The 144179-nt window shown below is 42.0% G+C and overlaps 2 protein-coding genes across 5 annotated transcripts; both read right to left on the minus strand.

Annotated features, from left to right (window-relative positions):
• Positions 1–47365: 47365 nt before the first annotated feature.
• On the minus strand, positions 47366–53248 carry LOC147899333 (protein TORNADO 1-like). Its single transcript, XM_087377703.1, has 6 exons — positions 52528–53248; positions 51601–52071; positions 50416–51228; positions 49870–50308; positions 49034–49838; positions 47366–48853 (listed from the first exon to the last, which is right to left on the minus strand). Exons 1-6 carry the CDS (start codon positions 53246–53248, stop codon positions 47366–47368), a joined length of 4737 nt encoding a protein of 1578 aa, XP_087233829.1.
• Positions 53249–56886: 3638 nt separating this feature from the next.
• Positions 56887–91759, minus strand: LOC147899334 (replication factor C subunit 1-like). Of its 4 annotated transcripts, XM_087378708.1 has the most exons (10): positions 91733–91759; positions 91570–91629; positions 91319–91422; positions 85971–86045; positions 77037–77127; positions 59263–59355; positions 58919–59138; positions 58713–58754; positions 58399–58461; positions 56887–56963 (listed from the first exon to the last, which is right to left on the minus strand). In XM_087378708.1, exons 5-7 carry the CDS (start codon positions 77121–77123, stop codon positions 59088–59090), a joined length of 231 nt encoding a protein of 76 aa, XP_087234834.1. In that variant the 5' UTR covers positions 77124–77127; positions 85971–86045; positions 91319–91422; positions 91570–91629; positions 91733–91759; the 3' UTR covers positions 56887–56963; positions 58399–58461; positions 58713–58754; positions 58919–59087. The 4 variants fall into 4 exon arrangements, with proteins under 4 accessions (XP_087234834.1, XP_087234833.1, XP_087234832.1 ...); XM_087378707.1 differs by lacking the exon at positions 85971–86045 and having other exon boundaries at positions 58713–58748; XM_087378706.1 differs by lacking the exon at positions 85971–86045.
• Between the last annotated feature and the right edge of the window lie 52420 nt (positions 91760–144179).

Raw genomic sequence — 144179 nt, forward strand, 5'->3', positions numbered from 1 at the left:
AACTGAGCCACTAACTAGAGTACATAAGGATAGCTGTCATCCAGCTATTATTCATGGGCAGTGTACCAACCGCATCTGCAGCTAACAAGTTGGTGACATAAATGCACAACGGTCACCCTGGCATATCACGAGTGGAGCTTGATATCTCAACAGTGGATGCCCTTGAATCGCTCCATTATGAATCTGAGAAACCAAGGCACTAGGGTGACTAATTTGGTGCTGATATGAAACGGACTGCGTGTCAATAGTTCGGCCGCTGCCACCTCGAAGGGGAGCTAGATAAAAAATATGCCACTACCTAAGAGGACCATCTCAACGATGTACGAGGCCTCGAGCTAGAGGCTGGCCTGAAGCCAAAATCTCTGAGCTCTGCTCGAGGAGGGGCAAAGCCCACAATCCTGCCTAGGAGGGCTATATTCCTGAGGTCCTTCGAGCGCTGCCGGATGGAAGCTATCTCCTCGTCTAAAAATTTTATCGATAGGCTGGTGGGCAAAGGCGGGGTCATGGACTCCGTGGGTGCTGAGGCTGTAGCCACCATGCCGACAATGAAGTGTTGAAACTGAAGCTTTGCCTGCTAGTAAAATGGAAGGAACCTTGAAAAAGAAGGGAGAACCCCACCAAGGCAGAAAGAAACAGAGCCTCGAGTGGGGGGGGCGGATGGGGATGGCGGGAGAAAGGGAGAAGAGGGGGGCTCCTTAGGAGGGGGGGCAGGCACAACCGGAGAGGGGGTGGGTGAAGAAAAAAATAGGGGGGGAAGGGCGGTGGGGGGCTGGGAGGCACAATGCGAGGGAGGCGAAGGGGAGAGAGCTGGATTAGGGGGGCAAGAGAGGCACGGAGGGGTGTTGCAAGGATGCAGGGTAGCCTACACCTTACTATGGCAAGCTATCACGCTATTGCGTGCAGCTCAACCCCAACACCGAGAGGGGGAGGTAGCAAGGCGGGAAGTGGAGAGGAAGGTCGTCGGGCAAGGGTGGGGGTGAGGGGGAGGGAGCGTGGAGCAGCTAGGGGGAGGGGGGCAGGAGAGCTCGAGCGAGGAGTTTAACCTGTATTGATGAGTTGGCTAATGGGACTGGGAGGTAGCATCTTTGTCGCTCTGAAGGGGGATGTTGGATATTGTCGAAGCATGTAGTGTGAACATGGTTCTAGGTTTGTCTGTAAGTTTTAAAAGGTTGTTGTGGCTTAGTAGGTGCACCAATGTGAACATGCTTCATTTGGTAGGTGGCTAGGTGCGTGTATTACATCATCTATAAGGTCAATGAGATTCCTATCACTAACATCATCCGTCATGTTTGTGTGTGAGAAGAAACGGCATCCTTGCCTATAAAACGAGGCCCTTGTTGTACTTGTAGATGAATAAAATCCATTCCTTGCCTCACTCTTGTCTCCATCATGTAGCCTTCCTTTGACTTCCAACAGTTGGTGTGCAAGATATTGTACAATGATTTTCTTACGTGTAAAAGATTGATTATGGGGGAGGTGAGGCATAATTCAGGAAGGAATGGCTATTTTCGACAAGTTATAATGGGTGTTTTTATTGCTGAAGGTGGGTTGATGGTCGAAGGGGAGGCGAAGAAGTGATCAACAGGGATTGACAAAGATTAAGGGTGCAGAGGTGGAAGAAGTTGAGTCGAAGGAGGGTTGGATTTTGATAGAGTGGCTAAGGAACTTGATGGAATCAAAGATGAGGCTAGTTGGCTGCTCGAAGAAGAAAGTGTTGGCGAGGTGGCCATAGATGGAGGAGTGGAGGGTTGGCTCTCATCGGTGAGGCTAATGAAGAGGATGGTGTCGAAGAAGAGGCTCTCTCTAATCTTCAGTCCCATGGATGGCCAAAAGAAGAAGGGATTGATTTAATTCTAGGAGACCATGGTGAAGAGGGAATTAAGGATAGGTTGGTTGTCTTGTTTGAGAAAGGGTGACTGGCTTCAAAGTTGATTGATGAATAGGCTATGAGGATGATGTTGGCAGAGGAATAGAAGAAGTAGACTCTTGTGTCTAGGAGATTGATTTAATTCTAGGAGACCATGGTGATGAGGGAATTAAGGATAGGTTGGCCATTGTTGTTTGAGAAGGGGTGACTACCTTCATAGTTGATTGATGGATAGCCTATGAGGATGATGTTGGCAGAGGAATATAAGAAGTAGACTCTTGTGTTGTTTATGTTCTTTTTTTGCTAATCTTTGTCTTTCGGAAGCGGCTTGAGGCTCAAAGGCTCTTTGTCTACATCCATTACTTGCAAGAGCTCTTCATTCATTTTCCTCAACCAATGCTTGGTGCTGTTGTATGTTGTTGCTTGAGTGTTGAGATATCGAGCTCCGCTTGTGATATGCTAGGGTGACCGTTGTGCATTTATGTCACCGACTTGTTAGCTACAGATGCGGTTGGTACACCGCCCACGAATAATAGCTGGATGACAGCTATCCTTATCTATGCTAGTTTGTGGCTCAGTTAGTATGCCACCTTAGTTAGTTGAGTTTGGTTTGAGACCCACATATAGGGTTCTTCTATTTCTTTGTACTTGAGTTCTTTTTGGCTTTCACAACTAAGAAGAGGAAAACTGTTTTCAGCCTCCACCTGTGTGTGTATTCCCCCATTGTGTATGTGAGAAAGCCGCAAGTGAGACTCTTTCCCTCTCTCCCACTATCTTCACATGGTATCAAAGCCTTGTTCGTGGTAAGGAGCTCAAGAAAGCAAACCAAGTTCGCGGTGTCCTAGTAAGAGGACCAGTGTTGCTTTCCTCTTTCGAGTTTGGGAGCAAATCTCTGCAGGTAGCACAGGCAGAAGTGCAAGAGTGCACTGTCTCAGATTGAGACGCCCTTCGCGGTGTGGCAAGAGGGCAGTATATGCTGTGGGAAAAGGGTGAAGCCCTTGGTGACTTTATTTTTCTGATTCGAGGCAATTTTGGGGCCCGTTTTGAAGGCGGAAGTTCTTTGCAGGCACTCAGAAAAAGGCCCTGTTTTTGCTGTGCGACCACTACTCGGTTGGTTGGTGAAAAGTTGCCGCAGAAATTGTATCGTATGCCTGTGTTCAGAGATATTGGGAGTTGCAGAATCATGCTTGTTGCCTGTTGATGCAAAATCGTCACTAGGAAGTGACTGTGTGGTCAAATACCACTTTCGTTAGTTTTGCAGATCTGCCCGTGTGAGGCAAAAGCTATGTTTTTCGCAGTGACAGAATATTTTGCAGTGTTCTGTAATGGCGTCTGATTCTCTTTCACAGATTGTCATAGAAATGCTTGACAAGAAGAACTTCCAGGCATGGAAGTTTAGCATGACGAATTTCCTTATGGGAAAAGGCTATTGGGAGTTCATTACAGGAAATGAAGAAGAACCAGTTCTTCCTAATGTTCCCAATCAACAGGAAATGCAGGCATTTAAAGGATGGCATGAGAGAGCCAGAAAAGTTATGTACTGGCTGTCTATCAGTATTTCAGATTCTATGATTGTGCATATTCAGGATGCAAGTACGCCAAAGGAGGCATGGGATACTTTGGCAAAAATGTACAGCACAAATACGCAAGCCAGGAAAATGCAGCTCAAACAGGAGTTGCACAATGTGCAGAGAGAAAATTTGAGCATCAATGACTACCACATGAAGGTGAAGAAAATTGTAGATGCACTTGCTTCCATTGGGTCGCCAGTGGAAGATGATGATCTAGTTTCTGTGACCTTGAATGGTCTAGGAAAGGATTATGCACAGTTCCGGACATCCATTGCCATCTGTGAAAAATTTCCTGATTTTGAAGAGTTGTTTGCTCTTCTAATTTCTGAAGAGTAGAGAAATGGTGGTGCATCTTCTTCAGGAGGAACTTCAAAAGAAACTGTCTTCTACTCAAATGCTGGAAGAGGTCGAGGCAGAGGTAGAGGAGGCCGATCTGCAGGCCGTGGTTGAAATCAGAATATGTAGCAAACTCAAGAAGACCAGTCCTATGGAGGAGGACATGGTAACTCTAGAGGCAGGGGGAGCCAAAGAGGCCGTGGTGGATGGCAAAGAGGCCAAAATGCAAACAACAATGTTTAATGCTACTAATGTGGTAAAATGGGTCACATGGCTAAGGACTGCTACAAAAAGTACAATGACATTATGAATGGAAAATTGCAGCAAGGCAATTATGCATCTTCTAGTAGACAGGGCGATGACAGAAATGAGCATCTATTTATGGTGCAGCACATGACCAATTCTGTGACAAGTGCAGAAGAATGAAATGATGTGTGGTATGTTGACTCAGGTGCGTCAAACCACATGACAGGTCATGCAGAGTGGATGCAGGATGCAAGAAAAATGGAAAAACTAGGATTTGTGGAGACTGGTGATGATACTGCACATCCTATTGTGCAGATTGGTAAAATTCCTTTGTCTATGCAGGATGGGAAAAAGAAATACCTGTCTAATGTATTTCATGTCCCGAACATCACCCAGAACCTGGTTTCTGTTGGTCAAATGGTTGGAGCAGGGCTTGTAGGTCAGATTTAATCCTCATGGATGCTTTGTTGAGGATATGAAAAATAACGGTCGCTTGATAGCAAAAGGAAAGAAGAAGGGCAGGATGTTTACGTTGGATGTGGACATGCCTGAATTGAGTGCAACAATGTTTGCACATGGGACCGATGTAGTTGCAGATATTGATATCTGGGATAAACGCATTGGTCATGTTAATATACATCGACTTAAATCAATGCAAGCCCAAAATATTGTTGTAGGATTGCCTAAATTCAAGGTTGCAGAAATGCATAAGGTTTGTGAAGCCTGTCAATGTGGAAAACAGGCAAGGAAACCATTTCCTAGGCATGTTCAAGAGAGTAAAAAGCCATTGGAATTAATCCACTCTGATGTGTGGACAACTAAAGCTGCATCTATTGGAGGCTGTCACTATTTTGTCACTTTTATTGATGACTTCAGCAGAAAAGTTTGGGTGTATTCTATGAAAAAGAAAAGTGAAGTGTTTGGGCACTTCAAAGCTTTTAAAGCTATGGGTAAAAAAGAAACAAGCCTGCAAATAAAATGCCTAAGGTCAGATGGAGGGGGAGAGTACCTCTCAAATGAGTTTGCAAGGTTCCTACAGGAGCATGGCATAAAGCAGCAATATTCATGCAGTCATACCCCACAACAAAATGGACTTGCAGAAAGGAAAAGCAGGCATATTAGAGAGGTATCTCGGGCCATGCTAAATGAGAAAGATCTACCAGATTATTATTGGGCTAAAGCAGTTGCTACAACAGTTTACATAATGAACAGGACTCCCACTACAGCAATACATGGCATGACGCCAGAGGAGATGTATACTAGTAGGAAACCAGACATTTCTCATTTGAAAGTTTTTGGTTGCATTGCCTATGTTCATGTGCCAGATGAGTTGAGGTCCAGGTTGGATCCAAAAGTTGAGAAGTGCATCTTTATTGGTTATTCTCTGCAGCAGAAAGGGTATAGATGCTATAACCCTTCTACTCGTAAGTTTACAGTGAGCAGAGATGTTTTTTATGAGATGCAATCATAAAATATCAGTGGACCTGCAGTGTCCTCTAGCAGTGGTTCACATACTTCGCCATGGGCAGGCAAATTGAGATCAGGAGAATCTCCTCAAAGCAATGCAGATAGTGGTACAGAGGTATCACGAAAAGGAAAAGAGAAGGTAGATCAACCCATGTTTGATGTGAATGCAGGTCACTCTTATGTGGATGGTGAATCCAGTGGCTCAGAACAGAGCATTGATGATGAGTTGGGTATTCCTTTTGTTGTTACACCTGGAGTAAGGAAGACCAAGGATGTTTTGAGAGCACCTGGAAGTGAGCCTATTTTGCGCAAGTCTACCAGAGCTAGGTATCCTGTGGATAGGCTGAAATATGATGGATTTACAGCCATTCACTATGCCTATATGGTCAAAGTGATACAGGAACCAGAACCCACTTCTTTTGAGCAAGCCATGGGAAATGAAATATGGGAGAAAGCCATGGATGAAGAAATGGATGCCTTGGAAGCAAATGCTACATGGGAATTGGTGCCTTTGCCTAAAAACAAGAATGCAATTGGCTGTATGTGGGTTTATAAGATCAAGCACAATGCAGATGGTTCTGTGAATACATACAAGGAAAAATTAGTTGTCAAGGGGTATGCACAGATATATGGCATTGATTATGAAGAAACATTCAGTCCAATTGCAAGGATGGCAACTGTAAGAGCAGTCATTTCTATGGCTGCATCAAAGGGATGGTCTTTACATCAGATGGATGTAAAGAATGCCTTCTTGCATGGTGATTTGCAAGAAGAGTTCTTTCTGGAGCAGCCAGTAGGTTATGTTCATGCTATTCATCCTGAGTTTGTTTGCAGGTTGAAGAAAGACTTGTATGGCTTAAAGCAAGCACCTAGAGCATGGTCTGGCAAGATAGGACAGTATCTTGTCACTATTGGCTTTCAAATTTCCAAGGCAGATTTCTCACTCTATGTGAGAAAAACAGAGAAAGGGATTATGCTGCTTGTCCTTTATGTTGATGATTTGATCATCACAGGTGATAGTGATGAAGATATCCTTCATGTGAAAATGCTATTGAAGCAGAAGTTTGAGATGAAGGATTTGGGAGAGCTGCGTTATTTCTTGGTCATTGAGGTGATTAGATCACCAAGTGGGATACAGCTCTTGCAGAGGCAGTATGGATTGGACATGCTGTCCAAATATGGGATGACAGGCTGTAAGCATATTTCAGTTCCTTTGGAGCAGAATGTGAAGTTGAGCGCAGATGCAGGTGAGCTTTTGGAAGACCCTACTATGTACAAACGCATAGTAGGAAGTTTGATTTATATGACTATTACCAGGCCAGATTTAAGCTATGCTGTTGGATTGGTAAGTCAGCAGGCTCCAAGGAAACCGCATTTGGACGCGGCTAGACGCATCCTCAGGTACGTGAATTCCACATTGCAGTATGGACTATTTTATGAGGCTAGGGTACAGATACAATTGCATGGATACACTGATGCTGATTGGGCTGGTAGTATTTCTGATAGACGATCTACCAGTGGATATGTGTTCTCTTTTGGGAGTGCTGCAGTCACCTGGAGCAGTAAGAAATAGCCTACAGTTGCCTTGTCGAGCACAGAGGCTAAGTACAGGGGTGCAGCAATGGCTGCATGTGAGGTAGCTTGGTTGCATAAGCTACTTTATGATATGCATTAGTCTACAGATGGGCCAATTGTCATTTATTGTGACAACATGAGCAGTATACACTTGGCAAATAACCCAGTCTATCATGCTAGAACAAAGCACATTGAGGTGCATTATCACTATGTGCGGGAGAAGGTTTTACTAGGTCTTATTGATCTAGTTTATGTCAGCACAGAGGATCAAGTAGCTGACATCTTCACGAAGGCATTGGGCACAGAGAAGCTGCGTAAGTTCAGAGACTTGCTTGGTGTGCAAGAATTGGGATTGAGCTCAAGGGGGAGTGTTGAGATATCGAGCTCCACTCGTGATATGCCAGGGTGACCATTGTGCATTTATGTCACTGACTTGTTAGCTACAGATGCGGTTGGTACACCGCCCACAAATAATAGCTGGATGACAGCTATCCTTATCTACTCTAGTTTGTGTCTCAGTTAGTTAACCACCTTAGTTAGTTTAGTTTGGTTTGAGACCCACATATAGGGTTCTTCTATTTCTTTATACTTGAGTTCTTTTTGGCTTTCACAACTAAGAAGAGGAAAACTATTTTCAGCCTCCACTTGTGTGTGTATTCCCCCATTGTGTATGTGAGAAAGCCGCAAGTGAGACTCCTTCCCTCTCTCCCACTATCTTCACATTGAGTACTTGTCCTTCACCTCTAATAGCTGCTCTTTGCCAACCTTGATCTTATCGGGGAGATTTGTTGTCCATGTCTAATCCATATCCTTATTGAGCTCTTCTGCGAATGTCCTCCACCAGTTATCCTTCAAAATTTGAATTGGCTTCTCAATCTGTACCTTATGAAATTTCATTGCAAGTCCCACTAGCTTTAATTTGTGTACCTTATGAAATTTCATTGCAGGTCCCACTAGCTTTAATTTGTGTACCTTACGAAATTTTGTTGCAGGTCCTACTAGCTTTAATTTGTCTTCAGCAGTCTTTTTGGGTTTCCTTAGAACTTTGTTGGCTTCTTTGAGCTTTGTCTGGGCTTCCTTGAGTTCATTGACCAACCTTTGAACTTCTTTGCTGAATTGGAGGAGTCTTCTTTGAACTGCAGCCTCTGTCTCATAACTTTTTTTCTTTCTTTTTGCAAGATCTCAATTTTTTATGTTGTCCATTTCATTTTGAAATCATGGTATCGTATAGGCACCCAATTTCTTACAACAAAGGAGAGATCTCGAACTAAGCCAAGGGTAGCATCCCATTCATTATCGAGGAATCGCTTCGCCTCCTCTAAGTTCGGTGTTTTCTCTCTTTTTCCTGGTTTTCTTCTTCTCTCTCTCTCTTTCTTTTCTTCTTATTCTTTTTCTTTGCTCTACTTTTCTTCTCTTGCTTGCTTGTCTTTTTGTCCTTCATGCTTTTTCCAGACTTGTTGTCGTCTTGCTCGTATGTTCTAAAGTTTCTTCGAGGGTCTTTCTTCTTCTTTAGTTCTTAAGAGCTACTCAATTGGATCCTCCCTTGTGTTAGCTATTGCCAATAGACATAGGTGTGGTCCTACTCTAGACTAAGTCTATCTTCAAATGATTATCTGCTCCTTTTGGTGCTTGATAGGTTACTTTGGCATTCTTTGATTTCACTATCATCTTGATTCTACACAAGGATATGAAATATCCCTAGCCTTTGCATTCCACCTTGTTGTCAAAGAGGTATGTGATTTGCTTCGTTTGGGAGCTCGTGGCCTTCATCTTCAAAGCTGCAAGTATTGAAGATGCATGTGATCATAACTTCATCGATGGAGACCTTTTGGCCTTTGAAGGTGAATGAGTGGTCCGTTGTGTTGTAGGCCGTGCTGATGGAGTGAGCCTTGGTAGGATTGAATTGTTTAATCCATGGCAAATCTTTCCTCTAATTTTGTGAAGGGTACTTATTATTGCTTTCAAATTTGGAAACCAAGTTGAGCTTTTGTCTTTTTTTTTGGGAGTGTGATAGTTTTTATATATTAAAGAAAGATTTTTACATAATTTCTTCTAAATTATAGTTGGATGTGCCAACAAATATATGAGACTTTAAAAAATCCCATCTCGATAGTAGCTCCAAGAATAGTAGTAGAGATAGTAACAATGAAAAAATATGGAAAGAGGAGAGGAGAAGAGTGGAAATGTAGAGAGAGGGCACAGCTAGAGAGCACACCACAAATGACTAAATGTACACTAGATTTAGTTGAATATACAAACCCCTATAGGGTTAGGATTAGGGTTTCCAACCTTTGTGCCTTTTAGCACTCTTTTGGTTAGTGTTATGCACATGTGATAATACATGATGTTGAGATGACTCCTCAACACCTTCCCTCAAGATCAACATCGTGAAGTAGGCCTTCCCTCAAGATGATGACTATGGGGAATCGAAGAAGGAATGAACATTATGTTATATCACAATAGAATGTCCTTCCTCTTAATCAAACCAAGAGCTTGTCGATGCTTCTCAAAAAGCTCTTTCCCAAGTGGTTTGGTAAATACATTTGCAACATTCTCTTTGCTGTCACAATGTTGCAGTATGATGTCACCAAGTGATACTCCTTCTCTGATGAAGTGCACTCTAACATCAATGTGCTTTGTCCAGGAGTGATGTGTTGGATTCTTGGCTAATGCTTGAGCCGATTGATTATCATGGTATATTGTTGTTAGCTTTGAATCATCAAAGAAATCAGTTTTTGACAATAATCTTGTGACCCATATAGCCTCACATGTAGCTGTTGTGAGTGCCCTATAGTTTGCTTATGTTGAGGACAAATAAACAGTTGGCTTCTTGTTTGACAACTATGATATAGCACCTTGACCAAGGAAAAATGCATCTCCTGCATAGTCAGTGTTAAAACATCCATGCAACCTTGGATGACTACCTCTATACTCTATTCTTGATGTATCTCAAGGCTGTTTGGCTGCATTCCACTGAGATTGCTTTTGATTTGCCTTTGGAGCCACCTTTTAGGTTAGCTATGTTAATGAAATATTTGATTTCATATCACTAAATCACCTTGAAATAATTTGATGCATTACATGAGAAAATATATATTTTGAAGAGGAATCTTAAAATTTCATTTTCTATGTTTTCTTAGTCATGGAGGTTGGCTATGTCCATGTATCTTTTATTTTAATTTTTAGGTTGTCTACTATATCACCTTGTAAAGGATTGATGCACTTCATGATTTCCTATGAAGAAATATAGATTTTGAAGAGGTAGATGAAGGAGTTTGACAACTTCAGCCATTTTGATGTCCATTTTTGGCAAATAAAGGAGGAATTTGACCATGGTGTAGAAAGCAAAGTTGCTCAGGACATCATGGGGTATCCAAAAATGCACAAACTCGCCACGGTGCAAATTTGGCCATCTGGAGCACCCTCCAGATGGCCAAATTTGCGCCGTGGCAGGTTTGTGCTTTTTTGGACACCCCATGATGTCCTGAGCAACTTTGCCTTCTAAGTCGTGGTCAAATTCCTCCTACATTTGCCAAAAATGGTCACCAAAATTACCAAACTTGGTCGAGAGTATTATTTTTACTTGGAATATTCATAATATTTTCCTAAATTAATTTTACAAAAATATATATACAAGTAATAGAACTTAATTGCATGGAATATGAAGAGACTAGTAAAATAGCTATAACTTTTGCGCTATAACTCCAATTGCAAATTTTTTTAGTTCAAAATCGAGAGCATGAGTAGCTCTATGAAATTCAACTAGAAAAATAGGGTCCATTTTTCCTCGAATGTTCAAATTCAATGTAGAAGACCTTCAAAAATCAGTCACAAGTTGAGGGGGTCATAAATTTGTAATTACTTTGGATACAAATGAAGGAAAAGGGACAAGTTTGCATATAAAAGGTTCACCTCTCTACACAACAAACTTGGAGGTGGTGTATTTAATACTCTACAATTCAAAGCGACATTACCTTATATTGAATTAACAACGCATTTAAAATTCCAACCATGACTCAATCAAAATTATTGCTTATGACATGGTATCTTGCAAGGAACAGAATGTGATAAAATGTACATTTTTGTATTATAATGTCTCCATTAAAATACAAAGACTCTTCATAGCCTGTACCTCCTCTTTGCTACCGCAACCTCCTAGATTGTCCACCGCCATCTAATATGTGGATGACGTACTCATAATGGCACCAATGCACGATCTCCATGATGGTACTATCTTCCTGCAGTATAGGAAGTCGGGCCAAGTCACCACATGTGGTACATTTCCATTCCACACAATCAAGGGAATGGTACAACACATCCTCCTCTCATGGGCACAATATGGAGTGAATGAACTCACAGGGACTAGTAGGAACCACTCCCTTGTGCCTAGTGAGGGCATGCCTTTCCTTCAAATGTACAAGGAGGATCTGATGATGGTGAGAACCAAGCTTAAAACATGCAAGCCTAGTGGAAGCTTCACTATTAATAGTTTTGGTGCTATTATAGCATTTGAACCAAACGCATGAAATACTTGTAAACTTTGATGATACATTTTGGTTTCATAGTATTTGGACTTGGTTATTTCATTCCAATGTACTTTTGAGCAATTGATTTTACTTAAAACATTATTCACATTATGGATATTCAATTGCTTCTTCAAAAAATAATAATAATGGAAAATCATAATTTCAATGCAAAATAACATGTCAACACAAATGTTCTCATATGTATTTCGCAATTCTTTCCAAGCCTAAGTTATGAACAATTATTAACAACTTTATTTGAGAACATTGTTTCTAATAGTGGAAGTTGTAACAATCCATGGATACTATTCCAAACAATAGCAAATGAATCCTTGCTTACAATGGAGAAGGTTAACAATCTTATTCAAATCTCTTCAATGTCCATTGCACTAGCAATTGACATTTTGCAACGATTTCATTCCATGTTTGGTACATCATTTGGTTTATTATGTTACGATGGAATAAAACTTCAACAAAAAACCACTATGGGTTCAACCAAACCAATGAGTAGAAAAAATTTGCTATTAGATTAATCAAATGGTTTTTCTAGAATCATTCCTTTAATTTGCTTGCCTCGAAAACGTGGCTGTACATTGTGGTCCATAGAACACGAAAATCAATTGGAGCAAGTAATCCTTCAAAATCCAAGCTTGCCCACCAAAGACATTGCTTTGCTACTTTCAAACATGTTAGTATTCAATGCAAACAATTTTGAATAAAATTTACAAAGTCAAAAGATTGGTTTTTGCACCAATAAATGTGGTTGCAACACCAACATGTGGCAAAGATGGTACAACAATTGAGAAGACCTTGTTCACTCACAAAAGGCAATGAAATGATAACATACATTTACAAGAATACATTTAAAAAACATTGGATACTCCATCTTTCCCATGTGTTTGTTGCGGTTCATTGAAATTCTACTTAAAACTAAAAAAACCCAAAAAGATATGGTGATATTCTTGCAAAGTAATGGAATAAATATAGCTTTGATTTCACCAGGGAATAAATATAGCTTTTTCTTGTGCTCTATTTGTTGGAAATATATTAGACAAGGAAAGCTCCCTCTAATGAATTTAAAAAGCGTTCAAATGGTTTCAATAAAAACACACACAAAAACTTGAACGATGTGGAAGCTCAATTGATTTCCATTAGAATACCATTTGCACAAATCAGAGAACTAACTTATGAGGGGCAATATGGTCTATGTGGAACTGTTGTAAATGTTTTCGCTGATGTTGACAAAGCACAACAAGTATTGCCAAGGTTCATGGGACAAAATGATACGGTGGCAGTAGTTATCAAGCAAAAACTATCGTATAAACATAGTTACATGAGTGGAGCAATTCGCCCAACATTGACTATGTTGGCATTAACAAAGTTGCTTCATACACCTTTATACCAACATAATAATGTGAAAGTCAATCTTCTTTGGGAAATCACATTCGAAAGATTCAAGAGTTAGAAACTTTGAATGAGGATATTCAGCAGTGCAACGAATCACAAGAAGAGAACATTGCAATAGACACTTTCGTTCATGGAATCTATGCAAGCCAACAGGTAGTAGACTTCGAAGACAAAACCGTTGTTGTTGCTCCCTCAAAATGTTTTTCTCCCTTAAGCATTTTCAAAGATAAACATTGCTCTTGGACACAAATATTGTAAAACTCCTGCAATCAAACATAGGATTTTGAGACTTCACTCATTTGAGAACATCCATTGACTACAAATTCTACCTCAAGAAAAATGTATTCGCAATGCTGAGACAACTAGGCCCTCCATGTTTCTTCATCACATTATCGGCAGTAGAAAAACTTTGGGAACCACTACTCCAATGTTTGAGAAAGCTAAATCCTCCAAATGGAAATACTAATTTAAACCTAAGCATATATACACGTGACTTTGATTCGATTGGATATATTAATTAAGCAAACTACATTTAAATAGAGTTCTAAGATATATATTAATTGTAATTAATACACAGTACTACAAAATGGCTCTACTTGCTCAAATATGTAACTTGATATACAAAACTACCATGAGCATGATTCCAAAGCAGTGACTTTTTATCAAGATGGACTACAGTCATAAGGCCTGCAAGGAAGAATTGGTGAAGATATTTTGTAGTTTCATGTTATTGGTATTTGGAAGACATCTTCTTCTTTTTTTAAATGGTAATATATAGTATCAATTAAGAAACAAAATTGAGATGAGTAGAAATAGTAGTTAGTTGCCTTTTGATTCAAGTAGGCTTTAGTAAGAGGCTTAGTCAATGACTAACAAAAGTTGGTGAAGATTCTGACCAACTCATTGAGGGCCTTCTTGCAGAGTGTATCACTACCACATGCTCTCTTGAAGATCATGATGTTGCCATGTTTCCAAATGTTCAAGATATTTATCACCCTTGTTATTTGCCACACTACATATAAAGCCTCATTCAATTTTCCTTTATCACCGAGCAAGGCACTTCTTCATGTTGGCAGGATGAAAATAGAGAATCATTCAAGCTATTTGCAAACTTTCCACCAAATCTCTTGGATTGTTAGGCACCCCTAAGATAGATGCATGTGAGTTTCTTTTCTTTTCTTGCATAAAGGACATATTGGATAAATTTTGAGGTTGCATGCGACAAGTCTATCCTTGATAAGCATCTTACAAGAGATCACTCCCCATAGCATTAGATTAAGCATAAAAGAAGGGTTGGCCCTCCAAACCCTTTTTGCCTTGTATCTCATTGTCTAAAGGAGCCAGTCGAATCCATTGCTTGTGCATCTCTGCAATAGGCCATTGAGAGACTGGAGATATAAAGTCTTTTAATGAGCACTTGTGCAAAGGCTTACTTGATTCCAAAGCAAAGGCTTTGTAGTCTTTACAGGGTCTTAGAGCTCTACTTGAGGGCCAATATTCTTTGATTCTGTCTAAAGAATTCGTCTCATCATCCTTTCACTACTAGAAATTGAATAATGACATGAAATTGTGTGGATTGGTAGTGAACAGTTAATGCCAAGATCCCAGATATCTCTAAGCATCTTTAAACCTTTTTTTCATGGTCTTTTAGCAAATTTGGGGTGGCTCTAAAAAAAGCTATAGTAAAATCCAAGGTGGTGCACTTTGTATTCTTGATAATGTCTATTGCATAAGTCTCATCTTTGTCCCATGCTATAAATGATTTGTTGGATGTATTGTAGGGCATAACATCTCCAAGTGTTTCCATATCTCCACATTTATACTTTAGCTCAACATGTGCACTAAGAATCTTTGATACAGTAACTACCACCTTATCTTCGCCAAGTCTTCGAAAGTGGCAAACTCAATTGGGATCACTATCATGGATTGTAGCAAATGCAACTACTTCTCTTTTACTACATAAAATCACATCCATCCCTAGAATAAAATCTATAGCCATCTCCTTTGTGAGAGTCCTTTGCAAGCAAGCTGCAGTAGCAACAATTACATAAATATTAGTCTCTTTTTAATAATCTACTCATTTATTATAATTTTTAATTAGTACTTAATTTATTGGTGGGAGAAGTTATCCGATCAAGTACTCATCCAATGAACATGCCACTTTGCATGCAACTCAATAACACCTAAGTTGAGGTGCGTGCACATACTTTGCCATGGACAGGCAGATTGAGATCAGAAGGATCTCCTCAAAGCAATGTAGATAGTGGTATGCAGGTATCACAAAAAGAAAAAGAGAAAGTAGATCAGCCCATGTTTGATGTGAATGTAGGTCACATTTATGTGGATGGTGAATCCAATGGCTCATAACAGAGCATTGATGATGAGTTGGGTATCCCTTATGTTGTTACACGTAGAGTAAGGAAGACCAGGGATGTTTTGAGAGCACCTAGCAGTGAGCCTATTTTGCGCAGGTTTACCAAAGCTAGGTATCCTGTGGATAGGTTGAAATATGATGGATTTACAACTATTCACTATGCCTATATGGTCAAAGTGATACATGAACTAGAACCCACTTCTTCTGAGCAAGCCATGGGAAAAGCAAAATGGGAGAAAGACATGGATGAAGAAATGGATGCCTTGGAAGCAAATGCTACATGGGAATTGGTGCCTTTGCCTAAAGACAAGAATACAATTGGCTGCAAGTGGGTTTATAAGGTGAAGCACAATGTAGATGGTTCTGTGAATAGATACAAGGCAAGATTAGTTGTCAAGGGGTATGCACATACATATGGCATTGATTATGAAGAAACATTCAGTCTGGTTGCAAAGATGGCAACCGTAAGAGTAGTCATTACTATGGCTCCATCAAAGGGATAGTCATACATCAGATAGATGTAAAGAATGCTTTCTTGCATGGTGATTTGCAAGAAGAGGTCTATATAGAGCAGCCCCTAGGTTATGTTCATGCTGTTCATCCTGAGTTTGTTTGCAGGTTGAAGAAAGCCTTGTATGGCTTGAAGCAAGCACCCAGAGCATGGTCTGACAAGATAGGACAATATCTTGTCACTATTTACTTTCAGATTTCCAAGACAAATTTCTCGCTTTATGTGAGAAAAACAGAGAAAGGTATTATGCTGCTTGTCATTTATGTTGATGATTTGATCATCACAGGTGATAGTGATGAACATATCCTTCATGTGAAAATGCTATTGAAGCAGAAGTTTGAGATGAAGGATTTGGGAGAGCTGCGTTACTTCTTGGGCATTGAGGTGATTAGATCCACAAGTGGGATATGGCTCTTGCAGAGGTAGTATGGATTGGACATGCTGTCCAAATATGGGATGATAGGCTATAAGCCTATTTTAGTTCCTTTAGAGCAGAATGTGAAGCTGAGTGCAGATGTAGGTGAGCTTCTGGAAGACCCTACTATGTACAGACGCATAGTAGGAAGTTTGATTTATATGACTATTACCAAGCCAGATTTGAGCTAGTATGTTGGATTGGTAAGTCAGTTTATGCAGGCTCCAAGGAAACCGCATTTGGATGTGGCTGGATGCATATTGAGGTATGTGAAGTCCACATTGTAGTATGGACTATTTTATAAGACTGGGGTTCAGATACAGCTGCATGGATACACTGATGCTGATTGGGTTGGTTTCCACTGGCGATCCAATGGAAGCAAGTGCATCTGCAATCTTCTTCACCTTCATGTGGTAGTCATTAATGCTCATATTTTCTCTCTGCACATTATGCAGCTCGTGCTTGAGCTGCATTTTCCTAGCTTATATTTGTGCTATACATTTTTGTCGAGGTATCCCATGCCTCCTTCGGCATGCTTGCATCCTGAATATGCAAAATCATACAATCTAAAATACTGATAGAGAGCCAATACATAACTTTTCTGGCTTTCTCATGCCAGCCTTTAAATGCCTGCAACTCTTGTTGATTGGGAACATTAGGAAGAACTAGTTCTTGTTTAGCTCCAGTAATGAACTCCCAATAGCCTTTTCCCTTAAGGAAATTCATCATTCTAAACTTCCATGCTTGGAAGCTGTTCTTGTCAAGCTTTTCAATGACTATTTGTGAAAGAGCATCAGACACCATTCCAGGACACAGCAAAAATATTATGCCACTGCAAAAAACAAAACTTTTGCCTCACAAGGGAAAATCTGCAAAACTAACGAAAGTGGTATTTGACCACACAGTCACTTCCTAGCGATGATTTTGCATCAACATGCAATAACAATGATTCTGTCACTCCCAATATCTCTGTGCATAGGCATAGGGTGCAATTTCTGTGGCAACTTTTCACTGACCTGCAGAATAGTGGTCGCACAACAAAACAAGGTGCTTTTCTGAGTGCCTACGAAAATCTTTTGCCACCAAAACGGGCCTCGAAATGGCCTCAAATCAAAAAAATAATATCACTATGGGCTTTGCCCTTTCCCGCAGCATATACTGCCCTCTTGCCACACCACAAAGGGCATCCTAATCTGAGACAGCACACTCTTGCACTTTTCGACTTTGATACTTGCAGAGATTTGCTCCCAAACTCGAAAAAGGAAAGCAACATTGATCCTCTTACCAAGACACCGCGAACTTGGTTTGCTTTCTTGAGCTCCTTACCATGAACCGAGCTCTGATACCATGTGAAAAGAGTGGGAGAGAAGTAAGGAGTCTCACTTGTGGTTTTCTCACATACAATGGGGGAATACACACAAAGATGGAGGCTGAAAACAGTTTTCCTCTTCTTAGTTGTGAAATCCAAAAGAACTCTCTCTAAGTAAAAAAGGAATAAGTGAACCCTATATGTGGGTCTCAAACCAAGCTCAGCTAACTAAGGTGGCATACTAACTAAGCCACTAACTAGAGTACATAAAGATAGCTGTCATCGATGACATAAATGCACAACGGTCACCCTGGCATATCACGAGTGGAGCTCGATATCTCAACAGCCCTTGCAACCAGCCAAAACCTTCTAGTGTGTAGGGGAAGTCCCTTAAGGTATTCAGCTTATAGAGTTCTAGAAAACCGTCATCATCCCCAAAAAGATGGGAGTCCTCAAAAATATGGCACCACCCATGAAAATTAAGAATGATGGGGTGGGAGGGTAATAGAAAGATTTCATTGGGATTTTTTAATGTAAGGTCACCCTTAAAAAAGGCCACTGCTAGGATGGGATAAGTGTGTGGAGAATATTTATCTAGCACTATCTGGAAGTTGTGTGGGGGAAGTTCTTCCATGAGGTTGATGTGGTCTTGAACAGAAGAATATACAAGTGCAGAATAGAAAAAATTGAATGTACCATCGACTAACCTTGGATCAAGTGCATGCAATGCGATGCATGTGGTGGTTGTGCAGAGCCGCTCAAACTCCCCCTCTTGGCATGTGTACCTATGGCTAGAGCATTGGTCTCTACATGAATGTCAACATCTGCGACCTATAAGAATGTCCATCACATTCCAACTGGACAACCTGTTGTTGAAGATCATTGATGATCTTATTATCCTTGTCATGCATTGCCATGTGTTCTAGTTCCTTACTAAGGAGCTTTTGGTCTTTTTCTACTCGAAGTTGTTCCAGGCGGCTAGCAAAGGATATTGTCTGAGGTTGTAACTCTGCTTCGAGCTGTTGGGCGACTGTCAGTTCATTTTGAAGAGCAGTAACCTATGATTGGGCTTGGTATGCTTCTTCGCGGGCTAATGTCAATCTTGCAGTCATTTCCTTTTGTAGATCTTCTACCATCAACTTGTCCATTTTAGCCATGTAAATCTTTGACTGATACCGATGTAAACTGTGCAGGTGCTGGTGCTGCGTGGCGAGGTTCTTTTGTTATGCCAAATGATCCTGCTTTCTTAGCAACAGGTTTTTCATTTGATAGGTCAGCATGTTAACAACATCAACAAACTGAAATTCCATGTCGTGGACTGCCTCTTCATTAGCTTGGACTGCTTGTAGGTAATTGTCGGCAGAGTCAAATGTTGGTCCAAATAAAAAATGTACTACTTCCCCATATGGAAAGGTAAAGGAAGGGAGAGAAGGCATGGTCTTTTGAGTAGTAGAAAAAGGACCTGCACTGGTGGTGGCTGTGTCAGTCATCGGTTGGGATTGAACATCAGGAATATCTGGCCTGAAGTCAAAATCTATAAGTGGATGCTAAGACTACGATACTTTCTCAACTTGACTTATAAGGTGCGATGGATCTTCAAACTGTGGCTGCTTTTGGAGGGAAGGCATATCATCTTTATCTTTGTGGTGTTCCTGCAACACCTGTCACCAAATTTTTGAGCCTACATCCTGTAGTTCCTATTTTGAGTCTGGTAGCCATCCTCTCAATTTGGTGGAAGGTAGAACCCATGTGCAAAGGTTGATCTGGACTGGAACTCGACATGGCGGAAGCTAATGGGTACCAAATGTCTTGCCTACTACACCATGTGAAGAGAGTGGGAGAGAAGGAAGGAGTCAAACTTATGGCTTTCTCACATACACAATGGGGGATACACACAAAGGTAGAGGCTGAAAACAATTTTCCTCTTCTTAGTTGTGAAAGCCAAAAGAACTCTTGTACAAAAGGATAGATGAACCCTATATGTGGGTCTCAAACCAAACTCAGCTAAGTCTTTGAACTTGCGCAGCTTCTCTGTGCCCAATGCCTTCGTGAATATGTCAGCTACCTGATCCTCTGTGCTGACATAAACTAGATCAATAAGACCTAGTAGAACCTTCTCCCGCACATAGTGATAATGCACGTAAATGTGCTTTGTTCTAGCATGATAGATTGGGTTATTTACCAAGTGTATATTGCTTATGTTGTCACAATAAATGACAACTGGCCCATCTGTAGACTGATGCATATCATAAAGTAGCTTAGGCAACCAAGCTACCTCACATGCAGCCATTGTTGCACCCCTGTACTCAGCCTCTATGCTTGACAAGGCAACTGTAGGCTATTTCTTGCTGCTCCAAGTGACTGCAGCAGTCCTAAAAGAGAACACATATCCACTGGTAAATCGTCTATCAGAAATACTACTAGCCCAATCAGCATCAGTGTATCCATGCAATTGTATCTGAACCCCAGTCTCATAAAATAGTCCATACTACAATGTGGACTTCACATACCTCAATACGCATCTAGCCGCATCCAAATGCATTTTCTTAGAGCCTGCATAAACTGACTTACCAAACCAACAACATAGCTCAAGTCTAGCCTGGTAATAGTCATATAAATCAAACTTCCTACTATGCGTCTGTACATAGTAGGGTCTTCCAGAAGCTCACCTGCATCTACGCTCAACTTCACATTCTGCTCCAAAGGAACTGAAATATGCTTACAGCCTGTCATCCCATATTTGGATAGCATGTCCAATCCATACTGCCTCTGCAAGAGCCATATCCCACTTATGGATCTAATCACCTCAATGCCCAAGAAGTAACGCAGCTCTCCCAAATCCTTCATCTCAAACTTTTGCTTCAATAGCATTTTCACATGAAGGATATCTTCATCACTATCATTTGTGATGATCAAATCATCACCATAAATGACAAGCAGCATAAGACCTTTCTCTGTTTTTCTCACATAAAGTGAGAAATCTCCCTTGGAAATATGAAAGCCAATACTGACAAGATACTATCCTATCTTGTCAGACCATGCTCTGGGTGCTTGCTTCAAGCCATACAAGCCTTTTTCAGCCTGCAAACAAACTCGGGATGAACTGCATGAACATAACCTAGTGGCTACTCCATATAGACCTCTTCTTGCAAATCACCATGCAAGAAAGCATTCTTTACATCCATCTGATGTAAAGACCATCCCTTTGATGCAGCCATTGCAATGACTGCTCTTACGGTTGCCATCCTTGCAACCAGACTGAATGTTTCTTCATAATCAATGCCATATGTCTGTGCATACCCCTTGACAACTAATCTTGCCTTGTATCTGTTCACAGAACCATCTGCATTGTGCTTCACCTTATAAACCCACTTGCAGCCAATTGCATTCTTGTCTTTAGCCAAAGGCACCAATTCCCATGTAGCATTTCTTCCAAAACATCCATTTCTTCATCCATGGCTTTCTCCCATTTTTGTTTTCCCATGGCTTTTGCTCAAAAGAAGTGGGTTCTGGTTCCTATATCACTTTGACCATATAGGCATACTGAATGGCTATAAATCCATCATATTTTAACCTATCCATAGGATACCTAGCTCTGATAGACCTACACAAAGTAGGCTCACTACCAAGTGCTCTCAAAACATCCCTGGTCTTCCTTACTCCAGGTGTAACAATAGAAGGAATACCCAACTCATCCTCAATGCTCTGTTCTGAGGCACTGGATTCACCATCCACATAAGAGTGACTTGCATTCACATCGACCATGGGCTGATCTACTTTCTATTTTTCTTTTTGTGATACTTGCATACCACTATCTGCATTGCTTTGAGGAGATTCTCCTAATCTACGTGTCCATGGTGAAGTATGTGAACCACTGCTAGAGGACACTACAGGTCCACTAATATTTTGTGACTGCTGCTTTGAATTCTATGCAGCATTACCATTTTGTGCATCTACATCATCAATCACATTTACTGGTTTATACCATCTTCTCATCTCATCAAAAACAACATCTCTGCTCACTATAAACTTATGAGTAGAAGGGTTTTAGCATATATGCCCTTTCAGCTGCAGAGAATAACCAATAAAGATGCACTTCTCAGCTTTTGGATCCAACTTGGATCTCAACTCATTTGGCACATGAACATAGGCAATGCAACCAAAAGCTTTCAAATGAGAAATACCTGGTTTCCTACCAGTATACCTCTCCTCTGGCGTCATGCCATGTATTGCTACATTAGGAGTCCTATTCATTATGTAGACTATTGTAGCAACTAATTCAGCCCAATAATAATCTAGCAGGTCTTTTACGTTGAGTATGGCACGAGATACCTCTCCAATATGCGTGTTTTTCCTTTCTGCAAGTCCATTTTGCTGTGGGGTATGACTGCATGAATATTGTTGCTTTATGCTTGTTTTCCAAATTGACAGGCTTCACGTACCTTATGCATTTCCACAACCTTCAACTTAAGTAATCCTGCATTAATATTTTGGGCCTGCATTAATTTAAGTCGCTGTACATTAACATGACCAATGCGTTTATGCCAGATATCAATATCTACAACTACAACGGTCCCATGTGCAAATATTGCTGCACTCAATTCAGGCATGTCCGCATTCAATGTAAACATCCTGCCTTTCCTCTTCCCTTTTGCTATCAAGCAACCTTTATTACTCAACAAAGAATCCATGAGGATTAAATCTGACTTGCAAGCCCTGCTCAACCATTTGACCAACAAAAACTAGGTTCTTGGTGATATTCGAGACATGAAATACATCAGACAAGTATTTCTTTTTCCCATCCTGCATAGACAAAGGAATTTTACCAATCTGAGAATACAACTTATCTACTGATTTCGACATGAAAGATCTTGGACTTATGCACTATTGTCTTGGTCTTGAGTTCTGGGGAGACTCAGACAACACCTTCATGAGCCAGCAAAAATATGTGTATAGTCTCCTAAAAAAGTTTCATGTTGTAGATTGCAAGATTGCAATCACTCCCATGGAACATACTTACCAACAATCCAAATAAGCCTATAGTCAATGACAAATACCACCAGTAGCTCATCGGATCTCTTATATTTTTGACTATGACGAGGGCATATATTTGCTATGCAGTAATTCACTTGCATAGTCTATGGCAAATCCAAAGCAATCTCAGTGGAATGTAGCCAAACAGCCTTGAGATACATCAAGAATAGAGTATAGAGATAGTCATCCAAGGTTGCATGGATGTTTTAACACTGACTATGCAGGAGATGCATTTTTCCTTGGTCAAGGTGCTATATCATAGTTGTCAAACAAGAAGCCTGTTTATTTGTCCTCAACATAAGCACACTATAGGGCACTCACAACAGCTACATGTGAGGCTATATGGGTCACAAGATTATTGTCAGAAACTGATTTCTTTGATGATTCAAAGCTAACAACAATATACCATGATAATCAATCGGCTCAAGCATTAGCCAAGAATCCAACACATCACTCCTGGACAAAGCACATTGATGTTAAAGTGCACTTCATCAGAGAAAGAGTATTACTTGGTGACATCATACTGCAACATTGTGACAGCAAAGAGAATGTTGCAGATATCTTTACCAAACCACTTGGGAAAGAGCTTTTTGAGAAGCATCGACAAGCTCTTGGTTTGACTAAGAGGAAGGACATTCCATTGTGATATAACATAATGTTCATTCCTTCTTCGATTCCCCATTGTCATCATCTTGACGGAAGGCCTACTTCACGATGTTGATCTTGAGGGAAGGTGTTGAGGAGTCATCTCAACATCATGTATTATCACATGTGCATAACACTAACCAAAAGAGTGCTGAAAGGCACAAAGGTTGGAAACCCTAATCCTAACCCTATAGGGGTTTGTATATTCAACTAAATCTAGTGTACATTTAGTCATTTGTGGTGTGCTCTCTAGCTGTGCCCTCTCTCTACATTTCCATTCTTCTCCTCTCCTCTTTCCATATTTTTTCGCTATTACTATCTCTTCTACTATTCTTGGAGCTACTATCGAGATGGGATTTTTTAAAGTCTCATATATTTGTTGGCACATCCAACTATAATTTAGAAGAAATTATGTAAAAATCTTTCTTTAATATATAAAAACTATCACACTCCCAAAAAAAAAGACAAAAGCTCAACTTGGTTCCCAAATTTGAAAGCAATAATAAGTACCCTTCACAAAATTAGAGGAAAGATTTGCCATGGATTAAACAATTCAATCCTACCAAGGCTCACTCCATTAGCACGACCTACAACACAACGGACTACTCATTCACCTTCAAAGGCCAAAAGGTCTCCATCGATGAAGTTATGATCGCATGCATCTTCAATACTTGCAACTTTGGAGATGAAGGCCACGAGCTCCCAAACGAAGCAAATCACATACCTCTTTGACAATAAGGTGGAATGCAAAGGCCAGGGATATTTCATATCCCACCTTTTGGAATCAACATTTACATCCTTCTTTTTGTTCATCATTGGAAAACTGCTTCTAAAGCACCTTGACACCAATATTTCACTGTATAGAATCAAGATGATAGTGAAATTGAAGAATGCCAAAGTAACCTATCAAGCACCAAAAGGAGCAGATAATCATTTGAAGATAGACTTAGTCTAGAGTAGGACCACACCTATGTCTATTGGCAATAGCTAACACAAGGGAGGATCCAATTGAGCAGCTATTAAGAACTGAAGAAGAAGAAAGACCCTCGAAGAAACTTTAGAACATATGAACAAGAAGACAACAAGTCTGGAAAAAGCATGAAGGACAAAAAGACAAGCAAGCAAGAGAAGAAAAGTAGAGCAAAGAAAAAGAATAAGAAGAAAAGAAAGAGAGAGAGAGAAGAAGAAAACCAGGAAAAAGAGAGAAAACACCGAACTTAGAGGAGGCAAAGCAATTCCTTGATAATGAATGGGATGCTACCCTTGGCTTAGTTCGAGATCTCGCCTTTGTTGTAAGAAATTGGGTGCCTATAGGATACCATGATTTCAAAATGAGGTGGACAACATAAAAAAATAAGAGCTTGCAAAAAGAAAGAAAAAAAGTTATGAGACAGAGGCTGCAGTTCAACGAAGACTCCTCCAATTGAGCAAAGAAGTTCAAAGGTTGGTCAATGAACTCAAGGAAGCCCAGACAAAGCTCGAAGAAGACAAAAAAGTTCTAAGGAAACCCAAAAAGACTGCCGAAGACAAATTAAAGCTAGTAGGACCTGCAACAAAATTTCGTAAGGTACACAAATTAAAGCTAGTGGGACCTACAATGAAATTTTGTAAGGTACACAAATTAAAGCTAGTGGGACTTGCAACGAAATTTCATAAGGTACAGATTGAGAAGCCAATTCAAATTCTGAAGGATAACTGGTGGAGGACATTCGCAGAAGAGCTCAATGAGGATATGGATTGGACATGGACAAGAAATCTCCCCGATAAGATCAAGGTTGGCAAAGAGCAGCTATCAGAGGTGAAGGACAAGTACTCAAACAACAACATACATCAGCACCAAGCATTGGTTGAGGAAAATGAATGAAGAGCTCTTGCAAGTAATGGATGTAGACAAAGAGCCTTTGAGCCTCAAGCTGCTTTTGATAGACAAATATTAGCAAAAAAAGAAGATAAACAACACAAGAGTCTACTTCTTATATTCCTCTGCCAACATCATCCTCATAGGCTATTCATCAATCAACTATGAAGCCAATCACCCCTTCTCAAACAATGACAGCCAACCTATCCTTAATTCCCTCATCGCCATGGTCTCCTAGAATTAAATCAATCTCCTGGACACAATAGTCTACTTCTTCTATTCCTCTGCCACCATCATCCTGATAGACTATTCATCAATCAACTTTGAAGCCAGTCACCCTTTCTCAAACAAGACAACCAACCTATCCTTAATTCCCTCCTCGCCATGGTCTCCTAGAATTAAATCAATCCCTTCTTCTTTTGGCCATACATGGGACTGAAGATTAGAGAGAGCCTCTTCTTCGACACCATCCTCTTCATTAGCCTCACCGATGAGAGCCAACCCTCCACTCCTCCATCTATGGCCACCTCGCCAACACTCTCTTCTTCGAGCAGCCAACTAGCCTCATCTTTGATTCCATCAAGTTCCTTAGCCGCTCTATCAAAATCCAACCCTCCTTCAACTCAACTTCTTCCACCTCTGCACCCTTAATCTTTGTCAATCCCCGTTGATCACTCCTTAGCCTCCCCTTCGACCATCAACCCACCTTCGGCAATAAAAACACCCATTATAACTTATCCAAAATAGCCATTCCTTCCTGAATTATGCCTCACCTCCCCCATAATCAATCTTCCACACGTAAGAAAATCATTGTACAATATCTTGCGCACCGACTGTTGGAAGTCAAAGGAAGGCTACATGATGGAGACAAGAGTGAGGCAAGGAATGGATTTTATTCATCTACAAGTACAACAAGGGCCTCGTTTTATAGGCAAGGATGCCTTTTCTTCTCACACACAAACATCACGGATGATGTTAGTGATAGGAATCTCATTGACCTCATAGATGATGTAATACACACACCTAGCCACCTATCAAATGAAACTTGTTCACATTGGTGCACCTACTAAGCCACAACAACCCTTTAACACTTACGGACAAACCTAGAACCATGTTCACACTACATGCTTCGACAATATCCAACATCCCCCTTCAGAGTGACAAAGATGCTACCTCCCAGTCCCATTAGCCAACTCATCAATACAGGTTAAACTCCTCGCTCGAGCTCTCCTGCCCCCCTCCCCCTAGTTGCACCACACTCCCTCCCCCTCACCCCCGCCCCCGCCCGACCTTCCTCTCCTCCACTTTCTGCCTTGCTACCTCCCCCTCTCGGTGTTGGGGTTGAGCTGCATGCAATAGCGTGATAGCTTGCCATAGTAAGGTGCGGGCTACCCCGCGTCCTTGTAGCACCCCTCCCTGCCTCTCTTGCCCCCCCAATCCATCTCTCCCCCCTTTGCCCCCCTCATGTTGTGCCTCATAGCCCCCCACTGCCCTTCCCCCCCTGTTTTTTTCTTCACCCACCCCCTCTCTGGTTGTGCCCGCCCCCCTCCTAAGGAGCCCCCCTCTTCTCCCTTTCTCCCGCCATCCCCATCTACCCCCCCCACTCGAGGCTCTGTTTCTTTCTACCTTGGTGGGGTTCTCCCTTCTTTTTCAAGGTTCCTTCCATTTTACCAGCAGGCAAAGCTTCGGTTTCAACACTTCATTGTCGGCATGATGGCTACAGCCTCGGCACCCGCGGAGTCCACAACCCCGCCTTCGCCCACCAGCCTGTCGATAAAATTTTTAGACGAGGAGATCGCTTCCATCCGGCAGCGCGCTCGAAGGACCTCAGGAAAATAGCCCTCCTAGGCAAGATTGTGGGCTTTGCCCCTCCTCGAGAAGAGCTCAGAGATTTTGGCTTCAGGCCAGCCTCTAGCTCGAGGCCTCATACATCGTCGAGACGGTCCTCTTAGGTAGTGGCATATTTTTTATCTAGCTCCCCTTCAAGGTGACAGCGGCCGAACTATTGACATGCAGTCCGTTTCAGATCAGCACCAAATTAGTCACCCTAGTGCCTTGGTTTCTCAGATTCATAGTGGAGTGATTCAAGGGCATCCGCTCTTGAGATATCAAGCTCAACTCGTGATATGCCAGGGTGACCGTTGTGCATTTATGTCACCAACTTGTTAGCTGCAGATGCGGTTGGTACACCGCCCATGAATAATAGCTAGATGACAACTATCCTTATGTACTGTAGTTAGTGGCTCAGTTAGTATGCCACCTTAGTTACCTCAGTTTGGTTTGAGACCCACATATAGGGTTCACCTATTCCTTTTGTACTTAGAGAGTTCTTTTGGCTTTCACAACTAAGAAGAGGAAAACTATTTTCAGCCTCCACCTTTGTGTGTATTCTCCCATTGTGTATGTGAGAAAGCTACAAGTGAGAGTCCTTCCTTCTCTCCCAGTATCTTCACATGGTATCAGAGCCCGGTTCGTGGTAAGGAGCTCAAGAAAGCAAACCAAGCTCACGGTGTCTTGGTAAGAGGATCAGTGTTGCTTTCCTTTTCTCAAGGTTGGCAGCAAATCTCTGCAGGTAGCAAAGCCAGAAAGTGCAAGAGTGCATTGTCTCAGATTGAGACGCCCAATGCCATTCCACCATTGGAATTATTGGAATGTCAATCTATAGGTTTAGTGCCATTCTCCATTGTAATCGGAAAATGGAGAATGGCACTAGGAATAGGAAAATGGAGAATGGCACTAGTGCCATTCTCCCATTGGAAAATGGAGAATGGCACTAGTGCCATTCTCCCAATGGAATGTCCCAATGGAATGACCTAATTTTTTGGCTTTGTAATAGGAAAATGGAGAATGGCACTAGTGCCGTTCTCCCATTGGAAAATGGAGAATGGCACTAGTGCCATTCTCCCAATGGGGAAGGGGGGGTGGGGGGGGGGAGGGGAAGGGGGGGTGGGGAGATTCGGCAATGGGCAATGGGGAACTATAATCTAGTCATTCTTGTCTTGCTGATGGGCACCATCTATCAATGAAACTCGTCCCAATAATTGATTTGCAATTGAATTCACTCTTTGATGAAATATACACCAATTTCATTGATATATTTGATTATATTTAAATATGATAATATATATATTCTGTATGTTTTTTGTGTGTTTACTATATTTGTATTTTATTAATTATGTATTCTCCATTTTTAATGTTGAGTATTCCTAACTTTTAGTTATGAAGTTAGCGGCATTAGAAAATGAAACAATCAACTTCACTCATCAAGAGCTTGCCACTGAAACATTTTCAAGATGGGAAAAGGGTTTTCGAAGTGTTACAAAGGGTGCCATTGTCATGTTCTTAGGCTCTCAAGCCACTTAACAAACCGATGTTTGATGCCGTGTATTTATACAAGCACCTAAGTGGTTATGGGGTGGTTATAGACATAGTGCACAGAGTGGTGAGCAAAGACGAGATGCATCGACTACAAAGGTGACAGAATTGTAGAAGACAATAGAGATGAAGGAAACAAAGCCATGACATAAGTCGAAGTAGCTAAATGGAAGTAGAGACTCAACCCTATCCATTCCATTGGAATGCCTCTCTCTCACCCCTATCTTTATATCAACCCATGGTGTTCTTCTCCCCCCTATAGTATAGTGTCTCTCTCTGGAGCTTGATTGTAGGAGCCCCCTAGGAACTCATTTTCTTGTTGTTTGAAATTTATGTTTGATAGGATTTGTGTGTGGAATTCCCATCTATGAGAGAGAGAGAGAGGCAGAGGTTTGTGAATTTGCACAAAGTCTACGACTTCTACATCACTATGAGTATGTCTAGACAACATTGACTATATTTTTATGTGTTGCTCTTGAAGCTTGCATTCTAAACTCCAATGAGAACTTATTTCTTGGATCTCGCACCTCCCAATGCAAGAGTACCTCCCCACATCTGCACTAATGACACAAATGGAGGTTGTGTTCTAGTGTCTCAATCTCGGAACATGAAGTTGCAATATTGTTATGTTTCTTGATTTTGATGGCGATTGGGAGATTCTTTTCTCATTAATAATAAGTATGAGGGTTTGAAAGTGTTTTAGGAACTTCTTGTGAGAATTGTTTTAGCCACAGAGTGCCTGATTGGACCCTCCTAATCTCCATAAGGCATACCAATTTGACTTAGACATGAGAACAAAGTCTACTAGAGGCTAAATCCCATTAAGCCAAGTAGTGGTACGTAGGGTAAGATCTCCTCACATTGGTATAGGAAGATGCTTCATCCTAGTACAAATGGAATATCTCTCTTTATTCTACTTCCCATTACTCATTCGGGGTCTGGTAGAGTAAGTAAGAATGTCATCTGAACTAAAAGCAACCATTTGCTAAGAACCTCTCTCTCTCTCTCTCTCTCTCTCTCTCTCTCTCTCTCTCCCCCTCTCTGCATGCATGTGTGAGCATGTGCATGCCCGCGTGTGCGTGTGTGTGTTCCACGCACATGCACATAGGTGTGTGTGTGTGCTTGGGTGTGTATATATGTTTACATGTGTGCATCCATGCACGTCCGTGTCGATGGTGTGTGTGTGTATGTTTCCATTCTCTAAATTAACATAATTCGTAAAGAATTTATATGTAAGGTTTTCGTTCCCTATAATATCTTGCAGAATGGGATGGCATTGACCAAAAATAGTTTTTTGGTTGGCACAATCAAATGCTGATACTCTCCATCTTCGTCTACTTTTTTAGTAGATAGGTTACATACAATTTATTAACACTTTCTTTTAACTAAGCATTCATTAAAGCCATAATTAATATTCTTATGCTCTTGAAAAGACTGTAGTTCTTGTAAAGCCTATTACAAGAGGCTTCTAGAGCCTTGTGTGGTTCTTGTAAAGCCTATTACAAGAGGCTTCTAGAGCCTTGTGTGGTTTATTAAACGTTTTTTTTAACGAAATGCAAAAGGTTAAACTAATGAAGGTAAAAATTTAAAAAACCCTAGTACCTTCATCTCGTTGCCCTAGGTTGATTGCCTCGCATGCTGTGCTGCTTTCGAGCCCATCGTTATCTCATCTTGTACTTTCGCACCACTTTCCTCCCTTTGATTTTTCGAGTTCCTAACTTTAGCTTGCCTTTTGCCTTTTGCTGCTGGCCGCTCGACTCGCCCTCGCTTTTCCTCTTGCTGCTCGCCACTCGACTCGCCCTCTCTTTTCGTTTCATCACAGCATGCCTTCGTCCGCTTGCCTCTAGCTTCACTACATACTCTTATCGCTAATCTACTCAAACTCACTCTTTGCTCATCTACTCAAAATCCTATCGCTCATCACTCGCCGCCTATCGTCGTTCTACTCAAACTCTTATCGCTCATATGCTCACCGCTCGACTCGCCGCCTATCGTTCACCTACTCACTCTTTAGCTCGCCTCTCTACTCTTTGCTTTTCCAAAGATTGAAGGGATTCTCTTCCAACGAAGCATGAAGGATTCACCGCTCGCTGTTATTCATTCTCTTTGCTTTTCGAAGGATTGAAGGGATTCGCACTTCCAAAAAGGCATGAAGGATTCGCTTTTCCAAAGAATGGAAGCATGAAGGATTCGCTTTTCCAAAGAATGAAGGGATTCGCACTTCCAAAGATTTGAACGTACGCTTTCAAAATTTTCGTAAGCTTTCAAAACTTAAGCTTTCTGAGATGATTAACAAAAGCTTTCAAAACTTTAACTTTCGTAAGCTTTTGTACGTACGCTTTGCTCGAATTTAACTATGGAAAGCTTAATAAAATATAGGAATTGGCTATGGCGAATCCAAGGGAGTGCTTCATTCCTTAAACAATTGAAAATCAGCGTTTCAAAGCAAAAAATCCGTGAATTAGAGAGGAAGCTACCGAACTGATTGAGCGTCAATTGTGTTGTTTGCTTCCAGCTCCATTAACTTTGCAGCTCCGGTGGAGTTCAGCCTTCTTGCCTCAAGAATCTCGGTGCGAGCTATGGTGAGTAAAACTCTCAGACTTTGAGACTCCTCTCCAATCCGCTTTGGAATGAATAGAAAGTGAATGAGGGAAAGGCATCAATTGAAATGAGAGAAAAGGTCTTGATTTGAAACTACTAAATAATTCAAATTTTGAAATATAGGTCTTCCCGCCATTGTGCCCTTTTGAATTTTGGATATATAGAGTGGCACTTATGCCATTCTCTCCAATATTAAATTTAAATTCAAATTCATATTGATAATTTTAATTTCAATTTGTATTTCAAATTGAAATTATTCTTTTGAAATTGTATTTCAAAACCTAAATTCTAGTTTTCAAATTTTGATTTCAAGTTAAACTTCAATCTCAATTTTGATTTTCATGATTGAATGGCAAATTTAGAGATTGAATTTCTAATTTTAAATGGAGAATGGCACCAGTGCCATTCTCCAAGACCTCATAAGAAGTCCCTGAGAGTGGCACCAGTGCTCTTCCCACCATTGTTCCCTTTTGAATTTGGATATATAGAGTGGCACATATGCCATTCTCTCCAATATTAAATTTAAATTCAAATTCAAATTATTCTGTTTGAAATTGTATTTCAAAACCGAAATTTATATTAGGACACTGCAATGGGAGAATGGCACTGGAGAATAGGAAAATGGAGAATGGCACTAGTGCCATTCTCCCAATGGAATGTCCTAATTTTTTGGCTTTGTAATATGGAAATGGAGAATGGCACTAGGAATAGGAAAATGGAGAATGGCACTAGTGCCATTCTCCCAATGGAATGTCCTAAGTTTTTGGCTTTGTAATAGGAAAACGGAGACTGGCAATAGTGCCATTCTCCCATTGGAAAATGGAGAATGGCACTAGTGCCATTCTCCTATTGGAAAATGGAGAATGGCACCAGTGCCATTCTCCCAATGGAATGTCCTAATTCAAAATTTTGGCTTCACAAAGGTAGAAGGGCACCAATGCCATTCTCCCATTGGAATTAGTGGAGTGTCAATCTATAGGTTTAGTGCCATTCTCCATTGTAATAGGAAAATGGAGAATGGCACTAGGAATAGGAAAATGGAGAATGGCACTAGTGCCATTCTCCCAATGGAATGTCCAAATGGAATGTCCTAATTTTTTGGCTTTGTAATAGGAAAATGGAGACTGGCACTAGTGCCATTCTCCCATTGGAAAATGGAGAATGGCACTAGTGCCATTCTCCCAATGGAATGTCCTAATTCCAAATTTTGGATTCACAATGGAATGTCCTAATTCAAAATTTGTACAAGTGCCATTCTCCCATTGGAAAATGGAGAATGGCACTAGTGCCATTCTCCCAATGGAATGTCCTAATTCAAAATTTTGGATTCACAATGGAATGTCCTAATTCAAAATTTTGGATTCACAATGGAATACCCCTCCTAGAATAGTGGTGCCAATCTCTTATTAGGCCCTAAGAAATGTCATTGAGAAGCCTAAACTCACATGCACAAGGAATCCTAAACTCACATGTGCATTGGCACTACCACTAATGGAGAATGGCAGTGATGCCAATCTCATGCTGGCAACTACATAATGACAATGAGATCATCAAACTCACACTACAGCCAATAAATAATCCTATTAGAGCCAATAAATATAGTGGAATGTCAACCTACAGGTTTAGTTTGTCTAGATTACCACTAGTGGAGAATGGCAGTGATGCCAATCTCATGCTGGCAAATGCATAATGACACTGAGACCATCAAACTCACATGTGCAGAGATCATATGGAATTGTGCCAATCTTTGTGGAGAATGCCACTAGTGGAGAATGGTAGTGGTGCCAATCTCATACCATGACCTGAAAACATGCACAAGGAATCCTAAACTCACATGTGCATTGGCTCTTTTGCCATTATCCTATTGCCATTCTCCGCTAGTGGTAATGTGCATTCTTCTATGTAATGATCACTCTCTCCACTATGCAGAGATCATATGGAATTGTGCCAATCTCTGTGGAGAATGCCACCAGTGGAGAATGGCAGTGGTGCCAATCTCATACCATGACCTGAAAACATGCACAAGGAATCCTAAACTCACATGTGCATTGGCACTTTTGCCATTATCCTACTGCCATTCTCCGCTAGTGGTAATGTGCATCCTTCTATGTAGTGATCACTCTCTCTGCTGTGTAGAGAACATATGGATTTGTGCCAATCTCTGTGGAGAATGCCACCAGTGGAGAATGGCAGTAGTGTCACCATGGGCTTTCCCACAACATATACTACCCTCTCGCCACACCGCAAAAGTACCCAAAATACCCATCACATACAGAATACATCTCATGCCCTACTACTTGGTCTAGTATTTCATCTTGGAATGGCAAAGGAAAATAATCCCTCTTAGTGCATGCATTCAAAGGATGAAAGTCCACACAAACCTGCCACTTATTTCCTTTCTTTGGTGTGACAACTACAAGAGATATCCATTTTGGATCATCAATAGGAAAGATGAATCCTGCCTCAAGTAGTTATGTTGCCTCTTTCTTTAGTGCCTCAACTTGGATCACCCCGAATTGCCTTAAGTGTTCACAACTGGCTTGCTTTTTGGCTTCAACTCAATCTTGTGCTCCACAAGAGAGACTGGTTGAACCTATGAATAGCTTGTTGCAAAGAGACATGGAAAATCATCTAACATATCCAAGTACCAGAGCTTCTCACTACTTGATAGAGAATCACCAAGAAGCTCTTCATTGCATTGGCGTCGTTTAGTGTGCTCCACATCCTCCACATGAAGTGTCTCTACAGGATCTTATTGTACCACCACCTTGTCCCCTCATGACTCATCCCAATCAACACCAAGACAAAGACCAAAGGCCACTCCTTCCACCTCACCCTCTAAGCTGGTCTCCTCGGAGCTATACCCTGTCTCTTCTTCTTCATCGGATAAGTTAGAGCTTAAACTGTGTGATGTTGAAGACTCCTCCTTGACAACTTCCTTTTTGTAGCTTCTAATGTTGTAGCGCACCTTCTTATCATTTCCCTACAAAATCAATTCTCCAGTATCCCATGTTTGAACAGCCTTCACCTTGCGTAGCCAAGGCCTTCCCAAAATCAATGGATAGGCATGTGCATCTAGCTTGGTAGGGATCACCTAAAAAGTAGTCGGCACAAAAATTCCACATACATCCACTTCTAGATTCTTCACAACTCCCAAGGTCTTTACCTTAGTGTTGTCAGCTAATTTGATGTGATAAGGAGAGCTAGTACTAGAGTATTTTAAATCAGCATCTATCATGGTCTTCTCACTCATGACATTAATCGCTGCACCTCCATCAATGTAAACATTAGAAATCACTTGACCATCAATGATCACATCAACCATAGGTACATCATCACGAACCTGTATATCTACCTTTTGAACAACAAGAATGGTGCTTTTCTTGTTTTTCTTCTTTGACACTCTTGTGATTGCTAACTTTCCCCATTCCTTCCGTAGTTTTCGAGACAAAGCAAGTAATTGACCAAAGGTGATATGAGCTTCCTTTTCTTTAAGGTCGGACAACAAGTCATAGCTTCCAATGCCTTGTCCTAAAGGAAAGTCTTATTGGCTAATTCTTTTTCTACATGCCCTCTTTTTCTTAATACAGCATTCCTCTTCCTGATGTTCCTCATCTACTTCTTCCTTGCTTTCTTCTTCTCAACATCATGTATTATCACATGTGCATAGCACTAACCAAAAGAGGGTTGGAAACCGTAATCCTAACCCTAAGGGGGTTTGTATATTCAACTAAATCTAGTGTATAGCTAGTCATTTTTGGTTTGCTCTCTAGCTGTGCCCTCTCTCCTCATTTCCACTCTTCCCTCTCCTCTCTCCATATTTTTTCACTGTTACTATCTCTACTACTATTCTTGGAGCTACTATCGAGGTGGGATTTTTTAAAGTCTCATATTTGTTGGCACATCCAACTATAATTTAGAAGAAATTATGTAAAAATCTTTCTTTAATATATAAAAACTATCACACTCCAAAAAAAAAGACAAAAGCTCAACTTGGTTCCCAAATTTGAAAGCAATAATAAGTACCCTTCACAAAATTAGAGGAAAATAGATAATGAGATTTATGGTCGTTTTAATTCCAGCATATGTAAACTACTATAATACCCAGGGTGTGCTCTTGGTACTCAAATTTTGATGTTTTAGACTAGAGGCATTCTTCTCAAGGGAGTAAATGGGTATACAAAATTCACAATCGCACTCTCTCATCTAAGCACATGCACTTTCGCTTTTATGGGTCCAATTAAAAATTTGTTGACACATTAGAATTGTGGAAATGTTAGTGGAATAAGAGGTTCCAAGTTGTTATGTCATAGTAGAAACAAATACAATAAATTACACATTATAATGCATCAACAATAGAAAATACCATTAGACTTAGAGAAAACCAAAACACTAAATGTACATAATGGTAGGAGGATCCTAGCAATGCGAGGACTCTTTATAAATTGCAAGAGTGGCTTAAGAAGGACCAAAGTTGTCAGTTCAACAAGATCATTCCAACCAAGATTGTGCCATTAAATTGAATAAATGTAAATGATTAGGAAGAGAGATTTGTATGCAAAAAATAGCAATTTATTTTAAATTTTGCTTGTGCTTTACTCACATTTTCACATAGGTATATTATAAGATACCTCTATATATTCTCTCTTTTTGGATCTACATCTATGTTACTTTTTGGATCTACAATCAAATTTTTTAAAGGGTGATGCTCATGTACATATACGTGTTTATATAATTAAAACCAGTATATTTTCCGACAAAATTGCCTATTATATTCAAAGCGACTTCTGAAAAGAAAACATTGGTAATGTAGCAAAAGCCACAATGATTCATGGAGCATTATCTTTAGTGACACCCCTTACATATGTATCTCCCCTAGACTCATTAGGTAGGCACCAGTTGCAATATAAGTTTTTGTGAGGTCTCACCCAAGGAAATTAAAAGATCCAATCATTTGGATGGTAAGGTAGGATTATAAGATCAGACACTACAATCTACAAGGAAATAACAACTGTGTCCTGTAAATGGCTAAGGGATACTTCCCATCCAAATTCTAGTTTTGTTTTTATGCCTCGTAGTAAAGGTGTTATTTATGTCTCTTGGGGCATTTAGCTATCACAAGCTCATCTAAACAATAATTTATGGATTTTCCCTCCACTTGCACCAATGTGTTTTCAATACATTTTAACACCTTAGTGTAGAAATGGGGCTAATTGGTGATCAACGTGTGTTAATGGATTATGTGTAGGGTCCCAATCTGATTGCGTAGCCCACCCATGGGAGAGCCCAATCCCGTAAAATGAATCCAAGGATATGGGTCTCCTTTACTTCTAAACATTATATATCTTCTTCCATGTTCACCCTACTTGGCTATTTCCATGTGGCAATCTCACATACAGCTTGCCAAACCGTATGTTACACCCCTCAAGACATATGTGGGGCCTTCTTTATCATCACCATGATATCATCATTCACATCCATTCATGAACTGCCATTGCGTCCATAAAGGTTTGTTGCATGGCATGCCCGATTACCTCCTATTGTAGTGCACTTTGTGGACCTCTACCCATTCAGCAGTCCGCGGTCGCATTAACTACCCTTGCCAGACGCAGTCCTTGATGCAAGGAGCCTAATATAAGGGCCAATGCCTTGTGTGGGCCTTGTGCTTCCACATCCGTGCGGCGTGTGGTGGGCGGCACCACAATCTCCAACATGGCCCACGCTTGGGAGCCGCGTGCAACCGCCACCTCTCCTAGCCGCCTTGTAGACTGCCACCTCTACAGCCATCGAGCACAGGTCTGCCGCTGCGCTGTGAGGTTGAGCCTCTATCGCCGATAGCTAGCGTCGGGCTGCCACATGCTGCCATCTGCAACCCACCACGTTCTGCGATTCGCAACCCGCCGCCAGTCGCCATCTGCAACCCACTAGCCACCTTTGCCTCGTCTGCTTCTGCGATCGCTGCCTCTGCCTTTACGGCCGTCATCATTAAGGCTGCCTTCCCCCCCCCCTCCCTCCTCTTTTTAACTTTGATTGCCATTAAAATCCCTTTCCCATATTGGAATTCCGTTTCCCCCCCCTCATCATTCCATTTTTATAATCACCTTTCACCCTTTGCATTTCAAAAACTTTCCCCTCCCTAGTATTTCTAAAATTGCCCCCATTATTATTTTATTTTATTTTATTCCTCTCATCACCCTTTGTCTCTTTTCCCCCCCTTACATTGTCATTGAAAAAAAAAAAGAGAGAAAAAGAAGGAGAAGGGACCCTTGTACATTCTGAGGGTCGTGGAAGTGTCAAAGAGTCGTGGCAAGATTGCAGAGTGGCGCTTCATCAAACAGGTGAGGGGAAGTACCACTATTCTTTTTGTGAAGATAGTGGGAGAGAGGGAAGGAGTCTCGCTTGCGGCTTTCTCACATACACAATGGGGGAATACACACAAAGGTGGAGGCTAAAAACAGTTTTCCTCTCCTTAGTTGTGAAAGCCAAAAGAACTCTAGTACAAAGAAATAGAAGAACCCTATATGTGGGTCTCAAACCAAACTCAGCTAACTAAGGTGGCATACTAACTGAGCCACAAACTAGAGTACATAAGGATAGCTATCATCCAGCTATTATTCATGGGCGGTGTACCAACCGCATCTGCAGCTAACAAGTCGGTGACATAAATGCACAACAGTCACCCTGGCATATCACGAGTGGAGCTCGATATCTCAACACTCCCCCTTGAGCTCAATCCCAATTCCTGCACACCAAGCAGGTCTCTGAACTTGCGCAGCTTCTCTGCGCCCAATGCCTTCGTGAATATGTCAACTACCTGATCCTCTGTGCTGACATAAACTAGATCAATAAGACCTAGTAAAACCTTCTCCCGCGCATAGTGATAATGCACCTCAATGTGCTTTGTTCTAGCATGATAGACTGGGTTATTTGCCAAGTGTATACTGCTCATGTTGTCACAATAAATGATAACTGGCCCATCTGTAGACTGATGCATATCATAAAGTAGCTTATGCAACCAAGCTACCTCACATGCAGCCATTGCTGCACCCCTGTACTCAGCCTCTGTGCTCGACAAGGCAACTGTAGGCAGTTTCTTGTTGCTCCAAGTGACTACAGCACTCCCAAAAGAGAACACATATCCACACTGGTAGATCGTCTATCAGAAATACTACCAGCCCAATCAGCATCAGTGTATCCATGCAACTGTATCTGAACCCCAGCCTCATAAAATAGTCCATACTGCAATGTGGACTTCACATACCTGAGTATGCATCTAGCCGCATCCAAATGCGGTTTCCTTGGAGCCTGCATAAACTGACTTACCAATCCAACAACATAGCTCAAATCTGGCCTGGTAATAGTCATATAAATCAAACTTCCTACTATGCGTCTATACATAGTAGGGTCTTCTAGAAGCTCACCTGCATCTGTGCTTAGCTTCACATTCTGCTCCAAAGGAACTGAAATAAGCTTACAGCCTGTCATCCCATATTTGGACAGCATGTCCAATCCATACTGACTTTGCAAGAGCCATATCCCACTTGGTGATCTAATCACCTCAATGCCCAAGAAATAACGCAGCTCTCCCAAATCCTTCCTCAAACTTCTGCTTCAATAGCATTTTCACATGAAGGATATCTTCATCACTATCACCTGTGATGAAAAATACCTTTCTTTGTTTTTCTCACATAAAGTGAGAAATCTGCCTTGGAAATCTGAAAGCCAATAGTGACAAGATACTGTCCTATCTTATCAGACCATGCTCTAGGTGCTTGCTTCAAGCCATACAAGGCTTTCTTCAACCTGCAAACAAACTCAGGATGAACAGCATGAACATAACCTGGTGGCTGCTCCATAAAGACCTCTTCTTGCAAATCACCATGCAAGAAGGCATTCTTTACATCCATTTGATGCAAAGACCATCCCTTTGATGCAGCCATAGCAATGACTACTCTTACAGTTGCCATTCTTGCAACCAAACTAAATGTTTTTTCATAATCAATGCCATATGTATGTGCATACCCCTTGACAACTCATCTTGCCTTGTATCTGTTCACAAAACCATCTGCATTGTGCTTCACCTTATAAACCCACTTACAGCCAATTGCATTCTTGTCTTTAGGCAAAAGCACCAATTCCCATGTAGCATTTCCTTCCAAGGCATCAATTTCTTCATCCATGGCTTTCTCCCATTTTTCTTTTCCCATGGCTTGCTCAAAAGAAGTGGGTTCTAGTTCATGTATCACTTTGACCATATAGGCATAGTGAATGGCTGAAAATCCATCATATTTCACCCTATCCACAGGATATCTAGCTCTGGTAGACCTGTGCAAAATAGGCTCACTTCCAGGTGCTCTCAAAACATCCCTGCTCTTCCTTACTCCAGGTGTAACAATAGAAGGAATACCCAACTCATCATCAATGCTTTGTTGTTCTGAGCCACTTGATTCACCATCCACATAAGAGTGACCTGCATTCACATCAAACATGGGTTGATCTACCTTCTCTTTTCCTTTTCGTGATACATGCGTACCACTATCTGCATTGCTTTGAGGATATTCTCCTAATCTCAATCTGCCTATCCATGGCAAAGTATGTACACTACAGGTCCACTAATATTTTGGGATTGTTGCTGTGAATTCTGTGCAGCATTACCATTTTGTGCATCTACATCAATCATCACATTTACTAGTTTATACCAGCTGCTCATCTCATCAAAAACAACATCTCTGCTCACTGTAAACTTACGAGTAGAAGGGTTATAGCATCTATACCCTTTCTGTTGCAGAGAATAATCATTAAAGATGCACTTCTCAGCTTTTGGATCCAACTTGGACCTCAACTCATCTGGCACATGAACATAGGCAATGCAACCAAAAATTTTCAAATGAGAAATATCTAGTTTCCTACCAGTATACATCTCCTCTGGCGTCATGCCATGGATTGCTGCAGTGGGAGTCCTGTTCATTAGGTAAACTACTGTAGCAACTGCTTCAGCCCAATAATAATCTAGTAGATCTTTTTCATTTAGCATGGCCCGAGATACCTCTCCAATATGCCTGTTTTTCCTTTTTGCAAGTCCATTTTGATGTGGTGTATGACTGCATGAATATTACTGCTTTATGCCATGCTCCTTCAGGAACCTTGCAAACTCATTTGAGAGGTACTCTCCCCCTCCATCTGACCTAGGAATTTTATTTGCAGGCCTGTTTCTTTTTCAACCATAGCTTTAAAAGCTTTGAAGTGCCCAAACCCTTTACTTTTCTTTTTCATAAAATACACCCAAACTTTTATGCTTTAGTCATCAATAAAAGTGACAAAATAATGACAGCCTCCAATAGATGCAGCTTTAGTTGTCCACACATCAGAGTGGATTAATTCCAATGGGTTCTTACTCTCTTGAACATGCCTAGGAAATGGTTTCCTTGCCTGTTTTCCAAATTGACAGGCTTCACATACCTTATGCATTTCTGTAACCTTGAATTTAGGCAATCCTGCAACAATATTTTGGGCCTGCATTGATTTAAGTCGCTGTACATTAACATGACTAATGCGTTTATGCCAGATATCAATATCTGCAACTACACCGGTCCCATGTGCAAACATTGTTGCACTCAATTTAGGCATGTCTGCATCCAACGTAAACATCCTGCCCTTCTTCTTTCCTTTTGCTATCAAGCGACCGTTATTTTTCATATCCTCAACAAAGCATTCATGAGGATTAAATCTGACATGCAAGCCCTGCTCAACCATTTGACATGAAATACGTCAAACAAGTATTTCTTTTTCCCATCCCGCATAGACAAAGGAATTTTACCAATCTGCACAATAGGATGTGCAGTATCATCACCAGTCTCCACAAATCCTGGTCTTTCCATTTTCCTTGCATCCTGCATCCATTCTGCATGACTTGTCATGTGGTTTGACGCACCTGAGTCAACATACCACACATCATTGCTTTCTTTTGCACTTGTCACAGAATTGGTCATGTGCTGCACCATAAACAGATGCTCATTTCTGTCATCACCCTGTCTACTAGAAGATGCATCATTCCCTTGCTGCAATTTTCCATTCATGATGTCATTCTGCTTTTTGTAGCAGTCTTTTGCCATATGACCCATTTTACCACAGTAGTAGCATTCAACACTGCTGTTTGCATTTTGGCCTCTCTGCCATCCACCACGACCTCTTTGGCTCCCCCTGCCTCTAGAGTTACCACGTCCTCCTCCATAGGATTGGTTTTCTTGAGTTTGCTGCATATTCTGATTTCTACCACGGCCTCCAGATCGGCCTCCTCTACCTCTGCCTCTACCTCTTCTAGCATTTGAGTAGAAGACAGTTTCTTTTGAAGTTCCTCCTGAACAAGATGCACCACCATTTCTCTGCTCTTCAGAAATTAGAAGAGCAAACAACTCCTCAAAATCAGGAAATTTTTCACGGACACTGTGCATAATCCTTTCCTAGACCATTCAAGGTCACAGAAACTAGATCATCATCTTCCACTGGCGACCCAATGGAAGCAAGTGCATCTGCAATTTTCTTCACCTTCATGTGGTAGTCATTGATGCTCATATTTTCTCTCTACACATTGTGCAACTCGTGCTTGAGCTGCATTTTCCTGGCTTGCGTATTTGTGCTGTACATTTTTGCCAAAGTATCCCATGCCTCCTTTGGCGTACTTGCATCCTGAATATGCACAATCATAGAATCTGAAATACTGATAGATAGCCAGTACATAACTTTTCTGGCTCTCTCATGCCATCCTTTAAATGCCTGCATTTCCTGTTGATTGGGAACATTAGGAAGAACTGGTTCTTCTTCATTTCCTATAATGAACTCCCAATAGCCTTTTCCCATAAGGAAATTCGTCATTCTAAACTTCCATGCCTGGAAGTTGTTTTTGTCAAGCTTTTCAGTGACAATCTATGAAAGAGAATCAGACGCCATTACAAAACACTGCAAAATATTCTGTCACTGCAAAAAACACAACTTCTGCCTCACACGGGCAAATCTGCAAAACTGACGAAAGTGGTATTTGACCACACAGTCACTTCCTAGTGACGATTTTGCATCAATAGGCAATAAGGATGATTCTATAACTCCCAATATCTCTGTGCACAGGCATATGATGCAATTTCTGCGGCAACTTTTCACCGACTTGTAGAGCAGTGGTCGCACAGCAAAAACAGGGCCTTTTTCTAAGTGCCTGCGAAGAACTTCCGCCTTCAAAACGGGCCCCGAAATGGCCTCGAATCAGAAAAATAAAGTCACCCAGGGCTTTGCCTTGGCCCTGACCCGCAGCATATTCTGCCCTCTTGCCATATCGCGAAGGGCGTCTCAATCTGAGACAGTGCACTCTTGCACTTCCGGCTGTGCTACCTGCAGAGATTTGCTCCCAAACTCGAGAAAGGAAAGCAACATTGGTCCTCTTACCAGGACACCGTGAACTTGGTTTGCTTTCTTGAGCTCCTTACCATGAACCAGGCTCTGATACCATGTGAAGATAGTGGGAGAGAGGGAAGGAGTCTCACTTGCGGCTTTCTCACATACACAATGGGGGAATACACACAAAGGTGGAGGCTGAAAACAGTTTTCCTCTTCTTAGTTGTGAAAGCCAAAAGAACTCTAGTACAAAGAAATAGAAGAACCCTATATGGGGGTCTCAAACCAAACTTAACTAACTAAGGTGGCATACTAACTGAGCCACGAACTAGAGTACATAAGGATAGCTGTCATCCAGCTATTATTCATGGGTGGTGTACCAACCGCATCTGCAGCTAACAAGTCGGTGACATAAATGCACAACGGTCACCCTGGCATATCACGAGTGGAGCTCGATATCTCAACACTTTTTCGCTCACATTTAAATTCCTTTTTCCATCACACTTAAATTCGTTTCACACACTCTTCGCTCATCATGAAGCTTAATTGAAAACTTGATTAGTTCCACCTTGTATTTCCAAACATGGAAGATAATCAAGAATTCACACCTGACAACGTTCCTGAACTCACATTAAACCTCATGGGAACAACACCTTATACCCCTATCTACCAAAATTTATTTGATCCAGCATCTGATAACCCTCAGCCACCTTCCGAACCTCCACCAAGGACACCATCACCACCACACTACCCGGACAATGCAATCCAAGGATTGTCGGCAATCAAGGATTATTGGCAATCATAAGTGAAACAATTTAAAGGGAATTGCCCTTAAAAAGGAAATTATCTGAGGATCAAGTAGACCCTTTAGAAAAGACTAAAAAAAGAAGGCTTGATCCTAAGGAGCGGCTTGAGTTTCCAAAGTATGATGGGGCTAGGCATCCGGAAAAACTCCTCGATTGGATTAGACATTTCCAATTGTACTTTGTACAATTTGATCGTACGGAAGACGAGAAGTTAGCACTAGCTACTCTACATTTGGAGAAGGATGCGTTACTTTGGTGGTCCGTACACCAATCAGAAAGTAATCTAATCAAGGAGTGGTCTAAATTCTTGGAAGAATTAAAGATGACGTTTCTCCCGCTTAAGTATAAGGAGGACCAAATGTTTACATGGGAGAAATGACAATTTGATAGGGAGATAGTGAGCGAATACACTACAAAATTTTGGCGTTTATCTCTAGAGTTCACAATGAAGACGGAAGAGGATAAATTATATAAGTATCACTCGGGTCTTAGACCAACATCCGACATGAGTTGGAACTCCTAAGTCTGACTAAATTAAAGGATGCCATTAGATTAGCCGAGGTAGTGGAAAGGAAAGTCAATCCTAGAAGGAGAGAAGTAACATATGAGGCGTCAACTTCACAAAGTAGACCCTTTGTTCGATCAACTAACTCTAAACAAAATGGACGACGTTTTCCTAGGCAAGAGGAAGTACGAACAATTAATAGCAAACCAACAGGGAAACCTACTCTAGGAGGACGTGTGAAACTTCCATTCATGTCTCCTCAAGAAAGGGATAGATTGTTTAAGGAAAGAAAATATCTTGGGTGCAAAAAGGTGACAGATCATAGATTCTATGATTGTCCGGAGTTAAAGAAGAAGATGGGTAAGACCAATGTAACTAGGACTTCTCACCCCAAGCAAGAGGGTGAGCCTTCTTGTAAAAATAATGAAAATAATAAAAAAAGCAATAATTCTAGTTTGCATTACACCTTTGGTCGACACGATTTATTTAAGTTACATGGATATGCTGGGGGTCAACGTATCATCGTCCTCATGGATGATGGTAGTAACTATGATATTATCTCAGATAGGTTGGCTAATATAGTTAAAGCTAAGGAATGGCCATTGAGGGATATGAGTATTAGTGGTGCATTTAGAGGTAATGAAGAGCAATGTACTTCTAAAGTCAAGAACTTGCCCTTCAAGATCCAAAAGTATGAAGATCGTAGAGACTTTCTTGTTGCTCCTCTACAAGAAGTCGACATGATCCTAGGCAAGTCTTGGAGGTATGATTTCCAACCATCTATGGATGTAAGGAAACATACACTTAGTGTACAGGTAGCTATATCGTGTGCACTTCTCTCTCTCTCCCTCTCTCACTTCCGCTATCATCTTCTTCATGACCAATGCTATAACCCTTATGTCTTTTCCTTTCTATCACCTTCCAATTGCAACCTTTTTTACTACAGCCTATAGTCTTGCCTTCACACTTTGGGGTAGTTTATGCTATTCTATTCTTCTCTACAACTTGCATTGTCAAGGCTTTCTCCTTTGCTAATTCTTGCTTCTTCATTTGCAGCTTCAACAATGTCAATAAGTCATCATGTGTGATAATTTGGGATTCGGAGAACGTTGTGAATGAATCTACCTTCACATTGGCATTCTCAATCGCCACGTGGTTGGGATCCTCACATTGGTGATCCCCTCAAAGCCATATTCAGCTAAGTCCAAGAAATATTGAGGCTCCTCATCCACATACATAGCCAAGTCCTTCTCTACACTCTTTGTCCTCATAATGTGGAATGGAAGATTGTACTAATGAAAGCATATGTGATTCATCTACTTCCTTGTCTTGTGCAATTTTCCTTTCATGTTAGATGACACTATTAAAGGAAAATCTGACTCGTCTACTCATGTTTGTTGCCATTTTCCTCTCATTTTACTTTGCGATGCTTGTTATGGTTGTCTTCCGAAGTGCACTTCCCTTCTATAGCATGTCTATAATGGGTTTGTATACTCTCTCACAAACTGTGGAAGGGGCTTGTATACTCTCTCACTAATTATGCACATCGTAACTATTAACTGCAAAAGCATGGATTGCTAACGAGAGAGAGAGAGAGAGAGAGAGAGAGAGATCTTTGTTTTGTTGGGCCTTAGCAATCATCTATACCTCTGTTGTTTTCCTCATTCAAGAGGGCATGTTGAGTCCCCACCGAAGGGCTATACTAAAGCTACAAGACTGTCCATGGCTAAGGCCATGTTGGAGAGGATATTTGACAATTGTCTCCATAAGAAGGGGGATTGTGTAGAGACTATGGGATCTACTACTGAAGAGACTATTGTGACTACTACTACTTAAGTTGTTAAAGGGAAATCAAACACTTTTAAAAAATGGGTGATCATGCTCTAAACTTGGTTGAGACAAGTAGCCATAACTTCATGAATTTTTTATTTTGATGCAAGTTACTTTACTAAATGGTGCAAAAAACATAATAACTATCTAAACCATGTCTCATCATTTGACTTGATATGCTAGATGATCCCATTTGGATTTGTCAATCAAAAGATAAAGGTTATCACAATTTGGCTATTTTTGGTGATCAACATAGATTTTTCACCAAAAAAAAGAATGCCAATCACCGAAGATCAATATAGAGTTTTTTTTTTTTAAGAATGCCATGGACACCCAACTTTTCATCCCAAACCTCCAAAATTTGCCTTTTAGAAAACGCTCTATGATTCTAGCACAAATGCAATGATTGTCAATTATCCTCTTTAGGCACACCGCACAGATTTAATAGTACATTTCTATTGTTTATGCATACTTGTTGTGCACAAATTCGCATGGAGCTTCCATCTCAAAAGATTAACAAAGATCCCATCAGCGAATGTCCATTCTTGGTTGATTCTCTCTAGTGAACCATCAACATCATTGCCGTAGAGCCTCTCTCTACTCCCACGAAAAGCCACATGGTGCCTTCATGCATTTCAATTTGTTGTGCCTCTCCGGATTCAAGCCATTGTGCCTAATAAAAGGCCACCATGTCTTTCATATTTTTTGGGCATAACACCCTACTTTGAACGAAGTGCCTGGCTTGTAAGTAGCAAGTCTTATTTGAAGAAAGGTCATAATGCCTAGTAATAGATCACCTAAGTGCCTCAAAGAGGCTACGTCATAAGGCCATTGACACATTCTACTCATCAATCTCAATCCACAGTGCTTCAATGGGCTCCAATATGCCTAGAGCACCTAGTCTTTGTTGGCCTCCCCTAGAGAGTATTTTTGTTGCAATTCCATGCCAGTGTATTGTTAAAGCAACCGACCAAAGTAAAGACTTCAATGTTACACAAAGGGACGAGATAGTTTCCAACCCTCTTACAGGATTATATATCAAGTTTCAAAGATACATGGCACATAATTTAAGAGATCCAAATGCTCCGAAAATTATGAGAAATTAGTAATACCCCTCATATTCACCATCTCTACAAGTCCTTTAGAATCATCCATGCCAGTTGAATGTGTTGAAGCTTTGAATTTGCAATCATCCCAATGATAATTGATAATGCATCAAAATATCTATGCATCATTTTTTTATGTCATTTGGATCTGCTGCACAGATCACCCTCCCTAATGTATCCTCTAGATCCTCTAGGTTTAATTCTCATCCTTGAGTCATCTCTAAAAGCAGGCATATGGTCCTCACAGAAGGAGGACAGATAGATCAAGCTACATGAGCCCCAGAACAGTAGCACAATAACAACAAAGCGCAGAGCATGAAAGGAAAAGACTTCAAGAAGTAAGCCTCCAATGGCATGGAGCATGCATGTACGACCGTTTGATGATAGGCGTCTAGAATCCACTTAAGAATGAATCAATTTTGGATTCAAGTTACATCTCAAATTGGATATGAGCACACATCTACTAGATTGGACGTGAAACATGTTGTGAAGGCTATTGCATTCACAGCTTGCATTGCTGTATTACTGTCTCTTCCCATCAAGGTGCTTTATCCCGAACCAAGTAACTAATTTTAATAGATACATACATACCTTAGGCTACATAGTTACATGCCGGCAGGAACTAAGCCGTCACACACGACCCTGATTTCAAGCCCTCGTCCACGTGCTTTTTACAAAGCCACGCTGTATCACCTCCTTTGTACTTCACCATCAACAGTCGCCACCTCTTCAAAATCTCCTCCTTACGCAAATAACCAGCTTTCCTCAACATCCCCTCCACCCATTCTCTAGCAAGCATTCTTGCAGCTGCAACGTTGGCAGCATCCATGGAAGAAGCAGCAGCAGCAGCAGCATCTCCAATGCCCTCAATACCAGTCCTAGTTTGGCCCTCCTCAAGCTGACCAGCAGCTGGAACAAGCCCAGGAGTATCAATTGCCAGGGCTCCACCCTGAATCAATAAACCCAGTACTTGGCTCACATCCGGAATCAAGCTTCCCACCCCTCCTAACACATGCGCTCCCACCTTCAGCCCTAAGGTGGCTATACAAAGCACATGCCTCAAGTAAGGATAGATCTTCTTGATCATACTCTCGTTCTCCAAGTAGCTCAATTCACAGCCTTCCTGGTTTTCAATCAGATGGATCTCTTCCCTGTGTTCACACATGAAGTGCACTCTCACTCGCTGCAACCCAGGAATTAGTTTGAGCAGCAATTTGGTGCTTCCACCCGTCATCTCCCCTGTAAGAAATAAGTGATTTGGCATTGCAGACATGTTACCCCCACTGCTCACATTTGCCCTCGAGTTCGACAACGAGTTCAGCGTCTCTTGGATCGCTGGTAGCACCATTCTTTCATACCCTCTTAGCTCTTCAATAGTTTTCCTTATATCTTCTGCAATAGACATCAACCTCTTTACGTTGCTGTTTACATCTTCCGAGTTCTCCAGCAACTTAAGCATCAGTGGATCGCGTCCTGTGAGATCAGATAGACCGCGCCGAAGCTTCACCTGTTTCTTGTTTTGGTACCAGTAATTATTGACAGTAGATGATGGAGGAAGTGAAATTCCGAGTCCGCCCTCAGCTAGCTGTCGTAGTTGTGAATGGTGCGTGAGTAGAATTTCTCTGAAATCCTCCTCCCCGAGAAGCTCCTTGATTAAGACATGCTCCGTCGGAAGTTGCAACTGCTGGTGTGGAGGCCACGTGAACTCGCAATTCTCCATCTCTGCGGACGAGCGATTCAAAAGAATTTTCCTCAAATCATCCACTAGCACGCACTGGTCCTGTCTATCTTTCACTCGCGTGATAGCAAGGTCCTTGTCGCAGATGCAAGATGGTCGAATTATGCCTTCTACAAGAGACACTCCCTGCCAACGACCGGATGAAAGCTGGAGCTCCTCGATTTGATAAATCAATTTTTTCCTCACGAACTCGAGAGTCTGTTGGTGACTCTTGGAGGAGCGCACCAAGATATCGATGAAGTATCCAACTTCACCACTGAATTCCACCAGTATTTCCAGACCGTCTTCATTGATGAGAACCAAATCCTTCTCTAAACTAAACTGCACTGAGCCAGTCTTATTTGGTGCCTCGAAAACTTTCTGGAGACGAACCTGGGCACACAACATTGCACCAAACCCAGAATTTGAGAAATGCGGAATCCCCATATCAACAGAGACAATAATACTCGTCAAATTTTCTTCAAACACCTATCGGGAAATTTGTCGTGCCTTCTTTTTGGATCAGGCAAGTTTTGCCAGATCGCTGAGATGAGAGTCTTAAAAGCTGCTTACCTGAACTTTTGGGAAGAATCCAAGAGTGAGAAAAGTATGTGTCTCGTCGTCACACTTGAGGCGGCGCCCGATATAGATGCATTCACCAGTATGCTTGGAGAGCCATTTTCGAACCCCAGTGCTAACATTGCGCGTGAGTGTAGCAGGAATGAAAAGAGGTGAACCTTCACCACCAGGTGGGACTTCATAGCAAAGCTCTAGCTCAACCATTATTTGAACCATGTCCTTGATGCTCAGAAATTTCAATTTTCTCATCCGGGAACCTTTGCCGTTGCTCAATGATATTTGAAGAATTCTTTCGATGACCCCCTTTCTCCAAACACCTTGGCCAGGTCGGTCATGAAAACACTCTAGTGATTTCAAGGATTCAGCTGTCGAACTGATGATCTTGCCCAAAAATCGCCGACAAAACCATTCCGGACTTAAAATTATTACTTCCACATCCGGAAAGTAAAGCAGGTCTCCCGAGTCGTGTAGAGAAGCTAGAACCGCTTTCCTGAGTTTGTTGATCCCTTCAACTTGGTCGAGTTTGTTGATCCCTTCAACTTGGTCTGAAGGTGTCATTCTTAACGCGGGCAAGACCTGGCAAATGCCACAGAATGCTTCCCATTTAAGCAGAGGTTTGTAAGGGTTTTTGACCATCCAATCTGCGAGTACTTGCCTGATTTCATCGCATATGCGATAGATTTGCGGAGCAGAGTCCAAAACGGACTGAATCGTCTCGTGGAGAACCGGAATCATGCTTTGAACTTTACTTGGGTCGCAGGCGTCCACAAAAAACGGGTTTTCCATCACTTGCACAAAACCTTCAAACTTGTCTATTAGCTCGCGGAAACTCTTTAGCCCATCCTTCAAAAATTCCTCTTTGAGAATCTGTAAATGTATCCATGTGAGTGAAAACTAGTAACACACGGGGAGTCCATCCTTCAGTCCTCCTAGTGCTAGATGATATATAACGGAGCCAGTATTCACACTCAGTTTTTACGTCCGCATACTTTTTTGGTATACGAGGGGGCTCTCCGCACCTGGGATTGCAAACGATGATGAATAGGGACTGTCCTTGTTCAGTTGGGAACATCATGTCGTGGAACGCGTGGTATTCCAACTGCCCTGCAAGGTCCCAGAAAGAAATTCTCGTACCTTGACAATTCACAGAATGTACCTCTATTCCCGTGGTCCTGGACGGAGGTCTGATCATAGCCTTCTTTATGCTCCTCGGAAGATAGAATTTATTGTTTAGGATGCTCACAATAGAGCCACGAAGTGTTGTTTTTCCTGAAAACGAACGAAAAGAGACGGTAGTGGTGAATGTGTTAGCTTGAAAACTGAGTTAGCGAGTGCGATAACTCCATAGAGATGCAATTTCAAAACACTGAGCTCACCTGCGTAAGGATGTCCCAAGAAGAACACTCTTGCAGCCGTAGAGCGCACTTTACTATTTCCCAAAGCTCTTCGTTCTTCCCGAATTCTAGTGTTCCTTTTCAAACGCTGCGAAATTAAGTGAAGGCGCCTAAAGGAGAGCCCATCAATGCCCAATTTGAGAAGCGTTGTGTTTGAGCGAAGAGCGGAGGCGAGGCTGGACGCCCCTGCAGAGTCGATGGAGTTCCATGAGAGGTCGAGATGGAGAAGCGTTGTGTTTGTGCCAAGAGCGGAGGCGAGGCTGGACGCCCCTGCAGAGTCGATGGAGTTCCCTGAGAGGTCGAGATGGAGAAGCGTTGTGTTTGTGCCAAGAGCGGAGGCGAGGCTGGACGCCCCTGCAGAGTCGATGGAGTTCCCTGAGAGGTCGAGATGGAGAAGCGTTGTGTTTGTGCCAAGAGCGGAGGCGAGGCTGGACGCCCCTGCAGAGTCGATGGAGTTCCCTGAGAGGCCGAGATGGAGAAGCGTTGTGTTTGTGCCAAGAGCGGAGGCGAGGCTGGACGCCCCTGCAGAGTCGATGGAGTTCCCTGAGAGGCCGAGATGGAGAAGCGTTGTGTTTGTGCCAAGAGCGGAGGCGAGGCTGGACGCCCCTGCAGAGTCGATGGAGTTCCCTGAGAGGCCGAGATGGAGAAGCGTTGTGTTTGTGCCAAGAGCGGAGGCGAGGCTGGACGCCCCTGCAGAGTCGATGGAGTTCCCTGAGAGGCCGAGATGGAGAAGCGTTGTGTTTGTGCCAAGAGCGGAGGCGAGGCTGGACGCCCCTGCAGAGTCGATGGAGTTCCCTGAGAGGTCGAGATGGAGAAGCGTTGTGTTTGTGCCAAGAGCGGAGGCGAGGCTGGACGCCCCTGCAGAGTCGATGGAGTTCCGTGAGAGGTCGAGATGGAGAAGCGTTGTGTTTGTGCCAAGAGCGGAGGCGAGGCTGGACGCCCCTGCAGAGTCGATGGAGTTCCGTGAGAGGGCGAGATGGAGAAGCGTTGTGTTTGTGCCAAGAGCGGAGGCGAGGCTGGACGCTCCTGCAGAGTCGATGGAGTTCCGTGAGAGGGCGAGATGGAGAAGCGTTGTGTTTGTGCCAAGAGCGGAGGCGAGGCTGGACGCCCCTGCAGAGTCGATGGAGTTCCCTGAGAGGTCGAGATGGAGAAGCGTTGTGTTTGTGCCAAGAGCGGAGGCGAGGCTGGACGCCCCTGCAGAGTCGATGGAGTTCCCTGAGAGGGCGAGATGGAGAAGCGTTGTGTTTGTGCCAAGAGCGGAGGCGAGGCTGGACGCCCCTGCAGAGTCGATGGAGTTCTGTGAGAGGGCGAGATGGAGAAGCGTTGTGTTTGTGCCAAGAGCGGAGGCGAGGCTGGACGCCCCTGCAGAGTTGATGATGAAGTTCCATGAGAGGGCGAGATGGAGAAGCGTTGTGTTTGTGCCAAGAGCGGAGGCGAGGCTGGACGCCCCTGCAGAGTTGATGGAGTTCCCTGAGAGGTCGAGATGGAGAAGCGTTGTGTTTGTGCCAAGAGCGAAGGCGAGGCTGGACGCCCCTGCAGAGTCGATGGAGTTCCCTGAGAGGTCGAGATGGAGAAGCGTTGTGTTTGTGCCAAGAGCGGAGGCGAGGCTGGACGCCCCTGCAGAGTCGATGGAGTTCCCTGAGAGGCCGAGATGGAGAAGCGTTGTGTTTGTGCCAAGAGCGGAGGCGAGGCTGGACGCCCCTGCAGAGTCGATGGAGTTCCCTGAGAGGTCGAGATGGAGAAGCGTTGTGTTTGTGCCAAGAGCGGAGGCGAGGCTGGACGCCCCTGCAGAGTCGATGGAGTTCCGTGAGAGGTCGAGATGGAGAAGCGTTGTGTCTGTGCCAAGAGCGGAGGCGAGGCTGGACGCCCCTGCAGAGTCGATGGAGTTCCGTGAGAGGGCGAGATGGAGAAGCGTTGTGTTTGTGCCAAGAGCGGAGGCGAGGCTGGACGCTCCTGCAGAGTCGATGGAGTTCCGTGAGAGGGCGAGATGGAGAAGCGTTGTGTTTGTGCCAAGAGCGGAGGCGAGGCTGGACGCCCCTGCAGAGTCGATGGAGTTCCCTGAGAGGTCGAGATGGAGAAGCGTTGTGTTTGTGCCAAGAGCGGAGGCGAGGCTGGACGCCCCTGCAGAGTCGATGGAGTTCCCTGAGAGGGCGAGATGGAGAAGCGTTGTGTTTGTGCCAAGAGCGGAGGCGAGGCTGGACGCCCCTGCAGAGTCGATGGAGTTCTGTGAGAGGGCGAGATGGAGAAGCGTTGTGTTTGTGCCAAGAGCGGAGGCGAGGCTGGACGCCCCTGCAGAGTTGATGATGAAGTTCCATGAGAGGGCGAGATGGAGAAGCGTTGTGTTTGTGCCAAGAGCGGAGGCGAGGCTGGACGCCCCTGCAGAGTTGATGGAGTTCCCTGAGAGGTCGAGATGGAGAAGCGTTGTGTTTGTGCCAAGAGCGAAGGCGAGGCTGGACGCCCCTGCAGAGTCGATGGAGTTCCCTGAGAGGTCGAGATGGAGAAGCGTTGTGTTTGTGCCAAGAGCGGAGGCGAGGCTGGACGCCCCTGCAGAGTCGATGGAGTTCCCTGAGAGGCCGAGATGGAGAAGCGTTGTGTTTGTGCCAAGAGCGGAGGCGAGGCTGGACGCCCCTGCAGAGTCGATGAAGTTCCCTGAGAGGTCGAGATGGAGAAGCGTTGTGTTTGAGCGAAGAGCGGAGGCGAGGCTGGACGCCCCTGCAGAGTCGATGGAGTTCCCTGAGAGGTCGAGATGAAGAAGCGTTGGGTTTGTGTTTTGCAAAGCAGCGAGGGCGGATGGAAAGGCCATTTTGGAGTCCATGGTAACGAAGCTGCCTTGCCCTCCCGCCATAGCCACTCGTCACTGCGAGGAGAGATCACCGCATCTAGGGAGAGGCGAGGAGGCGAGGTTCCCAGACACGCCGTGGAGGCAGCCGCAGAGGGGATTCACAAGCAGTGCCGGAAGCGGAGACGGGGGAAGCGATTGAAGGGGGGGGGGGCGAAGCGAGAAGCATGGGGCAGAAGCGAGAAGCAAGGGGCGAAGCGATAAGCGAGAGAGAAGGGACAAATATGGAGCGAGAGCTACAGACGGGAGGTGGGGAGAGGAGCCAGAGGAGCTACAGCGAAGAGGAGGGCATCGCCATAGCCAGGGAGCTCAGATGGAGAAGACGATGGGAGCTCCTCTGCTCAAACTCATGCACCCCTCTGGCGGCAGTCTTTCCCTCGACTGTTATTTCCTCAAGCGCTGGACTTTGGGCCTCTTCTCCACAACTCCGCCCTCATGGTCGTAAATTCAACAGAGATTTGGGGCTAGGTTGCATTTTCGTGCCAAGATTGTTTACACACATAGCGAGATAACCCTATCTTTTTCTTCGTTTTCTTCATCGTCAACACTTATGGGCTGACGGAGAAATTTCCTCCCCGCACCGTCCTTGGAATTCTAGTCTTCTACCTTGGGAGACAGGAAAGTCCCACCTTTGGCCCTTTCCCTCACGATGGGTTACAATAATTGTGAACAAGTCAAGCCAGAGAGGTCAATTCCCATCAGTAAAGGTCAATTCCCATCAATGCTACAGGCCAGAATTCACGGTGTGCTAGGTAGGTACTAGATAAAAACCTTATTCACAAACATCAGCTCTACTTCCGATTTTATTCATGTTTCGATTCTGGAGTTAGTCAAGATGCTATTTGTATGGAAGTTGCAGCTTTTGCAGCTTTAACACGTCGCGTCTGCTCTCTAGTCTTGACCCCTTCAACGGTTCTTCTCTGGCCTCTCAAAGCATAGTTTTTATAACTTCTGTAGCGTCAGCTGCTCAGCTTGCTGGCTATAAACTATTCTTCGTAATACGTATGGCTTTATTTTCCACCATGCTTTACGTAAAGCGAAAATGCACTCCGCCATGATAATGTATGCGCACTGCGTAGGGGATTCGGAATCGCATGGTTGCATAGGAGATTCGGGCTTTCACATTGAAATTCGCAACTAGTTTTTGTGGACTTGACCGGTTTGTCAAGCCCTTCAGTTTGTTTGCAATCCAACTCAACTGTCAGCAGAGAGCTGCTGGTATTCGCAGCTCAACTATGCACCTATATATGCAACGGCAAGGTTTTTAGTGAGAAAATAGCCGATGGTTAAGTAAAGGAAACAATCTAAATGTCAAAACTGTAGGCAGGGTTTCACACTAGCCTAACGATTGGTTACTGAAACTCTGCTAACTTCCAAGTAAACATGTTTTGAAATGCCTAGAGATTCGTATCAGATTATTGAGTTCAATAGTGTAGAATTTAGATCTATTGGAGCTTGGAAGTTGTCGCTACTTGCAGGCAGAATTGCAAACCTTTTTTTTTTTGGGGGGAACAATGCCGGCTTCTATCACAAGGAAAAGAAAAACAGCCCGGGGGGTGGAGGAGGGGCGGGGAGGAACAAAAACTGGCCTCCTGAGGCCATTGAACCAGCCCAACCAGAGATCGGAGCCGTATGCATTGGATGGGGGCAGAACCCTAGGCCTACGCTCCATGAACAAAGATAAACCTCCACAAAGAAGTCTCTAGATCAGGCTCGTATTGCTGCACTGACGTCCGCTAAAGAGCCTCACCGCACTGTCAACGCAATAAGTAGACTTAGAGAGATCATTAAGGAACACCTTTACTGGAATCTCTTTAACCCAATTCACCCAAAACAATTTGGTTGCAAACTAACCAAATCGCATAGTATACTGCACCACGTATTTGTGGCCAAGCTGCAACAACTGTGGACGAACATCCAACAATATCAAGGCAAAATCTGGACATAGCTCCCGAACCTCGAACTGCCTTTTCAATGCAGCACCAAACAAGTTTAGCCACAGGACATCTCCACATCAGATGTTATACAAACTCCAAAGAGCAGCCACATAACGAACAGTCTGGATTGACGAAAAATCTTTTTGCCAACTTAGCTCTCAGCAGAAGCCATTGGTGCAAAATTTTCCACAAAATGAAAGAGAATTTCCCAATTTGTCAACCACTTATCCCACCAGATTCTCTCCCTCTTATGTGTCCTCCCTCGTGTACTTCTTGTTTATAGGGTTGCATTGGTGTTTTGTCTACTCGGTTCCTCATTGCCTATGCTTGAAAATATGTCTGTGTGTTTGGATATGATCCTCTTCCAGAACACAAGAGAACCCATTCGGCTCATAGTATTTTGGAGCCTTAAAGCCAAAAATTATAGTTCTTTGGACACATTGAGATATCTACAATGATTGAGGCAACACCTTATCGATCTCAAATTAGCTTCCAATGTGGATTTGTCAAAAAATGCAATTGCAAATCCTCTTTCTAGTCCCTCTAAGGATCACATCAAACAAAGTGACAACAATGACTTTCCCTAAAGCCCTACTCACAATCATCTTGCAAGATTCAAGGCCGTACAACCTCTACCCAATGAATATGCGTTTTCCTTACTATCTAATTTATGTCCTAGTTTTTGATATAAACGAAGACTCTCAAATGTATTACACTTACACTCTTCTGTGTCCATGATTCCTTGGGTCATGTGCACATAAAATTTGTACTATTATTCCCGTCAAAGCTAAGATATGTACGACCAAGCCTATGACAAGACATTATCCAAGAGTTAAAGCTTATGATTATCCATAAGACCAACCAAATAGATTTAATGATAATTGAAATTTTTTTAAAGGCGTACACAATAGCATCTCTATCCTTTTTAGTTTTTGGATCGTGCTTTTTTTATTTTGTGGATTATTTCACATAAGGATCACCTCTTTACATCGGTTTGTTAATTTGCACAGCTTCAACTAGCATTTTGCCTCAAAAACAGAAGCATGAAAAAGAGATTGCACTATCCACCTATAAAAGTTTGTCCCCATTCTACAACAAATAGGCATAGTATCACGCCAGTCAATACAATGCTAATACTCTTGTGTGAGGAGTAGAAGGTACTTGTACTCTACTACTTGCTTTTGGGTATCGCAATTTGTTTTCCTCTTTGTATACATAGGCTCATGTCCATCCAATACTTATAAACATTCCTTTATATAAGCAAAGGGAATCGAAGGCTAGTGTCTCAATAGTTTTTAGTCTCATAATGCCACATTTACAGCAGTCGTCGTAGATTTCAGCCATTGAAGGCCAATATAGTCCCCACAGAACCCATCTTTGACATCCACTTCAGAAAGCCAGTAGGGGCGTCAATACAAAAAATAATGCTCTCAAAGCATAACACAATTCTTCTGCCCATTTACAGAAATGCACATTATACAGCGACTCTTGTCTAGCTCCTTAAGGAGCACAGATAAAGCACACATTATCTTGGATGAACGGATTTGAGGAGTAGACAGCATAAGAAACTAGGTCTACAGGGATGCAGGACAAATGGATCTTTTATTCTTCTCTTCTACACAGTACAAATGGATCTTTTATTCTTCTCTTCTACCCTTGCCAGGCTTAGAAACGCTACTCGTTTCCTTAAGTGCAGGTTTTTTTCCTGTATTTGTCTGCCGAGGTTGCCTTCCTTCCTCTTTGCTTGCTGCCACCTGCAAGACCACATAAAAATGCAAACTGTCGGATATTATTTGACTAGTCCTCAATCAATTGACTGTATCCATTCTTGCAATCAACCGCTTGAAAAGCAATCCAGAAGACAGTAACAAGTTGGTTTCGCCATTGCTCCATGTCATAGGTACTAATCTATAGTTTCATGTGATACTGTATTTTATCATGCCTGTACTGACTTTCCCGTAGTCATCGTTCCACAAACTCTTGTGACCTTCATAGAACAACCAACCCAACCAAGGAGTAAAAGATTAAGACTGCAGGTGAGGATGTGCTAGCCAGAACATAAGTTGGATGGTTCCTTGATGTAAATCCCTTGTTTGCAAGGCAATTATTGCTATGGCTGCTGAGAGCATTAAAACTAATGAGCAGAACGATTGATCAATCTTGTCATCCAAGAACAAAGTATATCAGGGGGCAAGCATGAACCTCAAAGATAGGAGCAAGATTCCTGTACCACATCCATAATCAATACTTGGAAGCTAAGATGCAGGAAACTCCTACCCAAGTCTGGAAACTCAAATCAGAAACTTGAAAAAACATAGGAGCCTGCCATTTTGTGTACTGACAGACAATTGTGACCATCATTACATTAGTGGCCATTTGTAGTCCTGCAATAGAACAGTATCTGGCACGATCTGTTTTATTCAATGTCGATAAAGATTCTATGTTGACAACCACGCATCCCAACTCCTATTAGACGACGTGTTGTATATATATTTTAAATATTGCAATGAGAATTATAATCTGTTATGCATGAGATACGTTTTGAATGCAAAATTTTTGTCCTTCAGTTACTAGTGTCTAAATAATTAAAATCTATTAGTAGCCTACTTTGCTGTTTCTAGTTTTGAATACCGTTCCTTCCAAAATTATAAGGTTGGAAACTTTTCATGCAACGTAGCTCGGGAATCATTGTTGAGGACCCATAGCAACATTCGAATTGTTGTTTAAAGATCAATGCAATCTGTGTTGATACTGCTCAAAATGACGAGTATCATCTACATATTGTGTTCACTAGTTTGTCCGCCTATAACGCAATTTGTCAGCATGAAAATCTTGGATAGCATCTGCTGCTGCTTTTAATTCACTAAAGAGGTTTCGTTCATGGCTTGCAGATGGCTCATTTTGTTTCAGAGCTTGGTGTTAATATCTTAAAAATATCTCCTTGTGTTGCCTTTCAGCTCACAATGCCAGCTGTCCTAATGTCAATATAAGTATGAAAGTGTCCTATTGTGGGTATTTCAGATTCCCCTTCATTGATATTCCTGTTATCCACTTCTGCTTCAGGATATTACATTTGAAGGATGAAAACCTTTAATGACTTCAAAAAACCCGAACACCCCACACACAAACACAACTTGTACACAGATACTAATAGACCATAGACACTTAGAAGGGACAGCCCATACCAACCTGCTTTTGAGCTGTCCTCACCTAAGCTCAAATGGATATTTCCATTTGCCTCCATGAGTGCAGCTGCAATTTGCAAGCCAAGCAAAAGCAAATAAGTAGCCCTCAGCAAATATATACATCGTATCAAGACCAGATATCTTTTATGACAATTTCATCAAGACAACGATAAAAGGCATTCATTTTGTTCTGGTTGTCTTATTCATGTCCACATAAGCATATAGACAATCAGCTGTGCATTCAAGTCACACGTAAGCTCAACTTTGCAACTGGTTGATAAACCAATCTGCAAGCATCTCGGTAAAGATCAAGTTCACCTAGTTTATCGACATTGTTGTCATCTTCTTCGTCCTCTGAACCTACAGCCAATGACACTACTAGTGAGTCTTAATAGTACACAATTGGAAATAGCATATAAAAGTTGTGAATGTAACATCATAAATTTCTTTCTAGACACCAAAGACATCTGCAATTTTTTCTACATTACTTGCCGCTTAAAAGATGCATGTCAACCAAACATTACCATCCAATTTCTCTTCCTCCTGATCCTCATCCCCATGTGACTCTACAGGCAAAAGCTCAGGCACAGCACGCTTCCTTGGGGCCTTCTTTTGACCAGATGGACTAAACACAGGGAGCAGATCAGAAGATTTCACTCGTCGCTCATGTTCCCTTTGTTTGTATGCCTTTGGTCAAAGCTGTTTAGTGGCAGGTCGAACGCCCTCCATCAAATCAAGTTGTCCCTGTGCATACGTGAAAGATAAGGACTTCATAAAGTCAGAACTACTTAAACCAAAAATGAAAATTTTATGTATTTGTTTTGTTTTAATAAACCTCCTGAAAGGCTTCCTAAATAGTTCAGATCACCTGAAATTTTGAGAGATCAAGGATAGAGTCAAAATCTTCCTGTGTAAGAGAGTACTCTTCCATGAAGTTAATTACATTTTGCACAGCTTTCTCCTGCAAAACACAAAATGTTTGATTTTTAACGAGATACTTGCAGAAAGAAGAAAATGCAAGCTCATATGCAGAAAGAACAAAATGCAAGATCATATGTATAAAACAAGGATTAAAGTACCAGTATCACAACCAAAAACATGTGTCAAATGCGCCAAAAACCAAATGATTAAGTGCCTTTCATAAATCTAAATGTTACAAACCTCTACTACCAGGACCATCTTGCAAGAATGGCTTGATGCTATTTCCTTACGATTTGAAAATCATAACAGCAAAACTGATGACAGAAAAACTCAAACAATGTGCCTGCTTTATCAAATACCATTGCCTTACCTCCTCACCTGTAACCGGCCTTCGGGATCCCCAGAGGGCGGTGAACAGTTAATATAACCAGCGAATACCATGATTTCAGCCGCTTAGAGAATTATTACAGCCAACAAGACAATAATAACAGCCAACAAATAAATAACAGAAACCAAAATTAGGAGCTAGATTGCCCCTATCTGCACCCGACACCAGATTGGCCCTAAACTTAGGGCCCCTTTCGGTATTTCTTTATATTTTATTCAAAAGGCTTGCAAATACAAGAATAGCACCACAGACAGCCAACTGAATAATCAGATCACAAGCACTTCCATCCTGCTATGCAATCACAAAAAAAGGCATCCCAGTCCAGTGCAACATTCCATGGCAGCCCTTCTTCCGAATCTGGCTGAGGGTTCTAACCTAGCAAGACAAAGGCCAGCAAAACAATTCAATCTATCTTGGTAGCTCTGAATACCCATCAAGGGAGTCCTAGCAAGACAGAGGCCAGCAAAACAACCCCACCTAGCTGCACCTAGCAAACGGAAAGGCTAGCTGCACAAAGCAAAAGGATCTGAAGGTTCTGAGGCAATAGGAAAACTCCCGGAAAGCAATCAACCGATTGGAAAGCTCGGGAAACCCTGGGAAAATCAGCAAGCGTGGAAAAACGATATTCCCTGGCAAGATCTCTGGCATGCTAGCGGGTGAAAATCAATGAAAGCAACCCTGGAAAACCTGCTGGAAGAGAATCACCAAGTCTGGAAGCAAATCGAGTTGCTTGGAAGCTCCAAACTACCTCGAAAAAGTGTGATTTTCATAGGCACTTAGCTTGGAAAGCTCCTGGAAGAAGTTCAAATCAGATTTGGGCCTCTGGGAAGGCATGAACAGTAGGCATGCAGCAAAAACGAATTTCGTTTTTGAGCTTCTGGCAGCCCTGGCAGCCCACCAACAGCCCATAGACTGCCCTGGTAGTCAAAAAGCAGCAAACCGATGTGATAGAATAGCCCTAGAGACTTTCCCAGCCTATTACTTGCCTCTCCCTGTTCTTCTGTGGTCCTGAAAACAGCCCTGAAAGCAAAATTCGACTTTTCTGCTTGCTTTCCAAGCCTTCTAGCCAAACATGGTTCCTGGAGCTATTTTTAGCGAAAGGAATTTTTACCCCTCTCTAACCTTCAGTCCCTTGCCTTGGCCCATGGAATTAATTGCACTAAAGTGTCCTTTAAAATGTTTTAATCAGTTGGAGACTAGGGTAGTCAGCTTAAAGAAATTCACGTCCCCGAGACAGACCCTCCTCTTGAAACATTGCGAATGTATCCATTTGCACCAAACTTTTTGCTTTGTTCCGTCAGAACCTGTAGCAAAAGTCTCAAAGCCTCAGTTAGTTCAAAAACACAGCCACACATCCTTCCACAAATAGCAGACATACACACTCAGACAGACAAGATGCTTCGTATGGCCATCCCGTAGGACCCACATAGATGATTTATCCTCTCATGCACATCCCGTAGGACCCAAAGCATGAGGTACATCAAGAGCATACACAAACACTCAATGCATGCAGACATACAATCAATGTGTACCTTCATATGGCATCCCGCAGGACCAATACATGTTTCTCTGAATGTACTACCCACTTTCATATGGCCATCCCTCAGGACCCACAACTAGTGGTACATCATGAGTACACACAAAAACACTCGATGCATGCAGACAAACATCCCATGCATACTTTTCACACATGTTCCTTTCAATTATTTACCCACTTTGTCTTATGGCAGACTGTCCAAATCTATCCTAAAAGAGTCCACGCAAGAAAGAAGCCATCCACAATCCGTGGCAAATCAGAAACATATCACACAAGTTCACAATCCAAACCACACATATTCACAAGAATATCATCAAAAGTGAACCAACTAGTTTGGCATCAAGTGCCATCACAATTATGTGGCAGAGACCGTAGTTTACCACTTCCTGTTTTTGTTCTAGCAAGTAGGCCATCCTGCTTCTCAATGATAGCAGTATCCGCAATATGCTATATCCGTTCTCGCGTTTAGGGATGCTCCCTCCGATGACCTATCATGTAAGAGTGGCATATACTGCCATTACAAGAATGTGCCACGTGCACGACAAGACTGGTGTTGCAGTTGTACATGATTTGCAGAGCCATGGATAGCAAACCATATCCAACCACAAAACCATCTCAACAGATTTGGCAGACTCTGTCATTTTCTTACATGTACCCCTATATTCAAGATACAAGATAAACATGCAATATATAATTTGATAGAGCTGCTGGTAACCAACTCATATACCATGTACGGATAGTCTGAAAGTGACTAGTACACTGATCTAGAGGTCCCGCGGCAGATATGTCGTCAACAAGCGGTACCTCGAGTGAGACCGACAGTGTCACCAAGCGACCTCTAGATATCACAAGCAATCTGAACCAAGCGAGTGGAGGTGCTACCCCCCTCTTGAGCATCAGGCAATGCCCCAGATGCACGCTCTGCTGAGCCTGAATGAGCCCCAACCGAAGTTGGCTCAAACTAAAAAGTAGAGTTGCATCAACTGAGTTGAATCTCCCAGTTCACCCTCCTCCATTAACATCACATCTGCATAGCAACGAGGAAACTCTACCACTGTGTGCCAATAACTGTTCTTGAATCAAGATCTCATCATGTTCCTCTGTCTCTAGCTGTTCCTCATGGTGCTTTCACTGCACAACATCTTGGCTGAATTTTATTGGCTGAATTCTCTTAGCAACCACATGCCTCTTGAGAGAGATGTGATATCCCTGATCCCAGCATCATCCAAAACAACCAAAGATCTCACTTCCTTGAGAAAGTTGGTGATATCCCTGATCCCAGATCATCCAAAACAACCACAGGTCTCACCCCCTTGAGAAAGTTGGTGATGTCCCGACAATGGAACCACTATAACCGGCCTTTGGGATCCCCAAAGGGCGGTGAGCAGTTAATATAACCAGAGAATACCATGATTTCGGCCGCTTAGAAGTTCAAACATTACCTTCTGGGCCGCCGTTCATTTTTCCATGTGATCACTCACCTACACACTATATAGTGCACTACCAACCGTAACTATTGGTTTCAATTTCGATCAATTTCTGATAAGTCTAGCTCAAGTTGTGGCCTTAGCAAGCCTAGGCTACAAAATGAATATTCTAGACCTTAATTGTGCATTAATTATGTGCATGGGTAGATGTCATGGGACAGACATTTAAAGGAAGATTGAAAATCTATTTAATTAAACTACTAAAGCTATTTCCCACTATTTAGGATAGGAATATTTGGTTAAATGAATATACAAGTATATTCATTTAACATGTAAGTCTAACTTCGTTCTTTAACTGCTTTTTACAGCTTTTGATCAATTGTAGTATTAGAATCAGCCATATGAAGCGTCAGTTGCTTTTCATGCCTCATTCTCACAAGCTTGTTGTTGTGATCTTGGCCATTCCCTCGTTTTTGAAGCTGTTGTGTCCTAAAACAGCAAACTTGCTTTGAATTCTAGCCAGTTTCTTAGCTTGGACACCTCTACACAGAATTGCAATTGAAATTCACCACCACCTAGAAGCAAACCTACAAGACGTTGCATGCAAGCTGAAATCCTACTCCAGTGCGAATTGTGATGTGATCTAGGAGCTTCTTTGCAGGTCTTGCAAATTCTACTCCTGCAGTTCCTTATTCCAAACTTTGATCTTTTACACCATCTCGAATCAATTTCGTTTTTGTTTTTGACACCCAAGAAAGGAAAAGTGAGAATTCATCAAGTGGCCAAGCATCTAGCACTTCCTTTAGTAGGGAAATTCACAAAACTAGCACCTGGACAAATTGCGGCCAGTGGCCAATCTAGCACTTCCTTTAGTAAGGAAATTCACAAAACTAGCACCTGGACAAATTGCGGCCAGCCCCAGATCAATTGCAATTTAGATCCAGGCTCCTATTTCTGTGTTCTTATCACTTCCAGGTACTGTCTGGTATTGCGATTTGGCAAGTTCTTCCGTCTGGTTAAGGTTTTTCGATTCAAAGGGACAGACTTCTATTCCTAGGTTTTTATGTCAAAACACTTTCTGGACACTGTTAAATTAATAATCTTGGGATTTGACACCATTTGGCATCTTTTTGAGTGATGAATTCATTCCTTGTTATGGATTGAAGCACCTAAACAATTTCTAGGAAGATTTCTTAGTTGTTTACACTAGATTTTGATGGTGGGTTTAAGATCCTAACTCTTCTAACATGGGATGGGATTGTGCTAGTGTCTTCGTGGTCGGAGGATGAAGAAAGAATGAGGATTTGATTTCAGCCTATACCTAGATGAATCCAGGACTCATCCTCTAAAAACACAACATAGTGCACTTTCAATCTCACGATAGTCACTCGTAATATTGAAACTCCATCACGCATAGCAAGGACTAGCTACTATGACATCCCCACTGATGTCATCAGCGCCCAACAGTGGGTGATACCATAGTATAAAAATATGTTCTTACACATACAAATCCACACCCACACATACTTGAGCATCCATTTATACAAAGTCTTCATACTTGTTTCTGTCGGCACTCCGGAGGTAAAGGGCAGACTCAACCATGACGAAGGCTAGCACTAGAGGAGAAGGCTAATCAAAAAGTAGTCCAAAATCTCTTCATTCAAGCTACAACTGCTTGTGAAGTCTAAACGATTTCACTTTAGTCTCTCCCAAACGAGCATCTAAATCTAGCTGATAGGGCAACGCACCTTTTAAGATAGAAAGAATTAAAGATTTCCGCCCGCTATTTTGGCTGAGTTTTTGGCATCTAACAAGGGTTCCATGGATATATCCACGTTTGGCTACATGGGCTACATCTTTTGTTGTCATTCTACAACTAGAACAATTGTAACTCACTCCATATTCATGATAGGAGTGCCTAAGACTCTAAACGTTCTCATTGTATTAATGATTGCTTGAGCTCTAGTAGGGGCTTATCCTCATTGGCACCACACACGACCCCGTTTCAGTGAAAGTGTGACGCTCTGATGTGAGCTGATCCTTGAAGACTTTCTGAGCGTCCACTATGGAGGCAGGTCCCCTATCTAGACCACTTCATGTATCCGAGGTATCCCAATGGGTATCCTAAGTCATACAACAAAGGCATCGTTCCATAGAATGGACTTTTTGCCCTCTTACCCGTATGAGGGCTACTTTGAGCTATCGCTAGTAGGCTCTAAAGATTGTTACCAAGAGGAGGGACGAAGGGAAAAAAAATGTGAATATCCATCTCATGCTCAGCAACCAATTCGAGGCTCTATAAGAAGTGCACCTCTAGATCTATTGCGTAAAGAAATGATTCCAAGGCTCATTGACAAAAAGTCCTCTAACACTTTGCCTAAGGCTCTGCACTTGATGTAAAAATCGATGGTATTGAGGCCACCCTCCTGTAAGGGTAAAATGATAGTGCTTCAACACACTCTAGCCCTCACATTATATGTGTCATCAAGTCCAAACTAGACAGAGTTTCTGTTAGAATTATTGTTAAGTAGGTTAGGGGCACTTTTCCCTCATTTTAGAGGTTTTTCCTCCTAACCACAGTTAGTTCACTAACTACGGTTAGTGAAGGATAAGGTTTTGTCACTTAGACAAAACCTATCCCACTCTTCAATTGTTGCACACTCTTCTATTGCAACTATTGCTTTCAGCTCTCACTCTCCGACTCTCTTGCTCTCTTGCTCACACACTTTGCTCTCACTCTCCAACTCACATTTGGTATCAGAGCAGGTTGACCCTGCTCCATGCTTCCTTGCTCGCAATCTCCCTGCTCCAAGCTCAACAGCTCGCTGCCTCTCCGTACAAGCCCGTCGTCCGTACAGTTCTCCATACAATCTGTACGGACTGTACTTCATGCGTTGTACAACTCCCAAGCGTGCAGCTCCCATTGCATTCCGTACAACTGCACACGCAGCCCAAGCTGCAAACTCCGTATAAGTGCAATACACACGTATGGATCTGAAGCGACGCCCGTATACTGCTCCCGTAAGCAGTCCATACTGCACGTCAACCTTGCTCTAGTCCGTACTCTGTACTGCAGAGTGTCGTCGTCCGTACAAGCTGCCAGGTCCATACAAGTTCACAGACCTCAAGCACTCCGTACATCGCCGTACAGCCCGTCGTCCGTACGACGCTCCAACCATACAAATAGCTCACACGTTTGCAATCCGTACAGTTGTACGTTGACAGCGCATTCCGTACACCTGCACGTTCAGTGCATGCACTCCGTCTGTACAAGTGTACGGCGCCATATAGCCTGCAGCATAGATCCCTGTTGTTCGTCCGTACAGCAAGGTTGTACATTCCATACAGTTTCGTATTTTTGTACAAAGTGTGTCGCCAGCCTTCGTGTGCATTCAAGGTCTTCCTACAGGTACATTTTGTAGGGAGCTATTGGTTGGTAAATCAAATTCGAGGCAGATTTTTGCTTTGCAGGCCATTTTGTGGACAGATTTGGACACATTTTGTGTATTGGGAATTTTGTCAAATTTAGGGCTTTTGTATTTGTTGCAGAGAATTGCAAAAATTTGGGGCTTTTGCAATCACATTGCAATTTTGCAGTGAAATTTGGGGCTTTTGCAGGCAAAGTGCAATTTGTGCAACATTTGGGGCTTTTAGACCATTTGCCCCTTTCTGGTTGCAATTTCAAGCCACAAATTGGGGCTTCTGTGTTGGGAGAGCAATTTTGCAGGTTTTAGTTCACACTGCCCTTCTATAAGTGTTTTGAAGCACTTTTGGCAGGTTTTGGGAGAGAATGGATGCTCTGGCAGATTTCTGACAGAGACATTACAGAGATTTCAGTTGCATTTTCAGCCAGTGTTTGGCTGTATTGTTTTGGGAATTTTGCACTCCATTCCCAGCAAGGGAATTCAGATTTGCATTTGCTGTATTTTCTTTCTCAGACATGGCCCAGCAAAATCAGAATGATTTCCAGTTCAGTGGTCTCTCACAAGAGGATAAGCTGGATGGTACCAACTACTCCCTCTGGAGTTTTATGGTACGCAACATTCTGATTTCCTGTAATTTGTGGGACTATGTAAATGGGGATGAGATCCGGCCAGCAAATGTGGCACCTAATACCCCTCCCCAGCAAGGAGGAGGCAGAGGTCGTGCACAGGGTACAGCTGCAGGACAAGTTATTGGCGCAGTTATACCTACCACTCCAGAGCAAAAGAGATGGGATTCACATGATGCTTTAGCTTTGTCGTGTATTTCTCTTTCAGTGAAAAGATTCATTATTCCGCACATCCGGTCGTGTAAGACCTCAAAGGCAGCATGGGATATTTTGGAGAGCATGTATGCAGCTCGGAATGATGCCAGGGTGTCTTTTTTTAAAAGAGAATTGTCTCATACACATATGGAAGAGGGTGACTCCATGTCAGTGCACCTCACAAAGCTACAGGATTTACGAGAGCAATTGCTGAATATTGATGAGATCATTCCTGATTCAGAGATGATTACCACAACTCTGAATTCTCTTCCTGAGTCTTATCTCAGCTTTCATACCTCGCTGAATTTGTCGTTGAGGGGGGGTGCAAATCCTCTCAATTTTCACGAGTTGATAGGACTTCTGTTGCAGGAAGAGCAGACCAGGAAAAACATGGCTTCACGAGCAGGTGAACATGCCATGCTTTCAAAATTCAAGCCTAAAGTAAAGGGACAAGCAAAGACATCAGCAAATCAGCCTTCCAGTGGTTCAGGACAACCTTCTCAAAAGGCTAAGGGTGATGCAGGTAAGCCCAAGAAGAAGGGTATATGTCATTACTACAAAAAGCCAGGTCACTACATTGGAGAATGCAAGAAGAGCCTTGCAAAAGAAAAGAAAAACAGCTCCGGTATGGCTGTTTCAGATTCAGCTCCTCATGCATCTGACAATGAGCAAGCTACAGCCAACTTTGTGGAGCACGACTATGCCTTCTTGTCTTGCATTTCAGACTCTCAGTTGGCTGCTCCGGATATTACAGCCACTTGTAATGATGACTCTTATTCTTTTCTGACATGCAGTTATGATTCTTCCAAGGATGCATCAGCTTTCAGTGTCAATGAGACACAAAATACATGGTATTTTGATAGCGGTGCCTCAAAGCATATCACTTCCAGGAAGTGTCTTTTCACATCTCTGCATCCACCTCCCGTTGGTAAAAAGGTCACATGTGCCAACAACTCCTCCTATTCAGTTCGTGGTACAGGAGAAGTTGAACTTACAGCCATTGATGGCTCAACATTCAAAATTTCTGATGTCTTGTATATGCCTGGTATCACAAAAAATCTACTTTCAGTGTCCACTCTTAACAGAGCTGGATTTCAAGTCATTTTTGAAGATGACAAGTGTGCAGTCCATGACAGAGAAAATGACTATGCCTTGAGATTGTCTGGCACTTTGTTACGTGATCTTTTTCAGCTTGACATGTATGAGAAAAGACCAGCACATGCTCTTGCAGTTTCCACTCCTATTGCTGCTATGCAGAATGCGGAGTTATGGCATGCTAGATATGGACACATGCATTATGGCAGCTTGATGACACTTCAAAAACATGCTATGGTTGATGCATTGCCTCCTCTTGAAACACCTCCTCCACATGCCTGTGAAGGGTGCATTCTTGGTAAAATGCACAGATTTCCTTTCAAGAAGGATGGATCAGTAAAAGCTGTTCGAAAATTACAGCTTATACATAGTGATGTCTGTGGTCCCATGAGGACTCCATCATTGGGTGGTCATCTTTACTTTGTCACTTTTATAGATGACCACTCCAACTACACTTGGGTTTATGGGCTGAAACGCAAATCAGAAGTGTTTATGGTTTTCAAACACTTTGCAGCCATGGTTGAAAATGAATGAGGACTCAAGATACAGACATTACGCACAGATAGAGGAGGGGAGTATTTGTCTGCAGATTTTGATGCATTTTTGAAAGACAAGGGCAGCTTACAGTGAGGCTAACCCCTCAGCAAAATGGCAAAGCTGAGAGGAAAAATCGTACTCTTATGGAGATGGATAGATGCATGCTAAAAAGCAAAAGATTGCCTCACAAATTTTGGCTTGAAGGTCTTATGTGTGCCAATTATGTTTTGAATCGGGCTCCCACAAAAGCTTTGAAGATCAAGACTCCCTATGAAGTTTGGCAAGGGAGAAAGCCTTCTGTGGATCATTTTCATGTTTTTGGATGCCTTGCATATGCTCATGTGCCCGTTGAGTTTCGGCATAAGTTGTCTGATAAGGCAATCAAATGCATTTTTGTTGGGTACAGTGCAGAGAGCAAGGGCTACCGTCTTTACAATCATGTCACACGCAAGATTATCGTCAGTAGAGATGTTATATTTTCAGAAAATTCAGCTCACACTCAAGCTGAATTTGATTTGCCTACTTCTTCCGATGATGTCTTTGAGGGATTACTACCCATTGCCTTGGGTTCCCCTGCTGATATATCTGATGCAAATCAAAATTTTCAGATACCTCCACATGCTCCGATTCAGCCACAGGATATCTTACCACCTCCACAAGCAATGGAAGAGGTGGTTCAGCAAGAAATTGCAGATATACATGCAGCAAAAACAGTTCCAAATTGGCTGTTACAAACTCTCAAGGAGAGTAAAATTGATGCTCCATTACCTGGTAGAACTCGGAGTGTAGTAAGACATGGGGGGGGAGCTCTTTCAGTTGAATCAGCTTATGCAGGTACTCTTCTTGATGAGGAGGAGCCTGAGACATTTGAAGAGGCACAGGATAATGTGCATTGGATGAATGCCATGCACGATGAATTGCAGTCCATTCAGAAAAATCAGACATGGGAAGTTGCTGATTTGCCACTAAGTAAACATGCCATAGGTACACGGTGGGTTTTCAAAGTCAAAAGAAAGCCAGATGGGACCATTGATCGGTACAAGGCAAGGCTGGTTGCAAAAGGATATGCTCAGAAAAAGGGCATAGACTATGAGGAGACTTTTGCTCCTACATCCAGAATGACAACCATCCCGTCAGTTATAGCCATGGCTGCAAATTTTGAATGGAATGTTCATCAGTTGGACATTAAAACAGCCTTCCTTAATGGAGATTTGTTGGAAGAGGTTTATGTCAAACAGCCTCTGGGCTTTGAAATTTCAAGAAATGCACATCAAGTATGCAAGCTGAATAAAGCTTTGTATGGGCTGAAACAAGCCCCACGTGCATGGTATGCCAAAATTCATGCCTTTCTGACCAGCAAGGGGCTGCACAATAGTCCAACTGAAAGCACCCTCTACATCAAGAAGGATGGGGGGGGATATTTTAGTCATCATTCTTTATGTAGATGACTTACTGCTCACAGGGTCAAATGAGGATAATATTGCAGATTTTAAAGCTGAATTGCAGACCACTTTTGACATGTCAGATTTGGGGCTGCTACACTTTTATTTGGGGATCCAGTTCACTCGAGAGAAAAGTGGCATCGTTATGTCTCAATCCAAGTATGTGCAGAAACTCTTAGACAGATTCAACATGCACGATTGTAAGCCCAGCCGGGACTGAAGCTTACAATGCATGATGCAGGTGAATCAATTGATGTCACACTCTACAGTCAGGCTGTTGGATGCCTCATTTATCTCTGCAATACACGACCTGATATTCAGTTTGCAGTTTCTCAGGTGAGCAGATATATGCACAGCCCAAAGACTATGCATTGGCAGGCTGTAAAACGCATCTTCCGTTACTTGCAAGGTACCAAGTCTTTTGGCTTGATGTTTCCCAGGGGGTGACTTGCAGATGCATGCCTATAGTGACTCAGATTGAGCTGGAGACTATGACACTAGGCAATCCACAAGTGGCAATTGTTTCTTTTTGGGCAAAGCTTGTATTTCTTGGTTGAGCAAGAAACAGTCTACAGTGGCTACCTCCTCATGTGAAGCTGAATACAGGGCAGCTTTCACGACGACAGTTGAATGTGTTTGGATGTGTCTTTTATTTGCTGATCTTCATCTTTCATTGGAGGGTCCTTCTCCAATTCTCATTGATAGTCAGAGTGCTATTGCAGTGGCAAAGAATCCTGTGTTTCATGCTCGCACGAAGCACATTGAGGTTCACTATCACTACGTCAGAGAGAAGTTGCATGCAGGAGAGATCAGTATGATCTATGTGTCCCCTTCTATATTGCTTTGTGATTGAGGTGATGAATTGTTTCTTCTGTTCGCAAACATAGATTATTGGATTTTGTCTTCGTTATTTCGTTGGATTTTTTCTTCTCATTTGAAATGACGAACTTCTTGACAACACACTTGTGGATGGCATAGCTGTGTTGCTTGGGGCCGCCCTAAATAACTTTTGTTACTTCAAAGTAGCGTTGGAGGACTTTTGTCTAGTAGAAGGAGCACTCATCAATTGAACAAGCCATTTGGATTTTAGGTCAGTGATGTAGACATGCCAAGATGGGAAGGTGACCTTGACTACAGATGAATAGAGAGAGGCACTACCAAAAAAACTCGGGTCGTCAGGGAGGAGTAAAATTTATCTCCCCCTCCCATGAGTTTTCTCTAGTTCAGGAGAATGTTAGAAGGAAGCTACATCGTTGGAGTTCCACCACCTTGGACCTAGTCTCTAGAGCCCTTGTGGTAAACAAGGTTTTGTGAGCCTCTTCTTGGTAGATTACTTCTATTGGTGCTTTTCATGTTCTTAGACTAATCAACTAAAAAAGTTTGTATGAAACTGTGAGTTGGAGAGTGAGAGCAAAGTGTGTGAGCAGGAGAGCAAGAGAGTAGGAGAGTGAGAGCTGAAAGCAATAGTTGCAATAGAAGAGTGTGCAACAACTGAAGAGTGGGATAGGTTTTGTCTAAGTGACAAAACCTTATCCTTCACTAACTGTAGTTAGTGAACTAGCTGTGGTTAGGGGAAAAAACCTCTAAAATGAGGGAAAAGTGCCCCTAACCTACTTATTACATTACATTGGTCACTGCTAAATTATAACAATAATTCTAACACCCCCTGCAGTGCCAATGTCATGTACAAGGAAATGATCAATCACCAAAAGGAGATAAGTTCAGGGCACTGCGAAATGCCTCAAACTTTTCACGTGGAAGTGCTTTGGTGAACATGCCTGCAACATTGTCATGTGTTGGCAAGCAAGAAGCGATCTGAAAACGGTCCCCTCTTCCACTCAATGTGAGGACTCTACTCGAGCCTTCGGGAAGTCAAACAAGAAGGGAAATTCAGGACAATTAGCCTGGAAACAAAAAGGTGCAGGAGAAGGAGAAGGCCAAGAGAAATCCCTCCAAAGAGAAAAGACAGCGCAGCTTGAAAGGTTTCACGAGAATTGAGCTTATGTTGCAAGAAGGGAGGGAAAATTATGATATGGATTCTTCAAAAGGAATGGGAAAAGAGAGGTCCCATTGTACCTAAGAAGCTGAAGTTTCATGGGAGGAACTATACATTGATCCCATCCAAGGGTTAGGATACTTCAAGGGAGCTTGATGATCAGCTTGTGTTCACAACACATGGACCGAATCAAATTGGAAGAGAAACATGTTCATATGACGAATTATAATGGGTATCATAAGCTAGAAACTCTACTTGGATGGTTACAGATCCTACACGTGCTTCGCACAAGAGGAGTCCTACGATATGGCAAGACTATATTTTGCCACTCTTACTTTAAGGTTCAGCAGCCTTATGGCATAAAGCACTTGCATTGCAAAGTATGGCTTCAAGAACTTGGGATAGATTTAAAATTCAGCTTAAAGAGCACTTCTTATCTCCCGATTTTGAAAGAGAGATGTTCATGAATTGGGATAATTTCAGACAAAGAATAGAAGAGTCGGTGAGACATTACACAAACAGGTTCAGGACCACTTTGCTGAAAGTGCAAACATTCCACTCTGTAACTCAGCAACAGTCCCAAAAATATCAAAGTGGACTGTCAAGGATCATACACCGGGAGATTGATGATATAAATTTGCCGAAAACAATTACTTTGGCAAATAGGAATCTCCGAGACAGGAGGTATGAAAAGAAAAAAAATGGACCTCCATCTCAAAAGAAGAGGGACAGGTTTCGGTGAGACTGAGGGACAGGTTTCGGCCGAATAAACCAAGATTCTTTCCAGGTAGTAAACCAAGTCCCCAACTTCACAAGAGGCAAGAAAATAGAACAACAAAGTAATTCAGCCCCACCATACAAGTGGTTTGATAGGGAGATGGTGCAAAAATATAGGAAAGAAGGTTTGTGCATCAGACTTGACGGGGCTCATAAATCTTTGAATTGTCCATTCCATAAAATTGAAGGAATATCCCAACAAAACAAGAGGCTGAAAAGGGAAGGCACAGGTGAAGGAGATGCATGAGGGTGTGAAGGAGAATGATCCAGCCCACACTCTTCTAAAGCCTTGGGGGAGGTGTTGGTCACGAACCAGCCCTATTACCTGATAGGGATCTTGCAAGGAGTGCTACTACAGCTTTTAGATTATTCACTTGTTCTCAGTGAGAGCAAGCTGAGAGTTCCTTTGCAGCGGTACTTGGATCATTTGGCTTTTTTAGTAGGTCCGTAGGCTGATGTGGATGTCATTTTGGGAGAATCGTGGCATTATCAAACTCAGCTAGCGTATGATTGTCAAGAGAAGACGGTGTCACTTTCAAAATCCGGGACGTGGCATCACTATTACAGCCAGAGTCACAAGGAGTCTTATTCCTATGGTGAGCCATGTCCACGTACTGAGAGTTTTAAGAATGCTATTTATTCTTACTTGATTTATGAGATCGAATCAGATAAGGAAAGGAATGAGGATAGCTTGACTGCAAAGAGGAGACAACATTTAGAGCACCATCATGATTGCTTTCCAAGGGATTTGCCTAACATTTTACCACCTAAGAGGCCCGAGGACTTATCCACATTTTAAGGGAAAAGCACAAGACAAGTAGCACCCCATTTAATGAAGGACCCACCTAGAGTTAGAAGCACTAAAGGTGCCTTCCTTCATGGAGAAAAGCACATAGAAAGCCCATGTTTTTTAAAAAGCCTAGCTTTCTAGGAGAAATCGCCTATTCTAGGAAAGAAAGCAGGCCAAGCTTTTAGAAAGCACATGCTTTCTAGCCGGCTTCTCTAGTCCATAAATTAAGGGCCTCTAGGCTCTTAATAGTATTGAGAATTGTACCCTTGTACAAAGAGATTTCTATCCGGTCTAGTATTGGTGAGGTAAAGCAAACTCCCCACCATGCGTCGATACAGTGATGAATCAACCGGCTGAGATGGATCATGCACACTTAGCTTCAGACCAGCTTCCATGGGAGTCACTGCTACTTTGCAATCTTCCATCTAAAAGCGTTTGAGTAGCTTTCTGCAATATTTCTCTTGTGAGATAAAGATACAGCTCTTTCCTTGCTTCACCTCAATCCCAAAAAAGTAATGAAGTATGCCTAGGTCCGTCATCTCGAACTCCTCCATGAGAAGTCCCTTGACCTAAGCAATCTTCTTCGTATGATCCCCTGTAATGATGAGGTCATCGACATATAGGATCAATACCAGCCGCAAATCCCCCTCTGTGTCGAGATAAAGATTTGCTTCTGATGGACTCCGCTGAAACCCAGTCTTCTGAAAGAAAACAAATTAAGGGGCTTTAACCGAGGGTCAAGGTGCCAAATCAAAGCTCTCCCACCGGAGTCGAAATAACTTGGTTGACCGGAGTCAACCCTCCTTGGCTAAAGCCAAACCTTCTTGGCCGAAGCCAACACTCTCTAACTGAAGTCAGCTCTAAATTGTTCTCGTTAACCGTAGTCAACCCTCTTGGCCTAAACCAAGTCTCCCTAACCAAGGTTAGGCTTACTTAAGCGGAGTTAAGTATCTTTGACCAATGGGAAAATATCTCTTTGATCAAAAAAACTTAATGAGTTGCATGACACATGACGCCTGATATTTAATACATGAGTTATTTGAACATAAAATTCAACAAAAAAAACTTTAATTTTAGAGTTTACAAGCACTTTGTCCTTGGCATGAATCAATAGGTTGTGGGATATCACTCCCTTGAGGTACAATAACATGCTGCATGAATTGTGAGTAAATTTTGCAATGCTACACAACTTCACACATATTCATGATTCTTTTTCTTTCTCCCTACTAGTTTTTTAGTTTATCTACAATCACTAGTGGACTTGTTACCAGAATCTTCCTCTTCACGAAGGTTATTCTTGTTCAATAGTACCATATATAGTGCCCAGTAGTCTCATACGATATATAACTTGGAAACTAGAAGACTTGTTTAATTGACAATACATGGGTCTACCGAATGAAAGCAAAGAGTCATGGAAGTACCATACCTTTATTTTTGAATGTTTCGTATGGTACCAATATCAATATACATACTGTATGGAAAAAAAGTATGAGTACATTCGGGGGGGCTCCCTTCGTATATTATTATTATTTTTTCCAAGGGGGATGGAGGAGGGATAGGAAGACGAGGAGGATATACGCCTACAATCAACAAACTAGTATTTATCGTAGTTGAAGTATTTCATGCTAAACATTGAGACAAGAGAGTTCAAGGTTGAGACTTAAAAGTGATAACTAGTTATTGGCTTTTCTATCATAAAAAGCGGATCCGATTTCCATGACTTTATGGATGGCAATAAGAGCGAGTGGCAACAAGAATGAGTAGCAAGAAGATGAAAGATATGGTGGCAAGCAAGCACAAGCAGCACAGCCCACAAGAGGGCTGTGTAGGCCGAAGGAAAGGGCGGCCCCTTGGAAGTTTCTAATTACCACAAATGAGATAATGTCATAGCATGATCCACCTAGGACATAGATCCAACTACCACTCTTAAATTTATTATTAAGCCTAATCGACAATCGCCACAAGGGCGAATTAATAAACTAATCCATACTTCATCATTATTTTCTCACCACCCTCCGACAAACGAAAACTTCTCGAATCTCAAGCTTAACTCTTACAAGGCTTTGGTTAGGATATCTACCACATGGGTGTGTTCATTGCTTTCGCTCCAAAGGGCCATCACCATGGACGTTTCTTTTCGCCCTTAGCATGCTCAAACCCATCTACCAAATCATCATTCTCGCCATCAGATATCTGAAGCATATGTTAGTGCATCTTTGCACAATTCAACAGATATACTACAAAAAAATATGCGACACGCCATATCTTTTTGCCAATCCCCAGTAAGGTTTTTCTTAGAATAGCACACAATTCCAAGAGCTATATTTGCACGAGCAAGCTTGGTAATTTCAAAATCCAACTTCTCCACATAGGCTTGGATATGTAATTCTAACCATGTAACTCTTTGGTCCCACACATCTGTTGGACCTACATCTACCATCCCAACCATATAAGCATAGTCAATGGATAAGTTTTAAGTTTTAATCTTTCCATTTGGATTTGATATCATTGTCTGATGATGTTCTCAATCAAACACACTATGACATTATGTTTGACCACTTGCCACTTCATTTTTATTAATTCCATTTTACAAAGTTTCACTTGTTTGTCTTGATAAGATATTATCAAGTGTACACACAATAAAATAGTTTCTAACCTATGAGAGGATCCCACTAGCCAGATCAAAAGCAGCTAAAGGCATCCAAGCATAGTTCTTTTTTCTCGCTTTTTCTTTCGGCTCTAGAATCAAAGAAGATTTTGACAAAGCCTAACGCTCCCATAGTGAACACTTCTTTTTTTATCCCGTAGTGGTACTGGAAAACACAACCAGTTTCCTAGCCTGCTTGGCCTCATTACTGGTTGATTGCCAACTTGCTCTTTAAGACGGGTTTCTTTGGGTAACTCACACTCAGATGTAGGATGCACAAAACCACTTATTCTACCTCTTACAGCACTAACAAGCATGTTGGCATACTTGCCTCTCACTTCCATTTTGATCCAATTGTTAAAGTCAAAGGTATAATCTTTAACTTAAACAAACAGCAGTAATGGATCAAAGACCTTCGTCCCTCAACATACACGATCATGGTCTTTCCTTTCAGTAAGGCTTTGAGCATCTAGCATGATTCTACAGTTCAATCAAATATGTTTCTAGAAACCATCCTTGGCTAATTAGCTTGTATAGCCACACATTTGTGCCCTTGACAATGTTTAGGGTATGTACATATTATTTTGAGCCTAAGGCCCCATTCTACTTTGCAGGTAACTGGCTGTAATACCATTCTCCTCAAAGCTGGATCACAACCATAAAGTTTGAAAGAAAAAGTTATGTTAGGCTAATTACAAAAGAGGAAACGTATAATAGATGTTGAATTGACTCGCTGTAATGATTGAAAAGTCTTTACAACACTCTATGCCTTAAGAATCCTCCCCAAAGCAGAGTAAAAGACTTACTGCAATTACTAAACAATCATTTCTTCGTTTTACCTGGATAAGCAGAGGAACAAGATCAGAATCTGACATGCTTCCATCAAGACACTCATCCATACGTAGCCAGACCCCATCATATGACATCAATCTGCATTGGAAATAAAATCTATGACTAGCAGAGAATAAGGAACTTCGTGACAATTGCACCCGAGCCCTTTGTTTATTTATTTGCATTCCTGCATTTACTGCTCATATTAAGCCTGCAGGATAAGCCCATTCACAAAAAGGGAAAAAGGGTATGTAGTTAACTTTATTTGACACTAGAGAACATGTCATTTACCATCCTCAAATCAAATACAACGAGGGACATAAGTGATTCCAGAACCGCTTAAAGACTTACTCATAACACAAAACAGAGATCTGAAAGACTAGCAGGAATTGTTTCTTCATTTCTGTGCAATAATTTGAATTGCAGATAATGATCCCGCAGGTAAGCAAGTTTTCTTTACAAATAATTGCTCTTTTGTTAGATATTGTTAATCACTCTGCATACATCTGCCACACTATTTATAGCTAAAGTGGTTCACCTGAACGATGAGATTTATGACAGGAGCTTATCTTCGATCTCCATTGAACCATAAAAAATCTGGGGTTAAAAGAGTCCATCTGCCTCCTACTATTTGTATATGTATCCTCTGTTATTTCTACCTAGTTTCTCTTCCGGCAGGTAAAGAACTGTTCAAGCTCCATTGTCTGAACTGAGTCCAACATCACTTTAGTGAGGTTGATTGATAGCCTAATTGGGTCCACCATCCTTGGCTGTGGTGTCACCTCCACTTCCCTTTTGCTCTCTTCCAAAAGAACTAGGATTTTCGAAATTTGTCCTCCCTTGCTCATGCAGATTAAGATGATGTTTTCTGATACCTTCCCTGCTGATCCAAGGTAGTATACGTATGAAATCTTGCATCTTATGAGGTGATTATGTTTTGAAATTCTCCATAATTGTCCCTGGCACATTTCATACTCAACCTCTACCCAAATGGTCACTAGAGCGAACAAAAGAAAGAAAGAAATATCATTTAGTCTTCAAAAGACTGAAGGGTCTATGACACTAAAAAAACCCAGATCGAATAAAAGCGAAGGGGTTGGACACACTAAAGCAGGCATCCAGCACACCCACAGCCGATGTCTGAGATGAAGGTGTTTAATTCAGAGGCAGCCTATGGTATATCAGCAGGTTGTCTGGCGGATGCAAAGGCAAAATCGCCTGCCTCCTTTTCAACAGAAGTGAAACCAAGGGCAGGGATTGTGGAGACAAGAAGCATGGCCACAGAAGCATCAACCGAGGACTGCCCATGGTATGAATTTCCCTTCTTGAATATCCTTGAGGCAGAGTGAAAGGGAACACGATTAATGAACATATAAACGAACAACAACTTAATAGGCAGTAAATGGGAAAGAGACTTAGAGATGCAAACAAGCTAAAGAGACCTCAGATAATCATGAAAAGAAGAACAAACCGGGTGGGCTTTGTCTTTTGGGTGGTTTTGTTTTTGCCACTATGACAGCTTTGATTAGCTGACTCTCTCCCTTTTGAGTGCCAATTTACAGCGGTTTAGAGCAAGAAGGGTGTTGATCATATAGGTTAGGTGTCAGCAAGAGCTTTTGTTAGCAATTACAGCATCCACTCTCCTTTTTGGTAAGCTATGCCATGTTAAGTAATGTCATTCCTTCTGGTCTGAGAGGCTTTACATAACTGAACCACCCCCTGAAGTGGGCTATGTATGAGTGACCAGAGAGATATCACAACAATTTTTAATTGTGGTTTTAATTAAGCAAAATTTCAGTTGACCTATGGCACAAGCTTGTTCTTGGTCTAGCCATTCACAAGTAGCAAAAATTCTACTGCATGGCCCTGGGCCACCAAATGTTTGCTATTCATTAAGCGGCAAGAAAAAACTGTTTGATATCCTCTTCTTGCCACTCATAACCTCAGTTTTAAGGAACAAGGCTAGGGGGGGTGGGGAAGTGTTCTCGAGTCCTGAAACGCATAGAAGCTAAAAGAGGAATAAAAAAATTGCTAGAGGCCATTGTGCCAGTGAACTGGCAATCTAGACCTAACACAAAAGCTTTTGCACGGATTATCCAAGGGTATGCCAAGGACGCTGGAATGTTAAGAGGGCTATGCCATAACTGGAGTCTATGAGAGAGCCAAGTATAGGTCAAATAAATTTAGACACTATCTAGAAGGATGGCGGTTAAGCATATGGGCAAGGACTCAGCATAAGTATGGGGATGGTTCCTGATTGAGGCACAGGCGTGATTCTATCAAGCCAATTATAGGTGCAATTGAATTTCTATAGTATCTAACATTGGCTTCGGGGTGTGGGGATGTGGAAAGGTCCATTTGGGCCCCTTTAGTGGCTTGTATTGCATAACCAATCCAGTGATCAGCCAAGATAGGTGATGCACCGCTCCTGGGGTTGGTCTGGGTGGTATGAGATCCTTCTCAGCAAAAAGGCAAGTCACATCTGAGGCTCATCTAGAATACATAGTCATGTGATCATTTGTCCATGTACTTGTGGCAGCATGAGGATAATTGCCACTTTTGAATACAAAGCAGCAATTATGTTATCTACTCTCCTTTTTGGTAAGCTGTGCATGTAACATGGCTCTTTGCCACGTGATGTCATTCCTTCTGGTCATGAGCCAATACATATCTGATTAACCCCTTCACCTAGAGACTGTTCACAAAATACTTAAGTGCAAGGGTGGATGCTAGCAAGAAACTGCGATGCTTGCAAGGACCTAGCATGCGTTTGAGACAGGGTTGTTGTCTTGAGTACCTTCTATGTTGATGTGGAACCCCCTGTATCTTCATCCCCAATACATGGTGTAGCAGGGAGAAGTCTAACTCACTCTCCCTCCCACTAACTGCTGACCGAAATAGAGACAGAAACTAGTGTAAGCAGTGAGGTGAGTGCAAGAACTTAGGGGCGAATTAGGGTCCTCCGAAGAGGGGAATAAATCTTTATTCATGTCTGCCCAAGCTGAATACAACTGTAGTAAAGAAGGGAAAAGTACTGTATGGAGGGAACTGATCCCTCCTATAGAAGACAGCGAACTGATGGAGAAAGGGGGCTGCAATGAAGCTGTGCCTGCTGCAGCTGGCAAGCACTGATGCGTGGACCTGGCGGAAGTCCTGTAGATGCCGCTGAAGAGGAGCTGGTCTGCTGCTACTCTGCTGGCCTGATCCTGTGCGTCTGCACTACTGCTGGCTGAGCGTTCACTGCCCAACTCAAGCCTCTAAATTGTGGATGATGAAAGAGCCCATGGGGCTGCCTTTTATAGGCCCCAGGGCCTGAAACTGTCCCAACTAGGCCAGCCGACTGGCCGACCCCTGAGTCGGGTCTTGGCTGACCAGGCTCCCACCAATTGAGTGGCAGCCAACCTGGCAGGTGATTGCCATGTAGGCTGCCAGCTGCGCAGCCACAGCCAGCATGGCCGTGGGCTTCATCTGCCCATGGTACATGGCTTGTCAGGAGCAAAGCCCTCTCACCCTATAGCCCTCTCAGCATACAGCCCTCTCCAGCCTCTCCTCCTTGCTCTCCCCTCTCCTCTCCTCCTTGCATGACATATGTATGACATGTATTAATAATTATATATACCTAGATGAATCCAAGAACATTCCCAAACTCATCCTCTAAAAACACAACATAGTGCAGTTTCAATCTCATGATAGTCACTCACAAGGTTGAAAACCATAAACTCCATCATGCATAGCAAGGACTAGCTACTATGACATCCCCACTGACGTCATCAGTGCCCAACAGTGGGTGTAGACCATAGTATAAAAATATGCTCTCACACATACAAATCCACACACCCACACATACTTGAGCATCCATTTATACAAAGTCTTCGTACTGAGTTTCTATCGGCACTCCGGAGGTGAAGGGCAGACTCAGCCATGATGAAGGCTATTAATAATTATATATGTATGGCATATGTATTAATAACAATTATAGATGTATTATATACTTTATTAACCTTAAAACTGAAACTCCGTTTCTTCTGGTGGCGGAAACACCGTTTCCCACCCATTTCCAAAACTCGTGGGAACTATGTATGTGGACTACTTTTAGATCAGCCTTCTCCTTTAGTGCTCGCCTTTGTCATGGCTGTGTTTGCCCTTCGCCTTCGGAGTGCTGACAGAAACTTATTATGAAGACCTTCCCATGTTAAGTGAGTGGTTCAAGGATAGGTATGTGTGAGAGCATATGTTTAAACTATATCTACACCCACTGTCGGGTGTCGATGACGCTGGTACTAGGTAGGCCTTGCTAAGAGTATGGTTTTGAACCCCGTGTGTGACGAAATAGTTTTTAGGGAATGTTTATGAGCACGTTCCAGGCTTCACCCAAAGATATTGCTGGTGACGTACGTGGATTGCATCTTTGTTCCACAGCGCAAGTAACATGCATCACTTGGAAGTGGCTTCTGAAATACGTATAACCACCCAAATTGGGCAACTTGCATTAACTTGCAATGTTATTAGAGGTAGTGAATAATCCAAATTTCATCACAACTTCCTCCAATGGATCTATGATGAAATAGCACATGACATTTCATAATCTGCGATTCTACAGTGTAAAGCCAGATTTTGCACAAGGATAGTGTAGGAATACTTATTAGAACACATGGATACATTTTCACGTAGTATTTTTTGTAAGCTCATTGTTAAGGAAGGGTGAATGTGTAGATAGCATAGCTGGACTTCAAGCAAAGTAGAAATTAGTCATTTTCAAAGAATCTTTTGAGTTAACGATAGTCTACAAAGCTTGCATGCAAAAGTAGTACTTGGACAACTAGGTAACCCTACATTGTTTGCTATGTAGGAACCGCACGTACAAGCTTAGTAGTATACAATGAAGGTATTCCAGATAGAGATGAGGTTTGCATGAGTCATGTTAATTGCATGTCAAGGTTTGCATGTAGCATAGATATATCTTAATGGATCTAAAGAATATGGCTAAATGCATGATGTAACATCATGACATTCCAATTTAGTCCTACTACAATCAGTTGTTAGACAAAAAAGATTATGCATGGCACATATTGCTCCTTTGGTAGCTATACGCGTATAGTTTGCGTCCAATGGTGTGCACCAATAGCCGACGCAATGGTGTGCGCCAATAGCCTTGCACCACATTTGAGTTGATCTTGAGATTTGAATGGCTCTTGTTGTCAATAAAATAAGTATGGTCACTTGGCTTGATTAGGACGAGGAGCAATGACGTTAAGGGACTTGTTGGGTCAAAGGTAGGATGTGGTAGCTTTCTTACAATTCTGTGAAGGAATGAAATACATGTGAGCTCTCGAGGAGACTTAGGGGTAGCTGTGTGGAGATGGAGGGATAAAAAAATTAATGCCCAAGTTTTAAGTAGACCTGGTTTACATGCTATCCATTCATTTACATGCAGTCAAGATGGCTCTTGGCAGCCTTGAGAAACAGACAACTGGGATGTGGAGCCTATATATACCTAGATGAATCCAAGTGTTGGAATCGGAGTCCTAGTGTGTGTGGTCCTAGAGTCCTAGGAGTCTCCTACAGTTGTGTGAGTGTGAAGAGTCTTGAGGCCACTTGTGCCACCTCATCACCTAGATTATAGGATCTAGATTCTCTTGTGTGTGACCTCATCTATGAGGTATCAGTGTAGGAAGATAAGGCTTGCCCAGCCTATAAATGAGGCCATGTACTTGCTACAATTCAATAAACTATCAACATCAACTATTCTGCCTCAGCTCCTGTCTCCAATCATGTGTCTCTCACCCTCTCCCATTTTCAACAGTTGGTATCAAAGCCACCTTGAAGCGTCCTACCCATTCCTCTCCTCGTAAGCTCCTCTTATAGCTACTCGTGATTTCCTCCTCTCCTTGAGGTGATGAGCGTCATCAACAAGGAGCTGCGCTGCCACACCTGCACCCCCTCGTTGCCACACCTGTGCTACCACGCCAGATCTGAGTCGGCCTCCCTCGCAATCTGCTCACGCCTTGCTACTGCCGCCTCTCCGCTATTTTCCCTGGCGCCATTCTGCTCGCGCACGCTTGTGCACCATTCTGCCCGCCATACTGCGGAGCTTCTACTTGCTCGAGCCTGCCAAGTGCCCATACACCCACGCTGCTTCTAGTTGCCCACGCAACTTCTCCTACTGCCCACCTAGCTAGACCTGCGACAGCTCCGGTCTTGTAACAAGGCGATGACTTGGCGGCGTCTCGAATGTACCGGCGATTGACGACCTGAGGGCCGTGGCCATCGACTCGCACGTCAACGCAACGGAAGCGTGGTGGGCCCATAAACCTCACGATCTGTTGTCCATAATTCGGCTCATTGATTCCTTGCTACCTCCCTGTCTCTTGAGGATGCCTTGATGCAGTAGCAGCCCAGCAATTCAGTCGTCATTTTGACTGACACAGGTCCTGTTCGTGACCAATTTACTGCCCGAAACCCTAATTTTTGCCCCTTTACAATTTATGCTCAACTTCTCGAATTTTTTGGGTGTTTTCATGATGTGAGGGTTCCCAACCATTGAACGAGAACTCTTCTATCAGAAATTTAGAAAAGCCCCAGTTTTCTGCAAACCCTAATTTTGCAGCAACCCTAACCATAAAATTTAGGGCTTTTCTGTTCTGTGTCTTCCTTTGGCATAATTGAAGCTTCTACCATGTAAAATTTGGGCCTTTTTTGAAATCTGAGTAAACATTGTAAGGGATTTAGACACTGGCTGTAATAACAGCTAAGACCTTCCCACCAATGGATGGCAATGTAAGAAGAAACTCCAGCTTCTTCTTATGCGAGAAGGCATATGGAATATCACCAATGGCAAGGAGCCAAAACCCCAAGGTGATGATGCTAGAATCAATCGGTGGGAGAACCAAAATGATAAAGCAATGGCTATCATTGGCCTAGCTTTAGCTGACAACCTTATCCACCATGTGGATTTTGATAAGACAGCAAACGACGTTTGGGAAAAGTTAGAGAATTTGTTTGGAAATAAGATCAATAATTCCAAAGTATTTCTCAAACAAAAACTCTTCAAGCTCAAGATGAAGGAAATTGAAACCCTCAATGAACACTTGAGCAATCTTGGGTTAATTCTCCAACAATTATCTACCATCCGAGCCATTGTTGAAGATGATGATCAAGTTGCTGTACTTCTCTCCAGTATTGAAGACATTTCCAAGTACAATGAGATCCTTGCTGTCCTAAGAGTCAGCCACAATATGAGCTTTAAGGATATGGTAGCTCATCTCATTGATGAGGACCATAGGCTTACAGAGAAAGCAAAATCTTCCTTCGAATCTGGCAAAGCATTCTTTCTCAAGAATAAGCCCAAGAAGAACGGAAAACCTCTTAAATGTAATTACTGTCAGAAACTTGGCCATCCAGAGGATCGTTGCTTCAAGAAAATGGCAAAGGTACAAGCCAAAGAACATGCCAATCTGGTTGCAGAGCAGAGCGAGGACGAAGACGATGAAGCTACACCTTCTGGACCTGAGGAACAAGCCTGCACTGCTGCTATTTCTGGTCTATCCCTCCATGAGGTGATAGATGAAGAGTGGGCTTTCTAGAGTCATGTGTGTTAGGTACTCTGCCTTGGGCAGTCCCCCTAAAATGATGTAATAATTTGTCATTTTGTGTGCCTTGTCCTATAAAAGGCTCCACTTATTTCCATGTACCCAATTAGGAGACAAGGGGGGTTGTTATGTCTTTCCTTTATCAGGCCTGGCCGAGTTCCAGGATGTTGGTGTACTCCCTAGACCTATGAGTTGGTCATGCATCCATGCTCAGATTTGAGTCTCTAATCATGTTGACACCTAAGCCATGAGAGTGCTTGGTTCAACCTCTGAATTATACTCAGCTATTAGCCTCTGAGATTGCCTCGGATGCACAGTCTGAATGATGTCATAGTTTCTCACCCTAGCTCTGAAGGGGGGTTTGTTGGAATCGGAGTCCTAGTGTGTGTGGTCCTAGAGTCCTAGAAGTGTCCTACAGTTGTGTGAGTGTGAAGAGTCTTGAGGCCACTTGTGCCACCTCATCACCTAGATTATAGGATCTAGATTCTCTTGTGTGTGACCTCATCTATGAGGTATCAGTGTGGGAAGATAAGGCTTGCCCAGCCTATAAATGAGGCCATGTACTTGCCACGATTCGATAAACTATCAACATCAACTATTGTGCCTCAGCTCCTGTCTCCAATCATGTGTCTCTCACCCTCTCCCATTTTCAACACCAAGAACATTCCCAAACTCATCCTCTTAAAACACAACATAGTGCAGTTTCAATCTCATGATAGTCACTCATAAGGTTGAAAACGATAAACTCCATCACACATAGCAGGGACTAGCTACTATGACATCCCCACTGACATCATCAGCGCCCAACAGTGGGGGTAGACCATAGTATAAAAATATGCTCTCACACATACAAATCCACACACCCACACATACTTGAGCATCCGTTTATACAAAATCTTCGTACTGAGTTTCTATCGGCACTCCGAAGGTGACGGGCAGACTCAGCCATGATGAAGGCTAGCACTAGAGGAGAAGGCTAATCAAAAAGTAGTCCAAAATCTCTTCATTCAAGCTACAACTACTTGTGAAGTCTAAACGATTTCATTTTAGTCTCTCCCAAACGAGCATGTAAATCTAGTTGATAGGGCAACGCACCATTTAAGATAGAAAGAATTATCCCAATACCAGCAGGCCGCAACATGGACGAAAACTTCACAAGGTGAAATTTGCATGTCCGCTAATATGGCAGAAGCATATACCTAGATCAATCCAGGAACATTCCCAAACTCATCCTCTTAAGACACAACATAGTGCAGTTTCAATCTCATGATAGTCACTCATAAGGTTGAAAATCATAAACTCCATCACGCATAGCAAAGACTAGCTACTATGACATCCCCAACAATTGTGTACCTCTTGCATGCACTTTTGTGTTGTTAAGCTCCATGGATAAAATAAGCAACAGCCAGATTTAGATGCCAGGGTCTCCTACACATCATGCCAGCTGAATCAAATCATCTATATAATTCTTGTTTTTCCATCTATCAAATGACTCCCATAAATTTCTAATGAGATGTGGGTCCATGCTAAAAATGTAAAATCCAAAATCTCTTGAAGCATTGTAGCTTGTGGACATCCACTTAACGTTCTCTCTCTCTCTCTATCTCTCTCTCTCTCCCTCTCTCTCTCTCTATATATATATATTTATTTATTTTATTTTTTGAGGCTCTCAAAGATTATACTTTTTTTTTTAAGAAATTAATTTGATTTACTTATGTATGCAATTACTCTTCTATGTGCATTTGTTTTGTTTCCATCACTCTCTCACTTTTTGGGTGCTTCGAAGCATATCGGAAATGTGAAATTCTAAGGTTGTTCAATGTGTCAAGGTTATCACTAGCCAATCATGTTGCAGGTAAATGCAAGCGACAATAGGGGTAAGGCAGATGCGAAGGATCGAGAGGGTATAGGTGGAAGTACAGCTAATGCTATTATGGAGATTGTTAGCAATGAATCTATTGCTATTGGTGACATGAACAAGTAATTTGCTTCATATTAATGGTTTTCTTCAGTGCTCAAAACATCACGTGCTTTAAGGAGAGGTGGTTTCCAAGTCTCTTGCCTATTTATGATTTGGTGAGTGTTTCAGAAGCGCAAAGCACAAAAAGGCAGTTTTGATCATGGACGAGGTTGATGGGATGTCTCGGGGAGAGAGAGGCGGAGTTGGCGGCCTCATAGCTAGCATCAAAATGAGCAAAATACCCATCATTTGTATTTGTAATAATCTAGTACAGTCAGAAATTGAAGAGGCTAGTGAACTATTGTCAACACCTGAACTTCAGAAAACCAACCAAGAAACAGGCATGAGTTCATATTCTCCAAGCCATGTGTGCCTTTGGATATACAAAATACACGTTGGTCTTCTGTTGACATAGGAAATAATCGTGGAAACCCATTAAGATGAATTAGTTAATATCATCATCACGCTTTCATATGCTTGTTTTGGCAGACAGAAGATAGCTCTTAAATTTTTTCATGATCATTGTGTCGCAAAACGGCTTCATCAAGTGGCTCAAGCTGAGGGCATGCAAGTTGCCAAGGTGATTCATTCATTGAGATGCTTTTGCATTTCTTGAGAGAGAGGGAAGGGTGGGAAAAAAATTTTATTTCTTAACTTTTTTCCCATCAATCATTTAAGACCGCTCTTGAAAAGCTTGCTGAGCAAGTAGATTGGGACATGAGAATGGCTCTAAATGAGTTGCAATACATCAATTTATGAACTCAAATTGTCAAATTTGCTGATGTAAAGGCTCGGCTTCTTTCAAGTGGCAAGGATGAAGACATGAGCCCTTTCAATGCCGTTGACAAGTATGCAAAGCCCTTTGGTTTGACTGGCTTGTTGTTCTATCTCATTGACTTTGTCTGTAATCATTTGTGGCTAGCTCTATTTCAAATTGTGTGCAATGCTTGAAAATGGAGACCAAGAATTTATCTCAACATGGGGCTGGTGCCTGTATAGACAGCAAGAGAGTTGGCAAGTTGAAGCAAGCAAGATGACATGATGGCTAGCTTAGAGGATTGCAACCTCATACCAGTACCAAAAGAGGGTAACTGGCATCAACGGTGCATAGAGGTGTGTAAATTCCCCTGTTGACTTGACACCCTTTTGAAATTGTGAGAAGTGCAGCGGAAATGAACGGAAGAGAGAGAGAGAGAGAGAGAGAGAGAGAGAGAGCATGACTCACACACACACACTGAGAAGGAGAGAAAGGAGAGAGAAAGGCACAAGAGAACTGCAATTGATCTCTGGAGAAAACCCCGCTACAACTAGGGGAAAACCTCGGAAACAACGGGCTGCTCAAGTGCTCGGAACACACAGCTCAACAACCAAATAACTGGGAGCACGAGGGAGTGGATGAACTGCTCCGCTACCCTGCTCCTCAAGTGATACTGTGAGATGTCTCTGCACCTCTACCAAGCTCCACACTCAAGTGATGATCTGCTCCACAAGATGCTGCAACGAGGGCTGAGGGGGGGACCTATATATAGCCCCCCAGCCCCTCCCTAGTCGGGTAGCGCAGGCTGACCGACCAGCCTGCAAGGTGCCGACCCCACAAACCAGCATGGCCGACTCAAAGGGGGGGTGGGCTGGGGCTGACCCACCTCTGCCCTATAAAAGGGCCTCGTAGCAGCCCTACAGGGGGCTGCTCAGGGCCGACCCCCTAGGTGCCTCCATAGCCGACAGCCCTGCCTCCTAGGCACCTCCATAGCCGACAGCCCTGCCTCCTAGGCGCCTCCAAAGCCGTCAGCCCCACCTCTACACAGCACTAGAAAAAGGGCTCGAGGTCAGCCCTAACGGAGAGCCTCTCCTCCTGCCCCTCAACACTCTTCAGGCTGCCATTGTCTGCAGTCCCACAGCAAATACGTAGGGACCAGGATACCGTAGACTATCCTCACGGGGGGGTGGGGTGAGCACACCCACAACACAAGCCCTCAGAAGGCCCCATACTGAGAGGATAACTGGGATAGTAGAGTAATGACCATGTCCTCTGATGAAATCTGCTTCCCTGCCTGGAGGATCTCCTGCTGAAGTTCCTATAACTTGTTGATGTGGTCCCGCATCGATGAAGGCTTCTTGGGATCCAACAACCGCATCTGCACCTCCAGTGAGACCCTCTTCATGGGAGAGATTTGATTATAGATGGACGCCAAATGCTCCTATATACTTTTGGCCATTGACATGTGCTTCACGTGATTAATCACTTGAGGAGTACAGTTAAGAAGATCTTACCTTGGCATTAACACGGTCCCAAACTCCATCATCCCCACCAGACACTGTAGTTGAGCCCATCCAACTGCCGGTCAACCGGGAACGTGGGGAACACCGGAATTCCAGTCTTGTTCTCTGCCATCTCGGACAAAGTCGCCCTGTCGGAGTGAAGAGGATGATGAACTGAAAGAGAAGGTGGATGGGATCATAGTTTTTTCCATACGTTACCATACGCATACGTCATACAAGTATGGAAGTATGATTGGAGTATGGTTCAGCCCCTAGGGTTGAAACATACGTGACCCTAATTTTACTCAAAAACATTTAGAAAGATATGCATTGTACACATTACATTGACATAGACCTACAAACTTTCTCGAGAGACTAGAGTCATTTGGAATTTGGATTCTAATACATAGTGTCAATGATAGATCAATACTACACCAAACATCATGATCAAAGGTAGTAGGTAGTAGAAACTTGGAAGTAGGTACTACACCAAAACATCAAAGGCAAAACATCATAGAAGAAAAGGCTGCCACAGCCCGGAAATAAAGCTGAAAATTGAAATGCATCACGATTCACAACCGATGAGGCTCAAGCCTCAAGCTGCAGCCTGCAACCTCATCCTCATTCTCTTGCTCATCCTTGTCCTCATCATCATCTGCATCAGTGCCATCCTCCTCCTCCTCATCCTGCTCCTCCTTGAGACCATCCTTGAGGCCAACCACAGCCAAAGTTGGCCAATAGTGTACGGAGTACGGATTAGCAGAATAGTGCTAAAAATGTGTTTTCCAAGGTTTTGGCTAGGCACAAAATCGATCCCCCCTCCCAAACAAAACAACCCCCCCCCAGGCCCCCCCCACACACACACAACAAAAAAACCAAACCACACCCAAAAAACAAAACCCACAACAACAACAGCAACAACAACCAAAACCACCCCCAAAAAAAAAAAAAAATTTTAACCCAAAAAAAACACTCGTACGGAAAGCTGTACAGAACGCTTACAGGAAAAAGTCCGTACGCGTACGAATGCAACTATGGATGGGATAGAAGGAACTGAGGGTCGAAGAGAGAAGGTTGAAGACGAGGATGAAGGGGCTGACAGCCCAATGTACCTTCACACCTCGATTTCCGTCCCTTAGGAACACCTCCTCTCTGATCTGAAAACACCCTTCAAAGTCACCCTTTGCTGGTCACCCGAACAGTCCACTCCCCACACACGCTCCTCCTCAAAGTCACCTCCGAACAGCACCCTAATCCTCCTCTCTGTGTGTTGGCTCAACTCTCCCTCCGCTCCTCAGGTCTCAAGCCAACCGTGGCTCTGATACCATGTGAGAAGTGCAGCAGAAATGAACAGAAGAGAGAGAGAGAGAGAGAGATAGCATGCCTCACACACACACATTGAGAAGGAGAGAAAGGAGAGAGAGAGGCACAAGAGAACTGCAAGTGATCTCTGGAGAAAACCCCGCTACAACTAGGGGAAAACCTCGGAAACAACGGGCTGCTCGAGAGCTTGGAACACACAGCTCAACAACCAAATGACTGGGAGCACGAGGGAGTGGATGAACTGCTCCGCTACCCTGCTCCTCAAGTGAAACTGTGAGCTGGCTCTGCACCTCTGCCAGGCTCCACACTCAAGTAATGATCTGCTCCACAAGATGCTGCAAAGAGGGCTTAGGGGGGGGCCTATATATAGCCCCCCAGCCCCTCCCTAATCGGGTAGGGCAGGCGGGCCGACCAGCCTGCAAGGTGGCCAACCCCACAGACCAGCATGGCCAACCCAAAGGGGGGGTGGGCCGACCCACCTCTGCCCTATAAAAGGGCCTGGTAGCAGCCCTACAGGGGGCTGCTCAGGGCCGACCCCCTAGGCGCCTCCATAGCCGTCAGTCCCGCCTCCACACAGCCCTAGAAGAAGGGCTCAAGGTCAGCCCTAAGGGAGAGCCTCTCCTCCTGCCCCTTAACACTGATTAGGCTGCCACTGTCTGCAGCCCTACAGCACATACGTAGGGACCAGCATACCCTAGACTATCCTCACGGGGGGCGGGCACACCCACAACACAGGCCCTCACTCTCTACACTACCCTCACTCACTGGGCGGGCACACCCACAAGCAAGGCCCTCTCTCTACGTGACATCAGGAGATGTTGACCTCCAACAGAAACATAGCCAAAACTGAAAATTGTAATCCATTACTGACAATGCCTAATTAAATCAAAGGGATGGACTTCCTCTACAATGAAGGACGTTCACACACAATAATCACACACGTTACAAGATAGAAGGGTTAAGATGGGGAGATACCCCCCACCCCAAACCTGGACCTGAACTGCAAATGGAAGTTGAAAAATAAGGAGAGTCCTTATTTGTAACACCTGTGTGATGAAACCAACAAAAGCTATGGACAACAGGCTAACCTCTACAGATCTCATATTCTGAGATTTGCAACTTGGAGATCAAAACCAAAATAAATGACTGCCACGGTTACCTCATTTTCCAGTTGTTGTAGTCTCTACTTGCTTTGGAGTGGGCTTCTGGTGCTTTGAAGAGCAGATTACGTCAAATAGTCCATCTTCGGTGAGGAATGATACTCTGTCCAGGTCACACATTACAAGCAACACGATTTACCTTAGAAGCCTTGCTCAACTTTGCATGTAAGTATAAATGATGCGCGCCAATCTAGCTGCACGAGTCACAACCCAACACTTTTACAACATCAGGAAAAAAGTCAGTGCGAACCCCAGATCTTTGGCTTTCTGTGATTTGCGGCCTCCGATCCTCATCAGCAAGCAAATAACTCTGAAAAATGCCCAAGATAAGCAGGGGCAAAGCTGCTGTCACCTTTCACAAAATCTAGAGCTAGAGCATTTTAGAGGAAATCGTTGTTTGCAATGATACTAACTGTTTTTTTGCTAACACTGGTTGTCACATGACCCCTTCAGGTACGTCCTGTTCAAAATTTCAGCAAAATTTGACTCAAAACACATTGAGCTAACTGAAGAAACAGATAAGGCAACTTCATCATAAACTTTGTCAAGAAAACATTGAGTACAGGGAGATGGCACAAGGCAAAACCTTTTGTCCTTTGTGAGGTAGTTCCCGTCTCGACTGAAAGAAGGCAGCTCCACCTCTGCCCGATCCTCACCAGTAGTTACCGGTCTGCTCTCCTCAGACGGCGATGCAGACACGCCCCGTCCCCTGCCCCTTCCGTGCCCAGGAGAAGGAGTTGCCGTTGCAGGTTCATCAGCGTCGCTAAAATCATCTTCGTGAAATGCCACTTTGGTCGCTCCCTCGTTCTCAATACGTGCTTGCTTTTGGCAGGCGACTTCTCTGGGGTTTCAGCTTGTTATCATCGCTAAGAAGATTGTTGGCAGGCGGCTTCTCTTGTTTCAGCTTGTTATCATTCGCCTTACCACCCGGTGCAGCGTCCGAGAAGTACTTGCTTAGGCGGCTTCTCTTGTTTCAGCTTGTTATCATTCGCCTTACCACCCGGTGCAGCGCCCGAAATCTATCCTTAGGCGCTTGTTTTCTTCAGGTGAGAGCGCGAATCCTGCAGCGGAAAATGAAAAACCTTCACAGACACGAGATGATGAAAACGGCAATCGATGAAGGCTAAAAAGACTCACAATAGCATAAAGAAAGAGAACGACAAAGCTAGACAAGTTTGGAAAAGCAGAGTAGAGCAGGGCTATGCCAAAATCTATGAAGGCGAGTCAGGAGAAACGGTGATCGGAGCTTGAGCGAGAATTCCAAATCGGAAAAGGAAAGCCCAAAACGGAAACAATGCATTTCAGAGCAAGATTTGGAGCTTCTTCTTCTCAACGAGCGATCAAAAACACAAAAGAGTTATCGGAGAGAGCAAGTGCATGCAATGGAAGACAAAAAACCCAACGCCCAAAATCGAGAGGAGAAGAAGGAGGAGAGTTGCAAAATCGAGAGGAGGAGAGTTGCTTCGAAAGACGTCTCCTTTGCAAAACCTCTCGAGTATTGTGGACCATCTAAAAGGTGATTGAAGATATAAAACTATAGCAAGCATTTCACCCGAGCATCTCTCAGATGTTCACAAGATGGTTAAGGCTTCATGGGATAGATTCCTTTCTTTGAAACTTTTTTAACTTGATAGAATTCTCCAAGAAGAAATCGCATTGAGTAGGAATTGCGTTGTCGTGCTACTGTCGATCTGCACAAAGAAGGCAAGACTAATATTTAAAAACCCATGCTATACTAAAGGTCATAGACCTTAACAAAAGAAAACCCATGCCATAAACCCCTTTTTACCCCCCTCCCATCGTTTGCATAAACAAATATCTCATTTGTCCCAACCTCTTCTGTTCCAAAGTAGAGAACCATCACGTGAGATCATGATCAAAAGGATTGACTTTGCAGATCAGGGTCAAGAGAATCGACTAGTATCAAGAGACAAGTTTCCATATTAAAAGGGACCAATTCGATGCCGAATTTGAATTCCAATATTGTGAACAAATAATAGGGAACTAGATAATTCATCGTCCTTTCTAAAAGAACTCATACCATTACAACTCCAGAGTGAAAAAGGTCAACTCTATTGCAAAGGGTGGTGATAAAAAAGTTCATGGTGCAGAGGGGGCATTTTATGCTATGAGGATGCTTTGGATTTCTATGCATCTTGAGTGAATAGATGTGGACATAGGTCGAGAATGGCTCCATAGTCTCAAGGAAAGCTTGCAGCCGAAAAGCATAACATATCTTTTAATGATATAATGTTTGTTGAGTATTTACATAAAAGCATAACATTTCTTTTAATGATATAATGGCTGAACTTAAGGATGTTTTTTGCTTGACTTTCTTGATGGTTTACCCCCCAAGAGAGAAGTAGATCATAAAAATACATACATTTTCTTAATTTACCCCTATTTGTAAACCCCCTTTTAGGCTTGGTCAAACAAAGGGATGTGAGGTAGAAAGACAGCTAGTTCAATATCTTACAAAAGGTCAAATTCAACCTAGTAGCTTAGCTTGGTCTTCACCGACTTTACTAGTAAAGAAAAAGGATGGTACTATGTGCTTATGCATGGATTACCAAACTTTTGAAAAAATGATGATAAAAGATAAATATCATATGCCTTGCATTGATAAACTCTTCAATCAATTGCAAGGGATTAAATATTTTTACTCAATTTGATTTAAAATCTAGATATTAGGAAGTGTGTGCTATAGTTTATGCATTAAAGAAATGGAGGCACTATCTATATGGTGCTAAGTTTGAGAACATATTTGATTAAAAAGGTATAAAATGGATTTGTAATCAGCTAGAACTTAAAGGAAGGAAGGCTAGATAGGCTGACTTACTGCAATAAATTTATTTTGGCTTGGAATAAAGAATAAGTAAGGATGTCTAAGATTATGTCTTGAATTGCCAAAAATGCCAAGTCAATAAAGATAAATGTCTTAATGTAGGTGGTTTTCTAGTCCTTTAAAGATCCCATATGGCAAATGGGAAAGTATCTCCAGCCTTCATTCCTCATGTTCCATATTTGTAGTAGCTGCTCTACGTCCTTTCCTTTGTACTATACCTACCTATTGAAGTGCTGTTTTCATATGCAATAATCATCATTGTCTACCAATTCTTCCCTCATTTCCTACATAACTAGTTCCACACAGAGTACACTTCATCATCATTTATGCTAGTTAGAATGGGTGGGAAATTGAGTGAAAATGAGAGGGGAAGTGGTGGATAGTGATCTGTGAGTAGTGCAAGGGCAAATAGATAAATGAGAGTGCTTCAGTAGAGGTGGGTACAATATAAAGAGAAGAACATAGATCAACCACTACAAATATAGAATTCACCAAAACAATAAGTTCATCCACTAGCATATACTCAAAAAATCTCAAGGCACATGAAGATGCATACTGTTGGTAGACATATGAATACCCAAACACAAGCAAGGACATCCATCTTCAGGAATCTCCTAGTAGTGGCTACCATGTTGCTTTCAAAGTAGTATTGCTCACTTACACCACCTCCAATTTTGCCAAGTCTCAACAATTTTACCATTAGACTAGATTGATCACGTGCATCCACAAAAACCAAAGTGCATGTGTGGAGATGTGTGCGCTTTTGCAACTTCTTAAATGGAGGCAAACCATAAACATGTAAAAGTCTTTTCCTAGATAGGGTTCTTTTGCACATCCTAGAATATATTTCCAATGCCACAATCCCTTTCATTAGTCCATAATGCATGCTCATGGTCATACCCATTTTCATTGTTGTTAGCAACCTAAATAAGCTAAATAAAAAAACTATATAATGTCATTGTGTCTCTTCCTCCAATATTGAGATAGTAGACATGGTGAAGAAACAAGGCAAGGTATGTGTGAATGTTAAAACCTTACGTGGAAAATTGGAAAGGATTCACAAGTGCATGCTCATGATCATACCCATTTTTATTACTGTTAGCAACCTAAATAAACTAAATAAAAAAGACTATATATGTTAGTGTATCTCTTCCTCCAATTTTGCAATAGTGGATATGGTGAAGAAACAAGGCAAGGTGTGTGTGAATGTTTAAACCATGCATAGAAAAATGGAAAGGATTCACAAAACAGCTCTAATGTAAACATCAAGACATATGGTTTGGCAAGCCCCATGTAGCCAAGATAAATAATCCCACATATATAGTGGGTGCACATGGAGGTAACCATATAAAGGCTAAAAGTGGAGGAGGCCTATACTCTAGATCCATTTTGGGGGATTGGGCTTTTTTTGGGTGGCTAGGTGGTGGGATTAGGACTCTACATGCTGCCCAATGACATGCATTGGTCATTGATTGCCCTCAATTCTTGTCATGTTCTTCAATGCAGAAATGCACATGTGTGTAGATGATGCATAAATTGAGAAGTATTGGCCCTCCAAATGGGGTGGAAGGAGTGCCCACGTGAGTGTATTTTTTTGCTAGACTCTCCTCTACATGCTCCACACAAGCCACAAACCATATGCATGCAAATGCCCATACACACACACCATGAATGACACGAGAGGGTGCAACCCTCATGCCTCTTGGGATCACATCCCTTGGGCATACCCCATTATTCTACCCTTAGCCTATGACTCTTTATGCCTACCATTGATTAATGCAATACCCATGCACAATGCTACCCTTTCCTAACCATCCTAGGACCTAATGTATGCATATTTTATTATATTCAATTGGCCAATTTACAATGTTACAACCATAGGGTAATCGCCAGATTCCCTAGAATGATCCACAAGGATCTAATACAAATAATCATATCGTGACATGCCCTCTTGCTTAGAGAAGCAGATGTCCTCATGTGTGTGCCTTCAAATAATCTTCAACAAGTGCGGGGTAATCCTTCAAGTGATCTTCATCGAACCATTGACCATCTTCCATAGGATACCCTTTAAACTTGACCAAATTTCGAGATCTCTGTCTATTCCTGGTACTCCTGACCTCATGGAATAGTATTCGTTCCAAAACAAGTAATTCTACCCTGTCTTCAAGTTCTGGTTCTTCTTCTTCAATAGGCCTCACCGGTGGTTCTCCCTTAAATGGCTTCAAGATACTAACATGGAAACCATTCTTCATCCTCTAACTAGTAGGCAATGTCAACCTGTATGATGTTGGAGTTCCTTTTGGATGTATAACCTCTGAAACTTGGAAAGGTCCCTAATATTTCTGCTAGCTTTACAAACTTGGTATTTCCTTGGATTGTCTTTATATGCCTTTTGTCAATCTTTAAAAGAACCCAATCTCCCTTTTCATAATGTACATCCTTTCGCTTCTTATTCGCAGACTTCTTGTACACTTCTTGAGCTCGCTGAATATGTGATTTAACCTGTGTAAGTACTTCCTGCACATCTTCGGCAAACTAATCAGCAACCAAAATCCTATCTCCTAAATGTGCAACGAGTGTGGGAAGGACTTGGCCATAGATGATCTCAAATGGTGCCTTGCGGGTAGCAGAATGGGTAGAGTTGTTATATGCAAACTCTAATAGAAGTAAATACGATTCCCATAAGGTAGGATTGTCATGGACATAACTATGTAATAGTTGGATAATAGCTTGGTTAGCTATTTCACTTTGTCCATCAGTCAATGGGTGATATGTAGCGGAGAATTGCAATTTAGTGCCTAAGTCCTCAAAAAGAGCTTGCCAGAATTGGCTTTGGAACTTGGGATCATTATCTGATGTAATGGACTTAGGTAATCCATGTAATCTAAAAATTTCTTTAATGAATAACTTAGCGGTTTCGATGGCAGATTGCAGTGATGTTCTTCTTACATGGAATGAAATGGGCTTGTTTACTAAGTCTGTCTATAACAGTAAGTATTTGCTCATTTTGTGTCCTTTTCTTTGGAAATCCTGACACAAAATCCATAGTAATATGCTCCCATCTTTCACTAGATATGGGTAATGGCTGAAGTAATCCTGGTGTCTTACCATGATCACTCTTAACTTTTTGACAAGTTAAGCACTGTTGGACTAAAGTACTTATGTCCTTTCTCAATCCTGACCAATAGAAATATCTTTCAATTCTATCAATGGTTCCTCTAATACCTGTATGTCCAGAATAGGGACTACTATGCATCTCTTCAAAAACTAGGGATCTAAAAGTGGAGGGTACACAAATGAAACGTCCTCTAAGAAGATACCCATCATGAATTGCATATTCCCCTAAGGAATCACCTTGTCCTTGAAGTAACGCATCATAGATAGTCCCAAATTCTTTATCACCTTTGTAGGCATCCTTCATTGCACTAAGAAATTCTTCTCTCACTACAGAGACATAGTTTACACTAGGTCTACGACTTAGTGCATCTGCAACTACGTTCTCCTTACCAGGTTGATATTCTAACTCAGGTTGTCCAAATCCTTGGAGATATTCTTCCCACTTGATTTGCCGAGGTGAAACTATTGGTTGAGAAAACAAATGTTTTATACTCTGATGATCTGTCCTCGATCTGTCTTAACTTTGAAGTCGGACCCATAAAGATAATGTCTCCATAACTTCAAAGCATGAACTATGGCTAATAGTTCCTTCTCATATGTGCTATACTTTAGTTCAGCACTTTGAAGTTTTCGACTTTCAAAGGCTATGGGATGTCCCTCTTGCGTTAATACAGCTCCAATGGATGTACCACTAGCATCTGTACATACAACATAGAAAGGCTTATCAAAATCCGGCAAAACTAACACAAGGCTAGTCATTAAAGCAACCTTCAAATTCTCAAAGGCACTCGAATGTCTGTCACTTAGTGATACATTGATTGCTTCCTAAGTAAATCAGTAAGTGGTGATGCAATCTTAGAGAAATTCAAGATGAATCTCCTATAATAGCTACATAAACCAAGGAAAGATCTTAACTCATGTACATTCGTAGGGACAACCCATTCCTTTATAGCTTTCACCTTGGTTGGATCAACCTCAATCCCATGTTCATTGATGACATGGCCTAAATACTCTATTTCCCTCTTAAAGAACTCACTCTTTTTAATATTCAGGAAGAGTTAATTCTCTCGAAGCAATTCCATCACTTGTGCAAGATGTTGCTTGTGTTCTTCATTCTGGCTAAAAATTAAAATATCGTCAAAGAACACAACTACAAACTTGCTTATGTATGGTTGAAGAACTCTTCTCATTAGCCTACAAAAGGTAGCAGGCACATTAGTCAACCCAAAGGACATAACTACAAATTCATAATGTCATGTTTGTGTTCTAAAGGCAGTCTTATGCACATATTCTTCCCTCATCCTAACTTGATGATATCCCGACTTTAAATCCAATTTGCTAAATACCCTGGCACCTTTCAAGGAGTCTAACAAGTCGTCAACTCTAGGTATAGGAAACCTATTCTTAATTGTCAACTTGTTCAGGGCTCTATAATCAATGCACATCCTAAAGGTTCCATCCGTCTTGTTCACTAGAAGGACTGGAGCCCAAAAGGCGAACTGCTTGGCCTGATTAGACCTTTCTCTAGCAAGTCCACAACTTGTTTTTCCACCTCCTCTAGCTCTACCTTATTCATTCGATAGGGAGCTCTACATGGAGGAGAGGACCCTGGGATCAACTCAATAGTATGATCTTTAGGTCTAGGGATAGGCAACTCATGCCGATTATCACTAGCAAATCGATTATCTAATTGCTTAAGGAACTCTAAATGTTGACGTTCCTAATTACTATGTTCGGGCTTCACTTCCCTAACATATATCACACTGCAACTCACTCCCTTACGTAACTCTCTTTTAGCTCTAACTAGTATGAGATATGAGCAGAATATGGGAAATATCTCGCTCACCTTTTAAGGTGATCCTCGTACCTTGGTGCTCAAAGGTACAAGTATGTTTCCTTACATCCATAGATGGTTGGAAATCATACCTCCAAGACTTGCCTAGGATCATGTCGACTTCTTGTGGAGGAGCAACAAGAAAGTCTCTACGATCTTCATACTTTTGGATCTTGAAGGGGAAGTTCTTGACTTTAGAAGTACATTGCTCTTCATTACCTCTAAATGCACCACTAATACTCATATCCCTCAATGGCCATTCCTTTTAACTATATTAGCCAACCTATCTGAGATAATATCATAGTTACTACCATCATCCATGAGGACAATGATAGTTTGACCCCCAACATATCCATGTAACTTAAATAAATCGTGTCGACCAAAGGTGTAATGCAAACTAGAATTATTGCTTTTTTTATTATTTTCATTATTTTTACAAGAAGGCTCACCCTCTTGCTTGAGGTGAGAAGTCCTAGTTACATTGGTCTTACCCATCTTCTTCTTTAACTCCGGACAATCATAGAATCTATGATCTGTCGCCTTTTTGCACCCAAGATATTTTCTTTCCTTAAACAATCTATCCCTTTCTTGAGGAGACATGAATGGAAGTTTCACACGTCCTCCTAGAGTAGGTTTCCCTGTTGGTTTGCTATTAATTGTTCGTACTTCCGCTTGCCTAGGAAAACGTCGTCCATTTCATTTAGAGTTAGCTGATCGAACAAAGGGTCTACTTTGTGAAGTTGACGCCTCATATGTTACTTCTCTCCTTCTAGGATTGACTTTCCTTTCCGCTGCCTCGGCCAATCTAATGGCATCCTTTAATTTAGTCGGACTTAGGAGTTCCAACTCATGTCGGACGTTGGGTCTAAGACCCGAGAGATACTTATATAATTTATCCTCTTCCGTCTTCATTGTGAACTCTAGAGATAAACGCCAAAATTTTGTAGTGTATTCGCTCACTATCTCCCTATCAAATTGTCATTTCTCCCATTTAAACATTTGGTCCTCCTTATACTTAAGCGGGAGAAACGTCGTCTTTAATTCTTCCAAGAATTTAGACCACTCCTTGATTGGATTACTTTCTGATTGGTGTACGGACCACCAAAGTAACGCATCCTTCTCCAAATGTAGAGTAGCTAGTGCTAACTTCTCGTCTTCCGTACGATCAAATTGTACAAAGTACAATTGGAAATGTCTAATCCAATCGAGGAGTTTCTCTACATGCCTAGCCCCATCATACTTTGGAAACTCAAGCTGCTCCTTAGGATCAAGCCTTCTTTTTTTAGTCTTCTCTAAAGGGTCTACTTGATCCTCAAATAATTTCCTTTTTAAGGGCAATTCCCTTTGAATTGTTTCACTTATGATTGCCGACAATCCTTGGATTGCATTGTCCGGGTAGTGTGGTGGTGATGGTGTCCTTGGTGGAGGTTCGGTAGGTGGCTGAGGGTTATCAGATGCTGGATCAAATAAATTTTGGTAGATAGGGGTGTAAGGTGTTGTTCCCATGAGGTTTAATGTGAGTTCAGGAACATTGTCAGGTGTGAATTCTTGATTATCTTCCATGTTTGGAAATACAAGGTGAAACTAATCAAGTTTTCAATTAAGCTTCGTGATGAGTGAAGAGTGTGTGAAACGAATTTAAGTGTGATGGAAAAAGGAATTTAAATGTGAGCGAAAAAGTGTTGAGATATCAAGCTCCACTCGTGATATGCCAGGGTGACCGTAGTGCATTTATGTCACCGACTTGTTAGCTGCAGATGCGGTTGGTATACCGCCTATGAATAATAGCTGGATGACAGCTATCCTTATGTACTCTAGTTCGTGGCTCAGTTAGTATGCCACCTTAGTTAGCTGAGTTTGGTTTGAGACCCACATATAGGGTTCTTCTATTTCTTTGTACTAGAGTTCTTTTGTCTTTCACAACTAAGAAGAGGAAAACTGTTTTCAGCCTCCACCTTTGTGTGTATTCCCCCATTATGTATGTGAGAAAGCTGCAAGTGAGGCTCCTTCCCTCTCTCCCACTATCTTCACATGGTATCAGAGCCTGGTTCGTGGTAAGGAGCTCAAGAAAGCAAACCAAGTTCGTGGTGTCCTGGTAAGAGGACCAGTGTTGCTTTCCTTTTTCGAGTTTGGGAGCAAATGTCTGCAGGTAGCACAGCCGGAAGTGCAAGAGTGCACTGTCTCAGATTGAGACACCCTTCGCGATGTGGTGAGAGGGCAGTATTTGCTGCGGGTCAAGGCAAAGCCCTGGGTGACTTTATTTTTCTGATTCGAGGCCATTTCAGGGCCCGTTTTGAAGAGGCGGAAGTTCTTCGCAGGCACTCAGAAAAAGGCCCTGTTTTTACTGTGCGACCACTACTCTGCAGGTCGGTGAAAAGTTGCCGCAGAAATTACATCGTATGCTTGTGCGCAGAGATTTTGGGAGTTACAGAATCATCCTTATTGTTGTTGATGCAAAATCGTCACTAGGAAGTGACTGTGTGGTCAAATACCACTTTCGTCAGTTTTGCAGATTTGCGCGTGTGAGGCAGAAGCTATGTTTTTTGCAGTGACAGAATATTTTGCAGTGTTCTGTAATGGCGTCTGATTCTCTTTCACAGATTTTCACTGAAAAGCTTGACAAAAACAGCTTCCAGGCATGGAAGTTTAGAATGACGAATTTCCTTATGGGAAAAGGCTATTGGGAGTTCATTACAGGAAATGAAGAAGAACTAGTTCTTCCTAATGTTCCCAATCAACAGGAAATGCAGGCATTTAAAGGATGGCATGAGAGAGTCAGAAAAGTTATGTAGTGGCTGTCTATCAGTATTTCGGATTCTATGATTGTGCATATTCAAGATGCAAGTACGCCAAAGGAGGCATGGGATACTTTGGCAAAAATGTATAGCACAAATACGCAAGCCAGGAAAATGCAGCTCAAGTAGGAGTTGCACAATGTGCAGAGAGAAAATATGAGCATCAATGACTACCACATGAAGGTGAAGAAAATTGCAGATACACTTGCTTCCATTGGGTCGCCAGTGGAAGATGATGATCTAGTTTCTGTGACCTTCAATGGTCTAGGAAAGGATTATGCACAGTTCCGGACATCCATTGCCGTCCGTGAAAAATTCCCTGATTTTGAGGAGTTGTTTGCTCTTCTAATTTCTGAAGAGCAGAGAAATGGTGGTGCATATTCTTCAAGAGGAACTTCAAAAGAAACTATCTTCTACTCAAATGCTGGAAGAGGTAGAGGCAGAGGTAGAGGAGGCCGATCTGGAGGCCGTGGTAGAAATCAGAATATGCAGCAAACTCAAGAAAACTAGTCCTATGGAGGAGGACGTGGTAACTCTAGAGGCAGGGGGAGCCAAAGAGGTCGTGGTGGATGGCAGAGAGGCCAAAATGCAAACAGCAATGTTGAATGCTACTACTGTGGTAAAATGGGTCATATGGCAAAAGACTGCTACAAAAAGCAGAATGACATCATGAATGGAAAATTACAGCAAGGGAATTATGCATCTTCTAGTAGACAGGGTGATGACAGAAATGAGCATCTGTTTATGGTGCAGCACATGACCAATTCTGTGACAAGTGCAGAAGAAAGCAATGATGTGTGGTATGTTGACTCAGGTGCATCAAACCACATGACAGGTCATGCAGAATGGATGCAGGATGCAAGAAAAATGGAAAGACCAGGATTTGTGGAGACTAGTGATGATACTGCACATCCTATTGTGCAGATTGGTAAAATTCCTTTGTCTATACAGGATGGGAAAAATAAATACTTGTCTGATGTATTTCATGTCCCGAACATCACCAAGAACCTGGTTTCTGTTGGTCAAATGGTTGAGCAGGGCTTGCAGGTTAGATTCAATCGTCATGGATGCTTTGTTGAGGATATGAAAAATAATGGTCGCTTGATAGCAAAAGGAAAGAAGAAGGGCAGGATGTTTACGTTGGATGTGGACATGCCTAAATTGAGTGCAGCAATGTTTGCACATGGGACCGGTGTAGTTGCAGATATTGATATCTAGCATAAACGCATTGGTCATGTTAATGTACAACAACTTAAATCAATGCAGGCCCAAAATATTGTTGCAGGATTGCCTAAATTCAAGGTTCCAAAAATGCATAAGGTATGTGAATCTTGTCAATTTGGAAAACAGGCAAGGAAACCATTTCCTAGGCATGTTCAAGAGAGTAAGAAGCCATTGGAATTAATCCACTCTGATGTGTGGACTACTAAAGCTGCATCTATTGGAGGCTGTCATTATTTTGTCACTTTTATTGATGACTACAGTAGAAAAGTTTGGGTGTATTTTATGAAAAAGAAAAGTGAAGTGTTTGGGCACTTCAAAGCTTTTAAAGCTATGGTTGAAAAAGAAACAGGTGTGCAAATAAAATGCTTAAGGTTAGATGGAGGGGGAGAGTACCTCTCAAATGAGTTTGCAAGGTTCCTGCAGGAGCATGGCATAAAGCAGCAATATTCATGCAGTCATACCCCACAGCAAAATGGACTTGCAGAAAGGAAAAACAGGCATATTGGAGAGGTATCTCGGGCCATGCTAAATGAAAAAGATCTACCAGATTATTATTGGGCTATTATTGGGCTGAAGCAGTTGCTACAGTAGTTTACATAATGAACAGGACTCCCACTGCAGCAATACATGGCATGACGCCAGAGGAGATGTATACTGGTAGGAAACCATATATTTCTCATTTGAAAATTTTTGGTTGCATTGCCTATGTTCATGTGCCAGATGAGTTGAGGTCCAAGTTGGATCCAAAAGCTGAGAAGTGCATCTTTAATGATTATTCTTTATAGCAGAAAGGGTATAGATGCTATAACCCTTCTACTCGTAAGTTTACAGTGAGCAGAGATGTTTTTGATGAGATGAGCAACTGGTATAAACTTGTAAATGTGATGATTGATGTAGATGCACAAAATGGTAATGCTGCACAGAATTCACAACAGCAATCCCAAAATATTAGTGGACCTGTAGTGTCCTCTAGCAGTGGTTCACATACTTCGCCATGGATAGGCAGATTGAGATCAAGAGAATCTCCTCAAAGAAATGCAGATAGTGGTATGCACGTATCACGAAAAGGAAAAGAGAAGATAGATCAACCCATGTTTGATGTGAATGCAGGTCACTCTTATGTGGATGGTGAATCTAGTGGCTTAAAATAGAGCATTGATGATGAGTTGGGTATTCCTTCTATTGTTACACCTGGAGTAAGGAAGACCAGGGATGTTTTGAGAGCACCTAGAAGTGAGCCTATTTTGCGCAGGTCTACCAGAGCTAGATATCTTGTGGATAGGGTGAAATATGATGGATTTACAGCCATTCACTATGCCTATATGGTCAAAGTGATACAGGAACCAGAACCCACTTCTTTTGAGCAAGCCATGGGAAAAGAAAAATGGGAGAAAGCCATGGATGAAGAAATGGATGCCTTGGAAGCAAATGCTACATGGGAATTGGTGCCTTTGCCTAAAGACAAGAATGCAATTGGCTGTAAGTGGGTTTATAAGGTGAAGCACAATGTAGATGGTTTTGTGAATAGATACAAGGCAAGATTAGTTGTCAAGGCGTATGCATATACATATGGCATTGATTATGAAGAAAAATTCAGTCCGGTTGCAAGAATGGCAACCGTAAGAGCAGTCATTGCTATGGCTACATCAAAGGGATGGTCTTTGCATTAGATGGATGTAAAGAATGCCTTCTTGAATGGTGATTTCAAAAAGAGGTCTTTATGGAGCAGCCACCAGGTTATGTTCATGTTGTTCCATCCTGAGTTTGTTTGCAGGTTGAAGAAAGCCTTGTATGGCTTGAAGCAAGCACCTAGAGCATGGTCTGACAAGATAGGACAGTATCTTGTCACTATTGGCTTTCAGATTTCCAAGGCAGATTTCTCACTTTATGTGAGAAAAACAGAGAAAGGTATTATGCTGCTTGTCATTTATGTTGATGATTTGATCATCACAGGTGATAGTGATGAAGATATCCTTCATGTGAAAATGCTATTGAAGCAGAAGTTTGAGATGAAGGATTTGGGAGAGCTGCGTTATTTCTTGGGCATTGAGGTGATTAGATCACCAAGTGGGATACGGCTCTTGCAGAGGCAGTATGGATTGGACATGCTGTCCAAATATGGGATGACAGGCTGTAAGCCTATTTTAGTTCCTTTGGAGCAGAATGTGAAGCTGAGCACAGATGCAGGTGAGCTTCTGGAAGACCCTACTATGTACAAATGCATAGTAGGAAGTTTGATTTATATGACTATTACCAGGCCAGATTTGAGCTATGCTGTTGGATTGGTAAGTCAGTTTATGCAGGTTCCAAGGAAACTGCATTTGGATGCAGCTATCAGGTATGTGAAGTCCACATTGCAGTATGGACTATTTTATGAGGCTGGGGTTCAGATACAGCTGAATGGATACACTGATGCTGATTGGGCTGGTAGTATTTCTGATAGACGATATACCAGTGGATATGTGTTCTCTTTTGGGAGTGCTGTAGTCACTTGGAGCAACAAGAAACAACCTACAGTTGCCTTGTCGAGCACAGAGGCTGAGTACAGGGGTGCAGCGATGGCTGCATGTGAGGTAGCTTGGTTGCATAAGCTACTTTATGATATGCATCAGTCTACAGATGGGCCAGTTGTCATTTATTGTGACAACATGAGCAGTATACGCTCGGCAAATAACCCAGTCTATCATGCTAGAACAAAGCACATTGAGGTGCATTATCACTATGTGCGGGAGAAGGTTTTACTAGGTCTTATTGATCTAGTTTATGTCAGCACAGAGGATCAGGTAGCTGACATATTCACGAAGGCATTGGGCACAGAGAAGCTGCGCAAGTTCAGAGACCTGCTTGGTGTGCAGGAATTGGGATTGAGCTCAAGGGGGAGTGTTGAGATATCGAGCTCCACTCGTGATATGCCAGTGTGACCATTGTGCATTTATGTCACCGACTTGTTAGCTCCAGATGCGGTTGGTACACAGCGCCCATGAATAATAGCTGGATGACAGCTATCCTTATGTACTCTAGTTCGTGGCTCAATTAGTAAGCCACCTTAGTTAGCTGAGTTTGGTTTGAGACCCACATATAGGGTTCTTCTATTTCTTTGTACTTAGAGTTCTTTTGGCTTTCACAACTAAGAAGAGGAAAATTGTTTTCAGCCTCCACCTTTGTGTGTATTCCCCCATTGTGTATGTGAGAAAGCCGCAAGTGAAACTCCTTCCCTCTCTCTAACTATCTTCACAAAAAGAATAGTGGTACTTCCCCTCACCCGTTTGATGAAGCGCCACTTTGCAATCTTGCCACTACTCTTCGACACTTCCACGACCCTCAGAATGTACAAGGGTCCCTTCTCCTTCTTTTTCTCTCTTTTTTTTTTTTCAATGACAATGTGAGGGGGGGAAAAGAGACAAAGGGAGATGAGAGGAAAAAAATAAAATAAAATAATAATCGGGGCAATTTTAGAAATACTAGGGAGGGGAAAGTTTTTGAAATGCAAAGGGCGAAAGGTGATTATAAAAATGGAATGATGAGAGGGGGGAAACGGAATTCCGATATGGGAAAGGGATTTTAATGGTAATCAAAGTTAAAAAGAGAAGGGAGGGGGGGGGGGGGGAAGGTAGCCTTAATGATGATGGCCGTAAAGGCAGAGGCAGTGATCACAGAAGCAGATGAGGCAGAGGTGGCTGGTGGGTTGCAAATGGCGACTGGCGGGTTGCGGATCGTAGAACGTGGCGGGTTGCAGATGGTAGCATGTGGCAGCACGACGCTGGCTGTCGATGCTAGAGGCTCAACCTCACAGGGTAGCGGCATAGTTGTGCTCGATGGCTGCAGAGCTGGCAGTCTACAAGGCGACTAGGAGAGGTGGCGGTTGCACGCAGCTCCCAAGCGTGGGCCGTGGTGGAGATTGCGGTGCCGCCCACCACATGCCACACGGATGTGGAAGCACAAGGCCCACACAAGGACTTGGCCCTTATATTAGGCTCCCTGCATCGAGGACTGCATCTGGCAAGGGTAGTTAATGCAGCCGCGGACTGCTGAATGGGTAGAGGTCCGCAAAGTGCACTACAATAGGAGGTAATCGGGCATGCCATGCAACAAACCTTTATGGATGCAATGGCAGTTCATGAATGGATGTGAATGATGATATCATGGTGATGATAAAAAGGGGCCCCACATATGTCTTGAGGGGTGTAACATACGGTTTGGCAAGCTGTATGTGAGATTGCCACATGGAAATAGCCAAGTAGGGTGAACATGGAAGAAGATATATAATGTTTAGAAGTAAAGGAGACCCATATCCTTGGATTCATTTTACAGGATTGGGCTCTCCCATGGGTGGGCTACGCAATCAGATTGGGACCCTACACATAATCCATTAACACACGTTGATCACCAATTGGCCCCATTTCTACACTAAGGTGTTAAAATGTATTGAGAACACATTGGTGCAAGTGGAGGGAAAATCCATAAATTATTGTTTAGATGAGCTTGTGATAGCTAAATGCCCCAAGAGACATAGATGACACCTTTACTACGAGGCATAAAAACAAAACTAGAATTTAGATGGGAAGTATCCCATGGGAAGTATCCCTTAGACATTTACACGACACAGTTGTTATTTCCTTGTAGATTGTAGTGTCTGATCTCATGATCCTACCTTACCATCCAAATGATTGGATCTTTTAATTTCCTTGGGTGAGACCTCACAAAAACTTATATTGCAACTGGTGCCTACCTAATGAGTCTAGGGGAGATACATATGTAAGGGGTGTCGCTAATGTACATTTCACATATAAGATAATGCTCCATGAATCATTGTGGCTTTTGCTACATTACCAATGTTTTCTTTTCAGAAGTCGCTTTGAATACAATAAGCAATTTTGTTGGAAAATATACTGGTTTTAATTATATAAACATGTATATGTACATGAGCATCACCCTTTAAAAAATTTGATTGTAGATCCAAAAAGTAACATAGATGTAGATCCAAAAAGAGAGAATATATAGAGGTATCTAATAATATACCTATGTGAAAATGTGAGTAAAGCACAAGCAAAATTTAAAATAAATTGCTATTTTTTGCATACAAATCTATCTTCCTAATCATTTCCATTTATTCAATTTAATGGCACAATCTTGGTTGGAATGATCTTGTTGAACTGACAACTTTGGTCCTTCTTAAGCCACTCTTGCAATTTATAAAGAGTCCTCGCATTGCTAGGATCCTCCTACCATTATGTACGTTTAGTGTTTTGGTTTTCTCTAAGTCTAATGATATTTTCTATTGTTGATGCATTATAATGTGTAATTTATTGTATTTGTTTCTACTATGACATAACAACTTGGAGCCTCTTATTGCACTAACATTTCCACAATTCTAATGTGTCAACAAATTTTTAACTGGACCCATAAAAGCGAAAGTGCATGTGCTTAGATGAGAGAGTGCCATTGTGAATTTTGTATACCCATTTACTCCCTTGAGAAGAATTCCTCTAATCTAAAACATCAAAATTTGAGTACCAAGAGCACACCCTAGGTACTATAGTAGTTTACATATGCTGGAATTACAATGACCATAAATCTCATTATCTATTTTCCTCTAATTTTGTGAAGGGTACTTATTATTGCTTTCAAATTTGGGAACCAAGTTGAGCTTTTGTCTTTTTTTTTGGAGTGTGATAGTTTTTATATATTAAAGAAAGATTTTTACATAATTTCTTCTAAACTATAGTTGGATGTGCCAACAAATATGAGACTTTAAAAAATCCCACCTCGATAGTAGCTCCAAGAATAGTAGTAGAGATAGTAACAGTGGAAAAATATGGAGAGAGGAGAGGAGAAGAGTGGAAATGAGGAGAGAGGGCACAGCTAGAGAGCAAACCACAAATGACTAGCTGTACACTAGATTTAGTTGAATATACAAACCTCTTTAGGGTTAGGATTAGGGTTTCCAACCCTTGTGCCTTTCAGCCGTCTTTTGGTTAGTGCTATGCACATGTGATAATACATGATGTTGAGATGACTCCTCAACACCTTCCCTCAAGATCAACATCGTGAAGTAGGCCTTCCCTCAAGATGATGACTATGGGGAATCGAAGAAGGAATGAACATTACGTTCTATCACAATGGAATGTCCTTCCTCTTAGTCAAACCAAGAGCTTGTCGATGCTTCTCAAAAAGCTCTTTCCCAAGTGGTTCAATGGTAAATATATCTGCAACATTCTCTTTGCTGTCACAATGTTGCAATATGATTTTACCAAGTAACACTCTTTCTATGGTGAAGTGCTCTTTAAAATCAATGTGCTTTGTCCAGGAGTGATATGTTGGATTCTTGCCTAATGCTAGAGGTGATTGATTATGATGATATATTATTGTTGGCTTTGAATCATCAAAGAAATCAGTTTCTGACAATAATCTTGTGACCCATATAGCCTCACATGCAGCTGTTGTGAGTGCCCTATAGTCTGCTTATGTTGAAGACAAATAAACAGTTAGCCCATGCAACCTTGGATGACTACATCTATACTCTATTCTTGATGTATCTCAAGGTTGTTTGACTGCATTCCACTGAGATTGCTTTGTATTTGCCACCATAGACTATGCAAGTGAACTTACTTCACAGCAAATATATGCCCTCGTGATAGTCAGAAATATAAGAGATTCGATGAGCTGCTAGTGGTACTTGTCATTGACTATAGGCTTGTTTGGATTGTTGGTAAGTTTCAAACTTTGTTCCATGGGAGTGATTGCAATCTTGCAATCTACAACATGAAACTTTCTTAGGAGACTATACACATATTTTTGTTGGCTCTCCCCAGAACTCAAGACCAAGACAATAGTGCATAAGTCCAAGATCTTTCATGTTGAACTCAGTAGATAAGTTGTATTTTTAGTTTGTTGATGAAGCTATCATCGCTTCTTGTAACAATTAGATCATCTACATACAAAAGTGCAATAGTGATGTCTTCCCGATCTGCACTTTCCTGTGATGAATATCTCTATCACTCGGTTCGAAAGCAGGAGGAAGTGAAGAGGTGCATGAAGTTATTACCCCCAACTTCATGTCACATCTTTTGGTGGAGACGCCAAGTACGTTTGGTATTGGATTCATCCCACCTTACTAAACCGGTCTCGGATGTACTTGATTGCATGCTATGCCTAGTATAGGCATGTGCTTTCTGATGTGATAAAGAAGATGCCTGGAAGAACTCCATTAAAAGAGATTGCAGTCCACTTAAGAGAACTAGAAGATTGTGAAGGTGATGCTCAAGCTATTCGCACGATCATATCCTTTATGTGATTGAGAAAGAAAGAAGAAAAACGAGTATCCTTGTTAGAAGCTTCTTCAGGGGATGAGGAAAGAGAGGTAATGATGGCTAAACGGGGGCGTGGTAAAGCAAAAGAAGAAGAAGAAAGCAAGGAAGAAGTAGATGAGGAACATCAAGAAGAGGAATGCCGTGTTAAGAAAAAGAGGGCATGTAGAAGGAGAATTAGCCAATAAGACTTTCCTTTAGGACAAGGCATTGGAAGCTATGACTTGTTGTCCGACCTTAAAGAAAAGGAAGCTCATATCACCTTTGGTCAATTACTTGCTTTGTCTCCAAAACTATGGAAGGAATGGGGAAAGCTAGCAATCACAAGAGTGTCAAAGAAGAAAAACAAGAAAAGTACCATTCCAGTTGTTCAAAAGGTAGATATACAAGTTCGTGATGATGTACCTATGGTTGATGTGATCATTGATGGTCAAGTGATTTCTAATGTTTACATTGATGGAGGTGCATCGATTAATGTCATGAGTGAGAAGACCATGATAGATACTGATTTAAAATACTCTAGTACTAGCTCTCCTTATCACATCAAATTAGCTAACAACACTAAGGTAAAGACCTTGGGAGTTGTGAAGAATCTAGAAGTGGATGTATGTGGAATTTTTATGCCGACTACTTTTCAGGTGATCCCTACCAAGCCAGATGCATGTGCCTATCCATTGATTTTGGGAAGGCCTTGGCTACGCAAGGTGAAGGCTGTTCAAAAGTGGGATACTGGAGAATTGATTTTGCAAGGAAATGATAAGAAGGTGCGCTACAACATTAGAAGCTGCAAAAAGGAAGTTGTCAAAGAGGAGTCTTCAACATCACACAGTTTAAGCTCTGACTTAACCGATGAAGAAGAAGAGACAGGGTGTAGCTCCGAGGAGACCAACTTAGAGGGTGAGGTGGAAGGAGTGGCTTTGGTCTTTGTCTTGGTGCTGATCGGGATGAGTCATGAGGGGACAAGGTGGTGGTACAAGAAGATCCTGTAGAGACACTTCATGTGGAGGATGTGGAGCACACTAAACGATGCCAACACAATGAAGAGCTTCTTGGTGATTCTCTATCAAGTAGTGAGAAGCTCTGGTACTTGGATATGTTAGATGATTTTCCATGTCTCTTTGCAACAAGCTATTCACAGGTTCAACTAGTCTCTCTTGTGGAGCACAAGATTGAGTTGAAGCCAAAAAGCAAGCCAGTTGTGAACACTTAAGGCAATTCGGGGTGACCCAAGCTGAGGCACTAAAGAAAGAGGTAACATAACTACTTGAGGCAGGATTCATCTTTCCTATTGATGATTCAGAATGGATATCTCCTGTAGTTGTCACACCAAAGAAAGGAAATAAGTGGCAGGTTTGTGTGGACTTTCATCCTTTGAATGCATGCACTAAGAGGGATTATTTTCCTTTGCCATTCCAAGATGAAATACTAGACCAAGTAGTAGGGCATGAGATGTATTTTGTATGTGATGGGTATTTCGGGTACTTTCAAATCCGTATTCAGGAGGAAGATCAAAAGAAAACATCATTTGTCACACCTTGGGGAGTTTTTGCCTATAGAGTGATGCCTTTTGGGTTGACCAATGCACCAGCTACATTTCAACGGTTCATGAGTCAAGTGCTCGAGCCTTACTTGGGGAAGTTCATAAGGGTGTTTTTGGATGATTTTTGCATTTATTCTCGATGCATAGATCACATGGAGAAGTTAAAGATGGCCATAGCTAGGATTGATGAAGCAAAAGGGTGTCTAAATCCTAGCAAGTGTCATTTGGCTCAAAAAAAGTAGTCTTGTTGGGGCATATTGTGTCTGAAGAAGGCCTGCAAATGGATCTTGACAAGGTTCAAGCAATCATGGCATTGCCAAGTCCTGAGAGTGTCACTGGTGTTCACAGAATTCTAGGAAAGAGCAAGTATTATCAACGCTTTTGTGATGATTTCACTGAGATAGTGCATCCCATGAACTTGTTGACAAGAAAAGGAGTTTCTTTCCAATGGGGTGTGGAGCAACAAGAGTCTTTTCAACAACTTAATGAGGCCATGAGTAAGGGCCCAATATTGAAGCTCCTTGATTGATCTCAAGACTTTTATGTAAATATAAGTGTATCTTTGCCTTCAGTTGGTGTTGTATTGCTACATAAAGGAGAGGCAGGTAGAATGCAACCCATCTATTATGCCAGCCAACAGCTTACAGAGGTGGAAACAAGGTATGAAGAAATGGAACAGCAAGCCCTCTCTTTGGTGTTTTTAGTCAAAAAGTTTTGCTCCTATTTATTACCTCGGCCATTTTTCTTCCTTACCTCTCAGTCTGTATTAGCATATCTAGTTTGCAAGCCTAATCCTGGGGGGAGATTCAAAAAATGGTTGTCAGAGCTTCAAGAGTTCTCTTTCTCTTTTGTCACTGAAAGAACCACTAGGTCCACTATGGCAGATTTGCTCACAGGATGGCAGGATCTAAGAGAAGAAAAGAAATATAAGGAGGACATTAATGATGAAAGGGAGACACCACCAATAGCTTTTATCTTGTATTTTGATGGGGCTTTTAGTCCTTTATGCCAACAAGGAGCCGAGGGGAGTCTTGATGAATTTTTAAGGTCAAGAGGTGTGGGCAAGAGGACAAAAGCTTCCAGGTATCACAACTAACAATGCAACTGAGTATAATGCTTTGATTCTTGGTTTGGAGGGTTGTCTTCAAAGTCAAGTTAAAGAATTGGAAGTAAGAGGAGATTCTCAGCTTATTATAAAGCAAATGCAAGGGCATTACAAGACAAGAAGTCCTCATTTGAAGGAACTTAATCAAAAGGCTATGGCACTATGTAGTCAATTTGATTTTTGCAAGTTTGTTCATATAAACAGAAAATAAAATCAAAGGGAAGATGAGTTAGCTACTCAAGCCATTGTAGTACAAGACCGAGGGGTGGTTTCTTTGGTAGACACTGGATGGCCATAACTGCAAGATGTTCAGCAATATGTGGAAGAAGGCATGTTTCCTCGAGGGTTAACTCCACAATAGAAGCAGAGATTGGTAAGGAAGGCTTGCCCCTATATTATTGTTGATGACATTCTTTATAAATGGGGAAAAGATAAGGTGCTCCATCGGGTGGTCCATCCCATGGAGACTAGGAGAATCCTAGAAATGTGTCATGAATGCTTCGATCATTTTGCTTCAGCGAGCACAGCTAGGAGAATTCTTAATGCAGGTTAATTTTGGCCACGCCTCCATAAGGATGTATATGAATGGTGTCGAAGTTGTAAAGTATGCCAAAAGTTTAGAAGGCGACAGTTGATTCCTGGGCCCTTGAAGCCTATTCCAGCATATGGACCATTTGAGAGGTGGGGGTTGGACTTTGTGGGACCACTCCCTTGCTCATCTCAGGGCAAGCATTATTTATTGGTGGCCACAGATTATGCGACTCGGTGGGCAGAGGCCAAGGCCACAGTCAATAGCAAGGCAAGCACAGTTGCAAAATTTCTCTTTGATCAAATTTGTTGACGCTTTGGTTGTCCTTTGGAAATTCTCACTGATGGAGGAATCTCTTTTAGAAATGAACTAATTGAAGATGTGGTGCATAAGCTAAAGATAAATCATAGCATGTCCACGCCATACTATCCCCAATGTAATGGCTTGGCTGAGAAAACAAATGGATTGTTGTGCAATTTAATGGGAAAGCTTGTAGACACAAAGAAAAGGCATTGGGATAGGCGCTTAGCAGAAGTTTTATGGGCTTACAAAACCACACACAAGCTAGCTATTGGGTTTACACCATTCCAACTAGTGTATGGAATAGAAGCCATTTTACCCATTGAATTGGAGATACAAAGTTTTCGCACTGTTGTTGTAAGAAAATAAGGACAGAAGGAGGCTTGTGCTCAACGCTTGGTACAGCTAGAAGCCTTGGATGAATGCATATTACAGGACTTACAAAACTTGGAAGCTTCTCAAAAAAGGCGCAAAGCCCGTTTTGACACCAAATTATGCAAGAAGAAAGATATTGCAGAAGGAGATTTGGTCATGAGATTTGATAGCCATCTGGACAAGTGGCTAGACAAAAAGTTTATCGGCCGATGGGAGGGACCATATCAAGTCAAAAAGAAGTTCACGAATGGAACCTATCAGCTTGAGGATGTTCATCGCACAGTGATACGCGGATGCACCAATGAGTATCGCCTTAAATTCTTCTATGCTCGACCACCTTGAGGGCCAGTAGACCCTCTCTATCACTAGAGAGGATCTGTTGGGGGGGAAAGGTGTGACACCAAAAAATGATATTTTTTATTTGAATCGGTATTGTTTTTCTCTATGTTTGATAAGAGTTTGAGTATCAAGTGATAGCCTAGCGTCTCTCACTTATTTTTATTTTCTAAGATATTGTATGGGATTGAGAGGATGAGTGGAATGGATCATTGTAAATACCATGTGTATGAATGATAAATACCTTGGTATGGGGTGAAAGTTATTTGTGTATGGGATATTATGGGGTTTTTAGAAAATAGGAAGAGTGAGTCATATAAAGAGGTGGGCTCATGTCCATGTGTTCCAATAATATAAGAGAGGCCACATGCCAAGTGTGTGGAAGGCATGTGGAGGAGTGTGGAGTCAAGAGGAATCCTTCTAGAATTCTTATGTGGAATAAGGAGGATGTGGACATATGGAAAAGAGAGGGTCCCTATGGGCTCCATGTGGGGAGACTCTTGACTTTCTCAATATTTTAAGAGTCTTGAGCATCTTTGATGGGACACATGGCAAGAGTAGCCAAAAAGGACATGGATGGTGACATACGGGCTTATGTGATTAATGGGGAAAGGAATCTACAGACAACAATTGTAAATGGGTGAAGGAGGGTGACAAAATCTCTATAAAAGGAGCCCTCCTCTCCCTTTTTCGTCATCTCTTCCACCATTAGGCCTCATGTTGCTGTAGCTCTAGTCTCCTCAAGCCTCTTCCATGAGCCTTCTCTCCCACCTATAGATATTCTCTTATGTAGACTCTTGAGTCCATCTCTCTCTAGTTTATTCTCTCTATGAGTAGTCTTGGAGCTTCCGCTCCCTCTTGTACATATGAAACCTCTTCTTCTCCCTTGTGTTTGTAGTATTTTGAGTTGCATTGGAGTGGAGTCTTACTCTATTGGTAATGAAGGTCACTTCAAATTCTCTCTCTTGAGCGTCTCTTCCCTTTTTCCATTGCTTTCTCTTCCAAAGTGCTCAAAAGTGTTTGTCTATTCGGCTGCTCATTGCGCATACATGGTTTATCTATTTCCCAAGCCACAAAGGGAGCTCTTCCTTCCCTCCTAGATGAACTCTATGGGACTTGGATCGTTGATGAAGTCTAAGTATGGAGGTAGTATTCTCCCAAGTCGGCACCAGTAGAAGGAGTAGGTATTTTTCATGATAAATTGCCCCCCTGTCAGTATATTACTCATAACTTTTTGCTCAGTCGTCCGATTTGGACGAAACTTATATCAATGTGAAGCTCTCTTCAAGGATCATCATGTATGTGTTCAGTTATTTTATTAGATATCAGACCAAAAAGCTATGACTCTATGTGTGTGATTGTTTCTTTTTCAGACAGTTTTTACCCCTACCTAGTAAACTGCCCATATCTTTCCAACCACTTCTCTGTTTCTTACGAAACTTATATAAGAGTGAAGCCCATTTCAAGGAGCATCTCAATACATGATTGAATATTTTATATCATGTCTCTACTGAAAGTTATGGGTCTCTATGTCTTATGATAGTTTGGAGAGTGTTTTGAGCTAAGTGTAAAGGTGTCTATGAAGGAGGTGCAATGTTTCCTCGGAACCTACCCATCCGACCCAATCAGCCCCTTCAAACTCCTTGATATATATCAGTTCATGTCATGTCGAGTCGAAAGATCTTCTTTTAATAATGTATCGCTCTTCTCTTTGGCACAGACCAGCTTGCTGAGATTATGGCCTCTGCTAATCCTTTCCGTCTCCCTATGCTTGAGTACAACATCACTTGGGATGTTACCATCTTCATTTTCATCTAAAGGAGGATAGTATGGTGTGGTGACTTGGTATAAAAGCTTCTTTTTAATGTCCCTTTCCCAGTGATGAATATGTCTATCACTAAGTTCGAAAGCAGTAGGAAGTGAAGAGGTGCGTGAAGTTATTACCTCCAACTTCATGTCACAACACCATAGCCTTCAACCTATTATATGTAGAAAATAACAACTACAAAAGATCCTTGAAGCTTCCACCTAGCATCAAAATGCTAGTAGAGCCTACACTAGTTGATAGATTGCTTATGTCAATGGGGCTTGCCTCCAGAGATTTAGGCTAATATGGTTAAATCTCCAATAGTTAAGGAAGATTTATCAACAATCGAGGAAGATTTATCAATAAAAATTTGATACTCTTCCAAAAATAAATGTTCTCATCCAACATCAAGTTATGAGTAAAGAATCATTGACCAAAATGGATATTTGATTGATTCTTTACTCAGCCCAATAATAATCTGGCAAGTCTTTTTTCATTGAGCATGGCACGAGATACCTCTCCAATATGCCTGTTTTTCCTTTCTGCAAGTCCATTTTGCTATGGGGTATGACTGCATGAATATTGCTACTTTATGCCATGCTCCTGCAGGAAACTTGCAAACTCATTTGAGAGGTACTCTCCCCCTCCATCTCACCTTAGGCATTTTATTTGCAGTCCTATTTCTTTTTCAACCATAGCCTTAAAAGCTTTGAAATGCCCAAACACTTCACTTTTCTTTTTCATAAAATACACCCAAACTTTTCTTCTGTAGTCATCAATAAAAGAGACAAAATAATGACAGCCTCCAATAGATGCAGCTTTAGTAGTCCATACATCAGAGTTAATGAATTCCAATGGCCTCTTACTCTCTTGAACATGTTAGGAAATGGTTTCCTTGCCTATTTTCCAAATTGACAGGCTTCACATACCTTATGCATTTCTGCAACCTTGAACTTAGGCAATCTTGCAATAATATTTTGGGCCTGCATATTCAGGCATGTTCGCATCTAACGTAAACATCCTGCCCTTCTTCTTCCCTTTTGCTAACAAGCGACCTTTATTTTTCATATCCTCAACAAAGCATCCATGAGGATTAAATTTGACGTGCAATCCCTGCTCAACCATTTGACCAACAGAGACCAGGTTCTTGGTGATATTCGGGACATGAAATACATTAGACAGGTATTTCTTTTTCCCATCCTACATAGACAAATGAATTTTACCAATCTGCACAATAGGATGTGCAGTATCATCACCAGTCTCCACAAATCCTGGTCTTTCCATTTTCCTTGCATCCTACATCCATTCTGCATGACCTGTCATGTGGTTTGATGCACCTGAGTCAACATACCACACATCATTGCTTTCTTCTGCACTTGTCATAGAATTGGTCATGTGCTGCACCATAAACAGATGCTCATTTCTGTCATCACCCTGTCTACTAGAGGATGCATAATTGCCTTGCTGCAATTTTCTAGTCATGATGTCATTTTGCTTTTTATAGTAGTCTTTAACCATATGACCCATTTTACCACAGTAGTAGCATTCAACATTGCTGTTTGCATTTTGGCCTCTCTGCCATCCACTACGACCTCTTTGGCTCCCCCTGCCTCTAAAGTTACCACGTCCTCCTCCATAGGACTGGTTTTCTTGAATTTGCTACATATTTTGATTTCTGCCATGGCCTCCAGATCGGCCTCCTCTACCTTTGCCTCTATCTCTTCTAGCATTTGAGGAGGATTACCAAAAAGCGAGCGAAGAAAAGCGAGCGAGGCCAAATAAGCGAGCGTGGACAAACAACAATGCAAGGTGTTATCTGTTTAATAACAGCCACATCATATTCATCCAGGATAGCCAATTACCACAATTTATGCTCCAAGAAAGCTTACCCACTCGCCTGCATCTTGGCTAGCATGTTTCCAGAAGTACATGTTCAAATCATGTTTCCTTTGCTGTGAAAAAGTAATGATAAAATAAAACGTTGAATGCTTTCAATAATGAGAATAGTAACATATTACATTAACTGCTCTTCATGTTGTCAGAAGACACCTTTTTTCTAAAAGTTATTAACTCCATAGCACAAAAAGCATATGTCATACAAAAAAAAATTAATATAAAAATATGATGCTTCAAAATATCTTCCAACCCTTGGAATGATTGTACAAAATGTTTTTTCATGCATTGCCAAAACATGGAAGAACACCTATGTATATCATCCGCTTCCAAAGGAAATATAAAAAAGGGACATCTAGGCTGCCTACTAAATGCTTGATGGGTTTCTTCCACCTTCAAAAAATACAACTTAGTGCAGCTACCTACATATATTATCCGATTCTGAAGGAAATGCAAAAAAAGGGCATCCAAGCCATACACTACATACTTGATGGGTTTCTTCTACCACCTAGAGCTTGAAACAATTCAACTTTTGTCAATGTAGCCTGATGCATAAACTGATGCACCATTTTAGTTAAGCCCAAGACAAGAATAAACACGAAGTATATGTGCTTGCAAGGCATGTAGGGACTTTTTCTTGCTTCCCTTTCTGTGAAATCAAGGCATGTGCAATGTGGAAACTCTGAAATCAAGACACTATATGTTAGCCCCTTGGACATTGATCCTGTTGTACGAACATGGAATACATGCACCTCATGTGGAATAATGATGTTCTCTCTCACCACCTCCCCATTTTCTGTAACTGCCTTGTGTATCCTTTCCTTGAAATCTTTATTCAACTTACTTCTCCATGAAACAAGCTTTCCATCATGATGAGAAGGGCGCACATGGCTAGGTGTATGGATCTGTTGTGCATAAGGAGGTCCCATCACACCAATAGAATCATCACTATTAAATACGAACCCTGCCCTTACAAGGGAACCCCTCTCATCTACAGTCATTGATGTCCCACTTGCAACCTTCCATACACCTGGAGAGACCCCAGGAACAACTTGAATGGATTTATCCACATTCCATGTATGGGTGACAGAAGTATTACAAAACCATACAAACTGCTCTATCACTCCATGAGAATGTTGCCTTCTTCCCTTAAAACAAGGGGCTGGCACACCATAACTTGCACTTCTACCAAGTGAATTGATTAGTGCCCCACATCGTCTCCGGCTCTCTGCCAAGTAGCCAAAGCATGTGACAATGCTATGTGGTTCGGTTCTCCTGATTGCCCAATTGGCTTCATGAATATCTATCTCTCTACAAACCACGTCCTGTGATGGACTTTTAAAATCAATTTGTCTTCTTTTTCCTATCACTCTCCTTGTTGGCACTGTCATGTATTTTGGTCGATGACTATCATTTCCATGGACCGATGTTGAACATTTTGAACCCCTCTTTCTTCTTATACTCACCAGTTCTGTTATTGGCCTATTCATCTCAGGAGATTGTATCCTGGCCTCTTCAATCACTGTGTGTGATAAATCCACAAGCCTATTTCTGTCCCCTTTACCAGACCCACTACCATCAAGTATTCTTCACCGGAGAGCATCCAAATTTGGTCCTGTACCCAAGTGTCTTCCATTCATAAAGGCATTGTAGTGGGCACTCTAAAGGACACTCATTGCAAGATCTGCTGCACAAGCATCATACAATGTTATGTGTTTTGCATATCCATGTGCTGCTCTCATGCTAGAATGTTTTGTCTCTGAAAGGTTCACTGTAGGAACAAATCCAGAGTGCTCTTCTTGCCGCAAGAACATTCCCCCCCACTGGTTGACTCTAACATCCCACCAAGCAAGCCACGTATGCAATGTTGGTAGCTCACCCTCCTTCACATGAATCAGGGACCAATACAAATTCAATGTTTGTTTGCATTGGTCTATAGAAGTTGAAGTTGTTGCCTCTCTCCACTTCCGACATAGAACTTTATTCTCCTCCTAAAATTGTGGCTTAATGCATCGTCTGGTGTGCTCAACCATGCTCATCTCCCAATGGAAACACAAGTTCTTTCTCTACCATCCATCACATTTTCAGGTCCACCATTGTAAACAGTGCGGACAACCAGCCAATTTGCTCCTGCTCCATCTACCATGAATCCATAGAATTCAGGTTTTTTAAAACCATTCTTCTCCATTGTATTGTTCAGTAGCTCCTAGAATCGAACTTGAGCATGGTTATCCTCCACCTTGAATTCACATATTGCTATAGTTAATAGTTCCCTTATGAATGGGTCATACACATGAGCACCCATTGTTGACCATCCCCTCACTCAATGCACATGGTCAAAATGAACCCATTGTGATCCCAAGCTTCCACCAGGCCGCATGCGATTCACTAGATCAACTCCTGATCCTCGACCAATGATCGACATTTTGAAGATATGTGGTTGTTGTTCATCTTGCAATTGTTCAGGAAATAGGATACTTTGTAGGTATGGATATTTGCATCTCCTCTTTAAATCAAGTATTGAATCCATTCGACCATCCCCTCCTCTAGCCTCACTTCTTGCGCTCTGCACCACTCTCTGAAGCCTCCTTCTTTGGGTCATTGGTGTAATGGTTTCAAGCACTTCTTCGAACTTTTGATCATCTAGCAGCTCCACAACAACCCCATCCTTTGCTAGCATAATCTCCATCACAAGGTCTTGTGCCACAGACACCTCGATATTTTTGCAAGAGGAATTTCCATTCAACCTAGCATGCATTGAAATGAGATCCTCTACTTGCATTTCCTTTGCTCGACTTCTACCTTTTTCAACTGGATGGTCATGGAAACCCACATGCACTGCGCATCTCGTTGTCTTCACTCGTTCATGGGGAAAGCAATAATATATAATAGCACTGCATAGATAAACACACTCTGGTATTGCATCACAATGCTTGCACACAAGTGACCCCAAGGCTGGATCAATGGGACCAGGTAGAGGAGGTCTCCTAAGCTTTCCTTTCCATTGTGTATCATTGAAAATTCCCATTCGTTCAAGGAAAGGACAATCCAAATTACAACATCTCAAATAACCTGAACATCTACTCATTCTCACAACACCATTGAAGTAGTCTTGCAAACATGTGGAATATTTTGTCCAAACATGACCATTAGCATTCTGTTCCATTCCAGACATTGGTGAACCCTTAGGCATAGGTGGAAGTTCGAAGACAATATATCCATCGTAAGTTAGAGGAAGCTCAATAACATTCTCCACCCGAACTACAGATTTGAGTGCAACATGAAGAGAACTATTCAAAGGCATCCTCTCTATAAGTGAAACCACACTATTCAGTTCATGATTCATAAAGTCACCATGAGTACCTCTCTTATCGGACATGTGAACTCTTAAGGTTGATTGTTGGCCACCACTAATCTTGAACCCTTTCTGACCATCCTCTAAGTTCACCACTGGTAGTACGATGGCAAGCTCATCTATTCCGATTTCTTGATGCAGCTCAATGTCCTCGTTCTCAATGTGAAAGTGTCCTTAAGCTCCACCAATGAAACCTCCATGAAAGGAGTGTCAAAATGAATGGTCAATGATTTCGTGTTCTCCAACGCGAATGAAAAACGCGAATGAAAACTGAGAAAGGCATGATTCAAATGCAAGGGCCAAGATGTAGTACCAGACGACACCAACCAAAGAACAAGAGAAAAGCTAGCTACACAAAGGGTCCAAAGCAGGGAGGCAAAAGAAAAAATGGCATAGATGTGTTGGAGATTGAAGAGAATGGAGCAAAGAGAAGTGTTGAAAGAGCCAATGAGAGGGATTATGGGAGAGAAGCAAGTTCATCTCTGTAAGTGTCAAATGCAAATGGATGTCACTATTAGCATCCAAGGTGGTCGTTTAACTACAGGTCTTTATTGAACAATATGTGTTTATTTGTTTAGAATAATGGTAATCTTTGAACAAGATGCCTTCATGCATTTGAATGACGCCTCCATGCATTTCATTCAATAAGGGTGTACATTTAATATAAATGAATAAAAAGAGAAGTAAATTTCAAATTTATATATTAGTATTGAAAGACTAAAATATCAATAAAAAAAATAAAGATTTATAATTACTATATTTTACTAGCAATAGTTAGAATGAGTAGTATCTTCAAATCCATATCTAAAATGAAAACTATCGAAATGTGTTAGTTTACTTCACATTTGCATGAACGAGCAATATTACTATTTCCATCATGAGTCATTACATGGTGTTCTCCTCACTATTACAAGGTGTTAGTTATGCAGTCTTCTCCTACCGTCTAATAATGACCAGGCCTGCAAAATCCCTCAAAAATCGTTTCTCTAAAGTATACGGCTGCAAAATCTGTCTAATAATGACCATCGCCTGCAAAATCATTACTACAAAATCGCCTGCAAAATCTGTCTAATAATGACCATCGCCTGCAAAAGGAAGGGCGTGGTGGGCTTTGAAGTGATTTTATCTCTCTTTCTCTCCAGCCTTGAAGCTTCCCCCAAATGCTCCTCACACTCCTCCAAATGTCCAAAAAAATTTACATTCCTGCCCTCTCATCTTCTCATAGTTCAAAAGTTTAGCGATGTCGACTCCTTCCTTTCCGAGGTTCCTGCCATGACATCAAGCTGCTTGTGGCTTTCAAAAAACTTCAACGACATCAACCTCCTTGCGGCCTTCAACAAACATCAATGAGCAAAGAGCTTTTGAGGTAAGTACACTTTTCTCTTCAGAAATTCAACGACCATAGCCTAGGGAGGCAAGCGTAACAGCAAGAGTGCAAGCAAGAAAAAGATATGAAGCAAAGTGAGCCGAAAGAGATATGAAGTAAGGTGGCTCACTGTGGTGGCAGTTGGACTGCCTGGGGCAGCAAAAGAGGCAGCGCGTTAATGCACAAAAGAGGCAGTTGGACTGCCTGGGGCAGCAAAAGAGGTAGCGCATTAACGCGCTGCCTCTTTTGCTACCCCAAGCAGTCCAGGAAGGAAGGTGGATAACCTTGCTCGTTGTGGTGGCACTTGGACTGCCTGGGGTAACAAAAGAGGTAGCGCATTAATGCGTTGCCTCTTTTGCTGCCCCAGGCAGTCTAAGAAGGAAGTTGGATACCTCCGGAGCTCGAGGTTGGGAAGCATGAAAATAAAGCGATCAAAATCCAAGTGAGCAGCGGAGAGAGGGAGAGAGACACCATAGGCGAGAGCGAGTGAGCGCGAGAGCATCGAGATTGATAGCGAGCGAGAGAGAGAGCGCCCAAGAAAGTCCTCTTGCAAATCGATAGCATCCTAGACAGATTTCTATTCTACTTTGTGAGCTTTTCTGCATGTATCACAAGGAAATCAAACACTCGTGATCGATTTAATCAATCAATTTCTCTAGATCAGGACAAAACAAAGCGAGTAGAGCTAAAAGTTTCTCTGTGGATCGGAATGCAAGCCCGATATTCTATTCTGTTCTGAAATTCGGGGCAAAGGCAACAAGAGGTACCGATGCGGGAGGAAGCCTCTCGGTCTGCTGGATGGTTTCCAAGAAGACCTGCAAGTTGCAATCACAGGAGAGGTTATCAGGAGCATCCTCAAGACCATAAGTGAGGATGCCCTGGAAGCCCAATTCCCACAGATGCTGCAGGGTGGCAGAGGCCTCGGCGAGGTCCTGACCAGCACAGAAGTGGGAAGGGACACGGACGGTGGGATGGGTGATGAGGGGGGATTGAGGAGCTTGATGGTGAGGTCGACGACGGGTTCAGAGCGGGTTCAGAGGCAAGGAGATGGTGAGGTCGACGACGGGTTCAGAGACCTTCATGAATTGTAGGTTGAGGAGGGTGAGGAGGAGCTCACGGGTGGTGAGGTTGCAGAAGGTGACTCGCTGTGGTGGCAGTTGGACTGCGTGGGGCAGCAAAAGAGGCAAAGCCCAAGCCAACCATTACCCTCTAGCGACCCTCTCATCTTCCGCCATGCCTCCTCCCACCTCCTCCAAGGTTACACTCCGTGGCTTAGACAATTAGAAGATCGAAATCGACCACCCCGTCGCCTTCCGCTCCCTCTTCCTCAAGCACATGTTGGAGAATCGTCGCACTACATTACCCATCCCCTTGCCCAACATCTCCGGTACCATTCTTTCTAAGATCTTGGAATATTGTGAGTTCCATGTTTCCATGTGAGCACCACAGATTGCCCTGTGGGCAAGAGCCATCCTTCTCGAGACGATGTCAATGCTTTCGATGCTAACTTTGTCCGACTGGACCTCCCAATGCTTCTGGACATCATTAGGGTAGCAAATGATCTGAGCATCAACGATCTCCTAGACTTGATGTGCCGAACCATGGCAGATGTTGTGCTCCAGAATGACATTGTGGACGACTTCACCCCATACCAAGAGGAGGTCGAAGTGAGTTGAATGCGGAACTAGTGAAGCAAAAGCCTTATGGATGTGGTTGAATCTTTGAATGCATAATCTCAATGAGGGTGCTTCATGCATTGCTGGAGACTAAGGGGTATGTTTGCCTTGTACTAGCAAAATGACCTATTGTTGAGTGATTGAAAGGCTGTTGTGTACCTCAATTATTGTGAAAAGTCAATTTGCTTGAGCTTTTGCACATGGCATTGATTGGAGACGATCAAGTTCTTGGAGGACTATTGTGTCGACCTCGATATGTTTTGGTTCGACGTTTGCTAAAATGAAATTCTTTAAAGTGTCACGTAATTAAGAGAGCGCTATATAAACAAGTCCATGTCACTTGATGTTGGATGGATCAAAATCCAAGGTATCCATAGCTAGTCCTTATGCACAACAAATTGTTCGCACAGTAGTTGGTTGGATAGGGAGTTGGTTGCGACATATGGTGTTGAGATGATTTATCATTATTTAGAACTGGAAAGAGATTTGTAGAATTAGAGTCAATGTGCATGGGAGTCTCTCCCATAGAGGAATGGGGTGTTGGAGCACACTCGTCTGCCCATTCTAGTGTCATGGAATTCAATCCAAAAAACAGAAGGTTTTATGTTTGTCTTTGAGTGTTTGTAAATATTGTTTGTACCATTGACAAGACCATTGTTAATGTCTAGATTGTTGAAGTGAATCTCTATTATCATGCTTGGTTTCAGCATTGGTTCATTGTGCAACCCTCTAGAAGGATTTGGGTCACCTGGTTCTAGATTGTTTTGCTACAAGTTTTGTGCCTCACATCTTTGGCCTCAAGGATGTGGGGTGGGGTGTCAACGAGTTGAAGATAACCTCATTGTGTTTTTCCTTCAAAGCATTTGTGTAGAAGCAGTGAGAAACGTTTTGTCTTTGTGGCGATAAATGTTAATAGTACATGCTATTTATGTTTTCAAGGCTAGTGGGCTGAATGCCCCCCTATTTGGACATGGCTCAGGACATCAATGAAGAAATCATTGTTTTAATTGTTTTGTTGTTTTATCTTATAATAGTAGACATGTGCAGAAGATAGATTTCTCTAGAAAAATCCAAGAATCATTGGTGGAGATCGCTTGGCACAAGTCACCATAGTGAAGAATATTGAAACCACCAAGGGGTCCATATGATTATGTTTTATCTCGTGCATATGCATTTTTGCATTGACAAATGTATTTTGAGTTTTTTTTCCCAAAAATGGGGGTTTGTATTAAAATATCAAAAGATTATGTACAACTGAGAGTTAAACTAAAAAGATTTCTCTGAAGAGCTTATATGTATTTTGAGTTATGAGGGACACTTCATCAAATACAAGAAATTCCAAGTTTTTATACAATATGGGTAGTTCTTGAAGCTTGTCTACTGTGAGGCATGTGTAATTGGATGTCATCAAGACAAATGTAAGGCCAAGTATATAGTTGTTCCTCCTGTGTTGTAGGCCAATTTTCTTGTGTACACAGGTAGCAAAGCTCTTGGGCAAGTCAATTTCTACAATTTCTTGGTGGGAATAGTGTCATAGTAGAGCTTGGACCAAAAGCAGCAACATGAAGTTTTTCCATTTCTACATTTCTTGACAAAAAGGGGATGCACATGGAATGTGGTTACTTTGTGTTTCTTTAGTAGAATGTCTTTCATATGTATTTTTTTGAGTTCATTTTTTTGCAAAGCAGAAGGATATTCACTATTGGTCATTATCTTGCACATGAGTTGTGCACACGGATGAAATTGGCTCACCTTGTTTCTTTCGCAAGGTCAAATTTGTCATCATTGTTACTTGGCTCTAAATTTGCTAGTAGGGTAGATGCTAAGACACTTGTGGTTGTTGATGGAGGTGCATAGGACTCAATTTTGTTGTATTGATGTGTGTTGTATTCGATTGTGTATTGGTAATGGATGTAGATATCATGGAATCCTGGAAAATTTTTATTCAAGGAATGCTCTTTATCATGAAAGGAAAACTTGTTATTCAAGGAATACTCTTTATCATGAAAGGAAAATAAAGCAAACAATAAGTTCTCTGAAATGGTTCTCAAGGTCTTTGGTTTAGCTCTAATTGTTAAGGTGAATTATCTTTGAGCCCTTTCATTGCTTTGGCTCATTGTTGATGTATGTGCATTCAATAGTGAAAGATGCTAAGCATACATGTTTAAGGTTTGGTTCATGCTTTATATATTTAATAATAGTGTCAATGAAGAAAATGTTGATGCTAAGTGGGTCCATGTTCTCTAGTTGCATTTATCTCTTCAACAACAAACTAAGCTCTTCTATTGGGCTTGTGTTAATGTACACAAAATCTTTGGTGATGCTCATAAGAGGCAACAACAAAAACAAGTAGAAAGCTTTTAGTGCACTCATATGTTGTGTGTCCAGTATTGCATTTCCTACTTTGTGCACATGCTCATTTGCAGGGGCAATCATTTCTAAACATTTGTTAGAGATTGGGCAACTTATTGTGAGGTGGCCTTGTCAATTTTTGTCATGTATGAAGTGCAAAAATGGTGAGGCTAGGGATCCATGTGGATTGAGGATGAACTGCACACCTGTGTTGGCTCCTTATAGTTATGACAAGCTTGGAAATTGTTTGTACAGATGTCTTTTGGGTGCCTTCTCAAGAACAATGTATATCGCAAAGTGGTCACAACTCAATTTGATCCAAAAAACTTGCCAAAGTCTAGTAGAAATGTTGAGGGTTGTGCAAGGAAAAATGGTGCTTGCAAGATGAGGTGTTTGATGAACTCTCCAAGGGGAGGGGAATGTGTGTTCCATGCGTAGATGGGTGGACTAAAATCTGCACACTTTATTTCTTTTCTTGAAATTTATTCTATGCTTGATGATACATAGCTCTTTTCTTGGCAAGTCAAGCTCCAAAATGTACGTTGTGATCTATCTGTCTCGATTATTTGCTAATTCAAGAAGGTTCCATAATCCTAGTTTGGTAGCTCAATAGGAAATAAAAGTGTGTTTTTTACAGTTCGAATGTCCTTTTAGTGGTTTGAACCTTTATCCAATGTAAGTACCATTCAAGACATATATTTTTCAAAGTAACTACCCTCCAATGTAAGGACCCTTCAATGTAAGTACCCTTCAATGTAAGTACCCTTTCAAGATGTATATTTTTGAATTTTCAAGAACATGGGAAATTTTACTTCTATGGACAAAAGGTATGACAAAGCCTCCATTTTTTTTGCAACAAGTTCATGGTTTTGTTTGGACTCATACAAGCTATTGGTTGAACAATATTCAATCATATAGCTCTATTAAATGATCCACTTCTAGTGGTATTTTTGAGAACATAGTTTTAGGTATAGAAAATAAAATTGGGTGGAACTTTTGATATTAAGAAATATCTTATGATCTTTAAAATTGAATAACTACGTATACGTCATCATTGGACATAGGCTACTCGAAGTTATTATTAGGAGATTATCAAGAACTTTAGTCCTTTTTTTGTATTAAAAATCCCATGTTGGGTCCAAGTTTATAATATCGTGGAAACCCATGTTGGGCATGGGAGATTATCAAGAACTTGAGTCCTTTTCTGTCTTTAAAAAACCAACAATGCAAACTTTTCAATGCTTCTCTTTCTTTGCTTTGTCCTTTCTAGAAATTGTGAATGGACCTATTGTAGATGGTTGCACTGTGACCTAGGACATTAGCCTAAACTCTTGAGGAGTCCAAATATCATAGTCATCCTTCAAAATGCAAATATCATAGTCATCCTTCAAAATGCAACCCACACAAGATGAATTGATAGCTTTGGTATATGGGAAGGGAAGTGCTTCACCATCATAGAAAGAATGGGAGAAAGAAAAGAGAATGAGGTTGGGAGGTTGAAAGGAGGAGGCTGAGAGGAGGTTAAGAGGAGGAGGAGGAGGCTAAAAGGAGGTTGAGAGGAAGAAGAGGCTGAAAGGAAGGTCATGAGTCAGTGCAGATAGTTTCGGGGACTCTTGAGAGGTGTTTAGGGGGGTGGAAACAGTTCCAAAATTTTGAGCTTTTTGGAGGGGGAAAAACTCGCTAATTTTGGGCCCTCTAAGAGAGGGAGGAGGGTAGGGGGACCATCCACCAATGGTCAAGGTGGGGAGTAAATGCCCTAGGTAGTGGTGGGGGTAAGAGAGAGGCAAGTTGGAGCCTAGTGGGGACATGGACGTCTCTCCACCAATGAGAGGCCAATATGGAATGTCCAAGCCTTGCTAGATGTGGGCCCACTTCCGCAACCTCCAACAAAAGGACCCCAATATTCTCCATAACTTCCCCAAGTAAATTTTCCCAAGGAATTGACCCAAGAGGGATTTTGCTTCTACCTCTAGTCATTCAATGACACCTACGACTCTGTTCCCAACCCCATAGTTGTTGCAGTGGTCCACTTCAACCACCTCATCCTCTTGCTCCTCTGTGATCTCCCTCCCCGCAGTCGACTGATTGACGACAAGCTCCATAATCTCAACAACCAAATTGTCTTCAACCCCAACATCGACCCCTCTCAGTTCCAGGACCTTCGCCTCTAGCTTCGAGTCCGCAATCTCCATGGTCATCACATTCGCACCTATGAGGACATGCATGCCACCCACTTTTGGAAGTTCTGCTCGTACTTCACTCGGATTGCCACCCGCCAATTAGACTGCTACACAGTCCTATAGACGGTCCTCTCCACTGACCTCTTCCAAACACGACTGATCCGAGGGTGGCTCAGCAACAGGAAGGGGGGCATGTTAACAGCCACAGCCATAGAATGCATGATAATGAGTGATTAGAGGTGATTAGGCTTCATGATTTACTTTAATGGCTGTAACCATGGAGCACAGTTATGGGCCATATGGGTTTTGAGCCGCAAATGGCTCAAGATCGACCTCGCCATCTGGGTTTTGAGCCTCAAATGGCTTAGGACAAAGGCAGGCGTCAGGACCTTCTAGATTGGTGAGGTTAACACAAGAGCTATTTGGGGTTCTGGGAGCACCTCCTAATGCCAGGATTGTCCCAAACACTATTATATGGTTAACACAAGTGCTATTTTTGACACACAAAGAAGCGTAGCAATAAGAGCTACAATAGAAAGAGGGAGGGAAAGGATAGAGAAGATGCCTTGGTGTGGTATGGGCCCAAGAGCCTTGTAAATGTAAAGAGAGGGAGAGTGCAAAAAGGAAAAAGGTTAGCCCTCCCTTCAAAAGGTGACTTGTATAAAAGGCCAAATGTTTGACTTTGGTCTTCATTATTGTATGCACAAGTTTGGAATAAAAGCTCCCTCTTCTCTTTCAAGAGTGTTTTTGGGTATTTTCTTGTTTCTTTTGTAGTGCCTTTGTGTTTGCCACTCCATCCCCCTTCACTCTCTCCTTCCTTCCTCCCTCTCCCTTCCTTCTCTTCTCTCTTCTCCCTTTGCCTCTCTCCTCTCCCTTCTCCTCCTTCCCCCTTTCTCTCATGGAAACACATTGCAACAATTTGGGAACCACTTGAGTGACACATGTGGACACCCTGTGCTTTGCATTTATCTCACAAAGAGTAGCTTGGAGTGGAGGCTCCATCGGCATTCCTTCAAGATCCCCATGATATGTGAGTCATCGTTGAGACTACATAGGCCAAGTGACACTACTACACATGGGCCTTATTTTGACGATTAAGCTCTGACATTTAGTGCACACAATGTGCTAATTGTTGGTACATACACCGAGATTAAAAAGGTCAGTATATACCGACCTTTGACATGCTTGTTAATGGTCGGTATATACCGATCATTAATAGAAGTGTAATGGTCGGTATATACTGACCTTAACTAGAACTGTAAGGCCTGGTATATGCCAACTCTGAGACACTCTCCTATACTGACCTTTTACAGAGTGTTTTTCCCTATACTGACTCTTAACAGAGAGTGTTTCCCAATGAAAAAAAAAATCTTTTCATACATGTTTGATCTTTTGAAAGAATAAAAATACAAGAGCATGTACATCAAGTTTGAAGCTCATATATTCATGTCTAAGTTTGAGATGAAAAAAATCAATCAAGAGCATTTACATCAACGGCTTCATCCTAAGCCAAGTCTTGCATGCCAAACAAGTCTATCTCCAACTCTATACCGAGTTAATCTCCTATATCATCATCATACTCTGGCATCGTATGTTCACCTAAGACTTGATCTTGTAATTCCCCTTCTTCAATAAAGTCGGGTGATTCTTGATCGTCATCTTCTTCCTCAATATCATGAGCTCCATCTTCCTCCCATACGATGTCATTATGTGCATCTTCTTCTTGACTCATATTTTGATCTTTGTCTTCTTTGCTAGATCCATCTGGATCAATTGGATCCGGCATTGGTAGTGGCATCTCCATATCCACATCTCTATCTTGAAAAATCTGTTTACTTTGTGGTGCAACTTGGATCACGTACCACAATCTTGAATCAGAATGATCCTGATGAAAAACCACCTATATTGAACATGGGTGTCAAAAGCCATCAATTATATGAATTTATGCTTAAGTAGATACAAACATGTACCAATTGATCTTTAAAAACAAAAGCATTTGATTAATTAAATCATTAGTACACACCTACTCACAATTCTCGGAAAGAACAAAAGTATCACTTTCATCGATCCAGAGTTTGGTGGAATCTATCACAAAGAAACCACTACTGCCTTTCCTCACTATAGCATGGGAACCGTTGTAAATTGTTCTAAACTATTTTACATCAAGAATGAAAATACCAAATCGTCTGAAATCAATTTCATGGATTTCACTTATGGTCCCACAATAATCCAACTGCGAGGAGAGATGATTGGTATCCGAAGCACTTGCTCGGCTATCTTGTGTGAAGTTAGCCATGACTCCACAATCATATGTGACTCTCTTTGAATTGATGTGTTTCACATAAAAATGTCATCCATATGACCATAATGCACGGTACTATTTGTACTACAAAAGAGCATCATTAAAACAATGAGGATGCATCTATTTTATAGCGTATATTGCCACAAATAACTTAATTACGTCAAGAGGTAAGAAACTTACATGCATCATACATCCATATGATAGCTCTCGCTCGCGCTCGTTTATTGTCTCTCCATCGTGTTTGGCTTTACATAGAGCCAATTGTAGCCAATCAAGTGACATGTGAGTGGGGAGAAGGGCGAGATCCCGTGGATATGGTTGCGCTCCCCTGTGCATGACTCTGAATCTCATCCTTGCATTTATTCTTTTTGCTTTGGCCACTTCATATCTCTCAATCCACTGCTACATCTCCTTGCTATTGAGGATACAAAACTTTTTAAATTTCTCCATTTGCTCTTCGCTCATCTTTCTTTCAATCCCTTTTCCTTGGGGAACCTCGCCAATGATGCAATCATCATCCTTGTTATGCCAAGCCTATGGAATATCAAGATCCATGAATGCAAGAAACTCTGTGATATATACTAATGACTCTTGCACAAGCCATCCCTCTACCATGCTTGCTTTCGATTTTGCTCTCTGCCTTACAAATCCCTTCAAAGTTCTCATAAACCATTCAAGAAAAACATTCACTGACTATGAACGGTACCTGCAATGGCCACCTCATCAACTATGTACACAAGCAAGTGCACTTGAGTTTTCATAATGCTCGATGGAAAGTGCTTCTCAAGAAAGCACACGGCTTCGATGGAGTCCACCCTAGCCTTGATGCTCGATATGGAGATCTCTTTTTGAGATATTCACCTATTTCACGTGCCCATATAAGATTCATAATCTTTCTATAGATTATTCAACTTAAATTGAAGAAAATATAATCAATGTGAGTTGATAGTAAGCATACCTCACAATACCATTGATCTTGAATATAGCATTTCTAACAACTCCTTGTAAGCACCCTTTCATTGTCATTGGGAGGATGAACTATCCAAGCAACAAAGAAGTCTTGTCAATAATATAACATAATCATAATTAAACTAATGCGTCACGATTATCGGTACACTAATCCTACAACTTAGAATACTTGTAAGACCTTGTGCCAATCATGGGACTTGAGCCCACTAAGCTTATTGTCCTTTGAAAATGCTCCTTTTAAGCAACGCATGTCCCCTATCGGTGCTCAAAATGAGGCAATGTCCGCCTTGACCACTACCTCCTATCTCTTGGAGAAAAACCACGTTGCTTTCGGGAGGACAACTTTATGACCATGCACTTGGGGTCACAAATGAGGCATCCTCTCCATGGCGTGCAAGTCTTCTCACACTCCTCTCGAGTCTTTGTCACCAACCAAGTGTGCCCAAATAGTAGCCCCCACATTCTTGAAGATATGCATGGGATCCAAGAGATGACTAATTTGTAACTAACCTCAATAAGGAAGCTCGTGAAAGATGAATAGCCTCTTCATACGAGGAGGAGGCTCCTCTCCATTCGCCCTGCATCCAATCACTTTCCTTCAAAGATGGTGGTGGTGGATCAATCTGGCCTTCACACGCGAGATGGTCCAACAGAAGGTATCGAGCATGACCTTTGCCAAATGAGGTTGTCATGGTGTGAAAGGATGTTGAATGCTTCCTTAAGGCACATTCAAATATGTTTAGCTTAATTCTTTGGAGTAGTTGCACCTACCACAATATGAAAAATACAATGCGGCAGGTGTTTCCTAACGTGTGCAAGAGAATGAATTTTTTCTTGGTAGAGCTGGGCCAAGATGAATGCATAGAGGCACCATTTTAGTTTGGAGATGTGCCTGGGGTTCCTACAAGTTACTGGCAAAAACCCATTTTCTTTAAGAATCTTGAATACATTTGGAAATTCTATATTAAATTCAACCCTGGCAACACACTACTTGTTGACGACATGTGGTACAAGTCCATCCACCTAGTGTCATGCATCATCGTCACAAAACCTGCTTCCAAGTGTTTTATTTACACATGCACGTATCCAATGGACATCCCCCTTTGCATGTGTGTCAATCCCACCTATGTTAATACACGTGTAAAGTGTTGTACTCATCGGATGTGGTTCACATGGTTGTTCATGCATTAAACCATGGTTTTCACACGTTATTTCTAGGTAAGAAAGTGCTTCCTCTCTCTTCCTATTTTTCTTTTTGTGATTGCATTGGCTTGTAGCTGGCGCCTTAAGCGCTAGCTGCAGTGATGGGCATAGGAACTCTTATCCTCTCTTCTCCCCTCTCTTATTTCCTCTCCTTCCTCTCTCTTGTCCTCTCTTTTTCCTCCCTCTTTCCACTCTCTTCTCTTCTCTCTTTTCCTCTGTCTTCCTCTCTTTTCCCCTCTTTTCTCCTCTCTCTTCTCCTCTCTTTTTCCTCCCTCTTTGCCCTCTCTTCTCTTCTCTCTTTTCCTCTCTTTTCTCTTCTCTTCTCTCTTTTCCTCTCTTTTCCCCTCTCTTCTCTTCTCTCTTTTCCTTCTCTCTTTTCCTCCTCTCTTTCCTTCTCTCTTTTCCTCTGTTTTCTCCTCTCTTTTCCTCTAGACTTTCCTTCGCGGTTTTTCTCTCCTTTCTCCTCTCTTTTTCTCTGTTTCCTTCTCTCTTTTCCTCTCTTCCCTTCTCTCTTTTCTGCCTTGGATAGTCCTCCTAAAAAGATGTATTGGTTTTCCTATTTTGGTGTGTGGCTTCCTAACATGTCGTGTTATGAAGCCAAGGGGGGATGTACTATGGGAGCCATGTATTGGCATTGATAGATCTATTTGTTTATTGGGCCTCGCTTGAGACTTCCAGGATGTTGGTGCATTGGTCTCCTAGACCTCTGAGTTGATCATGCATCCATGCATGATGAGCCTCTGAGCCATGCTAGATGAGATTTCAATGTTATGCTCACTAGCTTCTGAGCCATACTCACTTGCCTTTGAGATTGTGTGGGAGTCATGTCTAGTTCTAGATCAGCATGCACAGGTTTGATGACCGTCATTGTCATGTTCTGTTATTGGTTCCATTCCAGTAGTCTCTCACCTTGCCTTCATGGGGAGATGGAGATGAAGAAACAAGTCACAACACAATGGGAGGAAGCTTTGTTCTCTATTCCACTCTTCCAAGCAAGTAAGAATGAAGACCAAGTCAAATGACTTGCCTTTTATACATAGACCTTTTGAAGGGAGGTGCAACCCTAAAATTGGCCTAAGCCCTTTTATCTTCTAAATAATCCCCTTTTTGGCCCACGGCCTATAATAGATGAAATACAAATGAATGGATGGACGATGTTACTTGCGTAACATGCCCCCCTTCCTGATCTAAATTCCATCCTTGGAATTTTGTTACAATGGCTTGGGCTTCAAAATATTGGTTGTCAGGCATGCTTTAATAAGAGTGTGTCTGGCAAACAATTGTTTCGATAATCCGGTGAAGTAGGGGTGAGGTGGCAAAAAATGTGTATCTACCATATCCTCAAAGGTGCATATATGACACGCATGGAGGTTACGTACACGGATATATAATCAGTAGATTTGTTTGAGGTTTGGGCCGATGTCGGGGTTGAAAGTTATTTCATGCCGCAACCCTAGCTCCTGCTCCTCCAAAATTGGTGACTATTCTGGCATGAAGGCATGTGGAGGAGTGTGAAGTCAAGAGGAATCCTTCTAGAACTCCTATGTGGAATAAGGAGGATGTGGACATGTGGAAAAGAGAGGGTCCCTATGGGCTCCATGTGAGGAGACTCTTGACTTTCTCAATATTTTAAGAGTCTTGAGCATCTTGTGATGGGACACATGGCAAGAGTAGCCAAAAAGGACATGGATGGTGACATACGTGCTTATGTGATTGATGGGGAAAGGAATCTACAGGCAGCAATTGTAAATGGGTGAAGGAGGGTAACAAAATCTCTATAAAAGGAGCCCTCCTCTCCCTTGTTCATCAGAATCTCTTCCACCATTAGGCCTCATGTTGCTGTAGCTCTAGTCTTCCCAAGCCTCTTCCATGAGCCTTCTCTCCCTCTTGTAGATATTCTCTTATGTAGACTCTTGAGTCCATCTCTCTCGAGTTTATTCTCTCTCTATGAGTAGTCTTGGAGCTTCCGCTCCCTCTTGTATGTATGAAACCTCTTCTTGTCCCTTGTGTTTGTAGTGTTGGAGTGGATTCTCACTCTATTTGTAATGAAGGTCACTTCAGGCTCTCTGTCTCTTGAGTGTCTCTTCCCTTTTCTTTCTTTCAAAGCCTTAAAAGTTCTTTCTATTCGGCTGCTCACTGTGCACACATGGTCCATCTGTTTCCCAAGCCACCATGCAAACTTCGTCCCCTCTTCTAGGCAAAATCTGTGAGGGGTGGATCGTTGATGAAGGTGGAGTCTTGAGGGAGCATCCTGCTCAGGCGAAATTAGCCTGGGTGGAGGGCAGTTTTCATGACAGTTTGAACCCCTGTTAGTGTTTTGCTCATAACTTTCTGCTCGGTAGTTCGATTTTAATGAGATTTATATCAGCACAAAGCTCTCTTTAAGGCGCATGTTTGTATGTGATCAAATCTTGAATCAAATACTGCTGCAAAAAGTTATGATTCTCTGTGTCTGATAGTCTGTTTTTATGATAGTTTTTACCCCCGTCTAGTAAACTGTCCATAACGTTTTGGCCGCTACTCTGTTTCTTATGAAACATATATCAGCGCGAAGCTCTCTTTAAGGTGCATGTCTCTAGGTGCTTATATCTTTAATCATATACTACTGCAAAATGTTATGAGTCTCTGTGTCTGACAGTCTATTTTCATGACAGTTTTTACCCCCTTCCAGTAAACTATAAATATCTCTTCAACCATCTGTCTGTTTTCAATGAAACTTATATCAGCGCGAAGTCTATCTCAAGGTGCATCTCTTTGGAGTCTCTTTGTGTGATTGAATCTCTGATATCATGTCTCTACTGAAAGTTATAGGCCTCTATGTCTAATGACAGTTTGTAGAGTGTTTTGAGCTAAGTGTAAAGGTGTCTATGAAGGAGGTGCAATGTTTCCTCGGAATCTACCCATTCGACCTAATCAGCCCCTTCAAACTCCTCGATATATATCAGTTCATGTCATGTTGAGCCGCAAGATCTTCTTTCAACAACGTATCGCTCTTCTCTTTGGCGTAGACCGGCTCGCTGAGATTATGGCCTTTGCTCATCCTTTCCTTCTCCCTATGCTTGATTACAACATCACTTGGGATGTTACCATCTTCATTCTCATCTGAGGGAGGAAAGTATGGTGTGGTATCTTGGCATAAAAGCTTCTTTCTAATGTCCCATTCTCAATGATAAATATCTTTATCAGTCAGTTTGAAAGTGACAGGAAGTGAAGAGGTGCGTGAAGTTTATTACCCCCAACTTCATGTCACAACAAGCATACTAAAATTTCAATTCATATGTATGAACAATAGCAATTGAGTCAATAACAACTCAAAATAACATTTGAATCCATATGACAACATAAGTTCCAACCTAACAAAAGAAAATAATAATAATAAAATGATGTGGATAAAACATGTGGATGCACAAATATGCCAAACCAAGTAGCATAGGTTAAGCATATAAAATAATAGATACATCTGCAAAAATAAGAGCTAACCCAAAAATCTAGGTTTAGCATGTACAAAAATATATACATCTACAAAAGTAAGAGCTAACCTAGACTTTGGGTTTAGCATCTACAACATGTACAAAAAAAATAGCTAACCCAGCTACTCTGGGTTTAGCAACTACAAATCTGAATATGCTAATCTGAATCTGAATCTGAATATGCTAATAGATGATAGTCAGCTTTGACTCATTCCTCAAACTCTACATGAGTCACAAGCTTTGCATCAGCGATACGATGCTCCTGCTCCAATGCCTGTGGCCCACCTACATGCTAAATCGCCTCCTCGCGACTCTCCCTCATAACACGAGCCAACTCATCTCCCCCAAAGTCCTGTACTCGAAACAGAACAACAGTTGGCTCCTTGAAACCCTCTGGAAGGTCAAAGAAGCCCTCCTCCTGTGCAATCCTTTGAATGTCATCTCGTGTCGTGTGCAATAGTAGCCTCCTAGTCACTGGGTCCATCTGAACATCTCCAGGATACAACGAATCCATACCTAGAGCTCTATATGTGATAGTGGGGACAATGTAGAAGCAACAAGGGCATCTAGACCTCATAGACAAGGCCCACACAATGCAATCCAAATGATAAATATGCCCACATCCAAGTCCATAGAAACTAGTGACATCAAAGTTGGATGTGCACAAAGCACATGAGGTACAACGAACAAAATTTGGCACTCTATCTAGAAGTCTAGGCCATCCTATGAGCTATGCCATGGGTTGAGGATATAGGGCTATGCACGGATCCAACGCTGCTACCCTACTACCACCCCTCTCCTCATAGCAAAGGATAGACATGTAAAAGTGGTCGACCTTGTGCTCTGTAATCCTACGCCTAAGTGTCTCCTCACGTAGGCGAGCCTCTGTGTCCTAAATCCAAGTCTATGAATCCTGAAGTGTGGATCGTGTATCCTATAGTATTGATTGTGTATCATGGAGAGAAGACTCCCACTCCCAATTAGCCTCTATCAAGATTTCGTGGATATTCTTGCTAAGTGCCTCTCTCTCCTCTTTGTCTCTAGCATTTCCTAGCATTTCTTTAGCATTTGTTAGCATTTTTAGCATTTATTAGTAGCACTTGTTCTCTTCTTAAGCATCTTTTACTACTATTCTTAGCATTTTTTGGATTCCCTAGCATATTTTTCTAGTTTGTTAGCATCTCTTGGTTGTCTCATCATTTCTTAGGTCCACACTAGCATTTAGTTCACCCTCCCTCTAGCATCACCATTTATCCCCTCTCTTTCTAGTGTCACTAGCATGGATTAGATAGCAGCTATTGAGGTTGAGCTTATGAGTATCTGTGCTAGGGCACATGATATCCCATCCGTTCTCCACCTTGTTGCTAACCTAGATTCCATGCTTGTTGAGTTGCGTACTCTAGGCAATGTGACAGACTTTGAGGATTGGACATGCACTCATCTCCTTGCTCCCATATCCCAAGGTCTTTCATACGATGATGTGAGGAGGTTGCCTGGTATCCGTGATGCTGTCCTAGATATCTTCTTGGATAGACATGGGAACAGGCCACTGAGGGGGAGACCCATGACTATATCTAGGTGCTCTCACCCATTGGTAGCAGCACATATCTATAGTCAATATGTGGCTCCTAACAATGGAAGAATGCCTCACAATCGTTAGATCCCATTATACTTTGGTATGCAGTTGTATGCTGAGTTTGTATTGGGACATAGGGTTGATTATTCTAGTGTGAGGCCTGGTGGAGGAGCTGGTAGTGGGAGGATGTAGGACCAGCGACATGGAGGTCGTGGACCTGTTGGTGGCATAGATATTCGTGGCGCATTTGTGCCATCTACTTCTTTACTTGCGGTTGGGTCTCAGATCACTTTGGGTGTGAGGGCATTTACAGAGTCCATTCAGCATGTACTTAGCATTATGCCACCACCAGAGACTCAGCCTACTACCATGGTATCCACATTTTTAAATGTTGTATTATTTGTTTTGTTGGTATTTTATTTTATAGCTCTTATATGATTTGTTCATGCCATGTGTAGCCCATATGTTCATCGGTAGCCTCTAGTGGTGGATCGGATGTTGGGTCATCTCATGTCGTGATTACTCCTATTGTGGATGTTGGGTCATCTCATGCCGTGATTGCTCCTATTGTGGATGTTGGCTCCTTACATGAGGCGATCGCTCCTATCATAGTATGTGTCCACCTTTTGATTTGTGTACACTTTATATTGAAATTTAAGTGCATTAAGGTAGAACTTAGACTTATAGCATGTGCACATGTATGGTGTATGTGTAGGCACCACAACTTAGTATGGATATGCTTGAGTTGATGCATACTGTGGAGAGATTGCAAACAGATTTGAGTCGCACACAGGATCATTTGCATGAGAACAGCCTCGTTCAGAGCTGTTACATTACAGGCGCTACATTGTTGATGCATTCGGCTTATGGGTAGGGTCTTCATCTAATCTAGACAAATACCTTGAAGATTATCATCGGAGGGAGTATCCCTAAACGCCAGAGCGGATAGCATATTGCGGACACTGCTATTGTCGAGAAGCAAGATGGCCTACTTGCTAGAACAAAAATAGGAAGTGGTAAGCTACGGTCACTGCCACATAATTCTAATGGCACTTGATGCCAAACTGGTTGGTTCACTTTTGATGATATTCTTGTGAATATGTGTGGTTTGGATTGTGAACTTGTGTGATATGTTTTTGATATACCACGGATTATGGATGGCTTCTTTCTTGCTTGGACTCTTTTAGGATAGATTTGGACAGTCCGCCATAAGATAGTGGGTAAATAATTGAAAGGAACATGTGTGAAAAGTATGCATGGGATGTTTGTCTACATGCATGAATTGTTTTTGTGTGTACTCATGATGTACCACTAGTTGTGGGTCCTGAGGGATGGCCATATGAAAGTGGGTAGTACATTGAGAGAAACATGTATTTGTCCTGCGGGATGCCATATGAAGGTACACATTGATTGTATGTCTACATTTATTGAGTGTTTGTGTATGCTCTTGATGTACCTCGTGCTTTGGGTCCTACGGGATGTGCAGGAGAGGATAAATCATCTATGTGGGTCCTACGAGATGGCCATACGGAGCATCTTGCCTGTCTGAGCGTGTACGTCTACTATTTGTGGAAGAATGCGTGGTTGTGTTTTTGAACTAACTGAGGCTTTGAGTTTCTACTTGCTTTGAGACTTATGCTACAGGTTCTGACACATTTTAAAGGACACTTCAGTGCAATTAATTCCATGGGCCAAGGCAAGGGACTGAAGGTTAGAGAGGGGTAAAAATCCCTTTCGCTAAAAATAGCTATAGGAACCATGTTTGGCTAGAAGGCTTGGAAAGCAAGAAAAAAAGTCGAATTTTGCTTCAAGGGCTGTTTTTAGGACCACGGAAGAATAGGGAGAGGCAAGTAACAGGCTAGGAAAGTGCTCCAAGCCTATTCTATCACATCGGTTTGCTGCTTTTTGACTACCAGGGCAGTCTATGGGCTGTTGGTGGGCTGCTAGGGCTGCTAGAAGCTCAAAAACAAAATTCGTTTTTGCTGCATGCCTACTGTTCATGCCTTCCCAGAGGCCCAAATCTGATTTGCACTTCTTCCAGGAGCTTTCCAGGCCAAGTGCCTATCAAAATCACACTTTTTTGAGGCAGTTTGGAGCTTCCAATTAACTCGATTTGCTTCTAGACTTGACGATTCTCTTCCAGCAGGTTTTCTAGGATTGCTTTCATTGATTTTCACTTGCCAGCATGCCAGAGATCTTGCCAGGGAATATCATTTTTCCATGCTTGTTGATTTTCCCAGGGTTTCCCGAGCTTTCCGATCGGTTGATTGCTTTTCGGGAGCTTTCCTATTGCCTTAGAACCTTCAGATCCTTTTGCTTTGTGCAGCTAGCCTTTTTGTTTGCTAGCTGCAGCCAAGTGGGGTTGTTTTGCTGGCCTCTGTCTTGCTAGGACTCCCTTGATGGGTATTCAGAGTACCAAGACAGATTGAATTGTTTTGCTGGCCTCTGTCTTGCTAGGACTCCCTTGACGGGTATTCAGAGCTACCAAGTCGGATTGTGCTGATTTCTCTCGTGCCAGGACTCCCCTAGAGGGTATCAGAGCTATCAGGTTAGGACCCTCAACCAGATTCGGAAGAAGGGCTTCCATGGAATGTTGCACTGGACTGGGATGCCTTTTTTTGTGATTGCATAGCAGGATGGAAGTGCCTGTGATCTGATTATTCAGTTGGCTGTCTGTGGGCTGATGCACTGTGGTGCTATTCTTGTATTTGCAAGCCTTTTGAATAAAAGAGGGGTGCTAAGTTTAGGGTCGATCTGGTGTCGGGTGTAGATAGGGGAAATCTAGCTCCTAATTTTGGATTCTGTTATTTATTTGTTGGCTGTTATTATTGTCTTGTTGGCTGTAATAATTCTCTAAGCGGCTGAAATAATGGTATTCGCTGGTTATATTAATTGTTCACTGCCCTTTGGGGATCTTGAAGGCCGGTTACAGGTGAGGAGGTAAGACAATGTATTTGATGAAGCAGGCACATTGTTTGAGTTTTTCTGTCATCAGTTTTGCTGTTATGATTTTCAAATCGTAAGGAAAGAGCATCAAGCCATTCTTGCAAGATGGTCCTGGTAGTAGAGGTTTGTAACATTTAGATTTATGAAAGGCACTTAATCATTTGGTTTTTGGCGCATTTGACACATGTTTTTGGTTGTGATACTGGTACTTTAATCCTTGTTTTATACATATGAGCTTGCATTTTGTTCTTTCTGAAGTATCTTGTTAAAAATCAAGCATTTTGTGTTTTGCAGGAGAAAGCTGTGCAAAATGTAATTAACTTCATGGAAGAATACTCTCTTACACAGGAAGATTTTGACTCTATCCTTGATCTCTCAAAATTTCAGGTGATCTGAACTATTTAGGAAGCCTTTCAGGAGGTTTATTAAAACAAAACAAATAAATAAAATTTTCATTTTTGGTTTAAGGAGTTCTAGTTTTATGAAGTCCTTATTTTTCACGTATGCACAAGTTGTCTATCAGTATACAAAATGAAGGCACAACAAATTGAAACACACGAAGGCACCATGTGGCTTATCGTGGGAGTAGAGAGAGGCTCTACAACGATGATGTTAATGGTTCGCTAGACAAAATATACCAAGAATGGACATTCGGTGATGGGATCTTTGTTGATCTTTTGAGATGGAAGCTCCATGTGAATTTGTGCATAGCAAGTATGCATAAACAATAGAAATGTACTTTTAAATCTGTGCGATGTGCCTGAAGAGGATCATTGACAATCATTGCATTTGTGCTAGAATCATAGAGCATTTTCTAAAAGGCAAATTTTGGAGGTTTGGGATGAAAAGTTGGGTGTCCATGTCGTTCTTTAAATTAAAAAAAACTCTATATTGATCTTCGGTGACTGGCATTCTTTTGTTTGGTGAAAAATCTATGTTGATCACCAAAAATAGCCAAATTGTGATAACCTTTATCTTTTGATTGACAAATCCAAATGGGATCATCTAGCATATCAAGTCAAATGATGAGACATGGTTTAGATAGTTATTATGTTTTTTGCACCATTTAGTGAAGTTACTTGCATCTAAATAAAAAATTCATGAAGTTATGGCTACTTGTCTCAACCAAGTTTAGAGCATGATCACCCATTTTTAAAAGTGTTTGGTTTCCCTTTAACAACTTAAGCAGTAGTAGTCACAATAGTCTCTTTAGTGGTAGATCCCATAGTCTCTACACAATCCCCCTTCTCATGGAGACAATTGTCAAATATTCTCTCCAACATAGCCTCAGCCATGGACAGTCTTGTAGCTTTAGTATAGCCCTTCAGTGGGGTCTCAACATGCCCTCTTGAATGAGGAAAACAACAGAGGTATAGATGATTGCTGAGGCCCAACAAAACGAAGATCTCTCTCTCTCTCTTCAGCAATCCATGCCTTTGCACTTAATAGTTACGATGTGCGCAATTAGTGAGAGTATATAAGCCCCTTGCACAATTTGTGAGAGAGTATACAAACCCATTATAGACATGCCATAGAAGGGAACTGCACTTCAGAAGACACAACCATAACAAGCGTCGCAAAGTAAGATGAGAGGCAAATGGCAACAAACTTGAGTAGATGAGTCAGATTTTCCTTTAATAGTGTCATCTATAATTCTTTGACAACCCTTTTTAAACTACCTCTCCCTCTCAATAATTCCCCCCCAACTCTCTCTACTCTTCTTCCTCCTCTTTTACCTAATTTCCATTAAAACCCTCTCTCTCTCCAAACTTATCCCCTCCCTTTCCCCCTACTCTAGCTCATTACATTCCTCCTAATTATTTCTTAACTTTTCATAGTTTTCTCCTAATTTTTCATAATCATATTTTCACTCCCTAGCGCAACCACTTTCCTCTAATTTTGTACTATTTAATTTTTCCTATTTTTTGCCTAATTTTCCAATTAAAAAATTTAAAATTTCTCCTAAATTTTAACTACGTTTTTCCCTAATTTCCTAATTCTCCTAATCTTTCTTTATTTTTTCCCCTTCATTTTGTAATTATTTCTTATTTTCAATTATTTATTTTCCTTATTTTTCTACCTAGTTTTTCGCACACAAACTATTCTCCTTTTTCTCTTGCTTCCACTTAGTCTATTAAATTTTCTTTTTTCCTTAGATTTGTCATGTCTCTTCCTTTTATTAATTTCCCTTAATTTCTTCCTTACTATAATTTATCTTAATTTCCCTAAATTTTATCTTACCTTTCCCTAATCTCCCCCTAGATTCCCTTAATTTTTTCCTTAATCTTTTTCTATATTTTCCCTTAATTTCCCTAATTTCTTTTCCCTCAAACTCCCTTATTTTCCCCTTAATTTCTCTCTCTCTCTCTCTCTCTCTCTCTCTCTCTCTCTCTCTCTCTCTCTCTCTCTCTCGATTGTCTCTTCATTTCCCTCCCAAAAACCCCCTCTTTCTCTTTCT

The sequence above is a fragment of the Dipteris shenzhenensis genome, chromosome 8 (genome assembly GCF_047967505.1).
Source record: "Dipteris shenzhenensis isolate YYH24624 ecotype China chromosome 8, Dip_SZ_1.0, whole genome shotgun sequence".
NCBI lineage: Eukaryota > Viridiplantae > Streptophyta > Polypodiopsida > Gleicheniales > Dipteridaceae > Dipteris > Dipteris shenzhenensis.

Bases quoted from the DNA above. Each gene is read 5' to 3' on its own strand.
- LOC147899333 (XM_087377703.1), bottom strand. From the start codon at position 53,248: ATGGACTCCAAAATGGCCTTTCCATCCGCCCTCGCTGCTTTGCAAAAC. The intron at 52,072-52,527 runs GCACAAACACAA...TCGGCCTCTCAG, and splicing joins CAGCCTCGCCTCCGCTCTTG to GGAACTCCATCGACTCTGCA. The intron at 50,309-50,415 runs GTGAGCTCAGTG...GTTCGTTTTCAG, and splicing joins CTTGGGACATCCTTACGCAG to GAAAAACAACACTTCGTGGC.
- LOC147899334 (XM_087378707.1), bottom strand. The intron at 59,356-77,036 runs GTAAAACGAAGA...TGTGTTTTGCAG, and splicing joins TTGTTCCTCTGCTTATCCAG to GAGAAAGCTGTGCAAAATGT. The intron at 59,139-59,262 runs GTGATCTGAACT...ACGTATGCACAG, and splicing joins TTGATCTCTCAAAATTTCAG to GGACAACTTGATTTGATGGA.